General features: G+C 43.9%; 1 protein-coding gene across 2 annotated transcripts; it reads right to left on the reverse strand.

Moving 5' to 3' along the window:
* Positions 1-1,666: 1,666 nt before the first annotated feature.
* Positions 1,667-69,749, reverse strand: VOPP1 (VOPP1 WW domain binding protein). Of its 2 annotated transcripts, XM_035552482.2 has the most exons (6): positions 27,061-27,300; positions 26,918-26,976; positions 25,816-25,865; positions 7,983-8,060; positions 5,685-5,821; positions 1,667-2,007 (listed from the first exon to the last, which is right to left on the reverse strand). In XM_035552482.2, the coding sequence occupies exons 3-6, from the start codon at positions 25,854-25,856 to the stop codon at positions 1,826-1,828; spliced, it is 438 nt and encodes a 145-aa protein (XP_035408375.1). In that variant the 5' UTR covers positions 25,857-25,865; positions 26,918-26,976; positions 27,061-27,300; the 3' UTR covers positions 1,667-1,825. The 2 variants fall into 2 exon arrangements, with proteins under 2 accessions (XP_035408375.1, XP_035408374.1); XM_035552481.2 differs by lacking the exons at positions 25,816-25,865; positions 27,061-27,300 and adding an exon at positions 69,540-69,749.
* Between the last annotated feature and the right edge of the window lie 74,430 nt (positions 69,750-144,179).

Here is a 144,179-nt window from a genome sequence, read left to right on the forward strand (position 1 = left end):
CACCTGAGAATCACCCATCCTTATGCACCAGAACCGCAGCTCTCACCACGTCCTACAAGTGACGGTGTCGCACAAACGGTTTTCCCCAACTCTGAGCAGCCACTGGTCATTGCAGAAGGCAGGTTACAGGGGAGGGTGTTGGGGAAAATAACACCAACATCACAACATGAACCAGAGTTTTGATGCTGCTAAGCCAAGCGGGTCTCCCCAGCACACATCAGTACAGCAGGTTGCAAAATACTTAATTTGCCCTTCCCTGTCAAACAACGACTTCAGTTACAATTTCACCCAAGTTCTGCTGGAACAAGCTCCTCAGAAATTCGGTCTGCTCCAGAGTACCACTACCAGCACCACCAGCATTCTGAAGCACAGTATCCCATAGTGTTTTCTGTTAGATACTCACGTTTATGATGAAAGGGATGCTCTTTCCTGTCATTTCCACAAATCTAACTTGCTGCCTAGGAACAAATTCTCACAAGCCACTGGCAAGCCTTAGCAGCACAATAAAACTCTTGCTCCCCGAGCAACATAGGTCTTCGAATTACTCCAAATTACCTCGGTGACCTCTGTGCCCTGGCTGGAGATGGGTCTGAAAGCCCTCACAGGAAAAGGGACTCTGTTTCTTTGAAGGTGTCGACTTGTGGTCACTCAGATAGTCAGCCACAAGCATGAAATGACAAATTGGGAAACAAAGCAAAGCATGCAAAGAGCTAACGCAAAACCAAACCATTTGTGCATCAGGTTAAGGAACTGCTTTTAAGCACAAGTCCCAAAAAGTTATTTATTTATCCTAGAGAGGAGAGCATTTTACAAATCCGTCACCCGGATGTGACAGCTCTTCTTTGTACTCTTTGTGGCAGCAGCAAGACCATAATAAAAAGTATTACTTCTCAGTGACAAAATTCCCATCAATTTCAAAGGGAAATGTGCTCCCGTTCCCTCTTATTGTAATTGTTCTCCAAATTATGGAAGAAAATTTTCTTGTGTATTTCATTATTTCTAACCGTTTAGTCTAGAGGCACAAGCACATGTAGTTCAGAGGTCCTAACACTTCCTTCTCACTACCCACATTTAAGTCATCAGCTGTTTCACACAAGCTCACCTTTGGCAAAACAAGGGGAGCCAGGACGCAGCTCACACAGGCAGAGTCCAGGTGGTGGCCACGAAACACGCGGCTCCTGGTCCTTCGTTTTTAGATGCACCATTTCAAGTAGTGAAGGTCTCTTCTCTAGGGCACTTGGCAAAGCTGCTGCCGTGACTCAGTGGTGCCCCAGTCACTCAGCACCTTCTATCACAGCGCCTCTCTGTTGTGCATCAGAACCAAGTTTTACAAGAAAACCATAAACAAAAAAGATGGTGGTCACCATTTCTGGTAAAAGCATTGCCCTGATTTTTCTATGTCTACCCTCTTTCTCTGTAGTTTCCCTTAGGTGAGGGCATTTCTTCCATTTTAGGAGAGTGCACATCACTCTGAGGTTGCATAAAGAGCTGCTACCGTAGCCTGCCACAATGCGGTTATACACATGGTTGAAACAAACAATAAATAAAGAGAAAGACATACAGGTTTTAAATATAGGTTTCCATTAAAAGCATTACAAAGACAACTTCTTTCATTTTGAAGACAAAGAAAAAATTCACTTCTACTGAAAAAAAAGATTAAAAATCACCCCTTTGCAAGTAATTTTAATGAGGAAAGGTGCAGGGAAGGGAGGGAGAGAGGACGCGGAGAACTAGCAAGTGTTCAAAAGGGCAGATGCCCACCATCTTGGTCATTTTGCAATGGCACCTTCTTCTCACACAGTCAGGTCAGAGCGCCACAGAGTCCTCACGTGGAGGATTTCACCACCTGCTCGTATGGGGGAGGCGGCGTGTTGCAGTAGGAAGGTGGGGGTGGGTAAACCGGGTTTCCCTGTGGGGAGTTGGGCTGGACGTGGAAAGCCATAGCCATGGGATTCATCACAGGTCCACCTGGATCTGTGTAATACGGCACTCCAGGCTGTTGTGACCCTGGAAGAAAGAAAGGGAGAGAAAAGGTATCAACAGCAGCAGCAACGTCAGGCAGCAGTCATGCTCTTCCAGGGGTTAGGAGAGACCGTGTACCTGTGCTCTGTGCACTCACCAAGTGCTCACCAGACCAAGGACACAGAACCAAGTTTCTCCCATTCCAGGGAAGACCCAGACTGACAGGACTACATTCACTTTTCAAGATTTCAGCAAAAAGTTTCAATTTTGCATGCCATGGAAATAACTTAGTGGAATGAAGGACACCACTGCCCCAGCAAAATGCCATTTGAAAGGGAGCCCTCCTTGGTTCTCCAGACAGAAGAACTGTCATGCCTACAGAAAGGAATCTCAGATGGACCAAAAGGGGGTTCCTGTTGCACCTCCCAACTCAGGTGGGAAGTCTTCTGAGACAAAGAGGTCTTCACAGATTATTTTCTAACATCCTGGGTTCTCTTGTATGTCAGAGCACATCTCAGACAGACCCATTTCCCCTCTAAGACCGGATATGGCTAAGGAGTAAACAGGTACAAAGCAACAGTCTGAGTTGAAGCCAATTACGGCTGGCTAACAAAATGGGACAATATTGTTCAGCACAGATTAAATTTAGGAAACGACAGCAGAGCCTGCAGGGACAAGGAGAGGAAACTTACAATCAAACACTAAATTCCTTAATTGTGACACATGAGGAGTAACAGAGAGCGCTGCCGTGAGGAGTAATGGAAATAGCATGTAACCCTCCTCAGACATCACAATGTCCAGTGGAAGACTACTAAATGCAATTTTGGCAATTAAAGTCACAGAGCGCCTCTATCTCAATATGTTAATTAGTTTCCTTTTCTTCCTCTCTGTCTCTTTAAACAAGGCTGGACTGGAAGTTTATATATATATATTATGACTGAGCAACACACTTTCTTCTTTTGGTAGTAGTCTATCTTTCCTATAATGAAACAGCCTCTAAGGGATTTTCAACTCAATCTTTCATTTTCATGACTTGCTGACTCTAGGACTCAGTATTACCACAGAAGGAATACAGGCATCTTGAAGCCTTAGGCATCCTTTAGTACTTTAAGCATTCGGGAAGGACTTACATACCGCATCCAAAAATGCACCCTTACAATATTAAGATCAGATTGGTCAAGCCATAATGCCCACGGATGCAACTAATCCCAGAGCCTGGAGTGTCTGGCTCAGGAGGTTTTTTTTGGATGCTTATCAGCAAAGAGGACAGAAAGCAGATTGTGAATGCAGTTATTTCCTTCATAACAAGAAGGATTTTTTCTTTTTGCCTATGTGAGGGAAAAAGGCTGCTCCACAGCCTCTCTTCCTTTGCTGTGGAGATGAGGAACCCTTGTTCTGCTTCCACCCAGCATTAGCACGCAGCTGCAGGAGAGCCAGGCTGGGAAAAGGACCCAAGTACTCCTTCTCCAGAGTCTGTGCTAATATCCTCTTAGCACAGAGCACTTTTTCTTAAGCTTTTTTGTTTCAAACTTAAATCCTGCTCAGCTCTGCAGTTTCCAGGTGCACAGGGAGAAAAGAAGTAAGGTAGCTAGCTCGCTGCACTCTGTTATTTTTAGAAAAACCGGTGTTTTCAAACCCAGCATTTTCATTGCATTTCTGCACCACCAGCTGTCCCTCAGCGCACAGAAACTCAAAAAGGAAGCCATGAACTAGGGCACACGCAGCACCTCACAAACCCACGCAGCAGGGGATCACAACAGAGACACCAAGAAGGTGCAGGAATTCAGAAAAGGCAGGACAGCAAGCGAGGAACAGGGAAAGCACTTGGGATTGCTAAGAGACTGACTCCAAGTTCAGCAAAACAAGTACAAAAAAAGTTTTGGTGGGCTTAGCTCAGATCCCAAAGCTTTTACAAACAGCAACAGCAATCTGGAAGTAGGTGGCACAAGCAAGCTACCAAAGGTCTCGTGCTTATTTTATATTTGCTCACAATTTGTATTCCATGAGGTGTCATGAAAAACTAAAAACATGTTCTAAAATTAAATCTGGCATTCACCAATCCAGCCAAAGACGCTCCTTGTTTACATAATCTTGGAGTTATTTTTCAGGCTTAAAAATATCCTTTAGTTAGTTTCATTCCCCGCCTCCAAACCTCCACTGCTGAAAAATAAATACTCTCTGGGGAAATGCGTGGAAAGCAGAAAAACAGATGCTGAATGGATGCTTTCCAAAAATAAAATAAAAAAATAAAAAAATGAAAATAAAAAACCAACAATTTAGGATTTAAAAAAAAGGTGATTAGAGTGATGGTTTGTGTCTGTAACATCTCTTTATCCATTTAGACCTGTGACAGAGAGGGAGAAGTGCATGTCTATGAGCACACGCTAAAGAATGCAAGAAAGAGCACTTCAAAAATCTGTACAATGCATGAGGGTGTCCAACAGCATGCATGATGGAGGGGAGAGCCTGAATGCTCCATCTCTGTACAATGGTTGTAGTCAGAGCTCGCTGAAATGTTTTTTATGACACTTTTCTAAGGAGGTTGTCTAGTATGCCACAGAGATGTGATGGTTTAGAAAATGACTTTTAACAAAGAAGTTCGAGGCAAAAGTTCAATGCAAAATACTCACTTGTATTTCCACTTCCAAGGCAGTGTGAAACAAAAACAAATTGCCAGTTCCTAAAAACTTGCCAGAAAAGGTTGTTATCCTCTGGCTTAAGCTCACTCTAATATATCTTGTGACAAAATGACAGCCCAGGAAGAAAAGTGCCATTGTACCAAGCAAGCCTGCATATGTGTGCCTTCACAGGCAAGTGTGAGCACTCTCTTTTGCCATTGGTAGACTGGTCAAAAATGTCTTGGTTTGGCCTTGCTGAGACTGGGAAAAGGCAAGCACCTGAACATGCATTCAGGTGTCATCTCAGCACTGCGCATCTTCCAACTAGAGGCAGCTGGATTTAAAACGCTCCCACCAGGTACAGACATCTTCTGCTTACAGGTGAGTCTTAACTCTGCAGGATTCTCCCAACTGGGACTCTCTAACAGCCAGAGGGTAAGACATAAGAAGCTTAGAAACAGTACTGCCAGAGAAGCCATCACTAGGTAGATCCTCTTGATGCTCACAGCCACGACTGACCAGAGAGCAATCACATTGACAAAGGCAGAACTTTGCCACAAAAAAAAACCTAGCATGGAACATGGAAGGCAAATCAAAAGAGAAGACTTGCAATACTGCCAGACCACAGAATAATAATATTGGGCTTTCCTTCACCCCTGCCAAATGCTATTAACTATATTTAAAACTCTTTTTTCATATTCCTCACATGAAGAAAATGTCACTGCTGATTTTGGCTACCTATCACCTTGTCTACACTGCAAAGTGAGCACTTGCCATCCCATTCATGGGTACACAGCTGTAAAGATGCTAGGAACCATAATGGAAGGGAACTGAAAGTTGTGTTATCCTGGGTTTCAAAATACTGTTGCACACTGCTGCTCCATGATGCCATTTGGAAGGCAGAACTTCATTCATCAGAGGAGGTGGCTGAATGGTTTAGTGCAGGGAAATTCCTTGTCCAAATCCCCCAGTTTTCAAAAAGCAAACCCACCCACCCACTCCCAAAAGAAAACAAACAAACAAACAAAAAACAACCCACACAATTTCTAATGATTTGGCAAATATAAGATATTAATGGAATTTGTTAAGTGAGCAGTCTCTGACCTGATGCAGTGTTGACTGGTTGTCTGGTGTAAGACACATTAAAAGTAGGTTCTTCTACTAGTGGAGGAGGGTACATCCGCCTTCGGATAAAGAAACCAGCTCCACAACAGAACAAAACTCCCATCATCAAAAGAAACCTAGGCAAAGAGAGGAAGGAGGTCAAAATCCACCTGCATTCAGGCAGCTCTCAAACTGAGATTGTTCACTGAACGAAACAGAGTACCACCTACCAGCCGTCAACCTATGGCTTATATTGGGGTTTCTTGCATCACAGAATCATTTAGGTTGCACAGGTTGTCTCTAGAGAGCAGACCTATGGCATGTGAGATCACCATATCTTGGGCACTTGTGGACATACTGTGGACATTTCTTGCGCTTTATTACTGTTCAATGTTTACTGGCATATAAAACACAAATCTGAACCTGAAACACCCTTGAACTTTTGGAAAGTTCATATTCATATCTGACCTTCGTTACTGGATTGTTAAACTGAAATTCCACATCCGTACAGATACAAACTGCGCATCTTGCACCCAAGTCTAGCTCTCACAGCACCTAGGCTGGCCAGTAGGTTTGGGGTGGGAAGGTCTGGCTGTAGGAACAGGAATGTTATTCTGCAGCTGCTCTTAAAAGAAGATTCTTAGATGTTCTTAAATGAGTAACACTGCAATTTTGTCTCCCATGGGAAATACGGTAACTGCCATTTAAGTTCAAGCAAGAAGACTAAAGCATTGAGCAGTGAAAATGACAGGTTTTGTTTTGTGCTTCCTAGACAACATATACATTGTTAAAGAAAAGGACATTATTTTGAGTCAGTTCTCCTCAACTCCTTTTCCAACCTGACTAAGGCTTCCTCATCATTCTTCTGCCCTGATGCTGTGAAAACAGGCATATGCAGCAACAGCACATCAGGAGATTTTGTTCTTAAGAGTACTTTAATTCAAACAGTGACTTTCCCTGTGTTTCTTTAATTAGTTATCAGATGCAGTAGTGACTGATGCAAGTTCCAGTAAATCTAAGTGGTTCTTCAACTTTAATTGCCACCTCATTTCCTTTATTCTCAGGGCCCTTTTCGGGAAGACAATAAAGCTGTGCTCTTTTGGAAAGGTTGGAGGCAAGAAGAGCATTTTTATATTTATTTTTTCTGCCTAAGTTGGCCAGAGGCAAGCCTACACACCACACTTATCTTCTCTGGAGCACTCCCAGAGGCCTGAGAGGAACTGTGACACTGCATGACAGTGGGAGATATTTTATGCAAAGGGTCAAATTCTGTTCTTGTTTCTACAGTGGACACAAGAGAAGAATGAGGTCCTGTTTCCCTGAGCCAAAATTAATGTATTCCTTTTTGGCTGCGTTCCTGCAAAGGATTTGCTCTGAACAGAAAAACAGAGATTTACGACGTCACTCTAGGGATTCAGATGCAGAACTCTTCAGTTATATCACTAAGGATTGTACGCTGAAATCCCACAGTCTGCTTTGGGAAATCTCTGTATTATATCAGGCTTCTGTTTTTCAGTGGTTATTCATTTCAATTTTGAAGGATTTTTTTTGAGCAGTCTTCAAATCCTATATAAAAATTCCTAAAGCCAGGTTTTCTCAGAGAGCTTTTGCTTTCTCTCTACTGTAATGAGAAGGTTTTATTCAGGTGTTTTCTTAAATTCCTCTCTAAAAATAATTTACCTTATTTTTTCGTTATGCATATAAAAGTGATTAGTTTAAGCTTTATCCAGATTACTGAGCTGCTGATTTTGCAAGCTTAAATCTTTCTGCCTTCTTCTCCCTTGCTGTCATCTCCAGTAAAATCCTCAGAGTCATAAATGTACTACTCTTTCCTTTTAACTGAAGCCTCAATTCATCAGGCAAGACTTTCTTAAACCCTGCTAAAGCACGCAACTCTCCTTATGCAACTCCCTTTTAAAACTCAGTGTCCAACAAAACTGGACAAATGCTGCCATTTGGAAGTAGCTGGGATGGGTGTAAGGACAAATGTGAGATGCCTGCCTGTACAGCCCAACAGGATGCAGAAACAGGAAAGGCCAACCTGAAACAAGTAGCCTCCTTTTCTAGTATTTTCTCACTGCTTATCATAGAAACACTTCTCTGTTATTGTTGGGAGCATCAAGAGGAATGTATAAGCAAAAAAATAAAGTCCTTTCATTTATGCGCACACGTATACATTACCACGTACTTGTAACTATTTTAAAATACTAGGGCTGGCAATACCCTGATTCATGTTCTACAAACACGACAAGAAAAGACCACTGGAAACATTAAAATCAAAATTTAGCTGTGACCTACCAAAAATACCATAGTCGCTGGATAGAGAGAGCTCTTACACAGCATCTTGAACCACAGCAATCCTCATAGGAGCGACATCTGCACAGGAAAAAAGAGAAAAGGATGTTAGGGGAGTGGTTGTCACTCAGAGCAAAACAAACAGCATCAGATCAGACTGGGGAAGGGAATACAACCTCAACATAAAACTTCCAGCAAATTCAGTTGTTTTAAATTAATGCTACAGAGCTTAAACACAGAGAGGAGTCCCTGACTCAGATGCTGCTAGCCCCCCTGCCAGAAGCTTTATTTACAACATCACTGTGAGCCTGGGAGGCAAAACCTGCAACTGCTGCCCTGCTGGCACAAAGCGCAGCTGGCGCTCTTGATAAGGACAGACACCACTGCTTATTTAGGGCTGTGAAGGAGCTAACATCTCAGACAGTAACCCCGGCCTGATCTAGTCTTGCACCCTGTCCATTTTCCTGGAGTTGCTCCTGGTCCAGGAAGTTGTAGGAGTAAGAAAATACCACGGTCCTCACTCCTCAACTGCCATGTATACATGCTCTCTGGGACTACCACCCAGTGTAGGATCCCAGAGCTACCACCAGGAAAGAAGTCCAGCTGAACTGCTAACAGCAAACTACACGTGGCTAGATAAGGTTGTCACTCACGTGTACATATCCATGGCACGGCGCTACCACAACCCAGAAGCTTTGTACATGTTATTGAAACTGCCTTCCTATACACTTCTTTCAAAGCTGCCTCAAAAAGATTGATTTTAGCATTTAATTCTATATAACAGGACATGCTACAAAGAAAAGTGGTATTACTGTGTTTTACTTCACAGTAAATGAATGCTGCATGCATCAAAAATGAACCATTTGGGGTTTTATTCACTGCAACAGTCGAGAATTACAAAGTCAAAAAGTGCCAGATCATTCATTCTTCACACATTGGCAGCGTTCGAATACAGAAAACATCAAGTGCAGAAAAAACTTCAAGTGTACCATTATTAGCAATTTTAAAGGCATTTTTTGCTTTCCAGAAGTTGCAGCAGACTGCAGCTGCCAACAACTCCCATTATTTCAGTAGGCTTTCCTCCAACAATGCATTGCAAATTAATATTTCATATCGAATGGAACAGCTTTAAAAATATTACAGCACCAGCCACTGCAAGTACAAGGTACAGCTTCACTCAAACCAGAGCCAGCACATACGTTAACAGCAACAACCTCTGAACAATTTCTATGGTAACTGCCATTCCCAAACCAAGGAAACACGCTACATGTTTAGCAGGATAAAGGACAGAGGTAACACAGAAACCATGGGATGTGACAGACCTGGATGAAAATATTCAGATTATCCACATACCAAAGGAAAAGAGGTGGGTATCACAACTGGATAAATCTTTTTAAGGGTGGCTACATCTGTATGTTCAATGAACACATTTAATTAAGCATCCGGGTTTGGGAAAATTTGCCCAACTAAATAATTGTGCTCCCATATTTGCATGCCAAGCTAAAAAAAACGGTTGGGTAATTGTACAGACATTTACACAGTTACATGCTCAATTAACACACCTCCACTCAGAAAATTCATCAAGTCTCACAGGCTTCAGCCTGTAAATGGGGGCAGAGGAGGATGATCTATGGATACATAATCTGCCAGTGAAAACTGCATCCACCCTGCTGATGACAGGCAGGCAGGATTTCTTCTAGTAAGCCTGAGGATCTGATACTTTGGTCAGCACGGCAAGGTCCCCTCTTATGCTTAGACACCCAGCTTGGCATTTGAGCATAGTAAGCTGCTAACACCAGAGGAGAAAATACCCACTTTACTGTCCCTGAACCAGAAAGCATCCCCATCGCCAACATCTCTTTTTTAAAGCTCACCATGACCCTAACAACTGCTCATACTGAAAACTACCAGATATCAGAAAACTACCAACAGGACTTTGCAAGCCAACATTAACTTTGAGCCTGACTGGGGCCAAGAAATAAAGCATTCCTCCATGCTCCCCATGCAGATCGACCCAATGGGAGCTTTAAAGACAAGCCTTAAATGCACTGACAGGATCGGGCCACTTACAAAATGGCGGGGCAGCCTCTGCCTTCTGCTAAAACAACAGTGACAGTAACCCTGATGCTCTTAAACACATTAACAGCTGTTAATCCACACCAATGAGCGCTTGCCCTTTTGCTGATGCTGCACAGCAAGGACTTTTAAGGCTCTTTGGGCCAGAAAAGCAGAGGAAACGGCCTGTAAATCCATCCAGAAGGATGGAGCTGGAGGTCTACTGTGTGGGACAACTGTGCTAGCATACAAAAACACTTCTCACAGATTCTTGCCGCTCCGCATTTCGAAAGAGTGAGTTTTCTTTCAGACTTTGACTTGAATATGCTTACAACAGTGACTGAAACTGTGTTTTCCAGCTGACCTGAAATATAGACACAGACACAGACACAGATTTCTAGGTTGGAAGAGACCTCAAGATCATCGAGTCCAACCTCCGACCTAACACTAAGTACTCCACTAAACCATATCACTAAGCTCTACATCTAAACGTCTTTTAAAGACCTCCAGGGATGGCGACTCCACCACCTCCCTGGGCAGCCCGTTCCAATGCTTAATAACCCTTTCGGTAAAGAAGTACTTCCTAACATCCAACCTAAAACTCCCCTGTCGCAACTTTCGCCCATTCCCCCTCGTCCTGTCACCAGGCACGTGGGAGAACAGACCAACCCCCACCTCACTACAGCTTCCTTTAAGGTAACTGTAGAGAGCGATAAGGTCGCCCCTGAGCCTCCTCTTCTCCAGGCTGAACAAGCCCAGCTCCCTCAGCCGCTCCTCATAAGACTTGTTCTCCAGACCCCTCACCAGCTTCGTTGCCCTTCTCTGGACTCGCTCGAGCACCTCCATGTCCTTCCTGTAGCGAGGGGCCCAAAACTGAACACAGTACTCGAGGTGCGGCCTCACCAGAGCCGAGTACAGCGGGACAATCACCTCCCTAGACCTGCTGGCCACACTGCTTCTTATACAGGCCAGGATGCTGTTGGCCTTCTTGGCCACCTGAGCACACTGCTGGCTCATATTCAGCCGACTATCAACCAGTATTCCCAGGTCCTTCTCGGCCAGGCAGCTTTCCAGCCACTCATCTCCCATCCTGTAGCTCTGCTTGGGGTTGTTGCGCCCCAGGTGCAGGACCCGGCACTTGGCCGTGTTGAACTTCATACAGTTGACCTCAGCCCATCGCTCCAGCCTATCCAGATCCTCCTGCAGAGCCTTCCTGCCCTCGAGCAGATCGGCACACGCACTTAGCTTGGTGTCATCTGCAAACTTACTGAGGGTGCACTGGACGCCCTCATCCAGATCATCGATAAAGATATTAAAGAGGACCGGCCCCAGTACCGAGCCCTGAGGGACACCACTTGTGACCAGCCTCCAACCAGATTTGACTCCATTCACCACAACTCTCTGGGCCCGGCTATCCAGCCAGTTTCTAACCCAGCGAAGCGTACGCCAGTCCGAGCCCCGAGCAGCCAGTTTCTTGAGGAGAATGTTGTGGGGAACGGTGTCAAAAGCCTTACTGAGGTCAAGGTAAACCACATCCACAGCCCTTCCCTCATCCACCAAGCGCGTCACTTTGTCATAGAAGGAGATCAGGTTCGTCAAGCAGGACCTGCCTTTCATAAACCCATGCTGACTGGGCCTGATCGCCTGCTCGCCCTGCAAGTGCCGCGTGATGACCCTCAAGATAATCTGCTCCATGAGCTTTCCTGGCACTGAGGTCAAACTGACAGGCCTATAGTTACCCGGGTCTGCCCTCCGGCCCTTCTTATAGATGGGCGTCACATTGGCTAGCCGCCAGTCAACTGGGACCTCCCCCGATAGCCAGGACTGCCGATAAATGATGGAAAGCGGCTCGGCCAGCTCCTCCGCCAGTTCTTTCAGTACCCTCGGGTGCATCCCATCCGGCCCCATCGACTTGCGCACATCCAAGCTCCTTAGCAGGTCGCCAACCATTTCCTCATGAATAGCGAAGGCCACATCCTGCTCCCCATCCCCTTCCACCAGCTCAGGGCACTGGGTATCCAGAGAACAACCAGTATTGCCGCTAAAGACTGAGGCAAAGGCGGCATTAAGCACCTCAGCCTTTTCTTCATCCTTAGTAACTAGGTTTCCCCTCGCATCCAGTAAAGGATGGAGATTCTCCTTAGTCCTCCGTTTCGCATTGATATATTTGTAAAAGGATTTTTTGTTGTCTTTAACGGCAGTAGCCAGGTTGAGCTCCAGATGAGCTTTGGCCTTTCTAATTTTCTCCCTGCACAGCCTCGCTACATCCTTGTAGTCCTCCTCAGCGGCCCGCCCTTTTTTCCAAAGATTATAAACCCTCTTTTTTCTGCTAAGCACAAGCCGCAACTCTCTGTTGAGCCAGGCCGGTCTTCTTCCACGCCGGCTCGTCTTTGGGCACGTGGGGACGGACCGCTCCTGTGCCGTTAAGATTTCCTTCTTGAGGAGCGCCCAGCCTTCCTGGACTCCTCTGCCCTTCAGAACCGCTTCCCAAGGGACTCGGCCAACCAGCGTCCTGAGCAGCTCAAAGTCAGCCCTCCGGAAGTCCAATACAGCAGTTTTACTGGTATACAGCAGTTTTACTGGTAAGCTATCTGGTTTTACTGGTGAGCTATCATCCGATCTGTGAAAGACAGAGAACGAGCACCGAGAATCACCACGGGACTGCCCTCTTGTAGACCTTCCTCAAGCAACTGAGGCCCCAAAATTGAAGGGTTTGGGGGCTGTGGGCGCTCTGCACCTCGGCCTCCACACGCACACCTCACCACAGCACCTCACGGGACAGGGAGCGGATGCTCTTCTGTCTAACTTGAAAGCCCCTAAATAATTTTCCTGATCAAGCTAAGCCCCAGGAGCTTTGCTTTTATTAGACTCTAGCTAAAATCCAGAGTCTGGGAGATGAGACATACTCCTCCCCCCCCCCCCCCCTTGCTTATTTTGTATCTGTTTTCTCTAGAGCAAGAAGGGATGGGAAAAGGTTATTTTAAAAATCTGTAATTATGGTCGTTCCAACAATGAATATTAAAAATAGCATCTGTGTGATGAGTGCAGTACCTGAATTGACTTTTTACTTTTAAACTCTAAATTATCTAGGCTACAAGTCAGCACCATTTTTAAAGTGTCAGTAGCTTCAATTTTCTTCCTGCAAAAGAAGACAAAAGTACCAGCTGGAAGGCAGAAAGGCTCAACTGCTGAATGTTTATGAAGCTCTTGAGACCACTGAATGGCAAACAAACAGGCCATCAAAAAGGAGTTTTGTCTCCTACACAGATGACTGCATTTTCAAATGGTTGAAAATGAGATGCAAAAGACTGAGGAGTCTCTCCCTATGGCTGTGTTTAGAGTAAACCCATTTTATAATAGCCAATACGCTTTCCAAGGCAACTCATCCAAGGCTAAGCATTGTGTTTACTGGGTTGATCTGTGAAGCTAAACCAGTGTCATGACTCAAGGGAAATCTCTTTGAGATCTGACACAAGTAACACTCACTTTTTACCTATAACAGCTAGCAAGTGCTTGATTTTGTGTCTTTGAGTATGAACACAGGTATGTAGGAGTTCAGAATCACGGATGGTACCACAATCACAATGTGCTGGCTGTTCGTGTTTTCCACCAGTTGGTAGCAGCTGCTCAAACAGACTGGCAGAACAAGCAGCCATTTGCTACTACCACTGCTCGGGCACTGTTCGAAAGCTCTGCTCGTCTTTTGTTCTTCGTTCAATGTACTACGAAAAAACAACACAACTTCTGCCAACATTGATCCTAATTACAACAAAATTAACTTACTTATAAAAGCCATTATTATTTGCAGGCAAAAGATGACAATAAAATCAGCTTATTAATGGAGCAACAAACAAGCTTAAGCATAATCAATCTTTGATGTACTATCTCTTACTGCCTGATAGCAAATCCCAGCAGAACTAAGACTTCGGTTCAGAAAAAAAACAATGAAGCACACACATATATTTATTGAATTGATATGCATGTCCTTTAAATTACCCTTGTGCATTGGCTGTGCTTAACAGGGAAGGACTGGTTGTGCCTAGTGCTGGTATACCTTCCACACAGCAATCCCAACAGTTATAGCCCCCTGGAACGTATGTCCGCCTCTCATGCTGGATTAAAATTTTGCTTTGAGGCAATTTTACTTGAAAACAAACAAACAAACAGAGTTGCTTGGAATTAAAAAAAAAAAACATTTGTCACGTTTGGTTCTGTCTTCCTTAAATCGGACACATCAGTTATTACAGAATTGCATTCTTGAGGAATGAGCTATACAACCAGTCTAAACTGGACTGAGTTCATCCCCTACAGAAGACTATTCTAAAGCCAATTTCCCTCTTTCACACATAAACAATGATCCAAGATCTGCATTTCCCCAGGGCAATGCCTGCATCATAGATCAAAATTTAATCCATTATGTAGGATAAGACATGATCCACTAGTTGCTTTGCTAATCTGCAACTTCACCAAGCATATCTTCTCTCTTTTAGAAACTGCCCGCGACGTAATTTATGATTTAGAAGGTACATCTTTTCATTCATAATTCAGTGAAGTGAAATGAATGCATCTCCACGTCTAACTACGTGCATTACTAGCACACCAAGGAACTACTGTGTCAGGGATCAAAGTTACACTCTGTAAGATCACAGCAACAACCTTTTTACATGTGTTTTCACTTAAATCATGAAGCCGAATTTCATTCCTTAATGGACAAGCAAAGCAAGAAGTTTCACATGAAGGGTACAGAGTATGACCCAAGCCCCAAAAACAAACCCTGTACTTGCATGTGTTCTGCAGATAACAACTGCTAGATTTAACAGTCCAGAAGCTATTTTTCCATGTATACGTGCACGTACATAACCAAACAAGTCCCTTCTTAGCAGAGCTGCTGCAGGAAAGAACTGCATCTAAAAGTAATTCCCTGATCAGCACTTGATGAAAACTGGAGAAATTAAAGAGGTAAACAAGGATTACAGTCTTTAGAAGACCGTATGGTCATAGTGGTCTAACTTATTCCCCATCAACACCATCCCTTTGAAACGCAAGCTGTAATGTTCCTAGTTTTCCTCTCTAAACTGTTTGTATCATATGTGCCAAAATCTGATTTAACATTGAAGATGTTTGACTAGCAATGTCTTTTAGAAGCATAAAACAAAACACAAATTGTTAATCCACATGTGGTGGCAGAAAGCCTGCTCTAGACACAGGGACAGAGGAAGGAAGGGTGAAAGAAAACCACGAAAAATCCACAACCAAAAGTCCTTTACATACAGTAAATTGTGTGATTTCTAACTTGCGTCCTGTAGACAAGCCTGACTGTGATTCCAAAAAAGGCTGCATGCCAGTGATAAGTTAAATGATTGCTGCATCGTTTATGACCCCTTGGCAGAACCAAGAGTTAAATATAAGTAACAGAGGGCGTAGCAGGAGACTGAAATTAAGAACAGAAGAGAAAGATTTGTGGGAAATGTCTAGTAGCATTAGATGAAGCTAAGAAAGTCCCAGCTGTGGTCTTAATACTGGCACAGGCAAATCACCAGAAGGAGATCCACAAGTGTTGGTAAGAACTGAAAGGGATAAGCCACTGAGACTGGGGCACCTCCATGCAGAGCCGATGCTGGGCCTTCAAGTCAGGTCTGCTACTGTTAAACAGATGAAGGCAGACAGCTGAAGTATGCATACGTATTTATTTGTTCAAGGACAAAAAGAAAAAAAAAAGTTGCGTGCTTTTATAAATTTTTTTTTTTAGGATATTTAATCTGCTTGAAACTCAGATGCCAGGATGCTGTGATGCTGAACAGAGAAAAAACAAACAAACAAAAAACAAACACCAAGCCACGAAACAAAAAAGAAAAAACAAAGCAGGCAAACATCACACAATGATCAGCAAAGACAATCCTGATGAAACTTAGAGGGCTTGCTTGTGCCATGAATGAGGAGCAATGCCACTAAGCTCAAGAGCAATACCCTGCCACAAAAAAATCAGAATTAGACCTTAAGGAAGAGGAACGAGGAAGAGAATCAACAAGAAGCACATTGGAATCCAGTATACTTCACCAAGCATATGGCATACTGGAAGTTATACTGGTATACTGGAATACCAATATAACTGGAAGAAAGGGAATTATTTTTGTACCAAGTTCATTTCACCACTGATCAATTAATTTACAGCCATTTTGCATGTGCGTTTCCGTTTTTCAAGAAAAAGCAGTTTTCAAAACAAAGCCACTGCCTGTACAACTATGGAAATAAAGACCCAGGTTACTGACTAAAGACATGGGGGAGACCACCAGACAAGTGAAGGAGCTTAACATTACACGTATGGTGGAGAGGTTGTCTCAAGGAATTCATTTTTGCTATAGCAGCCCACTGAGCATGGAAATCGTTGAGTACGCTCCTGAAAACACAGAGTCCAATTCAGGTGTCTCACCTAAGTAATTTTTCAGCAGCAAGTCCCAAAGTGGTTTAATCTCTCTCCAGAAAAGTGCTACAACATGAATGCCATATCCCTCCACTGTCATCCACTTAAATGCTTGAGGAACAGCAACAAGTGCAAAGTCTTTGGCTGTTAAAGTGAAGTGACAGGCAACATCTGCTTTCCAGCCTCAGTCTTAGAGCTGGTTGTGTCTCCCTGGCACAATTTTAATTTGGCTAATTTTAAGGAAGGAGACAACCTCATCATGGTTACCTGTAGTCACAGGTTCTCAGCACCCAAAACCATCCATGTTGAGCATGCTTACATGCACACACACTACAAATAAGATACCTTTGACTAGGAGTGATCTATTAAAAAGGTCTTTATCTTACTACTTGTGGCTAATGTTGAGGAGAACCAAAACTCTCCAAGGGATCACAGTAAACCACAGAAGCAAGCCTACTGCAACCACACCTACATTTGCTATGCAAAGGCATGCACCTCTCCAGATAAAATTTAGGGCCCAAGAAATTGAAACAGATTGAAAATCACTGGTTCAGTAGTTATGTGCAACAATCTGGTTACCTGTCAGCCATTGGCTTTGGTTGGGTAAGTCACTCTTGTGTTTCTCTTCTTATACATAGCAAAGGTGATCTCTCAGTGCATGTAAGAACAGCATATTTTAATATGTAGGTCTAATTTTGGCTAATATAATTATAAGGAATATAACTGCTTCATAGATGAAATGCAGCTGGGACCTCAGTGGAATGTCTGTACTTGGATGTAAAAGACTGCTGCTGGTAACCAGGGGAGCACTCGAGATAGAGTTACCAGGTACCTGAAATCACCCAGCTCTTAACTAGTTAAAATGTAAGGCAAAAAGAAGGTCAAAAGCAGGAAAGGGGCTTTCAGGTATTTTTTTTTACTGAGTAGAAATAAGAGAGACAGAACTGATATTTGCTCAGATTAGATTTCTGTCTGCTTTAGGACAATTAAAATCTCCCACAATGAGACAAGATACTTGACCCCTGTCTTTCACACAAAGATGAAAAATAAGAGCAGGCAGCAGACGAAAAATGAATTATTTCTCACTTCTTTAGGTGAAGAGCTTATAAAACACTACCTCTGTTCAAGAACTCTGCAGAATACAGTAAAACCTTCCCTACTTCTTATGAGCTGAGAAGTATTTGCTCAGCTGCTCCTATCAAACCAGCCACACCACAAACCTTCTGCTACCCAATGGCTTGCCATATCCTCAGCTCTCTCCTCTTAGACCCCAAGAGGAAAGCCACTCTGCAGAGGGATTCTCTTTGTTGTCTGTAAAGGTTGCATATCTCCTGGCTTTCTGGCCCGCACACACACATTTGGACATTTTCTCTGCTCCTACTGTGGCTTTGGGCTTTATCCATCAGTGGCAGTATACAGCACCTCAAATACCCATGTTTTAACAAGGCTGCAGGCTTTTCTTCAGCTGAAAAAAAGCAGAGAAACAGCCTAATTTAAGGTTCTAGCAAAATGAAAACACAGATAAACTGTACCATGACAGTTCTTAATTTTCTGAAGTTGGACATGTAAATTTCTCATACCAGCAGGAACCAGAAGGTCTCATAGTTAATCATCAGGCCCCATATTAAACACACTATTAGTGCTTCATATCTCAAACTCCTCCCAGTGGGCAAGTAGTCCTACTACATCTAATTCCTTATCTGCTTCAGGAGATTATGAGCAATCTGCTGGCAGGGGGCAATGGGTGTCCAGGAATCCAGTAGGTACTAATGGCCAACAGTTAGGTGCTAGCAAGTCTTTCAAAATTTTCATTTGAGGTCTCCCTGTCCAGAAAGGGTTAGAAACTTCAAGATGGCTTTAGGGTCCAGTGCTCCCTGATGCAGTTCACTGGAGCTCAAACCACCTACCAGCCTTCCTGTCCCTCTGACAGGAAGCCAGAAGAAATTGCCTCTCCCCCTTGCATTAGGGTTCTTCCTGGGACATGGAAGAGTTAGTGCTCTGATGAACATTTCAAGCCAAACAGCTCCAACTGGAAACACTGAGGCTCACTCACAGCTGTGGAAGTAAAAGGTAGTAGGACTGCATTTCCTGCTCCACCTAAGGCAGAGTCTGATTTCAGACCCCACATCTCCCAGATGAGTACTTCACAAAGAGACAGACTGCCTCCTTTCCCTCCTTCCTCTTTTTTTCCCCCCTCAGACTAAGCTGCCTACACCTGGTAAACCTCCAACTCTGAGTGAGATGAAACCAGAGCTTCAAATCTCAAATTTGGTCAGTCACCTGCTTGACTGCCTGCGAAGGCAGTGATATTAAATTCTTCACCCCTCACCAGGAATCACTCTTACAAGCTATCCTTTTTGTAAATTTGATAGCCTGACTCACCCCAGGTTGGGCACAGGACAACTGATCCATCAACGAAAATTCAAGGCTTCTAGTAGGTGGGTGATTACGGTGCTCAGGACTGCAACATCCACAGATTTGTCAACATCAAGGGAATCCAGCACCTTATTTTAAGTAAGGACATGGACAACTGAAGCTAGTTGTGATGTTTTGTATCATTACTGTTTAAGACCACATAGGGCTGAACAATGGTGGTGGGGTTTTGTTGCCTTTATATACAGATGGTCTGATAGTTCCTGCTGCCCTCCTTCAACAGACAACCCATGCGCTTTCATTCCTGAGTTGAACTAAGTATACAAACAGGCCCCTTCCTGTAGCTGCTAAATTGGTAGCCCTGGCCCAAATCCAGGTCTGTTTCTTTACTGTGCCAGCCATTTGAGATGCCTGGAATCGTGCAAAAACTGCTACGCTGCGTCCCCTCTCCCTCCCATGCTGCTTTCAAATCAAATGGAAGAATAAATCAACAGCTAGATTACTGCCCTAAGCACACACCTGCTGACATTTCATGCAGCTGTAATTGCAACTGGAAAGCTAAGTGTATCATCAGGAAAGCCAACTTAATTAAAAGCAGTAAACATAACAGGATGCGGAGCACAGAAAGTAACGCCCATAATGCAACAGCCCCTGTCTAGATGGTGGGTTTTTCCTCAGCCTCCTGTACACACTTTGACAGAAGAGCTGCTTCCTGAGCTCTCAGAGTAAGGGTGAGAGAGATCTTGTCTATTGTTTGCACCTGGAACATTTTTCAGGTTCTTGGTAATGCAGAACTGTTGTTATAGACTGGCTACCAAGCGAATAAGGGCTTACATTCAAAACCCAAATGAATATGACTGTGTGATAATGTGATAAATACAACAAAATTTAATCAGCAAACAAAGAATTATGTGGAAATACACAAGAAATTTATTTCAAAAGCCACAGAGAAAAAAATACAATCAGCATTCTTCTCTAAAATATGAAAAAGAATGGACTGTTCCTGTACGCTGCAGAACATATGTTTGCTAGGATTATTTATGTTCAAAGCATTCATTTTTTAAGATTTATAAGGTTCTTAAACTAATTCCAACTGAAAAATTAAATAGTTAACATAATTGTGTACATGTGCAGCTGTAAGCTATATGCAGTAAACTACCTTCCATGGCAGCAACATATTAGCCTAAAAATACTGTATTTCCATCTGCACAGGCTTTTAACATGAATTCAGGTCCTGCATCATGTAACAAGAATTGGAAGCGGTTACAAGATGACATTCTCCTTCTGTTCTTCACTTTTTTTTGTCAGCAGCAATGGTAGCATTTTCTTCTGAAGAAAGTTTCCATGTTCTTTTCTGGAGGTCTTCCTTGTAATAGCACACCAGTGACCAGCCAAAACATACTTACACAGGAAACACATGACGAAGCTCATCCAATGCAAAAAGTCTGTATTCAAGAGGTGGAACCAGGTACAGGCTCCGAAGGAGGAGTTTAGAAAACATCACATGCGCAAGTAGAGATGATATTTGGAAAGCCAAGCCTTACCTAAAACTGATACTTGCAAAGGACACCAAGAGCAGCAAGAAGAGCTGCTATTCCTACACTAACAGTGTAAGAAAAAAAAAAAAAAGGAAATGCAGACCTTCCACTGAGTGGGCTGAGCAATTTCATGACAGCAGACACAGACAGGATGAGGTACTCAACACTTTCTTCGCCTCACTGCTCACTGGCAGTATCTCCCAGGCCTCTGTGCTTACAGGTAATCTTGGAGAAGGTGATGGAATTACCAGAGGTAGATGGGGATCAAGTCACAGATTGCTTACAAAGGTATACAAGTCCATAGCACCAGATGAGCTTCACCCAAAGGCAGAGGGAGAGTTGGCCAATGTCATATAGCGACAGCACTTTTCAGCATCTGTGAGAAGTCATGGATACTGGGGGAGATCCCCTGCCACTGGAAAAACATAAATTTGGACCCATCTTCAAAACAGGTCAGAAGTATGATCTGGAGGACTGTAAGCCAGTCAGACTCATTTCAGCTGCTGGCAAAAAAATAAATTAAAAAAAAAAAAAAAAGGACTGAGTCCTCCTGAAAAAAGTTTTTGGGCATAGGAAGGAGAATAAAGTGACTGAAAACAGTTGGCGTAGGTAAATTTACCAAGGGTAAATTACACCTGACTTGCCTGAAGGCCTTCTAGGGTAAAACAATGGTATCTGTAGACAAGCCAGAGAGCAGATGTCACTTACTTTGACCTTAGCAAGGCCTTCTACACTTCAGAGAACAGTGTTCTATGGGTCCCACTCCCCCTGGAGAAGATGAAGTAACCCCTGATGGTAGCACAGAGGCCTGGACTTGTTCTGTTGACAAGCGTGTAACTAATTGGTGATATGGTACTCTCACCAAGTCCACAAGATGACACCAAACTTGTGGAGGATCAGTCAATGAGCTCAAGGGCAGGGCTGCCACTCAAAGACCTGGACTGACTGGAGGAATGACTTGACAGGAACCTCATAAAAATGAACAAAAAAATACACAAAAGCCTTGCCTGTGGAAAGGATGAACATCCTGCAGGTCGTGGAGCAGATCTACTGGAAAGGCCCTAGGGGATCACGGCACATAGCAAGCTAAACACAAGACAGCAGTGTGCCACAGCAGCAATAAAGGCCAACAGAAGCCTAGTGAGATCAAGCAAAGTAACTATCACCCTTCACTGAGCACTCTTTAGACCACATCTAAAACACTAGTCTGTTTTGCAACGCCCCAGTAAGAAGAATAACACTGATAAACTGCAGCAAGCTCATCAGAGGGGTACATAAAGATATTCAGAGGCTGGAGCACTTGCCCCATGCAGAGAGGTTGAGGGACTTGAGCTTGTTGAGCCTAGGGAAGAAACAACTTCAGAGGAACCCAAGGGCAGCCTGCCAGTACTCAGGAGGGGGTTACTGAGAAGATGGTGTCAGGCTCTTCCTGGTGGTGAAGGGTGGGTCAGCAACAGACAATGAATGTATCCAAAGGAGGGTCTGACTTAATATGTGGGAAACACGCAAAAGAAACACACTTATTCACAATGAAGACAGACAGGCAACAGACTGTACTGCCCAGAGAGGCTGTGCTCTCTTTTTCCTTGGAGGTTTTCCCAAGACCCAACCGGATAAAGCCCAGGGCAACCTAGTCTGGCCTCATGGCTGACCCTATTTCTGAGGTTGGACTGGAGATCTCCTGAGAGCCCTTCCATCTGAATTACTCTCCAATTCTCTAGTAAGAGTTACTCTCCTCACTACTTCTCTTAGAATACCACATCATTAAAAACTTCAGCACATAATAATTCATCAGGATGATCTGAAATAATGCTAACTCAATATTGGATAACATCAAAATTCTTTTCTCCCTTTAAATCAGCCAATCCCCCTTACTGTGGGTGACTACTTCACTAACCTGCTGTATTTCCATTTCCCTGAACATGTGCTTACCACTCACACTCAAAAACATTTGTGCTGCTTTATAAATATGCCACAGCGTCTAGAAAGGAAAGGATTAGAAACATGCAGGTTCTAGCGTCTGGATTTTATCACTTCATTAGATGTGATGGTAGCTAACAACAGGAGGAAAAATAAACAGAAAAGCCCTGTGGGATTGGTCAGTCATACCTGGAGCATACTTCAACCTGCAATAAGATATACATTCATAATTATTCTAATCAAACTACTCCTCATCAGTAAATGTAAGGCAGCCTTCCCTCTGCTATTCATTCCCAATCAACAAGTGAAAAAAAAACCACAATTAGAGTATCTTCAGTGCTGCTGGCATCTGTATCCAGAGGAGGAGGTTCCGCAATCTAATGCATTCACTGTGCTGTGTTCTGTGTCATTATTCGCTGTGTCAAGTCGGAGAAGTATCTCGACTGTCTCCTCTGCCAACTGTCAGCACTTCAACTACATCTAGAACAAGACTGAGCTAGTTTAAGTGAGGGTAGGATGACGATCCTTGTGGAGAATCAGAGACAAGCCTGTTCCGGCAGCTTCGATTTTGAACTGCTTTTTGTGCATTCAAACAAGAAGTAGGATCTAATTCTTTCAGCACAGTCATGGATAATTTGACTGTCTTCTTTTCCAAAGGACAAAAATTAGAATTCAATGACTAATTCCCTTCCCAGTTTGTGTTTACTTATTTTTCCTGACCATAGAAATAAATATTTTGCTGAAGCAAGAGAGAAGTAACCAACTGACAATATCTCATGACTCAGACAACTAGTTGGTTAGGTTAAAGAAGTAAATTAAGAGTTCTCTTAGAAATTCTCTGTATCAACAGCCAAGCTGCAGTATGTCTCTAAAAATCCTGGCAAGCTTTCATGAAGACTTCCAGCCTGAAATAAGCTATACCTTACGTTAACACATTCACACAGCAGCGTTAGAAAACTTTGGAAAGTTATCCTCATAATTCCCCATAATTGCCTGAAGAAATAGAAATCTATCTGGAAAAAAAAAAAACCACCAACAATTAAACTAGAGCTTATCGCTCATTTATGAAGGCTACAACAATTATGGCCACTGGAAAAATATTAAAAAAATATCAATACCATTAGCTACTTAGAGAGATATGATCATTTCTATAATAGAGACTTCCACCTCTGCCTGAGCTTTAAGTACAGAAAATATAACCAACACGTTTTAAGGAGGTTTTGAGCAACACTTGTAACAGCGTTTTCTTTTCAAAATAATTACAGTAGAAGACAAGCTGAATCAAAAAAAAAAAAAAAAAAATATATAGAAACCAAACACTCCAGTTACAAAAAAGACAGTTGTATCACTGCAAATTTTGTCCCCAATCTAGCTGTCTGTCCAGGACACTTATTTTGGCACTCTGATTTCTTATCACGCTCCTTTTGCTTAGCAGACACAACCTTATCTCTGGCTTTGGATAGCTGAAGTAGAGGCTTTACAGGGAAGATTATCTCAGCTATTCTGCCACTTAACTTTTGATAAAAGTTCACAACCATTTCATATGATAGGTCACCTCGGATTTCTGTTACTTTGAGCAATTTTAAGAAAAGAGGCGCCTTCTAGGAAGAAATGCCTCCCCAGAAGAGATATGGCACACTGACATGCCAGTCCTGGGAGGCCTTACTCCAAGGGTACCACAGGATAACTCTGAACCAACACAGGACTTCCTATTTCTGAGCTGACAAGCTAATCTATTCGTTCGAATAGAAAGCGTCTCCAAGAGAGACATGACATACTGTCAGCACGGGACTGAAATCACAGGGAAATCATTAAGGACTGCACTGTTGGGTGTCATAAGTCTCCCAAGATAGTCTCGAGACCGAAGGACAGACTACATATGTTAACTGGGTGGAAAAAACTTCTGTTACAAAACCAGAGATAAAATGGAATGGAATCTATTACGAACCTGAGTGACTAAATATATCTGCTTCTTATCATTTTCTGGAGCAGCAGTCCATAAGATAAAATAAAACCCACCTCACTACAGCACATTCCAGATCTAGATTTGCACAGAGGAAACACTCAAGATGCAGTTACATATTAGATGTATGAGCTTTAGATGATTTAACATCTAACCACCATATGCTAATGGAGGAGATCCTTTTCATGTATCCTCCCCCACAATATGCATAATGCTCCCTCCTTCCCTCCCATTTCACCAGCATTCGCCAGAAACCGTACCAAGCTGATTCAACACTGACTTTAATCTGCTAAAACGATCTACTTTCTGTGGGACTAGCAAATTGAATTAACTCCATGAACGGTCAAAGAAATGCCAAAGCAACAGGATTTCACCCTAAAATACCAAGATTGCTGTTGTGCATCTCTTTTGCCATGCAGGTGTTGAAAGGCAGCACAACTAGGAAGCAGTGAGCGATCCTATCCAATAGGACATGAAATTGCAAAAGTAACAAAGCAGGATACTCCGGGCATTGCAGAGATTAATGACTTTCCTATACTTTTGGAGCATGCCTCTTCCCCCTTTAAAACTTCACCCAAATAGACTCTCCCCTCCCTTCCACATTTCTTCACTTGTCAACCTCATCTACCCTCTGAGCTTTATCATCCCCAAACCCTTATTGCTTTTCTTTAGTGTTTCTTCTTCCCCACTTAAATTCATAATCACAATAGTAACAACGGCATCAATACAACGCTCATCACCATCACAATAATCACTGAGCACACACATCCCACCCCCTTCCTCTTCCTTCTTCCATTTATTTGCATTGTCCAGCAGACTGGCAATTACCACGCATTTATGCAACGTCTCAGATAATAGGGTGCTGTAGCAACTACCACAACAAACACAATTATGAGTAGCAGTGTTCTGATTGACCTGACATAGCCAACAGATTTCCCTCCACATTATAAATCAAATCAAATAAAAATCTCTAAACAAAGCAATTCTTTTTAACAACCACCCTCCAACACCACAGCCCCTCTCCCAGTTCTCAGTTTTATTCACAACTTTCTTCCTTCCAATGTGCAAAGACGTGTGCGATTCCAATTAACCTCTTTGATGAACTGGAAAATAAACACAACGCTTTTCTGCAAGAGAATCCATTTCAGCACACAAAGAAAACAGTAAACGAGTTACCAAATGAAAACCAATTAAAAAGCAACCTTGTGTGCATTAGATCTATTGCAGATAGCAAGCCTCCCCTTTGTACTCCCCGCTTTCACAGGACTCGGTCTGTGTGCACCTGTGGCATGAAGAGCCTGAGCTAACACCCAGTATCCAAGCAGCTACCCCTTTGCATTAACAAGGAAGACAAACATTGTCTGCAAAAACATGCGGGCAGAAATGTAAGCAGAACGCCAAGGTGATGATGAATAACATACTCCTGAATGTCAAGGTACGGGGGGGGGGAGGGAGGGGTTCATAACACCCCAGCTTCTTTCCCACATTGCAACAAAATAAAATGTAGGTGGAACCAACGTCCTGCTGTTATTAGTATGCAAAGAAAATTAACTCATTGAAATTCACCTATCTGTTCTGGCCAACCATTTATGAGTAACTCTCAACATTTCAGTCACCTGAAAAAAAAAAGACAGTAAATTCTAGGCCCAAACACTTCCTAACCAGTTAATATTCAAGATCACAGATGACTAAACCACACAGAGTTTCATTCTTTCAGTGAGCTTTGTTTCTTGCCTGACTTCCTGGCTGCTTTTTGTCTCTAGCATTTCTCTCCTGCTTCTGGCAAACAAAGTGGAGAAGAAAAGTGAGGAAGGTTCCTGGGGAGCATCAGGATTGCAGTAATTTCCTACCCTGAAGCAAGGAAAAGTTTGCTCAGGGAGCAATGACCTGTTGCTGCTACCTAATCCTCCACCCCCTTTTTTTTTTCCAACTTAGGTTTAAAAGGTGTTTGCATTTGTAAAGTTATATAACCCAGAGGCAAAGCCTAGTGCATTTATCTCCTTCCTACCCCCAAATCCACAGGAACAATTCCTCCCACCCACACATTTCCTCCACGTTTTTATTGTCGCTGTGGGCAATTTAAAACAGAAAACTGCGATTCAGAAAGATCTTCAATCATGCACCTACAGTTCATTGACATTTGGTTCACATCCAAGCCTGATGTGAATGTAGATGCCACTCATCAAAAGGACAGTTATGCCATGGATAACAAATCTTCTCAAGTCCCTAAATTAAACAACAGTATTACCACAGGGACAAAGTTATTTTCAAAGCATTCTTGGTATTCTGCCTGCTTACCTGCCCTTGTTCAAAACAAAGGGAGAACTGTCCTCGCACAGCTCTACTTACATTTCCTTTCATCATCCTGAAATAAGACCTGTTTAAGATCCAACATTTTGTTTTCAACTGGAAAGGTCGTCTGGGGAAATGAGTCTCTACTTTTTTTTTTTTTTTAATAGGGGGGAAGGGAAAAATATATGACAATACATAGGGAAGGTGGGGAAAGAAAGTTTCTTACATCATCACTTTTTAAGTTAGACACAAAAAAGGTCTCAAAGAAATTATGGAAGAAATATCATTAATGAAAGAATAACATTTTAAGAGACAAAAGAATCTACTTATCTCTTGCTCGCTAGAAAACACAAACAGCAAAGTAATGACTACTTACATATAATATGTAGGATATAATCCTTCAAAGTACCAGCAATGCTTTTTGGCCTCCGTGCACTGCAAAGAAAGAAATATATATTATTAATATTTACATAGGACAACGTGAAATTCTAAACGCAACCACTGAGTGCTTATAAATACCGTAACTTTGAGCAATTAGAAAAGGTGTCTTTTCTCAAAGGCTTCACAATCCTAGCACACACAAAAACTGGGAACTCAGTTAATTGGAACTGCAACATGCCCTGTTAGGATTCAGATCCTTCACACCAGGCTTTGTCTACAGGGCCCCAAGGGTTACCACAGTTCATGACCATGGTTAATAGATTCTGTGCAGATACGGGATCCAATTGCATAGCAAAACTCCAGTCTTAAAATCTGGAGAACTTAAGAGCCCATCACGGCTGTAGTCACTTAAGAGACCTCCAAGGCATGCCGGGTTTGACGACACGAGGCATATGACTGTAGAGCGAATTCATTAATCGCAGGGAATTACTCATATTTGTGGAATTCTCTGCGTGTGGAGCCAGGCTTGGAAAGGAAGAAAACAGAGAACCCATGCTAGGATCCCAGCTCGTCTTCCTACACCTTGGAAATGTTTCAAGTGTTCATTACAGAATCCAGGAAAGGAAACTGCTTTCTGCAGTCCAGGGGCATTGTTCTCTTTTGCAGATTGTCAGTGTATCCTTGTTAAAGGATGGTGACAGGCATTCTCTCAGCATGTGTGTGCAGGCAGTGTGGGAAACGCACATCATTACGGGCACGGCTCGAGTACAGACAGCAGTGAAGAACAATAGCGATGCTTAAAAAACAAAACCAGATGTCAAGCCCAAACTACATATAAAATACAAAATATTTCTGCATATCCTGCTGACATCGCTAGCATAAAATGCTGTATCCCTTGCAGATGTGGTTCCAGAAGCTCCACCACGAGCTGTATTATCTGGTTGCACACAGACTGGGTGTTCTGGGACACCCTCCACAGAGCAGCAAGCTTTATCTTGTGGGATTTTAACAACAGCTCTCTGCTGCTCACACCTGACACCCAAGGTCAGGGAGCACTCGCACACCAGCAGTACTTGGATCATCCTTCATGCTCACTTGGCAGCTCACCTTTAAATAATAGCTCGTATAAGTTTATTAGCCTCCCTGAATCCCAGAATACTAAATTAATCCAGCTAAGACAAAGACAAAGTGTTTTTACATCTCTGACTCTCACTCCTCATGAATAAGAAAGGCTGCAAGCTCTTTAATGAGCATCTGATGAGCTAAATCACAGACAGATCAATTACAGCCCATGAAGACAAACTGCTATGGATTAAATTGGAAAGACCAGTATGGAGATGGGGGGAAGAAGGAGATTTTTGATGCATGTGATCAGGCCTGTCCACTAATCATAAGATGGGCTCACACCAGTCTTCAAGATACGCAAGCTTTAGGTTCTGTTGAACGAACTGGAGCTTCTTCCTTTGGGGAAAAACAAAATGAAACAAACAGATTCCTCATTCATTCCCTTCTCAAATCCATGCTGCTACTACAGCAATGTATGCAGGAGGGCTCCACAGCTGCTGCTGGAACAAGTGGTGTTCAGAGAGCAATCTCCACATTTGCCCTATTCCCCTTCCCCCCCCGAAGCTTCCAACTTCTGAAACCTTTCTTCTGAATCTTGTCATCAGCACGCTATTTCCTCTTACTCTAAAATTAGAAGCACGGCAAGTTTCTCTTGGTATCACTCTGCAAACATATATCCATTGTAAATTCAGCAGGTCCACTGCAGATACAGGGCAAAATACTTTGGCTCTTTTCCTTTGAAAGCTGCAAATCAGCAAGCCCTGGCTAAAACCCCAGTGCCTGCAGGTCATCCCCTTGGGAAGTCTCATTTCAGAGTCCAGCTTGGAGTGTACGCTCCTAAATGTTTTTCTTCCTGCTCCTGAACCAATATGATTCACTGTTTACCTCAACATCCTTAAAGCCTTCATCAGTCTCAAGCATTTTAATTGATGTTTTCCCAGCAATGTTTCTGAGCCTGTGGAGCCTGCATACCCTTTACAAGCGTAAAGGAGGCATTTATATTCAGTACTCGTTCTGCCACCCTCCTCCCCATACTTCAATCCACTTTGCAAGTTCTGAAATGAACTGGGAAGATTCCTCCCTTCCCACATCTTCCAAGCTGTAAAAATTCTGTTTCTGCCTCGATTTATTTTGACTTTTCTGCTTCAGACAGCCAATATGCTTACTGCTATCCAAAAAAAGGCTCTAGCCTAGGAAAGTTTTGCACATAACTATTCCCTTCAGCTTACAGGGCTTAGACACATACACTAAAAACTCTTCGGTGCACAGACTTTATTTTTGTTCTGGGTCCTAGAACAATCCTGATTCTGCCTTTAATATCCATGCGTTATTTATACTGCTGTGAAGTTGTTCAGCTCTCCTACATAGGAATCAGGCAAACAAACAAGTAGACCTCAAATGTAAGCAGCATGTCAGACCCTGGTAGAATCGTGGTTTGGGTTGGAAGGGACCTTAAAGATCATCCAGTTCCAACCCGCCTGCCTTGGGCAGGGACACCTCCCACCAGACCAGGTTGCCCAAAGCTCCATCCAGCCTGGCCTTGAACACCTCTAGGGATGGGGCATCCACAGCTTCTCTGCGCAGCCTGTTCCAGTGCCTCACCACCCTCTGAGTAAAGAATTTCAGAACAGAACACCCTGAGTTGGAAGGGACCCACAAGGATCATCGAGTCCAACTCCTGGCACCGCACAAGTCTTCCCAAAAATTCAGACCATATGACCAAGAGCACAGTCCAAATGCTTCTTAAGCTCTGACAGGCTTGGTGCCGTGACTACGTCCCTGGGGAGCCTGTTCCAGTGCACAACAACCCTCTCAGTGAAGAACCTCTTCCTGATACCCAGCCTGAACCTCCCCTGTTGCAGCTTGTCTCCATTCCCTCAGGTCCTATCGCTGGTCACCAGAGAGAATAGATGGGCACCTGCCCCTTCACTGCCCCTCATGAGGAAGCGCTGAGAACCGTGATGAGGACTCCCCTCAGCCTCCTCTTCTCCAGGCTGAAAAAAACAAGTGACCTCAGCCGCTCCTCATACATCGTCCCCTCTAGGCATTTCACCATCTTTGCAGCCCTCCTCTGGACACTCTTGAACAGTTTCATGTCCTTTTTGTACTGTGGTGCCCAGAACTGCACACAGTACTCGAGGTGAGGCCGCACCAGCGCAGAGTAGAGCAGGACAATCACCTCCCTCGACTGACTAGGGATGCTGTGCTTGATGCATCCCAGGATATGGTTGGCCCTCCTGGCTGCCAGGGCACACTGCTGGCTCATATTCAACTTGCTATCAACAAAGACACACAGATCCCTCTCTGCAGGGCTGCTGTCCAGCGTCTTGTCCCAAAATGTAAATAAGTATCTGAGGGGAAGGTGTCAAGAGGATGAAGCTGGTCTCTTTTCAGTTGAGCCCAGCTACAGGATGAGAGACAATGGGCATAAACTGAAGCACAGGAGGTTCTGGCTGAATATAAGAGGGCACTTCTTTACTGCGAGGGTGACGGAGCACTGGCACAGGTTGCCCAGAGAGGTTGTGGAGGCTCCTTCTCTGGAGATAGTCAAAACCCGCCCGGATGCCATCCTGTGCAATGTGCTCTAGGTGATCCAGCTCGGCAGGGGTGCTGGACTCGATGATCTTCAGAGGTGCCTTCCAACCCTGCCCATTCTGTGATTTTGTGGTTGTGTGATGATTCTATGACAACACCACCACTTCAGGTAAGCAAGAGATGCTGTTCGTTTCTACCATCCCCCTTGGACAACCAACAGCTGCTGATGCTCTGATATTCTTGGCCAATGCTGAGCTCCCAGCCTGGACCCCAGCCTGGCAGATGTTGCTCCTGTCAGCATGGAGCAGCCATTTCACATCAGCATTTTCTCACAACAGTCACATTAATTCCCTAAGTGCTGCCGTCAGGGGCACCCCAAGAGCCGTGTGACATCACCACAGGGTCACTGTCACCCTACGGCCTCACAAAAGGCAGCTGGCCATAAGTACCCTGAGCATCCAGCCTGCATCGAGTCCAGCTGGTGGCACTCGAGAGCTCAAGATCCTACTGCTGGAACGTCAGAGGTGGTGTTGCTAGTGGAAGGTGCGGTGTCAACGAACGCGAGACGTCAAGGTCCTTCCTGTGGCAAGAGAGACGGTGAGGTGCTTCGGGTTGCAGGTGAGGCGCTTCGGGTTGCAGGTGAGGCATTCAGGTCCTTCTGCTGGGACGCGAGACGACAATGTCCTTCTGGGGGCACGTGAGATGCTGAGGTCCCTCTCATTGCAGGCAAGGCATCCAGGTCCTTCTGGTGGGGTGCAAAGCATTGAGGTGCTCCTGGTGGGATGTGAGCCTTTGAGGTTCTTCTGGTGACCCGTGAGGGAGGTGCTGAAGACCAGAGGCGCTTGACACCCACTTGACATCAGAGCAGTGTCCTGTAGAAGACACTCACCTCCACACCAGAGCAGCTGGGGGCACAATGAGCCCGCCACACCAGGAGCAGCCAGCGGAGGCCCCCGTAGAAGAGAGCTGCACCATCTGCCTGGGCCCGCTGGCTGACGCAGCTCGGCTGGACCCCTGCGGGCACTCCTTCTGCAGGGAGTGCATCCAGCCCTGGGCCGCCCACAGAGCCACCTGCCCGCTCTGCTGCCAGCCCATCACAGCCATCGTGAGGCTGGTGCCACCCACCCGACGTGATGCCTCGGCCTGCCGGCCACGGGGAAGGGCCCAACGCAATGTGGGGCAGCGGTGGCAGCAGCGGAGCCCCTCCAGTTACCGGTCCCGCAGCATCTCGCCCAGGCGCAGGGACCGCAGCCCCTCCACGCCACGGCAGCTCATCCGAAGCTTCTCGTGGCACTGGGAGCAGGACGGGCGCAGACGGCCCTGGTCCCCACTGAATGCCAACGCCGGGAACACGTCGTGGCCGCAAAGGGCCCAACAGGAGGAGCCGGTGGCTGGCGACCACATGAGCCGCCAGGCTGGGCCCCGCATTTAAAGAAATAAATAAAATAAATCCTAAAAAGCAACCCAGTTGGAAGTCATTTGGGGGATGGGAAATTATCATGGGACTGGGTAACTGGGTGAAGGCAGCAGCCATAAAGGAGACCATGCCCTAACCGGAAAAAAGGCTGATAGAAAAAGTCTCCTGAAGCTGGGGTAGAAGAAAATGCCTGCCGGGCTAAGAACTGCCAATCTGGGAGCTGTACCACAGGGTGCAGTCCTTCAGGAGCAGACTGCTCCACAGAGCACTCTCCGCAGAGCAGCACAGGAAGTTTCTCAGACGAAAGAAGCTCCGTTTGGGGTAAAAAGCGGGCCCATTTTATACCATTTATAACTCTTATACCTAAGAAGGCATAGGACACCACCACATCAGGTAACCAAGAGATGCTGTTCACTTCTACCATCCTCCTTGGACAGCCAATAGCTGATGATGTTCCTGCTATTCTTTAAACAACTCTTGATTTCTCATGCATGTTCCCACTTTCTTGGGCCAATTTCCTCATGCCCAGGCTCTTTTTCACCTTCCCAGGTGATAAGTTGTTCCTCACATTCTTTTTGTTTCCTCCTCGATGGTCTCTTCAGGATGTCTCAGGTGCTCAGGTGTCCAGCTGCACGTCAAGGACGTCCCTGGCTCCCAGGCACAGTTCCCAGGCCGAAGGCTGAGCTCCTACCCTGGACCCCAGCCTGGCAGACATTGCTCCTGTCAGTGTGGAGCAGCCATTTCACGTCAGCATTTTCTCACAACAGTTCCTGATATTCTGATGTTATTTTAATAACAGTAACAACAGTTCCTGATCTTCCTGATATTCTTTACACAACTCTTGATTTCACATACTACATGTCCCACAGATTCACATACGGAGGACCAAGTGCTGCAGTTTCTGCTCAGTTAAAACTCCTGCTCTCCAGGGCAACTTTGTTGGAGTAAACCCTGACACAAAGCAGTAGGCTACTAACCGCTGTCTGCATTGCTAGTTAGCAGACCTCACGGGAATTCACTGATAAGAAGAGACTGTCATTGCCTCTACAGACCTCCATCTCCTTAGCACTCAGATACCAGAGAGACGAAGAGGTTAGTTAGGACATGGACTAGTTTTTCCCCATCCCACACACATTCTCTGAAACAGATGATGATCATTCATCTCATGCAAAAATCCAAATAATTCCCCTGAGCCGCTTAGTTAAGCCAGTGGAGAGCCATATGAGCTCACAAGGGGATGTCTGCCACCAGCACTGGGTCTGATACTCACCGTCTTTTGAGGATTACATCCTTGCAGTTGTTTGAGACAAACCCCCAAGGCAGCTAAGAACCCTCAGCTGGCAGCATTCCAGTCCACAAACAGAAACAAAGGGAAGATTACTCACATTAGTGAGATAGGACCTCAGACATCAAGGCTGGTGCCCACTCTGAGAGCTCCTGTATGAAGCCAGACTATCTCAGAGTTTCTAGAAGTGTTTGTTCATGTCTTAAAAAGCCACGAACCTATTCACTAATAACAAAAAAGTGTGCTTATGGTTTTTAAACTAAACTTACTTATGATCCTGTGGAGGATTTCAACTTTTCTAGGAGAACAGCTCTGCACATTTCGCTTATAAAATTCCTCCTATGTCCTTTAACAATTTGGCACAGCTATAAAATATAAATACAAGAGTATGTTCATTTTTTTAAATAAATGATGCAGGTCTAATTGGGTGTGCATATGTAGTCTTTAGAGAATTAATGGTATGCGAATTAGCCAGATGCTTGAATACATTCCTTGAGATTGAATATTTGGAGAGAAAAACCACAAAACTTTTTTCTTTGTAAATAAATCAGCATCTCTCTTGTAGCCTGTTTTCTCTGACAGACTACAGCAACGTGAACTGCAAGCCATGCTTTTCTGTGGCCTCTAAATTCATTCAGATTTCCTCTAAGAAAGGAAACGTGTTTCCTGTCACAGACTGAAACTGCAAATGCTACCACTGCAAGTATGAACAAAGAGAAAGAGAAGTTACTGAAACATTAACCAAAGACTGGTTTTGATCACACCATAAGATGGAGTACATACAGATGCACATGGTGTGGGGGAAGACAGAGTAGGCAAGCTGCTCCCTGAATGTCGGAAGGTATGATACAGATCATTAGTTATGCTTTGCAGGGTTTGCAAAAATATCTAGCAGCAATATTCTCCACATTGCACATCATTATCTTTCCATTCACAGGACAATAAAAAGAGAACAGATCTGATCAATTAATTACTCTTTGCAATCAAGGGAACAGTGGATTTACACCCAGTGCTTTTACTGGAGATTTAAAAAATAATTATAAAAAAGTAAAGAAAACACAAAACAAAACAATTTCAGCACCATCTGTAGATGGTAAATACTTTCCAATATAAGTAGAATCAATTTTTGTTATGGGTAGCAATGAAAAAAACAGCCTGCTACTGGTGGACATGGTTGTGGAGGGCAGGGTTAGGAAGATTGCTATCTGTATTCCGAAGGAGCAGTCAGGCTGAGTTTGTGACATCTGCTCAAAGCCAGATTCTGCAAGAGGCACAGGTCTGCTATCAATCACAAAGCCAATGAAACTGTACCAGCTATCAGTAACTGCGGGTACAGCTCGTTCTTTTTAACCAGACAAAAAGCTAGATGCTACACACAATTGTCCTTAAGGATTACAATTACAAGAGCCCAAATTGGTAAATTCAGAAGACAAAAAGCAGGAATTTAATGTAGCGACCTGCCATCCTGACAGGACAGAAACAGCTCCTGGTATTCTGGGATGTCTTAGTGGCTGCAACCTCCTGTCCTACTAGTGCTAGGCAGCAGAGTGCCAACTAGTGCTACTAGTAGAGCGCCAGTTGATCCGAATCTCATTCTTGTGGCTACAGCCTCTGAAGCTCTGTTATAATTAATTCATCCACAGAGGAACAGGGAAAAAGAATTAAAAGCCTGTAAGACATGGCATAAGACCTCATTATTTCTGATCATCACACAATGTGCGATGTTAGAAAAGGATTTCCCATGCCAGCATACAACCAGAACAGTCTTCCACACAGCCAGACCGAAACTAGTCCATGAGGAAGTGGGAAGGACAAGACCTTTGGCTCCAAACCATCGGAGAAGCAACTGGCTTTGCCTCTGTCACACAGGCTCTGTCACAACAGTCACCTGCATTAACGATCTGCAGTTTTCCTGGTCTCTGCACCTGGCAACTGCTTGATGGAGCCCAGACAAAAAGATGGGGGCAGTCTACAGCACAACCCTAGACTGAATAATCGGTTCCAGAAGGGACATTATTGGCTAGGAATCACAATGCTTTATGGGATTTGACCTTTAAAATTGTATCAGTTTTCAGAACGCTATCTATTTCAGTGCCTAGACAAGAGCTGAAAGCATTATGAGGTACAAGCTGCTCATTAGATATGGTGCACTGAAATCAGAGGGACTTCTGCATGCTGAGTTTGAAAGATTGGATTTGCAGAGACAAGATGAGCATACTGCTCTTCCATAGCCAAGAAAAGGGCAAAATATCATCCATTAGAGTAACAGACGGTATATACTGAAACGGAAAAGTGCAGCCTAAGGGTGAAAACAATTTACTACAGAAAATATATTTTGCTTTAGCCTTGCCTGAATCCTTCAAAATTCATCCCTACTTCTTTCTCTTGTGACGCTAACAGATGAGGGTAAAAGTAGCCCATCTCCAAACTATTCTAAGAGACCAAGCTCGCAAGGCAGTCCACCACTGACTGCAGCAAATACTTTTCTATTTTGTATTGCAAAAGCAACTCTTACTAAAAACCAGGATTGCATTAAGGTATTATTTACTAAGCTAATGAGGAAACAGCAGAAAAGTCTGCTATAATAGCATGCTGGCTCAATCCTACACCAAGCTTTCCATCCTGCGTAATGCTAAACAGAACAGATATTATTCCAGATATCCAGTTGTTGCAACAAAACCTCAAGTTTACAAAGTCATGTAACACATAGTACAAAGAATTAACTTTTATATTTTTCAGAGGGAATTGTTTCTGTTCCCATAGAAAGAAGGGAATAGTTCTCACATAAGGTTCTTAATAAAGCAACTTCTCTGCTTCTTGAATTAAACACTGTTCTTTGCAACAGTAAAATTTCAGCACAAGCATTTAACTCGTGTTAGTTCTTCTGCTGCTCTGAGCACATGCATTAATTTTGAGTTAAAAAAAAGATTAATGTGGGTTTAGCATTAGATAGCCTCTCATCAAAAAGCTTTACTTTACATTTAGATCTATTAACCTTTCTCACAAAAGAAAAACAAATATCCCTCCCATGTAATTTCATTTCAGGAGCCTGACTTTTTTTTTTCCTCTCCTCCCTCCCACCGTTATGCAGCAAATTGCAAATGCACTCCAGCCCTAGAATACTACAATTTCAATTGAATATAATCCTTTCATCAGTCTCCTGGGGGAAAATAAAAATATATAAATAAATAAATAAACAGAAAGCAAAAGGGAAAGTGAGCCTCGTGTCTTGGAGCCTGCAAGAGGCCTCAGGACCTCGGACAGCGCCCAGCACTCCTCTGTCCTCGCCGTCATCATTGGGATGCTCAACGGGAAATATCCCACTTGGTCTACATTGGGACACCAAGACAAAGTGCCAGGAGACCCTCAGCACTAGAGGAGGTTAGGACTTGTGTTCCTCTTTCTACATGCGTGGACTCAGCAAAGTTTGCACACGCATGAAAATGGGGTTGGGTCCTAAACCCCAACAGGGGAACTGAAGGCACAAAGGGAGGTCTAATGGCAGATGTGTAAAAAAGCATGAGGCGTGCCACATATTGAAAGCATTTTCACCTAAGAACAGTAAAAAGAGTCAACATTCCAACAGAGTCTTGCAACTTCAAGGGGGTAGTGGTAACCTTTTCTGTTCCAACTGGAAGGAAAAGGACGTAACATTTTCCCAACTCTGCTAGAAGCAGTTGATCTATTCCAAATGGTACTGGGCAGGTTCCACAGCTCCAAAATTGAATTTAGCCTCTGCAGTTATTATGTTTCCTTTTATATGTGCAGGAGAAGTAAAAGCAAGGTTATTATTTGCATTCTTTAGCTACAGAATAAGTCATAAGTCACCTTATAAAACAATCCATAAAGGAAGATGTGGGGGGGAGGGATCGTTTGTCAGGAATTGAAATAAAACCATGCCAAGAGTGAGGGTATTTACAATTTCCACCCTCAATCGCTTTAAAACCAAAACAAACCAGATACTAGTTTTTTTTTTTTGTTTGTTTGTTTGTTTTTTACAGTCAAGATTTAATCATACAATGATTTTACTTTAAAGCCTCTGAAGAATGTAGGTAACACTTTTAAGTGTCACCATCAAGACACCTGTATCTAACTTGATTTGCTTCGATGAAGAACTGGACACTTGATTCATCTCCAGCCCTAACCGTAGGCACTCACTCCTCTCAGGAACTGCTATGATTTAGAATATTTAGTTCATTCAGAATAAAGTTTAGATTTAGCTTCCACCCCCCACCCCTCCTCCTTTTTAAAAATAAAACAAATCTAAAACCACACCACCATTCAGCCCCTTCAGTTCATGCTGAACCGGCACATTCGCCTGTTTCCCATGTACATTTCATTCTTACAATTTACCATCCCAAGAATGAAAACAGCCTTTAAATTACCTCATACTTAAATCCTCAGGGGGCATCTTTCATCTCCCATAATAGTAAAACCAAAGGAAAGAAAGACTGAGTAAAGCAAGATGGATTTAGAACTCAATTTTCTCAGTCAGTTGCAGAGCGGACAAGATTGAGGCAGTAACAGCACTGAGCTACAGACGCTGGTTAGTTAAACTATGACAGCCCATCAAAGGCTACAGGAGAGTACATTTCTTTAGTCGTTGCAACACAACGACTCAGGGAAGTTGATTTGGGAGTTCCCAGGCTTTGTTCTGCTCCTGTTATGCATCCCCCATGCACTCATTCGTCCCGCAGAGAGAGCGCTAACAGGACGGAGCACAGCTGCATAATCACAGCCAGCCTTGCTCCCCTTCCTTGTACCCTTATTTTTCATTCCTGACATTTAATCCAGTGATGCACACCTTCCTCAGATCTTTTACGCACAGTCATTGGAAAACAAAGTATTTGTTTATTCAACTAAGACCTTCCTTTGCAGTTTTGAGATACTTATTTCAAAACTGCAAACACTGGATCAAAATCCTTTGTGCTTTGAAGTCCTGAAAACACATGTACCACTGAAGGCAACACCTCAGACTCAAGAAACAAGATACAGAGTCCATGACCAATTGCACACCCAGTGCGGGGAACAGAAGAAATTGGCCATAATGAAATATTGCGTGAGTGCTGTTCCCCTGTAAGGTACACAAGGCCAAGGCAAGCTCTCACTTTCAAGAGCTTATTCCAGAAACTCATCATGCTTAATGCCATATTATTGTTAAGAGCATCTGTTCATTTTAAATCAGATTACATATGCCGTGTATATATTAAACAAGTGAGCATCTGAATACAGTGGAGATGAAAGAGGTTACCTTGGAAACATTCTGATATCTGAAAACCAGTTTTTGAAGAACCTCGGCATGTGAGAACCCAGGTACTTCTTTGAGCAGAAATAACCTACTTCAACACTCTGCTGGGGGAGCTTCGTTCTTAGCCAAATCCCACCTGCTTAATGGTGAATTGTAAGCCCTGCAGTCAGATGCTATGGACGGCTCCATTAGCCATCATTATTGTGTTGTTCACATCCTCAAGGCGTTCCGATCTCTCAAGGTAAAAGCACAGATCTGTGATTTATGGTGCAGGTGCAATCTACACTAAAGCAGACTGAAGACCACAAAGACCAAAATGGAACTGGAGACATAATTCTAAAGGAAACTCTAGTTCATTTGGGCAAGCTCCATTAGAGTAGCTACCTTGAGGTAAACCAAAACAAACAAATCAAAAAAAAAAAAACCACCACACCTCACATCATAACACAAAGGTGCAGTTGGTGTGGTCTGCAAGGCTATCTCAGAGAGCAGGGCTACATCAGCCTGATTATTAAAATGCTGAAATAGTCATCTCCGTGTTGCAGTCCAGAAAGCCTTTTGCTTTGGCACTCAGCTTCTAGAGCACTGGAAGGAATTTATGGGTTTGGGTTCATCAAGACTAATAATAATCAAGTCTCTTTGCTCATACACAGTCCATTAAAGTTCCTACTGACTGGCAGCAAACATCCCTTTCTCTGGGCAAAACTTTCCTCAAACAAAACCAGCAGAAGAGTTTGACCTGGTATAATTTGTATTTGTTTAACAAGTCAATTCAAGCTTTCAGGGAGATGCTCTATTATGGCTTTTGGTTACACACTCACCAAGTAGACTGAAACATCAATGCCTTTTAAATTAAACTAAGAAGCTAGACTGACTGCTACTTAGACAGTCCAATACACTGCCATAGTGATGGTATATGATTATTGAATTCAGTGCAAACGCAATCCAGCAGCTCTACCTCACTCCTTATTTGAGCAGAAGAAACACTGTGTTTGTCCTTGGAGTGTTTCCCATGAAAAGACTACTCAACTCTTTCTGGCAAGTAACAATGCCTACTAATGGCAAGACATTTTTCAAAATGAAGTAACTTCCTACATAAGACCATAATATTTATTTTTCTTGTATTAGTAACCTGGATGTACATAAAAAATGATCTCCAATGTCCCAATTTGTCAAATTTCAACATAATCCACTAGAAGCGTTGACAGATTTCTTCATTTAAATCAAAAGCACACCAGCATTATTTCTTTTAAAGCATCATTTTGTCAGTGTGAGTGATCACCTGAAGCTTTCCACATTTAAAGTGACCCCCTGGAAGAAAGAGATGTGGGGGAAACAGGAGTGTGTGTGGGGGAGGATTTACTGCAGGTTCCAAAGATGACTGGCTTCATGTAGGTACTGGATACACACAACCAGAAAATTTCAAATAATCTTTGTATAGCAACCGTGTCTTGGCTCATACTGCTTTTTAACTCTCACTCCACCCACGTCACAACTTGACGAAGCACATGCTGGATGGTGATAACTTTTTACATGCCTCTTCTCTCATTCAATCAGTGCACGCTCCTTGCCCACCCATCTGTCCTCCATACACACTGGGACTTTCCTTGGGACCTCATCAAGCTTTCAGCTTTCTCTACTAACAGTTATGATGCAAGTTTCCTTGCCGTCATCACCAGACCTCTAGCTACCTCTAGCTGGTGGTCTGTGTTTCACTTGATGTTATGCTCTCCTGCTTGCATTTGATAGAACACATCCGTGTGTGGGGAAAGATACTTGACAAGACATACAAAAATATCAGGATGCTGCAATCAGCTCCCTTCTCTTTCACACAGACTACACAGATATCACAAATCTCTTCACTAAGATTATTTTCCTCACAAAGAGTCTTTGAAGTTTCCTTAGGGACATTCTGCAAATGATAACGGCAAGACTGAGACGATGTATAAATGAAACATCAGCTCTCCATTAACATGTAGTCTACACTCCAAAAAAGTTCAACACTCCTGCCTGGAGGTATTACTATGGATGGATAATAGCATGAGATATCGTCATAAATGTTTAATTTATAAACCTAGCAGCTAGAACATTATTCAGCTGGACTGAAAGTGTTGAGGACTTTAATAGTGCCTGCCCACATTAGCAGATGGAAATGGTCAGAACAAAGTACAGGTGCACTTGCATATTTAGTCAGCATTCACAGCATTGTTTAAAACGAACTTTCGGACGAAATTCAATCCCTAAGAAAGCATTGGGCAACTCCAGAGGTATCAAGGGCATTGCTTCTGTTTCCACAGGATGCATCTTGGCTTGCTGCTCCTCTCTTCAGGTCTGCCAGCTGACACAGAGCACTTTGCTCTTCCAAGCACTACAGCGTTATTTCAGATGAGAAACAGCATCACAAAATGAAGGCACTAAAGCAGCATCACTGTTCTTAAACATTTTTTAGGATAGTTTTGTTCAGGCAAATAACCCTTTACACCATAGCCATAAATGTAAACTCACAGATGGGAGAAAGATGTGGAATAGGAGCGGCAGGGCAGAGAAGTGAACAAGAGAAGTGTCAAAGACAGCAGGCAAGATGAGAAGTGGAAATAAGGCCTGTGAATAAGCAGAAGAAAAGGCAAATAGGGGAAGGAAAGGGAAAGGACAATCAAAGACTGGAATGGCATTTGAGAAAGGAGCAAGTTCTCGTTTCTAGCAGGTCTTATCAATTATGGCAGTCTCCCAGTGAAACAGATAGCCTTTCATTCCTTTCCTCCATTAGGGAAACAGGAAGAAATGGTAAGAAAAGAACTACCTATAAAATTTGGGGCTGATTCTTCTTTTACCAGGGTATATACCAGCTAGAGTTAACAGGTAACAAGCAAAGAAACAAACCAGCAGTTTCAGCTACAACAAACTGGGAGCCCTCCCTGACAGAGAAGCACGACACTATGAATTAAACGTGGCTCCTCATCCCAGCCCACCGCAGGAACCTGGAAAGCTTGGTATCATCTTCACACACTGCAAGGCAAAAAATTCTCCTTCATTTTTGAGTGTGCTTAACCTCTAATGTGTGAGAGAAAGACTGGCACAACAACATTAACAGGTTTCTCACCCTTGGGTCATGCTCATCATGACATTTATCTTTCCATTGGAAATGAACAAAGTTTCTAGAATCACAGAATGGTTTGGGTTGGAAGGGACCTTAAAGATCATCCAGTTCCAACCCCCCTGCCATGGGCAGGGACACCTCCCACCAGACCAGGCTGCCCAAACCCCATCCAGCCTGGCCTTGAACACCTCCAGGGATGGGGCATCCACAGCTTCTCTGGGCAACCTGTGCCAGTGCCTCACCACCCTCTAAGTGAAGAATTTATTCCTGGTGCCTAACCTAAATCTCCCCTCTTTTAGTTTAAAGACATTCCTCCTTGTCCTACCCCTACCCTCCCTGATAGTCCCTCCCAGCTTTCCTGTAGGCCCCCTTTAGGTACTGGAAGGCCACTATAAGGTCTCTCCAGAGCCTTCTCTTCTCCAGGCTGAACAACCCCAAGCCTCAGCCCATCTCCATAGAAAACGTGCTCCAGCCCTCTGATCAGCCTCGTGGCCCTCCTCTGGACTCGCTTCATCAGGCCCGTGTCCTTCTTGTGCTGGAGGTTCCAGAGCTGAACGCAGGGCTCCAGGTGGCGGTCTCACAAGAGCAGAGTAGAGGGGGAGAAACCCCTCCCTCACACTGCTGGTCATGCTGCTATATATATACAAACATATATACGCAAACAGGACCCTGTGTTACTATTCCTGGTAGTGAAGTTAAGCACATGCACAATGGTTAATGGGAACAGATTTGGCTTTGTCCTTAAAGTTTTAGGAAAGTGAGTAAGAACGAACTTCATTCATTTCCACTCTAACCTAGAAACGTAACAATGCATTTTCAATATGTCTAAGATAACAGCTACAAATTCTCAGTCGTATGCATTCTTTTGAAAACTATGTCCAGCTTAAGAAACGGATGTGTTAACATGTGCTAGATCACAGAGAAAGGCAGAAGAACTGGAACACCCGCTCTCCTCAGCTAAAGGAGATCACCTCTTGCTAATCCGCTTTACAAATAAACCAACAATGCACCTATGGCTTGTTCCTGTTGTTGATCAACAGCAAGGCTTCTAAGAAGCATCTTTTTGTATTTGCAGAAAAGGTAAATGTTTCAGCATAGGCTTCCTCCCATTCATCCAGCATTCGTTAAGTCTTTAGTCAGAATACTAAAAAGGCCACAGATTAAGCAAAAACCTCGCTTTTTTCCTCAGTGAACCTCACGGCTGTGTTTCTTGCTACATTCCAAACTTCAAGACAACATCCTAGCTCCTTGTAAAGAACATTCACTTCAGGTGCTCCAAAAAGCACCAACGGTGAACTCTGATACTTCATTCTCCCCACATCAATTCCCCGATACCAGTCTGAGAGCTGCCTGGTACTGGAGGGGAAGGAGCAGAGGAGGGGAAGGAGCAGAGAAGGAACCCGACTCCCCCAGGACCAGAACAAGCAACTATTTCATGGATTCATGCTGGCCTTTCCTTTGAGAGCACTGTCTCCACATCGTCATTCCTGATGCATGACCACACAACTTCTGGGAAAAGATCCGAGTAGCTGGACTACTAAGGGATATTTGAGAAATCCTGTTTTACCATCATCCTCTTAAGCTTTCTTAGCTTGATTTTAGGGCCTCACGCAAAGATCGTTGAGTGGCATGGCTGCCATGGATTTGGGCTTACGTCTGCGGCTGGGAGTATAAAACAAAACAGAAAATTGCTTGCTGCTGTTAATCATCATGAAGGGCTAGGGCAGATGCTCCCAGCAGCAGACCTTTTAAAGAAGCAGGCTGGCTGCAGAAGATGCTGGTTACCAAACCACGTACTGAGGTGCCAGGCTGCTCTACAACCTCTCCAAAGTGATTCATACCACCAACCAAACTAAGGGGACCATGCAACGCTGGATAAATTGCTATGCTGCCCTCTGTGCTATTTGTTTTATGGATGCTTTTGTTAGGCAGGCCCTTTTTTTAATTAAAAACAAAAGTCAGTCTCTTGGGGGATCTATTTTCCTTTCCTCTCTAACTTCAGCACAAACACACTAGAAAAATTATAGCCACAGTACAAATAAAAATAGCTGAAGAACTTGCAGCTGTTGTTAATTTCTAAAGTATTCAACATTGCCCATTTAATGATGAAACAATATGCTCCAGTTTCAGTCCTGGCACAATGCTGTATGAACAGGAGGCAGATATTTTAGTGTGAATGCCAAAGGCAAGTAAACTCTTACAGCACCCAGAGAAAGGGCAGGAGGACAACAGAACGTAGACCACTGGATGTCCACAGAAAATGCTTCTTCCTGCCTTTTCTCTCTCATTTAAAGCCATTCGTCAACTCACCAGTTGATAAGATCAGGCTCACAGGCTTACTAATATGTATAGCTGGAAAAAAAAAATGTGCTCAATAAAAATTCACAATGTGGAAAACATTTTTACAGCTGAAGAGCTAATTTTTTCTTTCTATTTTAAGTACCGAGTGTTTCTAATGTGAAATGCATAACACAGGGAGGCTTTGCTTGCTTTTCTCCCTCAAAGTCTTTAACCAACTTGCCTAGAGTTAGGAATAATGGATTCCCTAGTTTAGTACAGAACAAAGTAATAAAGTGCTGGGTATTTCTAGGGAGCCAAAATGAAAGAAAACACGCCTCTTATGCTTTGCAAAGGTCATCTAAAAACTAAAACCACATCTAAATACTAAAAACACTTTTGAAACACTGAGGTCAGAAGCAGCAGAAATGCTTATTTAGTTGCATCTCTTGCAGTTCTATCTGCGGTTGCTAAGTATTTTCTCACACTTACCCACTTACAAATGAAACCCCACAGAATTAACAGACAGACACTGCTTATAAATTCACACGCGACACCGAACAGTAGCAATGAAATACGAAAGAAAAATTAAACTTAGGTACAGGAGTAAAATTTAAAGGCTCAGAAACAGCAAGGAAATTGGGAAACTTGATTACAATTGGAAATATAGACCTACTTCTGTTGGGCTTCGTTTGCCTCGTTCACATGCATAAAGGCACAGTGAGAGAGCATAAAGTCACAGCATTCAGCAAGTAATATTTAATGGAAAAAATCTCTTCCCTTGTTAAGAACCCACTGCTACAGCAACACTTAGAGCATGACGACTAAGGAACAGTTTTAAAGCAGGGGAAAAAAATAAAAGTCAAAGTTGACAGCATTGTCAAGACTACGTTACGCTTAGACAGTTCTGATCTTCGACAGGAAAGAAAAACCCAACTCCACAAGCAACCCTTTGGTGAGACTCCCCCCGACTAGCCAAGGCAAGCGGTGCTATCGCTCTGTGAAAGCAAAGGCTCTGTCACTCACTGCACAGAGCAGAGAATCTGGTTTGGAGCTCTCTATAACATCAAATAAATTACTATGCAAGGCATAATTAAGGTGGCAAAGGAGATGCGGATCGGACTGAAAAACAGTCATAAAGACTAGTTTCAGACACGGCCGGTGCCTTCCTGCAGATAAAGCACGGGCTGATTTTCAGCCAAAAGCCACCAAGGACCCCGACTCAGCTGTCCAGAGCATCCTCTATGGCACACAGCGCATCCCCTGCCTTGCTTTTGGCACAGCCTGGGCTCCCCCGACCTCATCTTGCTTTAAGAGGGTGCCTTAGCTCCTTTCTGCTTCCTTTCTCCTGCTAGTTGCTGCTGTCTACACAGAGCCCTCTGTCCATATCCCTCTGATGGCTACGGAGAGGGCAGTAACACAGCTGAACTCATGATTAACGTCAGAGTAACTCTTCTGGCTGCTCGCAGCTTGCTCCCTGCGTGCATGTCTGCTGGCATGCCAGAAGATGCTTGTGCACATTTGGTCCCATCACGGGGCAATACGTATAACAAGCAACACATCCACTGAGGCTGCAGCCCTCCACGATAAGAGACTAGGCATTCATGGTTTGACCATCCAGGGCTGCTGCTCTGCACTCAGACAGGATCTGTTCGGTGCATCCTTGCCTGAGAAGATCCTAGATACCTCAACATTTCGCCAAAGGAGGAGACTAGACCACAAAAGTAATTTTTTTTTTCCAGCTTTTGTGTTTCATATTAGAGATGCGATTAATGTATGCACCCTCCTGTACCTCTAATCAATTGCAGAAATAGGTAAAACAAGACAAGGAAAATAGAAAACATCTCCACAGAGCATCTCACACCTGGCATCACAGCAATGCTCCTGCGTGTACTGCAGCATGAAGGTGAGGCGCGGAAGGGTTGAAACAGGACCCTGGCCATCACCAGGCTCCAGTGACCCACTTACTACAGCTTTCAGAATGAGAACTTACCCAATATGACACAGATGTGAACAGACCCTACACAAGCACGAGCAGGCAGCCTCTGCATCTGTCTAAATTAGCCCACATGCCATCAGTGGGACCCACAGCATACTTGGGCAGCCTTGATGCTGGAATACTTCCTTCACACCTAAATCCCAGCCCAGCCAATAGTTTTCAGTGAGACTTCAAGGCTTGCAACTATAGTATCATACCAGCTATTGCCATTAAGGGACTAACTATGTTTTCCCTTCCACAGGGCGGGGAGAAAAGAAAGAAAAAGATATAAACCACCACACCATACGGCTGTTTTACCATGGCTCCATGCTCACAGAGTACTTTGGAAAAAAAAAAAAAAAAAAGACTCAACACACTAACAAATATGATGCATATGTTCATTTAAATTAAAAGAAAGGAAACGCCATCAGGAGAAATTCTCCAGTTCTGAACTGAAATACTTACCAAAGTTAGTGGGGTTTTGCAGCAGGACACTGTTGGAATGCTTTACACAGTGTATTTTTGTGTTGACTTTTTAATAATTCTGTTCAAAGAATGTCTTGCTTGTAACCATCAGGCTACAAAGGTCCCTGCTCATTCATGGAAGTGATCAGAACCCCTTGACTCCAGCAGCTCATCTTGGCAGGGAGATCAGCCGGCATGAGACTGACAGCTAAATGGCAAGGATTACTGAAAATAACTCCACAATGCACCAAAAGTCTAACGATAATCATTTGGAAATTTGTCTTATTTCAGAACAGCGCTACAAAAAAAAACACACACAACCCTGCCACTTAAAAATGAAGCTAACACAGTAATGGCATTCTTAATATGTTAGAAACATCTCCTTTAAACCCAGCACACATCAGGAGATAGGAAACAAAAGAATGAGCATTCTTCAAAGGATCACAACTACAAAGGTAAGCCGAAAGATGTAAGGAAAGAAAGTACAAAGAACCAGGATGTCAGATCGTGAACTCTTAGACTGCTGCCAAACAAGAGGTACTGCTGAAAATAAGTAAAACAGAGAATAATGTAAATTTAAGAATATATGCAACCACAGCCAACTAGATGATTTGCAGATGTTCTATATGGACAGCAAAAACATCTTAACAGAGAAACAAGACCTGGACCAGAAGGAAAGGCGATGATATATGTGCTGCTCACACAGTTCTGTAAGTGAAGAGACAAAAGGGAAGACCCTACACTAATGCACTGAATGCTTTTCCAGGTTATATGGACAGGTAGAAATCTGAATTCCCTTATATGTGCCTAATGCACAACCAACTAAATTAAAATATACCACACAATAGAGGCAATTTTTTTTTTTTTTCCCAGTCTGTTTGGAGATAATTTCATCCTCTCTCCTACCCCACGCTCTCCCTGAGGTCATCTGCATCTCTCTTCCAGCATCTGTCCTGTCCTAGCTGATGCTGCATTTTTGAAGTGCTCCAGCTGACTATCCATTTTTGGGAATGCTCATACTCAGTGCATGTCTTAGGACAGTTTGAAATGCTGAAAGCTTTTCCTGGGAAGATCGATCACATCTTTTAATTTTACTTGCTGAATTTAAAAGGTGAGCTTCACAGGAAAGTACCTGGGGCGCACCCACTCCAGCAGGCAGCCCCCACATCTGAACCCAGACTATGCAGGTACCAAAGCCTGAGCCCTGCTTTTGTTTCTTAAACACTGCAAAACACTAGAGGGTAATATATAAGCAGATGGTATTAGTTTATACCTGATTAGGGTTAACTGGTAGCTTTACAGTTTCTGTACGCTTTGGAATACACAATATATCAATTGTATAGGCACACTTACCAAACCTTAGGTAAACAGAGTGCTCCCAGGATTATGTTTGTCGTTCCCCAGTACGGAAGGCTTCAAGTGCTGGGTGTCACGACATGGGCACGGGTAACCACAGGCTTTGTACAAGGGAAATCTTGGGTCTCCTTTGGGCCTTGTGGGGAGACTCACAACCTTCAAAGCCAACCCACTGTACCTGACGTGTGGGTGGAACATTGCAAACACGTTAGCTGCTAGCACTGCAGGACAGAGCAAAAGAAGAGGCCAGATCGGCCGGTCTCATGCATAAAATGCAAAACCTGTCAGGTCTCCGTGCACGCAAGTTAACTGGAAAAGCTCCTCGGACTCCTGGGAAGTTGCCAGCATTGCTGGAAACATTGCAAAGGATATTTACAGAAGACAAAGGAAAAAGGAAACGACAAAGGAAAAAGCCAGCAAATTATGAGAAAGCACTGACTTCTCAACCTCAAACAAAGACTTCACAGCAGCCAGCACACATAAGAGTGAGCCTCTGGATTCACTGGCACTAAGTTGACTTTTTTGGAGCCAATTCTTGTTTTTGTCACCGCTGTTTTTCTTTGTCCAGAGCCAGTAATGTTGTTTTGCTAATGGTTTATGCAGGAGTACTGGAGCCAGCAGCACACACACTGGTTGCTTTTATTGGTCTATTAAAATGAAATGAAGCTGGTGCTAAAGCTTTTATAATCATTTAGGATATTTCATTATTCATTCAGGGTAGAAAAGCAAGCAACAACTCGTTATACAACTCTACAGGTACAGTACATCTGTCCCTAGGTCTAAGGAGAAATCCATATGGACTAGAGGGAAAACGAACAGTGGGAAAGTCAGTTCTCCAGAGTTTCTGCTGGTAGAGGCAGCTGTTTACTGTGCTTAGCACCGCAGAAAGAAATAAAGTGGAAATAAATTCACCAGAAGTATGGTTTGACAGGAAGTATGTCAGGATAATTACTATCTCATATTTATCACCTGCTGCATCTAGAAGCCCTATTCAGGAACCAGGACATTGTTGCACAATCACTACACACAACTGGAGCAGGGACTATCAAAGTATAAAACAGACAAAAAAGGACCAGAAAGCAAGATGCAAGAAAGGGTAAAAGCAACCAATGAAGCAATACGCCTTTATCGTGATAGTAAATGGTCTCAAGACATCCACTCAACAGCTGTTGAGTTCTGCATTCATGTCACAGAGTCCACGGCAGGACCTGCACAAAAGCAAGGGAGGAGACTGCAAGCGTTTCCTGAAAGCCGTTCCCAATGGTAAGGGTAAAAGGCAACATAAAGGAGGCTTACTGAGGACTTCATACATTTATCTGAAGATTAGATTCAACTTAGAAAGATCGAGGACCAGAACAACAGCATGGGGCCTATCTACCCAAAAAGTCTATTTCCAATTACCCTGTTTATGTTTTCACCCAAGTAGCAGTAAAGTGGGAACGTCTTGTAACAACATCAAGGAACGAACATCAGGGAGCAATAAGGAATGAGCCACCACGTTCTTTTCTGGTACTAAATCCAAACTTAACGCTACCGTTCACACCCCTGTGCTTCTGCAAGTCTGCCTCGAAGCACAGTGTCAACAAATACCAAGTGCCCACAGCAAGTACATTAGCCTAACAAGCCCACAAATGTTTTTATTTGGGATTTAGATCTCAACATGTCCTCACCAACAGTGTTCTTCCAGAAAGAGCGACTTTGCAATCCCATCTGTGCTGACAAGTTTGCTACCTGATTTTCTGGCCCAATGTAATCAGACAACACTTTATTTTGGCATTAGGCTGTCAATTAATCTCCTCTCTCTTTCTTTTTTTTTTTTAAACCGTTATTAAGTGACACTCTTGAATTTACTGAACAAATTTTTAAAAGAACTTGAAACTAAGTAGAGGATTGCTGGTGTAGTACTATTTCCCAATTCAATGCAAAGAAAAGTAGTAAGTATATCTGTGATCCAAACCCTCAGAAGAATTTCACCTAAAATTCAAACCATGATTTCTATGCTTGAATTTCACGTCTTCCATTCAACCATCTCAGGTCTAAACTATGGTAATAAATCACCTTTTAATTTATATGACAGAAATCACAGGTCTCTGAATTTTGGTATCAGATATGCTTAAAACAGTACTCCTTAAAACAAACAAAAAAGCCATTCACCAGCAAAATGCAGGCAAATCAAAATCTCAAAAGGCTTTGCAAAACAGACTGCATATATCTGGTATTAACAAGAATGGGCAAACAGGAGAAGCAGCATCCCTCTGAGCAAGCAACACCCAGCTTCATGTGCTTTTTCACAAGGAACATTAAATTTTGGGTATTTTTATGAACTCTATATGGATGAACTAACTTACTACAGCCCTCCACCTAGAGCTCATCTAAAAAAAACACCTCATCACGTTGGCTCCTCAGCAGTGGAATTTTGATTTTATAATATTTAATGTAAGATACACTAACAGAAGCATTGGTTGTTAAGAACAGCAAAACCATGTAGTCTGACTATTTGATATAACACAGGTGAAAACATATTCCGGTTACTTAACTCAGTTCTCTCTCCAGCAGCTTGTATTCAGCTAACCAAATTAAGGCTCAAAAGCATCAATTTTCTTTATTTACTGCAATGCTGAAATGGTTAAAAGAGACCTGGATGTGATTGCTAACAATGGGCAGATGATTTCTCAGCTCCACCTGTATCTCACCACTGTGACCACAGCAGTAGCACTGCGGTGACAGGATTAGCTCAGGAAGATTAAATGGGCAGCAGAATGCATTTTGAGGATTTTATTTTCAGTCATCTCTGCACACACATCCCCCAGTGGTCAAATTTGCCTGTGATTTCAAGAGCATCTTCAGATGCCTTCACTCAAGCAGAGCACAGTTAAGAGGTGCTGGACTCTAACACAAGATGGACAGCGTCTTGGCATGGATGCCTTTGCCATAAAGCACGCATTTACATGGTACAGCTCTTCTGAGTCAGCCACGATGACGAACACCCTTCTCTCTGATGCTCACACCACAGAAGAGAACAGAGCATCTGCTGAAGAAGCGTGTGTGGATTCTGATTGCCTTCTGACAGCTGAGCTCATCCACAGTCCTTCAGGCTAAAATCTGTCCGTCTCTCCCTGCAGGCACACACAAGCAAGTCTCTGAGCATTGAGTTTTGAAAGTAACGCTAGACTGGCTCCTCTCTTTCCCAGTCTCCGCACAGGAGATGAACACACAGTTTTACCTCCTGTCCAGACCTATCAAAAGCAATGAAGCTTTATGAGGCATGAGTCAATAGACACTTTGCAAGGAAGGTTTCATGGTCTTTAGCTCTGTGTTAAAAAAGTTTTTTACTCCGCTAATAACCACATGCAGAGAAAGTTACAACCACCACTCTGTAACGCTACTGGAATCCGACTCAGACCAATTATTTTGTTACAGTTCCTTACAAGCTTAGAAGTTAAAATTAGCTTTATTTTAATGATCAGTTTGAGCTGCAGGGCAATCCCAACTTTTCAGCAGACACCTGTGAGAAATTTCCCCCCAGTAGCTCTTCCTGCACCTCTAACACTTCAGGAATTCAAAGCACCACCCAGCGCTGCTGGCACAGCCAGGCACACATCTCGCCCACCTTACTTCTTGGCATGCCACGAGCAGGAGCTGAACCCATCAGCAGTGGGAAGGGAATACCACTCTGGTCTGTATCTGAAGGTGACACGGCAAAAAGGCTTTATAAAGGTGCTGGAAGCATCCTCATAAAACAGGACAATTAAATCCCCCTCAAAAAACACTCAAAGAAATACCGGGATTAATCCAACTTAATCTGTCGGAAGAAACAGAAAAGATTTCGAATGTGCCAGTCTTGACAAAGTCTTTTAAAATAAAACCAGCATAGCAATAACATTTTATTTCCTATTTCAAACAAAATAACTGAAATATTCACTATTCGGTATAATCACTGCATAATCACCATTTTATTGAGCTTTAACCACATATCTCAGGGGCAAGCAAAAAGTATTAATTACCTAAAACCCACACAACACAAAATACTTCAGATACACGCTCTCTGGCCCTATAGAGAGTTTGAGGCACAAACCAACTAATCTATCAAAAACATCTTCGGCAAGTTCATACATGGCTCCATTAAATATTCATATTTTCCCTATGTAGTTGTGGTGGAAGAATCCATAACGCATGATCCTGCGGATTTAAAATCCATAAACAGCCCAAGATGACCACACAATTCAGCACAACAGCTCTTCAAAGAGGAGCAGCTCTTCCCTCCCATGCAAAAGCTCCACAGAACTTAATGGCCCAAGATCTGGCTAAATGAAGCTTTAGAGAGGTCCCTAATTTTAACCAACACCTCCTGAACAGCAACAAATCCCAAGGAACACACGGATGAGTCTGAGTGGTAGTTTCAGGGTGCTTATCATGAAAGCATCACGATAAAGTCACAAAAAGGATTTCAGGCTTTAAAATAGATCAAAAACTCTGGGAGGCCTTTTCCACTTAAAATATTTTCTGACAAACTTGGGAAGCATCTGGAAAACCACGGGGAACTCATGACTTTGAGATAACACTCAACTTTGCTTTGAATAAGAGTTCATTTGAAAAAAATTCATTGAAATTCCTTGAAAAAATCACAAATCAAAACTGCACGGATTTAAACGGGAGAAGTTCACTTCTTTTCTTGCAAAATGATGCGTCAAAGTTCTGTAATACAACAGAAATGGAAAATATCTCCATACTGGGCTCTTCTGTGTACAACAGAAGAAGTGACCGGCACCACCAGGATTCATTACTGACTTTGCCGACAGCCTCGACTGAAGAACAGGGCACTGGGGAGGCGAGAAGCGTAGGCTGCGTTTGCACTCAGGATTTATTCACTCCAGGTCAGGTTTGAGGCATACATCTAAGGCACCTGTGTAGGAAGCTTGCTTCGACACTGACTGCGCTGTGCCTGCTTGATGGTAGAGCAGAGGAGTCTTCAGGGACATTGTACAACCCAGCGTTATTTATGCGCATAAAACTGGGAGGCTACGGATAATAAAAATGTAGGGGTTCCTCTGTGCCTAAATGCAGCGTGCATCAAGAAGCCTGCAGAGCCAATTCTACACGTTGGTACATGGAATTTCTCAGCTTGGTTTGATGCTGCTAATGCACATGCTTTCATCTGAAAATTATCTTTTTTTTTTTTTTTTTGCTATTAGTTTCATCACAGAGAATCCTTTAATCCTCTCTGCTGTCAACAGGCTGTCAGTGCTAAATCAATCCTGATTTAACAGCCCGGTCACCAGCCACAGAAACATAAGATTGGAACATTGGACTAGTCCAGAAAAAGTTGTGCTATTAAGCTGTTGTCACTGGATTACTGCATTGGGGGGTGGGGGGAAATACAGCAGCAGACATACAAGATGTATACAGGAATGTATAAGCTCATCACTTACTGTATCCAGATCCAGGGACCGCATATCATCGGTTTGTATTTTAACTAGATGAGAAGGACAGCCCAAAAACCCATTCTCAGCATGAACTCCCTACCTCTGGAAGGAACTTAAAACAGAAAGGTCAGCAACACACCAGCCCAGCAACAATCTGGTGCGCTGAAAAGACACCAACCAACACACTACGCCCATGCGTTACACTGATCTATTTCATAATGGTCTTTAGGGTTGGGAAAGGCATACTGGGTGCTGCCTTCTCCGCTGTCCCCACTGAACCACCTTCCCCATGCCTCCAGTATTGCCTGAAAGCGCAACAACATCCATAACACTACCGTGAGACACTCTTGACTTAAAAGGAGGAGGGGAGAAAGATTTTTTTTTAATGAGTTATTTATTAAATATAAATATTTCATATCAGCATATGAATTAGTTATGTAGTGACAGGTAAACTCCAGATGGTGCCAGCTTGATCTGAAACCTTAACAGAATCTTCTGAGAAACCCACCCGTATTAGGGAGTTGGGCATATAATTGTATTTTTTGGTTCTGAAACTAATTATTTCTTGCATTCCTAATTTATTTACTTTTAAGAAAACTTTGGGGTTTTGGCATCTGTTAAATATCCCAAAGGATACATCTGCAGAACACAGAGGTAAGAGAAAGGAGGAGGTTGTGCCTGTCCCCTTTCAGTCAAGACCTATCCGAGCTGGTTAGCACACTCTGCCAGGATGGGGCAAATCTGCGTTCAGGTCCCACTTGCACCCAGAGAGACCTGACCTTCTCTCCCTCCTCGAACTGAATGAGCCATCAGGTTACAGGAGAATTGAGAAGAAATCTCAGATTTTTCTGCTGGCAGTATTTCTACGTGCATGAAATCCATAAATACAGCACCACACGCCCATCTACACCAGCATCCGATCTCCACCAGTAGAGAGCAGCAAAGAAATTGGGACATCCCATAGAAAAATGAGCAAGGACAGATTTAACTCCTTCCCTAACAGACCCAAGCAGTATCTGCAAATCCCTCACTGAGGTACTTCTGAAGTCAGAGCTGTTTAATAGCAACCAAAAGACCTAACAACCACCACGAACATCTGTCTTTGGGTAGCCTTCTTAAACTTGCATGTTCCTTCACTTCTGAAGCGGTGTAATTGGAGCAAGCACTGCAAACACAGGTCTCCCTCTTTGAGAGGGCATCTAAGCCACTGAGCAGGTTTCCACCTGGCTTAACGTGCATTTCCTTTGTATTTTATACCATGGAGAAGAAGGATAACAGCAACGGATTAATTCCAGTATACACCATCTCCTGCAGGCTAGGAGCTCTTCCAGGAGATGAGTGATAAACATTCAAATCATCCTGAGGACATAAAGGAAATACAATTGGCCTCCCACACTCTGGGTAAATGCCAAGTTTCTCAGAAAAAGGGTTCCACTCTCCTCTGGCCACATTCTGTAAACCTACACTTTCAATTCCTTAGCTTTCGGAAGTATATAAACAAATTCAGACCTTTTAAGTGCTGAAACTGTTTCAACGTGCTGTTATTTCCATTTTGACTAGGACTACTCAGCTGCATTGACCCATTTTGCAAAGCCTTGTCCTACGACTGTATTTTTCAGAGAGCAATAAAAAACAAAAAAAATCCACAAGAACAAAAATCTTCAAACCCAAGTGTTAGCTCTTGCAGTATTACAGCATGTATGAATGCAGCACTACAAAGACAAGTTCACTAGATTTAGTCAGAGATCCAAAGAAGTGGAATGCAGGTGAAGACTTCTGCCAGTTCTTATTCTGCCCTAGTAATTCTTATTTTACCCAAATAGTCTAGTCTAGACTAGATTAGATCAAAAGAAAATCATTAAGTCAAGTCCAAGTACAACCACAACACAAGTACAGTTCAGTGGTAAATATCCAGACACATAAATCATAGTTAAAGAATGGTTTGGGTTGGAAGGAACCTTAGAGATCATCTAATTCCTTCTAATGTCCAGGGATGGAGCATCCTGGAATCAAAAGACCAGGTTAAAAATGCATGGAATAAGAATCTGGATGCATTTACTGATCTTAGATTCAGTACTAGCAGAATGCACTGTACAAACATCAGGGTGACAATTCAGTATTCACACAAAGCGAAGAGCCCCATTCCAAGAAATTTTCCTCCAGACCATTCAAGTGCCTGGAAGGATTCATCCCATCTACAGGCTGTGTAGCAGGGGACTTCCAAAATTGTTCGTATTTAAGTGACCATGAAAAAGAAGTGCTAAATTGTCCTTCTGCACTGCAAAGCACGTGCTTACCTAGCCCAAATCAACCATTTACTGTGAAGTCAAAGAAGTTTCCGTACGCTGCACTGGACTCAGAAACTAGTAGTCAAAAATATTAGGTTACTAATTCTGCCACTAACACTGCACATGTCACTTTCACTACTTTCAGCCCACCTATCCATCTGTACAACAGTTACGCACCTGGCCTGGATGTGACTGGAACAAGACACGGCATATTTAACGTTTCAAAAGTGCCATGAAATCCTCCCGTGAGAGGTGCCTAAGAAGCACACTTATTGTCATTAGAAATAGTTGCAAGGTTTTTATGGGAAACCAGAATCTAAATGCTAACTGTCAAAGACCTCTGAAGCGTAACAGCTCAATTTATTCTTAATTTGATTATTTGTATTTGAATACAGCATGAATAAATACCCTAAATTACAGATAGGTTTAATCTAATTTGGAAGATGGGTATTTGGAGAAGCAGTTACCATGAATACAGCTGATATAAAAGCCTACGAAATCATGAAGAATAACTCCTACAGAACAATGTACAGTGCTGAGAGAGACAGGAACGTTGGTTTGGTGTTTGTGTGCGCGTGTGGTTTTTTTTTTTTTTTTTTGCAGTTAAAGAACCAGTTATTAAAATCAGATACATGGCTACAGGTTTAGTTTTGCTACCTTCGGTGCGTGTCCTAGGAACAGGCACCGGGGCTGGAGCACACACACCTCTGTCCCCACAAGCCCAGGTGTGCCCTGCAGACACAGCTGCACGTGGCACACCGGCAGGACACCAGCCTCACCAGCTGTGAGCATTACACCAGGTCCACAGGCACTTTACGCCAAGCTGATCCAAACGCAGTCCCAGACACGTCTGTTTATATGGATGGCTTCACAGTTAGGTCTCAATCCTTCCTCAAGACCCGCACGTTTGCAATCCTTATGAGGGATGCAGTCACCTTCGTGGAGATGTCCAGGGAATCATTACTGCTGCTAGAATAACACTTGCACATGCTGACAATGAAATTACAAGTGCCCTTCCTACTGCTGTGAGCAAGGCTGTGGAGCTCTCCCTAAGCAGCATCAGAAAACCCAGTATTAATTGTCCCTTTAAGAATGGAGAAGCAAGGTTACAAGTGTTCTTGCTTGAAGGAAAGCCCTTTTTACAAAGGATCCCTGTTTCCCTGCCTCTCTAGATTCTATTAAAAGCTTGCTGCAGGAGCATTTCAAAAGGAAGCTCTTTACAAGTTATTAATTTGGCTCCATCAGGCACTTCCAGACAGCGGGATATTTGCAGACACTACTAATTTTCGTCTTCGCGGGACCTGCTTTTGGAAATCTATTTAACTGACCTTTAACTCAATCTATTTAACCGAACCTCCTTAAGATGTTTAATGTCTTTACAGCTTATTTTCTTGGAAGTTTACACATCGCAGATTAGGACCAGAGCTGAAATTCCAAGAACAAGTAACTAATTATCCTCCTCCCACCACAGAGTGCTGCCACCAGATTCATTAAAGTTGGTACATTCCAGCTCATTTCCAGGTTTTCCGCTGAGGACTAGCGACCTGCGTTATCAAAGCTGCATCTGGAATCCCAGAATACAGAAGAACATATGCTCAGACTAAAATTAATCACATTATACACGCTATATCTGACATTGGCAGCACAGACAATTTGGCAAGAAAAGCTTGTACATGGCTTTCACTCCAGATCCAAAAACTGCACTTCATACCTGTATGCGCTATATTTATATATTTTTAGCCCTGATATTCAACTGTAACTAGGATATAACATTTTTCTTTACTCCTAGGCAGGAGTTTACAGACATACCTCATAAATATCATGTGATTTGCATCAACTTTAGAGCTTCACTGCTGTTGAAGAGTTAATCCAGTGGGCAAATTTGGTCTTCCTCCTCTTTTCACCACCCCTCATTTGCATATCAGTCCATTAGGATTGTTCTTACTGCGTTGGCACAGCTGCAGGTTAAACAGCTTTCATGTTAAGGAGCTCCTACAACAGCTCTCCCACACCTTCACATGCGCTTGCACAAAAACTCTCCAACTCCCATCTTTTCTTAGGTGTGTAGTTTGAGATAGAGAAGATAAATTCATTAAAATTCTGGGAATCGACACATGTAATTTTATATTACCCACAACTTTTGCCCATGGCAAAAAAAAAACACCTGCAGGTCTGTCATGTTCTTTGCAGGGGTTCACGGAAAGCTTACGAGCAGCATGTGCAGTCTCCTCTTCCTTGTTACCATCTACGTTATGAAACAACCAGGTGCTTATTAACAACGTTCCCCTAATACTCTTTTTGCCATGACAGCAATAGCTGTATATTCCAAAGCTGACACTCTACTGAAAAGAGGAGGCATAAATAGGAAGGAAAAAAGGGTCTGTACACCGGGCAACCCTTTGTAATGAGGTCACCTGTGCTGTGAAGAAAATTATAGGGATAGAAATCAAGCTGAACCCTGAAATCTCGACACCAACATATAAAAAAGCACAGAAACAGATATTCAGGCAAAACAGACTGGATGGAAATACATATTTCTTTCAATCAAAAAGGAGTATTTTTTCCTATCTGTATCCAATGCCTAATTGCAGCACACTGAAAATGGATTTACGGGGCACTTAAGCGCAGATGGTACACCCTCGGGAGCAGGCCTCTGCAGACACAGAAATGTGAAGAAATGGTGGGAGAAACAAAGTCCACGCGGGACATGGATGTGATAGGGCTGAATCATAGCTGGGACAGAAGAAATCCTAGAAAAGAAAGAGGGGGAAAGCAGAGAAAACACTAAGGGGATGAATTTTAAAAAGGGAACAGGGGTTCAGCAGCCAACAAAGTAGAAGTGATTGCTAACAGCATCAGAATCATGAAATCAATAATGCACAAAGAAAGAAGGAAGTCACCCAAAGCCAAGAGGAGTGGAACAAATATCCAGAGCAAGCCTGGAAGGAGGAAGAAATGGGGTCAGAATTGCAGGTGGAGATAGGTTTACGTGGCAGCGTGAAGACAAACAGCTCGAGCTTCAGGCAGCAAGAGATGCAGAGGCAATAAAGCAACTCAAGGTAGAGAGGATGATGTGGCTGGAGCAACAAGAAAAAGGTGACAACGATGCAGTCAGGACAGTGTACAGGAGGAACAGGGGGGGGAAAAAAAAATAATAAAAATCACACACAAGAGCAGGGGAAGCCAGAAATAAAACAGGCAGCCACCCAGACTCCAGCAGTCAAGCTAAGAACTGCGGCAACATCTTAAGGGTTGGGATTTGTGTTCTGAGATGAATCACTGGTGCTAAGAAAACTCCTTTTGCTTGTTTCCTCTCCCCACCAGAGTCTTTCGCCTCCCTCCCGCCTTCTCCTGAGCTATCCTTGGCTTACCCCCGCGCGGTTTTCTCAGGGCTGAGAGATTTTAAGGAGCGGCATCCTTTTCCTCCCCAAGAGCTGTGTCCCCCCCACCCCAAGATTTCAGTTAGCTGTATGTGAGCTCTCTCCAGCCTTGGCTGCATCTGATTCTTTCGTGAGTCACCTCCCCCTCTGCAAGGGAGGCAGGCAGGAGCTGGTCTGGAGCACACGCAGCTTTCTCAGTCGTCTCAAAGCAGCACAGGAGGCTTCTTACTCCTCACCAGGAGCCTGGGCACAGTCCAGCCCTCGGCATGCCAGATACCTCACGGGGGATACCAGCAACATCAGCACGAAAAAAATACACCCTGGGAAGCAAGAGAAAGTGAAAAGGGCCCCAAATTCACCGAGAAGCGTTCCCTTTTTGGTCACCCGATCTGCTGATACCTTACACGTCATCTTAAGAGTGCAGCCAACAGCTAGCAGCATCGTACGGGTTTATCTAAAGAGTCGAGAGCAACTCACTGTCCAAACAGCTTTAAAACTTTCCTGCACCTAAGAAGCAGGCGGCAGGGTCACGTCACACTCGGGGAAAAAAGAGAAAAGCTGCCAACACCTTGCTGCAGCAGCAGGGACACAGCTAAGCTGGGAAGCCTGCGAGCAAAGGCACCCTCACCGGGCACTGGGCCTGCTCCTACCGACACCCGCTTGGGGCTCCTCTCCCCAGCGGCCGGGTACCGAAGGAAGACACGCTCATTCGACAGCTATTCTTAGGCTCACCGGAGAAGCGATTACAGAATTACTGGGTTACATAATCTTTTTTATATAATCGGTACGAGGCACTTCACTTACGCAACGCGAGCTGGGCGTGGGGAGCAGGCAGCCGGCCGCGATAACCCCTTCCCCGACGGCGGGAGACGATTCGAGTCAACTGAGCGTTTCAGAAGCAACAGGGGACAAACACCTGCCCTCGGCCTGGGGAAGGCACAAGCATCGCCCACCACGCTCACACTGACCCAGAAAACACACGGAGCAGGGCCTGCCCGCATCCCAGGCGCTTCGGGATGCCAGAGCCAAGGGATGTGACACGGCGCTGAGTGCTCGCTGGGATCAGGCAGGGCGGCTCCGTTGACTTTTAATGGGCTTTGGATGGGGCCCAGGATTAGGCCTTTAATAAAAATAGGAGGTCAAGATTACCACAGAATTAAAATAAACTTAATCCAAATGCCCTTGGATTTATACCACGGCCGTGCCCGCAGCTTCTGCCTGCAGGAAAACCCGGGCAAAGCTGCAAGAGGAACAGGCTGGCTGTTGCCACACAGAGCTCACAACGTGAGTCACTGCAGGCACTGGGGACAACTTCACCTCTCCGAAGGTTTGGGGCATGCTCCAGTGCATCTCCTGGTGCATTTTCAGTACCCCACCCAATGCCTTCTAGCTAACACTGGACATCTACACAGACCATCATTGTGTATAGGGTACAACAAGACCCAATCTGCTAATGTTTGCCCAGTGCTTTAAGAAACAAGCACCAGAAGTGTTACCTTCAGTGAGACGCCCATTTAAGTCCTGCATACTGAAAACATGAGGTGTTTCATGAAATACAAGTTGTGAGATCTGGAGATTGCACCTGCAGGCCCTAGGATATTTTACCATTACCGCACACAGCGCTGGGCATTGGTCAAAGTTCAATTATAGCTGTGGACTGCTGCCACTGCGGGAAGACAGAACTGTGAACCCCCGCAACAACAGGGTATCTACACTGCTAAAAACAAAGTCCTCTTTCTCTACGGACCAAAGGAACAGAAAACAGAAGACAGAATCAAGGCTTTGATCTCAGCTCACCTCCTTCGAATGACGCTCAAATCCAAAGGTCTCTGCCTTGGCATTTTCTCAGGGTTATGAAACTAGCGATATTTGGCTATTATTTAGCACTTAACTGCCTCCTCTGCTCTCTGGTTTCCCTAGCAAAAACACAGACCATTCCAAACAAGAGGTAGGCAGCCCCCTTGCCCCAGCGTGGCACACACTGCTGGTTTAGGCAGGGACACGGGCACAAGCTTGGGAATTGAGAGTGCCATTGTTTCAGTTACATCAATGAATGAAGCAGCTTAACGTCATCTTACACCACCTCGAAATAAGGGGTGACCCAGTTCTGAGGAGGTTTAACTCAACCCCGTATGCTATTATTCCTTCTGTATTACAGACGGGAGATGTGAATCGTTGTAGTCAAAAAGCAGAGCAGAGGAAACTCCGGGTCCCTCACACAAGACCGTGCTGACACACATTTGCCTGCCGCTGCTACCCCCGGATGAGCCGCTGTCCTCGGCACTGCTACTTCTCAAACCCCTGAAAATCACGGCTCTTGTTAGGGATATGACATTTGGTTGGGATAGATAAGACAGCACTCAAGATGGGAAAAGCTCACATCAGCTTTAAAAAGAAAAGCAAGCCATACAGAAGCAGATTTAAGACTTCTCACACCTCTGTTCTCCCCTTTTTTCCTCCCGCTCTTCAGGCTAGACAGCTGTCTGACCACTTGAAAGCATGATTTTCAGAGTGGAATGTTTCTTCTTCTGTTTTGGACTGAAATCTTGCCAAACTTAATGGCATTGAACAGATTAAGGTAGAATTTTAAGCCTTCCCTGTACTGGTTTGAACCTACTGCTCCAAACATAGTGACGAAGTGCAGCCCTGAGCTGGGAACTCAAATTGTAAGAGAGCCAACAGTGAATTTCTGGATCTCACACCAGTACTGAGATAATTATCTTTAGCGATGAGCAATACATTTTCCCCCTCGAGGAGCACAAAGGAAAGAAAACACTTGCCTGACTCATCCTTACCCGGTTCTCGCATCAACAGATAAAAGCATGCTTAAAGTCACCCGTGAGAAGCGCCTGCGCTGACTTTCCTCATTTACTGAAATATCGCAGGGAAGGCTGAAAGGAATTTGCAAACCATGTTAATGTTTTGTTTTGTTTTTCTATCCACTATAAAATTTAATAAAAAATTAAATAAAAAAAACAATGAGTTACACCTGGACAACTCCTCTGGTGGAGACCATTATACCGTGCATTTTATTGCACTGTCATTCTCCACGAGGAGTCACCGTGCAGTACAAGCACTGTAACTCCAAGCTTCTGTGCTTACACTGAACGGATTGCACTCAAAGCAGTGTGGCATAAACAGCTACACTTCTCTGTTTAGGTGAGTAGTCTCTCTTATCAAGGAAGGGGGAAATACAGACTCAGGTCAAGATACACGAGAGAATTTTGTTGGTCTACCTATCTTGTGTAAAAAAGACAAATATGCCAGGAAAAAAAAATAAAAATACACAAGTTAGAAGCAACTTAAACACACCTTTGCTACTACAGCTCATTGTCTCCCCACCCAATATACACACCCAGACAAAGCCAGCAGCCCGAGACCCCTGCCATCCTCCCACATGCTATGTTCCTTTCACTTAATATTTTCTTTTCAGGGTTCACACAATGGCTTGGGTTGGAAGGGACCTTAAAGGCCATCTAGTTCTTCTTTCTCTGAAGGAGATGCAAACAGACAGGAATACACATAACTAGAGAGGCATGGAATGATGATAAATGTGCTTGCCTTAACCTAATGTACTTGAACATCAGACTCATGCAGGTATGGGCTGCACATATGGATGTGTGTGATCCTAACCTCTAATGCCACCAGCACAAGACCTGAGAAGGACAGATTCACCCTCTAAACTCTTGCCAGCTATTAAGTTGCATGACACCATCAACATCAGAGGCAGGAGACCTCTGGGGGCTGTTTTTGTCTTGTTCTTACCCACAGCACAGGAGTAGAAAAAGATTCAATCAGAAAAGGTAACAAATGGGATTGTTCCCAAGGACACACAAGCTGTCAAATCAGACAAGCGGTGTTGTGCAAAAATTCATAAACAGAGCTGTTTTCCTACATGAGCAGGAAAAAAAACAAACTGCTTACAGAGGGCAAGAGAGCAGCCAGGGCTGGAGTCAGACTGGCACTGGGCAGGGTGCGCTCCTGGTGCCATGCTTCACCACGCTCCAAGAACAGCTGTTCTCCACAGTCATTAAACTTTGAACCTAAGGCCACATCACTCCATCATTACGTCTCTCCTGGATGACGACCAGGAGCCCCCCACCTGACAAGAGGCAGCAGCAGTGCTGGGCCTCAGCCCTGATCCAGCTCCAGTACAAGTGCTTGGGTTGATGTCTCACGCTGTCTTTCGTGGTCGCTTTCAATAAAAGGGATGAAACCGAGGTTCTCTCTTTCAGACCTGCTTTTAATTGATCCTCCAAACGAGAGAGCCCCATAGGATGGAGGAGGAGTGCCAGAGGAACGCCGGGTTGGCCATCACTCACCAGCTGGACTCCAAAACTACAGCTTCTCCTGCAGCACACCTACCAAGGGACCTTCTGTGGACATGCTCTAGTGCCACAACCCCCTCAGCTGCCCCACTGAAAAGAAAGGGCAGGGAGGTCATTAGCTCCAGATCGAGCACTTCAGCTCCAATGAACACTTGGCAAGTAATGTGGGAAAACAACAGAAACATTTTCTGGAAACGTCAGTCTCAAGAGCATCTTCCAATGGAAACAAAAAACAGACTCAGCTAGTTTTGCCTTTTAGCAGTGCGTGGAGAAGACCTGTTTTCTGCCCCTTGCTTATCGTTACAAATGCAGGTATTGTCTGTCCTGTAACTCCAACCGGAGGTGATGGCTAACATACTGAAACAAGTGTGCTACCAAAATGGGCAGTCCTGCTCCAAATCATGAATTCCTTCTCCTCCCTTCCAGCAAGTTTTGTGATGCTACTGCTGCACAAATCTCTGCTGAACCAAAGGAAAACTACTCTTTCGCTTTTTCTCATCCTCTTTTTGGTGACTTTAGTTCTCCATCGCATCAGCGGGTTGATCTGATTCCTCTGCAGCCACGCGATAACCAGACCTGTAGGAGCATGCAGCTGGCAGTGGGGTTAGGAAGCACCCTCGTCAGAGACAGCCCGCCCCACGTTAGATCAGGTACAGATTAGAAACCACTTCTTGCTAATTCCTCTCCTACAAATCTGCCAGACTGAAAGCTGAGTCAGAGAGAAAGAGGAAGAGATTTTTCGTCAAGTTATTTAAAACACGGGTTTAGTTAGCACCTATTTAGCACAAAGCTGAAGACACACTTGAGAATAAAGACATTTTTAACTTCCCAGTACAAACTTTTCCACTTAATATGCAAGAAGCCTCTCAAGAGGCATCATTCTCATTAAAATACACACTTCTGTGTCTTTTGTAGTACTTCACAAATGTCAGGAAAGTGACAATATCCACTATTTGAGACCTTATCTTTCTCTTGCCTTGCAAGTGCTCTTTCAGACCTACAACTCTGGGTTGTGACCCCAGCCTCCAGACAGAGCTAAGATTTGTTGCCCAAAAGACACTACTCAAGGAAAGAAAAAAAAGATGCTTTTAGAAAGTTGTTTTTTTTTTTTTTTTTTTAAACCACTTGCTAGTCAGAACAGAGTTTTTATTTGCCGTAATAAATATTAATGGGATTTCAACAAAGCCTTCAGCAAAACACACACACTGTGGGAACAGGTACACTGCTGAGGACACAAACTGATGTGGCACCTTCAAAAACGAGGCTGGCCACTGCTTTCTGAAGTGTGTCTTATTTAAATGGATTTTACTTTATATCACAACAGATTAGGAGTACGCAGGCAACTACCTTGGCTGAGCCAGAAATCAGATTTTTTTTTTTTTTTTTAATTCAGTAACATAAGCTCAAACATCAATCTGCTCCTGTCCATAAATTCAGCCTACACAGATGAGAAGGGCAAACCTGTATTTGGGCACACTTACTCCAGTTTTTCCTAACCCAGTCCTATTGTAGTAAAACAAAATAAGTTTGCATTAAACCAAGAGTTTCCTTGAAGCCTTATTTTCCCTCCGCTGATTTTAGCCAAGACCATTTTAAAAGAGCAGCTTAAGCCTAAAGGCATACTTCGGTCAAGTTTAACACATCCGTCCAGACACCTGCATTAGCTGAGCGGGAAGTACCAAGATCAAGAGCGTCAGAGGACTTTCTTTTTATAGAGAAAGCATGACGGAAGGTGCTAAGCATTTCTGACTGCTTTAAAAAAAAAAAAAAAAGTAAATAGGTTTTATAGATGCTTTTTTCTGATGGGGAGAGGAAAACACCAAAAAACCCACTGCACAGCTATTCATGCCTTCCCTTAAAGAATGCAAATAGCACTCGGGCACCTTGCTTTTCCCTTCCCTTCCCGCGGCTAACACGAATCCTTCTCCTCAGCAGCAGGAACGAAGTGAGAAAGGGGTGTAAGCTCAGTCCTCCTGCCTGGAAATCACAGCCCATCTCGCTGCTGTCAAGAAGCGGGGGAGACTTGCCAGCACCAGTTGGATCACGAAACGATTAATCTTAAGTAAGTTCTCTCCTGCCTTCACTCAGCAAAGCAATAGCTACTTCCCATCCAGCAGCAAGACAGAAAAATAAAATACTGCCTAAGCTGCTAAGCCCCTATGTAATAAAACTAACAAGCAGCAGAGAGTAAGCGGGCACGTCCACGCTAACAACTCTCTCGCAGAAACTCTAGTACAGCCTCTTCCCATCGCAGGTTGAGGAAAGGATCACGCTTCTCACCACTTTTGCATATGCAAAGCCCATAGAAGTTAAAACTTCTGCACTCCATCAACAGGACAGCATCAGTGGGCTTTCATGGAGAGGGACACCGGAAAGGTAACCTCGGTGTGCACACACATTGAGACGTGCAAGGGTACACACATTCCTGGAACACATACATAAAGGAAACCCTGACAGTGAATGGAAAAAAAATAACTATATGTATATATCAGAACCTGTGAGGATTATTGGGAAGATGCCCACAACAATCAGAGCTCTAGTTGTGCCTATCATCATCAAAAGTTGGTGGTTTTTTTCCCCTCTTTAAGACTGGTGTTCTTGCCCATCTTAATGTGCTTGTTCCCACAAAGGCAAAAATCTGCAGAATAGCCAAAGATTTTAGGCTTATCTTATATGCTAGAACCTCTCCTGTTGAAATCCATTTACAAAAATAATAAAAAGCTTCACACAGCAGTTACCCAACTGGGAAGAAGCTGGCCAACTTTGCTTTTTATTTAGATGAATCTTACACGACAGACTGTCACAAGTGCTTGAATTTTATTTAAAGTTAAAACATTTTGCTGGTCACATTACATGTCTGTTCTTCTGTTCTTTAAGAAAAAAAAGGCACTTGACTCATTTGTAGTATCTCCCATCTGACAAGGTAACAATAATTACACTCACCATTTTTTTCCAACCATCCAATTATCAATATTTCTATCAGCATACACATTATAATTTCTAGTAAAGAGAAACCGAGCATGCAGAAACTAGTTCCAGGGTTGCTTTGGACACACTGGAGGCCAACCAGAAGCTTAGGTAGCTAAAATTATTTGACAGTTTTCAAGAGCAAGGCTACCCAGCAAGCTACAAACCGAGCTGCCCTCAGCAGAAGTAACTCTACAACTCCTCCTGGACTACCACCAGCAGCATCATCTGCTGGGCTTCAACAGCTCAGACCAGCTTCCCATCCACGAGCTCAGCATCAGCCACTCAGCTTAGCCTGGCACACCTGCAGCTGCAGGAGAGGAACAAAAAGCACTCGTTCTGAGAAGCAACCCACCAGGAAATAGCATGGTGCCCACACTCAGGCTGAAAACAAGCTCACTTAATCATACGGGGGCAGGGGGAAGAGGCTGGTTTAGTTTTATTTTATCCCATCCCAAAGACAATGATACTCATTAAAGCCAAATGTGAGCAAGCCTTGGGATGTCTGAAGAAATAAAATCAGAAAATCTTGATATATACCCCGGACTACCAAACAGACATCACGAAGGCACTCAAGTCAGTCCATTAAACTGAGAGCCATCTACCTGTACAAAGCTGAGACAAAATACAGTCCTAACAGAGGAATTACATGCTGCACTAGTTAGCAGGACTGCTGACTGAGCAAGCATCCCAGCAAATGCTGAATGCACTACGAGCTTGCCAAAAATCCAGCCTCTTGGAGAAACATGGAGTTTCAGGCAACTGTGGTTAATAACACACTGCTACCTCCAGGTAGCTGAATTAATTTGAAGGAGAAAGATGGATGAATATTTAACAGTATTCATTTCTTCCTGCAAGAACCAAAATTACCTATCTAGTCATCCATCTCAAGAGTTCCTCATTTTAGCTTACACATTCAACCAGACAACAATGACAAAGTTGTGAGCAAAACTTATGGCATCTTTGGCTCCTCTCCTCACAGCATCATCTTCTCAGAGCATAGTTATCTGGGTCTTTGAGTTGGGGATGTTTCTCCTATTGTGGGGGGGGGGGGGGGGGGGGGGGGGGGGGGGGTGGAATAGGAATAGCATTGTAAAAGTCTTTGTAGTTATAGTGGGAAAACAGTTGTCAAACAAGAAAACTCAGAATTAGTCCCTTTTTCCTGCCAACACGGCACTCTGGGTGTTTCTGTAATTACTGTATTTCAAGCTCTTCTAGAGAAAGGACGAGTGTCCTAGCATCAAGTGCCAGCAGTTTCTTACATGTAAATCCTGTTCTGATAACAGTGCCTTCAGTTGCCTTGGTGCGATCAGCCACCAGTGTGTACCAGCACCTTCCCCTCAATCCCCCTTTCTCGTCTTCTCCCTTAAATTAGAAGCAGCAAACAAAACGCGACCTCCCCAGGGGAGCGCAGTGCCGTGGCTGGAGTCCAACCTGCGAGTCACAAAGAAGCGCTCAACACGCCCTGAATTTGATGTACACCTCCTGCTGAAGGAGTTTATTCCTCTCACCGGCATAAACAGAAGCTTTTAGCATCCGTTTGGACAGAAAATACATGCACATCTTATGAGTATTTTGCGTAATTTAAGTAAGGAGAACTTTAAACATCAGCAAACTACTGCAAACTGCTGTGAAGGGCTAAGTGGCTTTTTCCCCCCATTATTCGGATAATAGTCAAAGCCATTTGCAAAATGCTGAATGAAAAATATGTTCCTCAGCTAACACTTAAATATTAATTAAGATCATGTAGAGAGTGCAAATAGATTTAAAAAAAGTAACAGTGCAATCTCAGATAATAGCCAGTACAGAAGTCAGCACAGAACACAGCAAAAGTTTCAAATACCAGTAACCTTCTAAACAGCCAGATGTCTCTGATTAGTTATTTAAACTCTCAGTGTTCTGTTTCTGGGCTTTTTTCCCCCCCCCCATAGAGCACAACTTAAAACAATTTGTATTACTTCTTATTTACGTCTCATTTAAAAAGGTATCTTAAGTACTTCCAAAAAAAAAATAATAATCCACAGACCCAGATGGCAAAACAAACATTCTAGATCAAAAGGAAAAAATAAAACACACCAACAATCCACCATTAAAATCAGTATAAAAGCTTAAATAACAGCACCATGGGCTACATCCAAAGAAGATTTATGCAAATTACTTTTTCAGGCAGGCAGGATCTTTTTCAACAGAACACACATTACAGAGCGGAGACACCTGATCACGCTGATCCTGGCCACGCACAGATGAATAATCCCCTCTGGGGAACTCCATCGCCCATTTCATTAATCGACATTTTGCCATTTGTACTTTCTGAAGAGCTCTGGCAGAGTCAAGGAGCGATCACGGGCCAGGCCCTGGGCCAGGTTTACAGCCCGGGTAATGAGATGCAGCCCAATTAACTTCAAAAGAGTTGCATTTGTTTACATTAAATGGCAATTCTGATCAGAGCATTTTAATGCGATGATAATGGATGACATAGTGGGCAACATACCAGAAATCGTTCATCTGTGTAGGTGGCATAAACATATAGTAAACACCGTATTCATGAATTATATTCATTACCAAAAACAGTAATTATACAAGCCAGCACTCCAGTTTCTATGTGTGGGTTTGTTCGGATTTTTTTTTAACTATTAATTCATTTTCTGCCTAAACCCCACGGAGGGTTCTACGTTGCCCCCCACGGAGGCAACACAGCTCGCCGCATCTCCTAGACCCGCAGCTGGCCAGCCTGCGAGGAATCAGGGCTTTATAGAGCTGCGAGCATGTCTCAGACAAACCCACAGGCATCGCCAGAGCCATCTCAACAAGTGGAGAAGGCAGAGACCAGCAGCAGGAGCATGATGGCAAAACCACCGTGGGGACCGAGGGTGGGCATCGGTGCCCTCGGTAACGTGCCTGAGATTCGAAGGCAAGAGAAGAGCCAGCTCCCTGCCTCACCAGCACGCAGACGTGGATCTTCCTGCTGAAAAAGGGAAGAGTTTTCCAGCCCTGTGACATAATTAGGTGGCACAAGTCCCCTCTCTGATTAACGTGAGCTGCTATTTTGTTTGCTGTAAGTACCGAAGCCACGCTGCCAAGGCTCTCCAAGAAGTTTAGCACACTGCTCCTCACGCCAAGGCAACACCAGTGCATGCCTGCCTTCCCACCTACGTTCTGCCCACAAAATGATACTCAAAAAATAAAAAAGGAAAGAAAGAAAAAGCTACCTTCCACTCTCATCCCTCCTGAAACACACCAGCTGCTTGGTTTCGCTCGCAGAGCCAGCCACCATTCACCAATACCAGCATCCAAGAGCTCCGGACCCCTGCCTGCAGCTCCCTTCTTGAGCCCAGCTCTTGGCGAACCACCCCGTGGTGACCCAAAAAATAAAAACGATAAAGCAACTAAGGCAGGTCGCTGCCGGCAGCGACACCCGGGGCACCCCGCGCCCCAGCAAAGGTCTTCGCGTCCCACCTAACCGCGGGGGTCCCGGAGCCCAGCCCGGCCGCCCCCTGTCCGGCCTCACCTCCCACAGCAGCGACAGCAGCAGCGCGACCCCCGGCTGCAGGCACCTCATGTCGCCCCGTCCCCGCGGCGCCCCCGCCGCCTCACACACGCCCTGGCGCCGCCGGCAGCGCCATGCCCGGCGCCCGGGGAAGAGGCGGGCGGGCAGCACAAGGAGGGCAGGGCGGGCGGCACAAAGAAGCCCAGCACCGCCACCACCACAGCGGCTGAGGGCGGGGAGAGGCGGTGCCCGCCCCGGTACCGCCCCGCTCCGCTGCCCGGCCGGGAGGAGGCGGTGGCCGCCTTCGCCCCTGCCTCGCCGGCGAAGGGTGGCGGCGCCCGCAGCGCGAAATGGCGGCGTCTCTCTACCCGCAGGGCAGCCCCCGGCGAGCAGCCCGAGCCCCCGCGGCAAATAGCGGGGGGCAGCGCAGGGAGGCCCTGAGGAAGAGGAGGAGGAAGGGGCAGCGCTGTCGTACGGGTGGGGAGCCAGAGCTGCAAGGGTGGGCTTCGCCCCTGCATGTGTACCTTTGGTGCTTCAGGGGGGCTGTGCGTTCGTCGTGGTCATTCACATGCTTTATTAATTATCAACAGCCCTTGGCCACCTTGTCTGAAAGGTCTCAGGACTTGCCTTGAGCTGAGGTGCACCCTAATGTCCTCAGTGGGCCCCATGACAGATGGCCGGTGTAATTACATCCTGGATGTTTCTTTCACTGCCACCTTGTCATGGTGCTTGGAGCCTCCTTTTCCAAGCCCTTTTCCACCCTTACCACAGCTAGACCTGACGGTCCTTCAGGGAGGGACAGCTGCCCTTCAAATTTAGGTGGGACTGGAGTTTACCAAGGTGTTCTGTGTTAACAGGAGAGCTAGCTTAGGCCTTGGGAAAATATCAAACTGGATATGAGGGGGGAACTCTTCACCTTCTCCTGCTGCCATCTGAATAACAGACCTTTCTCAGCAGCATTTCTGAAGGAGGTGTACACTCCCACGATCCTGTTGTGGGCTAACGATTTTAAAATGATTAGCACATCCTTGTAACGCACATCTCGTTCTGTGCTTCCCCATTGTCACAGTTTTCAAGGAAGAAACTTGCTGCCTCCTGATGCCAGGTTGCTCAGTGAAATGTCATCAGGTGGTTATTATTTCCGTATGGTGAACTTTGGAGGAAGGCTTCTTCACAGAGGCTTCCAGCTGGCACTGTTAATCATACATCCTCTCAGGCCCAGGTCATACGGTCTGTATAACAGGTATCTGTACACTAAGAGATTCCCACACACCGTATGACGTTATGTACTTGGAGGTAACCGGTACAAGTTTTACCTGAATGACCACTGATTTTGACATCTCCATTGAGATGTTTATTTGTCTCTATTTGATGCCAACCAGTCCAAAACTGCGAGGTATTTTTCAGATGAACACACACATCTCAAACTGAATTTGCTAGAAGATGCCTAAGGAGATGTGACAGCCATCACTTTGTCCAACAGTAAAGGCTGGATGAGGTAACTTCTGAGCTATACACACAAATCTCTATAGAAGTCTGAGTTTAGAAGTCCCACTTTATTTAACTTGGGGTATAGAGAAAGAAACAATGTGTTTTAGGTATCCTCTAGAGTAAATCAGCTCATGTTGCCTCAACATACAAATACAAAGTCTGGAGTCACTTCAGAAAGGTTTCAATGTATAGAAGTTTGAAAAGGACATACACAGCTGTCTGAGATCTGACAGTTCATTGCTTATTTTCAGAGCCCCATCCTAGCATAGACTTTAATGCTGAATTCCCTTCCCACCCCTAAATTCTGTGTTGCGTGACCCGTGAGGCGATCTTTTAGAGACCCACCAAGTCAGGATTACTCTTCATGCGGAAACCAGTCTGCCCCATTTAGGGGCACCAAATGAATCTGAACATGGGGCTGGGCACAGAGTCTATGCTCCTGCTGCTGGCAGAAATTCTAGCAGGACCCTGGAAACATGAAGGCATGAAGAAAAGGTAGGAGAGGAATCTGGAATTTTGTCCCCTAAGACACCATGGCCTTAAGAGGCCAGCTCTGCCTGCACTTTCAGCTGATGGCCCTGTACCAAGTATGCCTGGGCAAGAGCCAGCTATCAGGTACACGTCAGTTAATTATGAACACATATAACCCCACCAAGTTTAGGCTGAGAACCAAGAAACCTTGAGAATCTTTTTTTCTAGAAAAAGCAAGGTTTCAGCTGGGGCAAGAAAGAAAATAAAAAGATTAACACTGTGGTGGTTTTTTTGTGTGTGCATGTATGTGTTTTTTTTTTTGTTGTTGTTGTTTTTTTTTTTTCCAATGGGAAGATTAGCAAGGGTAAGATAGAGGCAGCAGGCTGGAGGAAGAAGAAGCCTCACAGTCTGCAAGCATATGCTTCCCTGTGCATATATTATCCAGCCTAGATAAGGGTATGAATATCATAAGCTATAAAATTCTTTCCAGGCCAAGAGATAAACTGAAAAAAAGAAGAGCAGCTCCTGACCCAGGCATAAATGGTTTCAGATTTCATTTCGGTCATATCTTGGCTCCCTTAAGTGATGTCTTCTTTCATTTCCGCCTAGATTCAAGGAACCATCTTCATCCCTGGGGAAAGCCCATTAGCTTTAATGGAGTTAGAGTACAAATGAACTTAGCCCAGCATGTGGCATTTTCTCAGCAAAAGTGCAAGTTGCAGCAGAGCCCCTTAGAGCTTGTCTGGGCTCTAATGAACACTTTCTATCCACCACGCTACAGCTCGTCAGCAAGGAAGGCAGGGTGTGTGTGCTGTGCCAGCTTGACAGAACAGGAAAATGAGATAAGTCTTTTGTTGGAGGCAAGGTCCCTGGGTGAAAAACAGCCCCTTATTTCCCATTCTGATTCCAGTCTTTTTTCAGGTACAGTGTTCAAACAGCTTAATATTCCTGAGCGCCCAGGAACTATGCATAGAAACAAATATTTAAAAAAAATAAAATCTAGTTCCATGAGCAGATGCTTTAATGAGACTTTATTTTACCTGATCAAGGCTTGCACTGCAGCTGGAATATTCACAACATCCCTTTCCTCCATGGATTCCTAGGTGTTCCTTAATAATATTGCCATTCTTCTTTCAGTGGAGGTACCGATATTAACATATTTCTTTTACTCAGCCATCTGTATTTCCTGAAATTTGAAAGAATATGATATATTTGAGATAGCCACTCCTCTCCCAATTTTTTTTTTTCAAATAAAGTAACAGGTACAAAAATTACTAGGGTGGACTTGCAATACATATGCATGGAGTGTATTTTCTAGACCTTATTTCTTCTGAAACAACACTAGTGAATATTATTAAAGCATATAGTGCTTATAAACTGCTCTTTATTGAGCATTTTCTCATTCATGTTGGGACAGTTGTTTCTAATACTATTGAGAAATACTTGATTCCACGAGGGCTGTGTGTGAAGCAGGTAATGATTTTATTATAAAGATATTCAGTATTCTCATTCTTTCCATGAACTGTAAATAATCATTTGTATCTATGATTTTGAATTTATTACCGTTACCATTATTGATATTATCTGCTTCACATGTGCTATTAAAATTAGGCAAATTCTTGTCTGTTTTCCAAACTCTGTGATTTAAGTGTAGAACAACCTCATATATATTTTGAGATTCTCTTTTATAATTATTTAAATGGAAATAGCCTTTATCTTTTCAGTAAAAGAAAGCCCTTTTAAATTACATAAAATATTCACTAAATGTCTCAGCCTTCCTAAATTGTCACTTACTCCTTTTGAGAAACTGCATTAGCGTTATTCATTTGAAAACAGATAGAAAAAAATATTGTATTCATGAATACAGCAATAACTCGCCAAGACAAACATGTCATGTTTCTGCAGCTTCTATATCTTGTTCAAAGCACTTTGTTTACCTATGTATTTTTTTTAATATCCTATGCATCTTATAAGATGTGAGACATTTTCTGAAAAAAAAAAAAGTGCCTTTCTAACTGTCTAGCAGAAGGAGAAGCTCACACAAAGGTGTAGTCTCTTGGCAGAATATTAGTTAAATTATAATCCAACTTCCTAGAATAAAGACTTTTTTTTTTAATTACTTTCACCAATAAGTGCCCATCATGACTGACTTTAAATGAAACTCAAAAGAAAATCTGACTCAGGGACTTGTTTAAGTTTTAACAACCTGCTCCAAATTCGGTAAAGTTATCCTCAGTGCCTGCATCTTCAATACTTACATCTTTAGGAAGAGTCCATGGAGGTTTAGAGACATTCTTGCCTTTCTTGAAATGGAAATGCGAATATTTATATGTCCTACAACTTAGTTTTAATATGGAGAGATATTACTGAGCTGATCAGCACCAGACAAAAAGATACCTGATTTGTATCTTATTGTTCCAATACACCCAGATAATATATTTTTTTTAAATTCAATGCCAGCAACGTCATTCACATCTGCAAAGCACATGGAAAGCTCAGAATTCCTACAGTTTTCCATAACTACTGAAATTAAATAAAAATGATAAACTGAAAGAAAATGACTTCCTACTGGACTGTGTTCGTCAAGCAGGTCCTGCTTGATAAACCTGATCTCCTTCTATGACAAAGTGACGCGCTTAGTGGATGAGGGGAAGGCTGTGGATGTGATCTACCTTGACCTCAGTAAGGCTTTTGACACCATTTCCCACAGCATTCTCCTTGAGAAACTGGCTGCTCTTGGCTTGGACTGGCGTACGCCTCGTTGGGTTAGAAACTGGCTGGGTAGCCAGGCCCAAAGAGTCGTGGTGAATGGAGTTAAATCCAGTTGGAGGCCGGTTACTAGTGGAGTCCCCCAGGGCTCAGTACTGGGGCCGGTCCTCTTTAATACCTTTATCGATGATCTGGATGAGGGGATCGAGTGCACCCTCAGTAAGTTTGCAGATGACACCAAGTTAGGTACGTGTGTCGATCTGCTCGAGGGCAGGAAGGCTCTGCAGGAGGATCTGGATAGGCTGGACCGATGGGCTGAGGCCAACTGTATGAAGTTCAACAAGGCCAAGTGCCGGGTCCTGCACCTGGGGCGCAACAACCCCAAGCAGCGCTACAGGCTGGGAGATGAGTGGTTGGAAAGCTGCCTGGCAGAGAAAGACCTGGGAGTATTGGCTGACAGTTGGCTGAATATGAGCCAGCAGTGTGCTCAGGTGGCCAAGAAGGCCAACAGCATCCTGGCCTGTATAAGAAGCAGTGTGGCCAGCAGGACTAGGGAAGTGATTGTCCCCCTGTACTTGGCTCTGGTGAGGCCGCACCTCGAGTACTGTGTTCAGTTTTGGGCCCCTCGCTACAGGAAGGACATGGAGGTGCTCGAGAGAGTCCAGAGAAGGGCAACGAAGCTGGTGAGGGGTCTGGAGAACAAGTCTTACGAGGAGCAGCTGAGGGAGCTGGGGTTGTTCAGCCTGGAGAAGAGGAGGCTCAGGGGAGACCTTATCGCACTCTACAGGTACCTTAAAGGAGGCTGTAGCGAGGTGGGGGTTGGTCTATTCTCCCATGTGCCTGGTGACAGGACGAGGGGGAACGGGCTAAAGTTGCGCCAGGGGAGGTTTAGGTTGGATATCAGGAAGAATTTCTTTACTGAAAGGGTTGTTAGGCATTGGAATGGACTGCCCAGGAAAGTGGTTGAGTCACCATCCCTGGAGGTCTTTAAGAGACGTTTAGATGTAGAGCTCAGTGATATGGTTTAGTGGGGGACTTGTTAGTGTTAGGTCAGAGGTTGGACTCGGTGATCTTGGAGGTCTCTTCCAACCTAGACGATTCTGTGATTCTGTCATTCTGTGAATGTGAGAAAATTCAATAGAAAAAACACCACAGTAGTTTGTATATTCTTTCATTCATTTCTTTTCCCTTCTAAGAGCTTGATAAAATTAATCTTACAAGAGTAATTAACAGTCCTGTTAATGCAGAACTTTTCAGAGTCCTACATTTTCCTCTGAGCTGAGTCCTATTACGAGCTTTAACAGCAGGGTCTGTATACTTCTCTCATGATGCTGTGTATTGATTTGCCTTATAATCGTCATTCTGCCTTTGGAGGGCAGATAGTTTATTAGCACTATCTTCCTCCTTTGGGATTCATGTGAAAGCCTTGTCATTATCCATGGAAGTTACACGAGCATGTTGGCATAGTGGTGCCTTTGCTGCTGTCCTGAGTTGCGTTGCTTTGGGAAGTTCTTTAATTTGGGTTAATCGCTTTCTGCTCTTCTGTAGCTTGCTCTTCTCTCTGAAGGGTTATGCAGGCATAAAGGTCTCTTTCTTTCTCTGTGGCAGAGATTTCTTTGTCTGCTCTCCCTTTGAAAAAGCTCTTTGCTGATGGAGTGCTCTCCATGCTTTCTCATCTGCTTCGAATGTCCTTAATTTGGTGAGACAGACTGTAACAACTGCAGGAGGGTTATATTTAGGTTTTGTGCCTGGTACATGTGAGCACTGTGCTTGATTTGTTACATTTTTTCCCCTTTGCTGTCAGGTACTACTTTAAAATCAGCTTTCTCTAGTTAGCCTGCCAGTGCTGGTCTGCTTAGACCTGCTGCAGAGCACCAGGGATACAGTTTCAAGCCTTGTGTTTGAGTTGCTAACAGAAGATCCAAATAAAATGCATAGGACTTTGATTATATTGTGCCCCAAAGATGCAGAAAATCGGACACATGAGCACAGTACTTGATGCTCCAAGTTTCTCAGCATAACTCTTAAAAGGCTTTCAGTGCACCATAGAGAGGTCCGATAGCTTCATGAAGCTGGGGGAAGGGGGAACAATTCAGTGGCCGGACATAAGCAGTTCTCTTGGGGTAAGGTAGACCAGGGTTTGTGGTTCCAACAGAATGTGTTGAAGATGAACCAGAAGGGGTAATCCAGCCACGGTGTGTTATTTTTGTTATTTCTATGATTCTGTAAAACTGTGGAACAACTTATCACCTGGGAAGGTGGAAATTTTTGCTCTCAGCTGTTTTCCCAGTTGGGCCAGCTAACCTTTGTGGCTGCTCCCATCCTCAACAGTTTCCCATTGCCCTTGGTGGTGGTATCTTCAGGCAGCCTCTGGTTCTTAGGTACTCTTAGGCTGCGCTTGCAGGAGGCCAGCAGCGCCTTCCAAGGATGCTGCAGGTTGCCAGGCCCGGTTCCCCAGCTGGCAGGCATTCTCTTCTGGCAGGCTTTTAGGAGACTTTTCCCAGTCGGGCCAGGAGATGTTTGTGGCTTCTCCCGCCCCCAACACTTTCCCATTCCCATGATGACTTCTCATCCCCCAAATGACTTCTCATCCCCAGGTCTCACTCAGGGACCCGCCACCCGCAGCTGCTCCCCATCAGGAGCAGACACCCCCAAACCAATTGGCGGCGCAGGCAGCGGGAGAGGGCTGCGTTCAGCCCCGGCCCCCCCCCCCCCCGACCGATGCAGGAATAAGTGCAGGCAGAGGCTTTGCAGGGTGGAACAGTTTGTAATTTATTCCTGGGGTAATTGTGGCTGCCACCCCCAGCCCGTCCCCAGGTGAGGCCCGGCCGCCTGCTCAGGCGTGGGGCCCGGCCTGCCGGCCCGCGTGGTCTCCGGCCCCCGGCTCCTCCTGCCTGACCCTATGCAGCCAGGACGTGTCCCCAATGTCGTCGTCCTGCTGGGACCGTGGCAGTCTGCGCCCGGCCTGCCCCGCGTGCCAGGAGAAGCTCCTGACAAGCTCTCCTCCCATGGAGGGGCTGCGCTCCCTGCGCCGGGGCGAGACGCTGCGGGAGCGGTAGCTGGAGGGGCTCCTCTGGCGCTGCTGCTGCTGCTGCTGCCGCCGGCCCAGGCGTGCGTTGCGCTGGAACCTCCTGCGTGGTCGTCGGACCAGGCGCACGATGCCATCGATGTGCCCGCGGCACAGCGGGCAGGTGTCTCTTCCGGCAGCCCAGACGTGGACACACTCCAGGCAGAAGGTGTGCCTGCAGGGGTCGATGCGAGCCGCGTTGGACAGCTGGTCCAAGCAGATGGGGCACGTGTCCTCCCCGGGGGCCTCCTCTGGCTGCTGCTGTGGCCGCCGGCTCATGGTGCCTGTGGCCACCGCAACGTGGAGCAGGCACTTAGCAGCGGCCTGGGGTCTTCAGCAGCTCCCTCGCTTCGCGGGTCGCTGGCAGGACCTCGATGCCTTGCGTGTCGCTGTCTGGATCTCGATGCCTCGCGTGACACCAGCAGGACTACTGCAGATAGGAGGAGGAAGAAAACATTGTAGCAGCAAAGAGACATCAGCTTTCTAGGTTCAACCAATTGTCTAGAGTACTGTAGCAGTAACTGGTCACTAAAATGCAAACATTAAGGTTAGAATTTGCCAAAAATCTATGCTTGTTCAAGGTTTAATTTGGACAAGCTCCATGAGAAGGAGGAGATGGAAATGCACATCTGAAAAGTTACAGAATTGTTTAAAACAGATTAACTGAAGGAAATCATGAAAAACTTGCTGCAACAAGTTGGAGTAAATTTTTCAAGTGTGCTCTGATGCCACACACTTAGAAAAGCTGTACAGTTGCTTTTTCCACCTTAGATTCCTCTAAGACTTTCAGTACTCCAGCTGGACTGAAGCAGGCCAAGTGATCTAAGGGCATTTAATAGCTCTGCCACTCCTTTTTTGATTAAATGCACATGTTTCAAATAGGGAGTATAGAAGTGAATCAACCAGGGTCTCAGGGCTTCCTGAGTGGCAGGTTGAATGAGCTCCCCGAGTTCCTGGAGTTAGCATTGAAAATGCTGAGCTGATGTAGATGGCTTGGAGCATTATTATGAAGCAAGTAATGGGAAAAATCAGGCTATATTCCAGTCTGGAATAGACTGAACCCATAGTGCAGGAGTGGGCCACTGATCCAGTTTTCAAAAAAGCTTAAATACTGAGAAAATCAAAAATGACTCATTTAGGCTTCAGAACAGGGGCAATGCTCCAGAGACAGCTGGTTTGTCACCCTATGACCCTGTTACCTTTTCTTGTGGCTAATAAATTCCCCAAATATTCTTCTGCAAAAATTTTTGAATTGCAGCCAAATAACCAGTGCCTGTACTCGAAACTCGGAGATGAGTAAATTTAAGGAAATTCAACAGTTCAAAAAGTGTAAAAATGTGTGTTTTCATTAAAGGCAAATTGACGTAAATACAAAATTGTGTAGCCTAAAGGTCTTTTCGCATGAATGACATGGTAGATTCAAAGAAAAGAAGCATCTAAAAGGAATGCATGAATTGCAACATCTGTCTAAGCACGGTCTTTTGGATTTAACATTAAATTATCTTCAAAGCATGGAAAGTTTGCAAACATTTTAAGAACAATTATTGCAAAAAAAATAAAAAAATGCAGTTTTCTTTTACTCATAGAAATGTTGTTTGAATAAAAAAGAATGATGTCAAAATTGCATTCCCATAGGGATGTTTTCTTTAACACTTCTCCTTTAAATGCAAGTTTTCCATACAGAACAATACTCTGTATTCAGGCAAACAAAAACAGTCCAACAGCTAAACCGCTGAGAAGCAAGTGAGCACTCATGTTTTTACTGAGGTGAAAAATTGCAAGCAAAAGCATAATCTGAAGTAGTCCAATCCTGCTTCTAAGTGCCCAACAAGATGTATCTAAAAAATTTTTCACTCATGAATGGCTCTACCAGAAAGACATTCATTGAAAATTGGGAGGGGACAATTGGCTTTCAATGTGCTGCAATTTAGGAAAATCAAATTGCTGTGTGCCAACAAATGCCCTCCATAGTTTCCTCTGCAGTACCCACCTTTCTGATGTTTTCTTTATTGTGTCTACAGTCTGGGCAGGTGCCTAATCAGAAAGTAAAAGAGAATGATTATCACTCTGGCCGCTGTGGAGCAATCACATGTTGCATTTGCCCTGGTATTCATGACAGAATAGGTTCCAGCCTGACTGCTGGAAACCTGAAAGAGCAGTAGCCAAGCAAGGCCAGACAAGGTCAGCCATCAACTCTGTTGGGTGTACTAGCATTTCTAATAAAAAACCTCAATTAGCGCATTTGTCTGAGGAGGTTTGTGCTTGAAGTGTTAACATATGGAGGAAAAGGCAAAAAAGTGCATTTAGAGATTTTGCCAGAGAAAATACAACTTTTTCATTTCACCAGAGACCAAACCTGGTGCATAGGGTAGCAGGAAGAAGCACTTCATTTTCAGAAAAACATTGTTTGAGGCAGGAAACTTGCAGTCCATTGACAAAGAAGCTGTACTCAGCTGTTTCTGATCACCTGGGGGACTAAGAAAGTTTCAACTGTAAAACCTTGTGATTCTTTAGTCCAGGAAAAGCCAGCTGAAAATTAAGTTGGCCCAGGTAAAGTGGGTCTGCCTGAAAAAAATCACAATTGCAAAAATTTACATTTTACTGGGCCAATTATGTCTATTGTATGACCGGGTGCTGAAAGGAGCCATCTCCGTGTGCAAATGCCAATTTTTTGGGGGGTCTGAGCAAAGTGAGAAAAATTCAAAACAGGGATGGGCAGGTCCCGAGCTTAAAGCCATGAGTTCTGTGAAAAAATTCAAAGAAAAGTCATCCATGGCCTCAAATGGGTTTAAATTGTTATTTGGGGACAGCCTGGATCTCACAAAAGCTCCAGGCAGCAACTTCTGAAAAGTTCAAACTTTAGCATTTGCTTCATGGAAAAATGTGAACCTGTCAGAAGTTAACCGGGGCAGGGCATTTTGCAAATTTTTTGAGAAAGTTGTCATTTTGCTAATGAAAAGTACATGCCTTTTGATTATCTAAGAAGCATTGTGTCATTTTTGAAGGATATATTTCCAAAACTCATGGGCAACTGTAAGAGAAACTGTTTAGGAACTGCAGATCTCACAAAGGTTTTTCTTAAATGGAGCTATCTGACTCTACAAATTCTTTTTAACCATTGAACCCAGGTGCTTTTCCAGAAGAAAAAAAACCTTGCTTGTCTGATTGCAACAGACAAACACTATTGTAGGAAGGCAGTATTTTTTTTCAAGCATGAGTTACAGTGATAAACAAAAAAATATCCACCCTGGCTTTTCAGAAAGTACTTCTGATCTTCTACTTCTGTTGGAACCAAAGCTAAATGGTTCATTACCCTGAGAGAACTGCTATGTAAAATCCAGGTGAATTATTATGTTCATTTTACAGCATTTTCAGTATCAAATCTTATGAGTTAGCACTGTCCTAGGCTGTGTTGCATGTTGAATTTCTGTAAAGTACTGTGAAGGATGTGTCCGATATGCATCAAAAAGACTTGCATAATTAGAAGGTTTGAAATTTTAAAAGATCTTACCTTAGGTACTCAAACCTAACAATGGCCAGAAAACATTGGGCACTATTCAGCAGGTCTAGCTGAAAGAACAATGTCTTACTGGCTCAACTGCTGAGGAAGCTGTGATTTTAAAGTAGGGACCTGCATTCTGCTTTAAAAGTTTGGGTTGTTGTTGAATCCAACCTGGCCATTTTGTTTGAGCTGACTTTGAAAGTCATTTGTAACAAATGTCTGGGTAGCAGAAAGTGCTTTTTCACAGGACCATGTTTTCCTTCTGTGTCCAGCCTAACTAAAAGTAACCTCTGATAAGTGTCACAGTTCTGTTAGAAACACAAATGCTGGTTGAAGCAGGATGAGAAAGCATGGAGAGCATCCATTTCTCTGGCCTGTTTTAAAGGGATCAGACTGTGGAAAAAATCTTGGACATCCACAGATAAGAAAGAGAATTCTTTTGATCCTGGATTCCCTTTGGGTCATTGAGAAGCCTATTTAGAGATGCATAAAGCATGCTTTCCAAAAAAGAACTAGAAAGCAAAAATACTTTGTAGCATAAAGTGACCACTAGAGCCACCATGCTTTTGAAATAGGATCCACTGGAAAGACAAGCTTTCAATGATCTGGGAAGGAAGATCTGCAAAAACTGATTAAGCATGATCTGCCAAAAGGCAGAATGACTATGAAAAAGAAGTAAATCATGGGGCAAGAATCAAATGAGAAAAGTAAGATCAGACAATCTGATTAAAGCTCATTAATAGAATTCAGATTATTTTTTTTCTGGAAAAATATTAGCTGAAAAGTGTTGACTTATTAAAAGGTGCAAAAATAATACAGGAAATGCCAGATTAGCTGATTTCTTCACAGAATCGTCTAGGTTGGAAGAGACCTCCAAGATCACCTAGTCCAACCTCTGACCTAACACTAACAAGTCCTCCACTAAACCATATCACTAAGGACTCTACATCTAAACGTCTTTTAAAGACCTCCAGGGATGGTGACTCAACCACTTCCCTGGGCAGCCCATTCCAATGCCTAACAACCCTTTCAGTAAAGAAGTTCTTCCTAATATCCAACCTAAACCTCCCCTGGCGCAACTTTAGCCCATCCCCCTCGTCCTGTCACCAGGCACGTGGGAGAATAGACCAACCCCCACCTCGCTACAGCCTCCTTTAAGGTACCTGTAGAGAGCGATAAGGTCGCCCCTGAGCCTCCTCTTCTCCAGGCTGAACAACCCAGCTCCCTCAGCCGCTCCTCGTAAGACTTGTTCTCCAGACCCCTCACCAGCTTCGTTGCCCTTCTCTGGACTCTCTCGAGCACCTCCATGTCCTTCTTGTAGCGAGGGGCCCAAAACTGAACACAGTACTCGAGGTGCGGCCTCACCAGAGCCGAGTACAGGGGGACAATCACTTCCCTAGACCTGCTGGCCACACTGCTTCTTATACAAGCCAGGATGCTGTTGGCCTTCTTGGCCACCTGAGCACACTGCTGGCTCATATTCAGCCGACTATCAACCAGTACTCCCAGGTCCTTCTCTGCCAGGCAGCTTTCCAACACTCATCTCCCAGCCTGTAGCGCTGCTTGGGGTTGTTGCGCCCCAGGTGCAGGACCCGGCACTTGGCCTTGTTGAACTTCATACAGTTGACCTCAGCCCATCGGTCCAGCCTATCCAGATCCTCCTGCAGCCTTCCTACCCTCGAGCAGATCGACACACGCACCTAACTTGGTGTCATCTGCAAACTTACTGAGGGTGCACTCGATCCCCTCATCCAGATCATCGATAAAGATATTAAAGAGGACTGGCCCCAGTACTGAGCCCTGGGGGACTCCACTAGTGACCGGCCTCCAACTGGATTTGACTCCATTCACCACAACTCTTTGGGCCCGGCTATCCAGCCAGTTTTCCATGAGCTGGCACTGAGGTCAAACTACCAGGCCTATAGTTTCCCGGGTCTACCCTCCGGCCCTTCTTGTAGATGGGCGTCACATTTGCTAGCCGCCAGTCGACTGGGACCTCCCCCGATAGCCAGGACTGCCGATAAATGATGGAAAGCGGCTTGGCCAGCTCCTCCGCCAGTTCTCTCAGTACCCTCGGGTGGATCCCATCCGGCCCCATCGACTTGCGCACATCCAAGTGCTGTAGCAGGTCGCCAACCATTTCCTCGTGGATAGCACGAGGCCACATCTGATGCCCCCCATGTCTTCCACCAGCTCAGGTACCTGGGTATCCAGAGAACAACAGGTACCTAGCTGGAAAGCCCTGCCTTTTGAGTCTTTGAAAGACCTCCAGAGGCAAAGGGGCAGAAATGGTGATTAAGCACCTTAGCCCTCATCTTAGAGGAATTTACTAAAGGTTCCCTCCATCCAGTAGGTGGAGATTTCCCCTTAGTTTCCAAGTAGTAAAAATGGACCAGGATTGAGATTCAAAGAAAATGTTTCCATTTATATAAATCATGAGATTCTTTAACGGCAGTAGCCAGGTGAGCTCCAGAGAGCTTTGGCCTTTCTAATTTGACCTTGCCAGGCCTCGCACATCCTTGTATAATCCTCTTTTCAGCCCGCCCTTTTCAAAGATTATAAACCCTTTTTTCTATCTAAGCACAAGCCGCAACTCTCTGTTGAGCCAGCCGGTCTCTTCCACGGAAAGCTCGTCTTTGGGCACGTGGGGACGGACCGCTCCTGTGCCAGCTAAGATTTCCTTCTTGAGGAGCGCCCAGCCTTCTTGGACTGGCCTCTGGCCCTTCAGAACCTCCTCAAGGGACTCCTAGGCCAACCAGTGTCCTGAGCAGCTCTCAGCCCTCCGGAAGTCCAAGACAGCAGTTTTTGGTCTCTTCCTGGCCTGGAAAGAAGAAGAGAAGAAATTTGCCTAATTTAATGAATGTGATTATTTGCTGTATCAAACTGCAGTGGTCAATCAGCAGGGGTCTTGCATAATCAAAAAGCCAAGTTCATGAAAACCCCTAGCAGGATCTTGAATGCTTGTTCCATGAAACCATCCTTCTCAGTTTGTGAAGAGGGGCAGTCAGCAGGAATATACTGGAACGCATCAGACTGGTTCAGAAAACCAGCTGTAGGAAGCTATCTTCCACGCTCTCAGAAACCTCCTAGACTGCTTTCTCTGTGCCTGTTGTGCTTTCAATATTCACTTGGGAAGTTGAAGTCCCCCACGAGGACAAGGCTCATGACGATTTTGCAAATTTTGCCACTGTTGGCCTATAAATTCTCTCTTCAAAGTCAGAAAATCCTGGTTGGTGGCAGGAAACTGAATAACAGATTTCCCGACCAGGATGCTAAGCTGAACCTGTTTTCCTGCCTTTGACCTGATCCTAACCCAGGGAATAGGCCAACAAGGCACTATCATTCCCAGCCTGGAGTTCTTTAGAAGATTCTCTAATGCAACAGCAGAAAGTAGACTGTGCTTCCATTTTATGGCAGATAGCCAGGCATTGCATCACTCCAGCTTGTCCTGACTCAGATTTTCAGGCTCTGATATAGGCAAACACATAAACAGGCATGCAGCACTCAGTCCTGCTGGAGAGCTTAAACTAGCTCATGATTGAGCATTTTTCATCAGGAAGACCTTGGAACCATTGAACTGGTGAAAATATAGCTAGCCTTGTTTCCCCCAGGGCTTGTCAGTGAACAGGAGCTGGATTTTATTTTGTGGATGAGCAGTGTGCCTGGTCTGCCTAGTAAAGCTTCTCTGAATCCCCGGAAGCTAGATTTTGGTCTGGAGGATGTTTACCACTTCACATGTTCTAGGGACCTCTGGGAAATCAGGTGGTTCTCTACTCTGTGGCGAGGCCAGAAAAGGGGACCAGTTCTCTAATTTGTGAGGACCAGCCGGAACAGACTTTGAGCTGCTCAGGAAGCTGGTTGGCCGAGTCCCTTGGGAGGCCTGAAGGGCAGAGTGGAGTCCAGGAAGGCTCGCTTCCCCCGTCAAGAACCAAAAATCTTAACAGTACTGCTCCCTCCGTCCCCACGTCCCAAAGACGACTTATAGCGTTGGAAGAAGACCTGGCTTCTTCAGTTGTTGGCTTCTTTTCAAAAGAGGGTTTATTTGTTCAGGAGGACTCAAGGAAACAGATGTGCAGGGAAAAACTAGCCAAGGGGGGAAAATGTCATGTTCTCTGTCCAGCAGGAGGCTGTTCTTCTGTGCAAAGCACGAGGCCGGCGTAAAAGATGGATGGCTCTTATCCTGGACAACAAAAAAAAATGTTTTAAAATATATCAAAACAAAAAGGAGGACTAAGGAGAATGTCCAGCCTTTACTGGATGCAGGGGGAAAATTAGGACTAAAAGGATCTGGCAGGAAAAGGCTGAGGTTAAAGACTTAAAAATCCTTCTTTGCCTCAGTCTTTAGCGGCAAGACCAGTGCTCTGGATACTCATCCTGACTGGTGGAAGGGGATGGGGAGCAGGATGTGGCCCTGCGAGGTCACTATCCACTCAGGAAAAAGGTTGAGACCTGCTACAGGAGCACTTGCCTCAGCAAGTCGATGGGGCCGGAGTGGGATCACCCGAGGGTACTGAGGAAGGGGCCAGGAGGAGCTGGCCAAGCCGCTTTCCATCATTGGTTTGCACCTGTCCAACTATCCTGGAGCCCCAGTCGATGGGAGGTAGCCTGAGTGTACTGAGCCCTGGCGGAGCAAATAGGCCTGTTAGTTTGACCTCAGTGCCAGGGAAGCTCATGGAGCAGATTATCTTGAGGGTCATCACGCGGCACTTGCAGGGCAACCAGGCGATCAGGCCCAGTCAGCATGGGTTTATGAAAGGCAGGTCCTGCTTGACGAACCTGATCTCCTTCTATGACAAAGTGACGCGCTTGGTGGATGAGGGAAGGCTGTGGATGTGGTCTACCTTGACTTCAGTAAGGCTTTTGACACCGTTTCCCACAACATTCTCCTCAAGAAACTGGCTGCTCGGGCTTGGACTGGCGTACGCTTCGTTGGGTTAGAAACTGGCTGGATAGCCGGGCCCAAAGAGTTGTGGTGAATGGAGTCAAATCCAGTTGGAGGCCGGTCACTAGTGGAGTCCCCCAGGGCTCAGTACTGGGGCCAGTTCCTCTTTAATATCTTTATCGATGATCTGGATGAGGGGATCGAGTGCACCCTCAGTAAGTTTGCAGATGACACCAAGTTAGGTGCGTGTGTCGATCTGCTCGAGGGTAGGAAGGCTCTGCAGGAGGATCTGGATAGGCTGGACCGATGGGCTGAGGCAACTGTATGAAGTTCAACAAGGCCAAGTGCCGGGTCCTGCACCTGGGGCGCAACAACCCCAAGCAGCGCTACAGGCTGGGAGATGAGTGGTTGGAAAGCTGCCTGGCAGAGAAGGACCTGGGAGTATTGGTTGATAGTCGGCTGAATATGAGCCAGCAGTGTGCTCAGGTGGCCAAGAAGGCCAACAGCATCCTGGCTTGTATAAGAAGCAGTGTGGCCAGCAGGTCTAGGGAAGTGATTGTCCCCCTGTACTCGGCTCTGGTGAGGCCGCACCTCGAGTACTGTGTTCAGTTTTGGGCCCCTCGCTACAGAAGGACATGGAGGTGCTCGAGAGAGTCCAGAGAAGGGCAACGAAGCTGGTGAGGGGTCTGGAGAACAAGTCTTACGAGGAGCGGCTGAGGGAGCTGGGGTTGTTCAGCCTGGAGAAGAGGAGGCTCAGGGGAGACCTTATCGCTCTCTACAGGTACCTTAAAGGAGGCTGTAGCGAGGTGGGGGTTGGTCTGTTCTCCCACGTGCCTGGTGACAGGACGAGGGGGAATGGGCTAAAGTTGCGCCAGGGGAGGTTTAGGTTGGATATTAGGAAGAACTTCTTTACTGAAAGGGTTGTTAGGCATTGGAATGGGCTGCCCAGGGAAGTGGTTGAGTCACCATCCCTGGAGGTCTTTAAAAGACGTTTAGATGTAGAGCTTAGTGATATGGTTTAGTGGAGGGACTTGTTAGTGTTAGGTCAGAGGTTGGACTCTAAAAGCTAGATAAAAATTAATTTAAAGAGTTATTAACAGTCCTGTTTAATGCAAAATTTTCAGAGTCCTACATTTCCTCTTAGCTGAGTCCTGCATTACATGAAGCATTAAAGCAAAATTCTGTATACTTTTTCTCTCATGATGATGTGTGTAAATACCATGCATTAAGCATTCTGCCTTTTGGAAAGAAAGATATTTCGTGAAGTCTTCTGGCTTTCTTGAATTCATGGAAAGCTTGTCCATTAGTCCATGGAAGTTGACGAGCATGTTGGCCTAAATGTGGATGCCTTTGCATGCTTCCTGATTGCGTTGCTTTGGGAAGTTCTTTTATTTAACGCTTTCTGACTCTTCTCTGCTTGCTCTTCTCTCTGAAGAGGGTTAGTAGAAATCAGGCTTTAGGTCTGTGCTCTTTCTTTCTCTGTGTGAGGAAGTTGAACTGATTTCAAAGTTAACTGCTCTCCCTTTGAAAAAAGCTTTTGCTGAAGGGAGTGCTCTCCATGCTTTCTAACTTGTATGGTTGCTTCGAATGTCCTTAAATTTATTGTAGAGAAAATGCAGGTTTTAGACCTGTTCAAAACTGCAGGAGGGTTATATTTCAAAAGTTTTATGCCTGGTAAACCATGGAGTTCACTGTGGCTGAATTTGTTAATGCTTTTCCCCTTTTGTAAGGTACTACATTGGTAAAATGAAATTGACACTTAGTTAGCCTTTGCCAGCTGCTACATTTTGTCTGCTGTTCAGCTTTACCTGGTGCAGAGGACAGGGAGACAGTTTTTCAAGCCTTGTGTTTGATAATTGCTAACAGAAGATCCAAATAAAAAGGTGCATATAAGAAGTTTGATATATTGTGCCCCAAAGATGCAGCAAAAATCAGGACACATGGTTCTTACTTTATGTCCATTTATTCTGCAGCATAACTCTTAAACCTAGGCTTTTCAGTGCACATAGAGAAATCGATAGCTTCATGAGCTGGGGGAAGGAAGCTGCAACAATAGAGTGGCTACATTTTTCTGATCTCTTGAGGAAGGTTTTTTCAGGGTTTGTGGTTCCAACAGAATGTGTTGAAGATGAACCAGAAGGGAGGGAATCCAGCCACGGTGTGTTTTTTTTTTTATGATTATGATTCCAAAACTGTTGGAAAATCAACTTATCACTGAAGGTGGAAATGACAAGCTCTCAGCTGTTTTTCCCCAGTTGGGCCAGCTTCTGTAGACCTTTGTGGCTGCTTGGATCCTTTACAGTTTCCATGCATTGTTCATTGCAAGGTAATAGATGGTTCTCTTCAGGCAGCTCTTTTTTTACTTTTTTATGCCGCTTGCAGGAGGCCAGCAGCGCCTTCCAAAAGGATTCTGCAGTTGCCAGAAACGGTTCAGAGCTGCAGGCATTCTATTCTGGCAGGCTTTCATAAAAGACTTTCCCCTAAATGCATTCACAAAACAAAATAAATCCAGCAGGAGATGTTTGTATTTTTCTTTCCGCCCCAAAGGCACTTTAACTTTCATTTCCATGATAAACTTCTCATCCCCCAATGACTTCTCAAAAGTCCCCAGGTAGTCTTGCACTGAATTGAGGTGAACCGCCAATAGCTGGTATTCCAGGAAGACATATTTTAAAACCAATTGGGCTCGCAGGCAGCGGGAGAAGGGCTGCGTTCAGCTCCCGGCCTCAAAATCTTCCAAAAAAAAGAATAAGTGCAGGCAGAGGCTTTGCAGGTTGAACAGTTTTTTTCTTCAGGGGCCTAAAAGATGGCTGCAGCATTAGGAATGTCAGTAGGTGAGGCCCTTTTTAAATTTTGCTCAAGTTTAGGAACCAGAAAGCAGTTTCAATGCCGGCAAAAGCTGGTCTCCAGATTAAGCTAGGCCTTTGCATCCTTCCAAGTGACCCTTTTCCTGCAGCCAGGAAAGTCCAATAAAATTCTGGCTCCAAGCGTTTACAAGCTTAATGGCTTTCTGTCGGAAAGCATCACTTTCCCGAACTCTATGTATCATGAGAAATGCTCTGATTTCTGGAAAGTAGTTCCCTAAATGGAGGGGGTTGCACTCCCTGCCCGGGGAACCTTCGTGGAGCCATTATGCTGAAGAAAGTAATTGATAACTCTCCCATACATTCGCTGCTGCTGCTGTCCCTTGCCCAAAAGGCTGCTGGCCCTGGGGCCTCCCTGCTGTCGTCGGACCAGGGCACATGCCATCTGATGTGCCCGCGGCAAACCAGATTTGCATAGGTGTCCTCTTTCCGGCAGCCCAGACGTGGACAACTCCAGGCAGATGCAAAAGTATGCAGGGCTCCATAAAGCTGTATTGGACAGGACAAGCAGAACTGGGGCACGTGTCCTTAGGCATTCCTCCTCTGGTCTGCTTTGGAAAAGGCTCATGGCAAGCCTTTTTGTGGCAATGTGCAGAATCCTCAATGGAGCAGGCATTTTATCAGTTGGCCTGGGGTCTTTAGCAGATTGACTCAAAGCTGTGAAGAGTCCTATTGGGCCCCAATTAAGGCTTCACCTCGATGCCTTGCGTGTCGCTTCTGGATCTTTGCTGGCTCGCAGAAGTGACACCAGCAGGTTTACTGCAGATAAGGATGAAGAAAAATTGTAGCAGAAAGGAATCAAGCTTTCTAGGTTCAAACCAATTTCTAGAGTAAAAGTAGTCAGAGAATGTTCTGTGTATGGATTGCAAACAGTTGCCGAGAATGGCAAATTGCTTTATGTAGGTTTACTATGTCAAAATCAATTATACAGATGCCTGGATGAAATTCAATTCTACAGATGTGGAGAACATTACCGAAACTAATTCTGGATCCTCGATGGCTCGGCAAAAACGTGCAATATAGAACGGCTTTGCGTTGCACTCCTAAAGTCACACCTCCGCCTCTCTCTGTCCTTCCAACTAATTAGGACCTCGAGCTTTTAATAACAAAAAGTCCAGCTTGACAAAAGCAGTTGCAAGAAACCTGTGCAGGGCATTTAAAGACTCCAGCTTCAGGGGTCATAGGGTGAATCAAAAGGGTACTCAAGGTGAAACCTGATGGCAGCACTTTTGATGTTGTTCTCACACAGTATTTGAGTTTTTTACAAAATCTAATACCTTTAGGGCTGAAACTGAATGAAAAAAGGTGGCCACACTCTTGGGTTCGGTTTGAACTTCAATGTTTTTTTTTTCTTAATTAGCCTGATTTAAAGTCCTCCTTTAATGCTTTATCTGTTTCAGCATGGAGCAGTAGATCTCACATCAGATTTTTTGCAACAGTCAGGTGAAAATTGTCCAAGATGCTGGTAAATCAGGGGCACAATTAGACCCTGGTTGATGACTTTTTCAAGTATGAACTCAAAAAAGGTAAAAGTATAAATGCAATTAAGCCTGCAACTGCAGCGGCAACTGCTGGCCAGTCCAGCTGGTTGTACTGAAAGTGTAAGGTCCTAAGTTGAAAAGTATTTAAAATAAATGAGAGATAGCACAGATTGTGGCAAAGGCAACGCAAAAGCCTTCTTGTTGACCCATTCAGTAGCCATCGATGTTTGGTAATGTTTTCAGATCTCTAGACATCTTCTTGCATTCATCAGGTCCTAAGCAATGTCTTTAATCAGCTACATGAAGTAAACCTATCACAAGCAGATTTGCCATTCTAAAAGGCAATGTTTTGCAATTCATACACAGATGTTTAGAAACTGCTACAGTACTCTAGACAATTGAATTGAACCTAGAAAGTGATGCTCTTTTGCTGCTACAATGCTTCCTAATGATATCTGCAGATAAGTTTTGATGCTGGTGTCACGCATCTGCATTCAAGAAAAAACAGCAATTAGACACCACACCTGTCTGCCAGCATCTGAAAATGTTTTGCCGGACCCGCAGCATAGTGCTGAAGAACCCCAGTGCCTTCAAATAAGTTTGCTCCACGTTTTGCCGGTGGCCAACAGGCATCCATGAGCCTCCGGCCAAGCAGCAAAAGACATCTAGATTTCAGGCTGACATGGAAGCACAGTGCCCCATCTTTGGACAGCTGTCCAAATTTCATGCCTTGATCACCCCTGCAGGCACTGTACCATCTCTGCCTGGAGTGTGCCAGGTCATGGGCTTCGGAAGAGACACTCGTAAATGAAAGCTTTTTTTTGGCACATCGATGGCATCCTAGCTCTGGTCCGACTTTAACGCTATTTCAGAAGATTCTCTTCTGCAAATCGCAACGCCTGAAGATTTGGGCGGCTTCAGTCAGCAGCATTTCAGCAAGTTCAGAGGAAACCCTCCAGCTACCGCTCCCGCAGCGTCTGAAACCAGGATATTGCAAATCCTCCATGGGAGGAAGGGGACTTCTTAGGAAACTTCTCCTGGCACGCTGGGTGACATGAGCTTCTGCGGAAGCAAGTCCCAAAACTGCCCAGCAGGAACGACATTGAGGGACACGTTAATCCTGCAATTCAGGGTTCAGGCAGGAGGAGCCTGTGGCCATGATTTCGCGGGCCGGCAGGCCTAAAGTTCACGCCTGAGCAACATTCATCAACCTGCAGCATCCCTGCTAACCTGGGGACAGCTGTGGGGTGGCAGCCACAATTACCCTCAGAGAATAAATTACAAATTTCTGGGCCCCTGCAAAGCCTTTGCCTGCACTTATTCTGCTGCATGGTCTGAAGGGTAAGAATACAGCTGAATGCAGCCCTCTCCCGCTTCCATTAATTTTTTTTACAGGCATACAAAATGTAAACAATTTTTGGGATCCAGTGTCATTTCTCCATATTTCAGCTTACTGTTTCTGCAATTAAAAGGCTTGTTCTGTTTTCCTCAAAAAAAAGTGGTTTTTGAGATATTACATATTTATATTTAAATGTTTTCAGTATTGTTTGAATGGGTTACTAAATGCTCAAAGTGATGGCAGGCAGCAGCAGCTGGTATGACATCACCAAATTGGCCAAGGGGAAAAGGGCTCCACCTGCTCCTTCTCCTAGACCTATTCAGGCAAGCTCTCAAACTCTGTCCAACAACTCAAAGGGGAAAAGCACAGAGAAAATGCTTTATCTGAGACCGTCACTAGGAACTCCACAGCTTGCAGGCCACCAGCTTGAAAATGTTATAACATAGGACTATGCTTCAGGATTCATTTTTTCTTGGTCAAAATGCACACCATCATTGCACTGTTTTTGTTACTGTGAAGTTTTGTTGTTGCATTATGCCTTTCTCCTACAGGTTCTAGAGTTGCTGAATTTGTCATACTAAAATTCATGGCCTCCAGATTCTGTTAAGTAAAAACATAAATCTTAAATTAGTGTTCGAGCCTGAAACCATGTGGTTATTAAAGTTAGCTGTTTTTTGAGCTGGTCTAGTTGAAAAATTGAACTGGTGAATTCAGCAAAAATCTTTTTAAAATTGGAAGATGTTTGACCACCAGCCCAAAAGGCCTTTCATTCTGTTTACAAATTTAATTTGAAGCAGCTTCATAATGGTCAAAACTTGAAACCAACTTATTGCATGTGTTTTACCTCTGAACCATCCAACTGAAAATTGGAGTAGTACAGGAACGGAGGAGCCCTAAATGTTTCAAGGGGCCCTGAGTTTTGTCCTGTGACCAAAGAACAAAGTGAACTTATCCTTCCTTAATTCACCAGCAAAATGAATCATTTGAGAATCCTAATTTACAATGGACTTTAAATTTAAAGAGTTTGCTATAAGATAAATGATTCATCTTTCATTTTAAAATGAATACTATTTAGACCCTTGAGATCCTGAGTTTCCCTAACAACAGAATCAATCCAATATTTTTGCTGAGGAATAAAACTTCATAAATTGATTGAGGAAACTGAAGAAAAAAGCAGCATGAATTTGATTGATACGGCTCTTCAGTTGCACAAGAAGTCAGTTTTAATGATAAAACTTAATTCCTCCTGAATATTGATGCTTTTGATGGTGTGCTAAAATGGTTCAGTCCTCAGTATACTGTTAGGGATGATCCAGCTTGTTTAAAACTATTTGTATTTAATACATATGCACAAAATCCGATCTAAACAAGAAGCCTTTGAAAGTCACAAAATGTAGCAGCAGAAATGCTTTTCTGGAGCATAGAAATGAAAATTTGTACACAAATCAAAATCCCAGTGCTTCATTTTTAGCAAGTCAGTTTGCAAAATTGGAAGAGACCTCCAAGATCACCGAGTCCAACCTCTGACCTAACACTAACAAGTCCTCCACTAAACCATATCACTAAGCTCTACATCTAAACGTCTCTTTAAAGACCTCCAGGGATGGTGACTCAACCACTTCCCTGGGCAGCCCATTCCAATGCCTAACAACCCTTTCAGTAAAGAAGTTCTTCCTAATATCCAACCTAAACCTCCCCTGGCGCAACTTTAGCCCATTCCCCCTCGTCCTGTCACCAGGCACGTGGGAGAATAGACCAACCCCCACCTCGCTACAGCCTCCTTTAAGGTACCTGTAGAGAGCGATAAGGTCGCCCCTGAGCCTCCTCTTCTCCAGGCTGAACAATCCCAGCTCCCTCAGCCGCTCCTCGTAAGACTTGTTCTCCAGACCCCTCACCAGCTTCGTTGCCCTTCTCTGGACTCTCTCGAGCACCTCCATGTCCTTCTTGTAGCGAGGGGCCCAAAAACTGAACACAGTACTCGAGGTGCGGCCTCACCAGAGCCAAGAGTACAAATGAGTACAGGGGGACAATCACTTCCCTAGTCCTGCTGGCCACACTGCTTCTTATACAAGCCAGGATGCTGTTGGCCTTCTTGGCCACCTGAGCACACTGCTGGCTCATATTCAGCCGACTATCAACCAGTACTCCCAGGTCCTTCTCTGCCAGGCAGCTTTCAGGTACACCACACAGCCGTTCGCTCACCCTCCCCCCCCCCCTCTCCGGGATGGGGGAGAGAAACGGGAAAGTGAAGCCTGTGAGTTGAGATAAAGACAGTTTATTAAGACAGGAAAATAATAATAATAATAATAATAATAATAATAATAATAATAATAATAATAATAGTAATAATAATAATGTGTACGAAACAAGTGATGCACAATGCAATTGCTCACCACCCGTTGACCGATGCCCAGCCTATCCCCGAGCAGCCGGCCCCCCCCCCGGCCCCGGCTAGCCACCCCTATATATTGTTCAGCATGACGTCAGATGGTATGGAATACCCCTTTGGCCAGTTTGGGTCAGCTGTCCTGGGTCTGTCCCCTCCCAGCTCCTGCTGCACCCCCAGCCTGCTCGCTAGCAGGACAGAGCGAGAAGCTGAAAAGTCCTTGGCTTGGTGTAAGCACTGCTCTACAACAATTAAAACATCAGCATGTTATCAGCGCTCTTCTCATCCTAATCCAAAACAGCAGCACCCTGCCAGCTACTAGGAGGAAAATTAACTCTGTCCTACTGAAACCAGGACAGATATCCACCCCTTATTCCATACCATTTATGTCATGCTCAGGTTACACTCTTTCCAATACCTTCTAATTAATCACCATTTTCATCTATGATATATAGCAACCATGGTAGTGATGACATACAGTGTTATATGATAATTAACATACTACAATTCAAACTCATGGGCTATTCTCACCCAGTATTTTAGGTCCCCTTGAGGTACACACCGACCTCCCCATTCTTTTGCATTACCCACCAAGTGCATCCAGTGTCCCTGGGCAAAAGCAATCCCACGAATGGGCTTTGCCTTTTCCTGAGGCAGGAGTAGCCCAGACTGTCTTACCCAGCATGTTTCTTACGTGCACTACAGGAACTTTATCCCCTTACAGTGCGTAACAGGTTTGATTGGGCAGGTCCAGCTCGGTTGGCAGATCCCTAGTATTGACTAACCAGGTGGCCTTTGCCAAATGTGTTCCCAATTTTTTTGAATGTCCCAGCACCCATTGCTTTCAGTGTAGTCTTTAACAGTCCATTGTATCGTTCAAAGCCCCGGAGGCTGGTGCATGATAGGGATGTGATACACCCACTCAATACCATGTTCTTTGGCCCAAGTGTCTATAAGGTTGTTTCGGAAATGAGTCCCATTGTCTGACTCAATTCTTTCTGGGGTGCCATGTCGCCATAGGACTTGCTTTTCAAGGCCCAGGATAGTGTTCCGGGCGGTGGGCATGGGGCACAGGATATGTTTCCAGCCATCCGGTGGTTGCTTCCACCATTGTAAGTACGTGGCGCTTGCCGTTTGCGGGTTTGGGGAGTGTGATGTAATCAATCTGCCAGGCCTCTCCATATTTGTATTTCAGCCATCGTCCTCCATACCAAAGAGGGCTTTGACCGTTTGGCTTTTTTAATTTAGCACATGTTTTCACAATCATGAATAAACCTGTGCTATAGTGTCCATGGTCAGGTCCACCCCTCGGTCACGAGCCCATCTGTATGTTGCATCTCTACCTTGATGGCCTGATATCATGGGCCCATCGGGCTATAAATAATTCACCTTTATGTTGCCAGTCCAGGTCCACCTGAGCCACTTCAATCTTAGCAGCCTGATCCACCTGCTGGTTGTTTTGATGTTCTTCAGTAGCCCCCGATTCTTGGGCACATGAGCATCTACATGGCGTACCTTTACAACCAGGTTCTCTACCCGGGCAGCAATATCTTGCCACAATGCAAAATGCAGCAGCCCAGATGGGTTTGCCCCTGCGTTCCCAGTTGTTCTGCTTCCATTGCTGTAACCACCCCCACAGGGCATTTGCTACCATCCATGAATCAGTATAGAGATAGAGAACTGGCCACTTTTTTAAATCGTTCAGCAATATCTAAGGCCAGCTGAATGGCTTTCACTTCTGCAAAACTGACTCGATTCACCTTCTCTCAGCAGCTTCTGCAACTCGTCGTGTAGGACTCCATACAGCAGCTTTTCCATCTCCGATGCTTTCCCACAATACGACAGGACCCATCAGTGAACAGGCATATTTCTTCTCATTTTCTGGTAGCTTGTTGTACAGTGGGGCTTCTTCAGCACGGACCACCTCCTCCTCTGATGATATCCCAAAGTACTTGCCTTCTGGCCAGTCCATAATCACTTCCAGGATTCCTGGGCGACTGGGGTTTCCTATTCGAGCCCGCTGAGTATCAGCAACCCACTTGCTCCATGTAACATCAGTTGCATGATGTAATGTAGAGGGGACCCTTCCTTTGAACATCCAACCCAGTACCGGCAGTCGGGGTGCCAGGAGGAGCTGCGCTTCAGTAAACCACTTCCGAAGCAGATCGAACTCCTTCATATGCTGCCAATATCTCCTTTTCGGTTGGAGTATAGCGGGCCTCAGATCCTCTGTATCCCCTCCAAAACCCCAGGGGTCGACCTCGAGTTTTGGGATTTTTTCAGGTTCTTTCTGCCAGAGGCTCCAGGTGGGACCATTCTCCCCGGCTGCGGTGTAGAGCACATTCTTTACATCTGGTCCTGTTCGGACTGGCCCAAGGGCTACTGCATGAACTATTTCCTGCTTAATTTGTTCAAAAAGCTTGTCGTTGCTCAGGGCCCCATTCAAAAGCATTCTTCTTACGAGGTTACTTGGTAGAGCGGGTTTACAATCAGACTGTAATTTGGAATATGCATTCTCCAAAACCCCACGACACCTAGGAAAGTTTGTGTTTCCTTTTTGCTAGTTGGTGGAGAATAGCTGTTATTTTGTTGATCACATCCATTGGGATTTGACGACGTCCATCTTGCCATTTTATTCCTAAAAAACTGGATCTCTTGTGCAGGTCCTTTAAAAGGTTATTTTGTTTTTATGGCAAAAACCGGCCTTCAGAAGGATTTGGACTATTTTCTTCCCTTTCTCAAAAACTTCCTCTGCAAAGTCACTCCACACCCACACATGATGATGTCATCGATGTACTGCAGGTGTTCAGGAGCTTCCCCCCCTGCTCCAGCGCAGACTGGATCAGTCCATGGCAAATGGTAGGGGCTGTGTTTCCACCCCTGGGGCAGCCGATTCCAAGTATATTGGACTCCCCTCCAAGTGAAAGCAAAACTGTGGCCTGCACTCTGCTGCTAGAGGGATGGAGAAAAATGCATTAGCAATATCAATTGTGGCATACCACTTGGCTGCCTTTGATTCCAGTTCGTACTGGAGTTCTAGCATGTCCGGCTTACTGCAGCACTAGAGTGGTGGCGTGACTTCGTTCAGGCCACGATAGTCCACTGTTAGTCTCCATTCACCATTAGACTTTCGCAAAAAAACATATGGGACTATTAAAAGGTGAATGGGTCTTTTTGATCACTCAAAATTGCTCTCCAGTTGACGAATTTTATTTGGATGGGAATCAGGGAGTCTCGGTTGGTGCGATATTGCCGCAAAATTGCACAATCAGTTGTTGTAACTGGTAGCTTTTTGGCACTTGCTGTTCTTCAACCCTCAGCAACCCTGCAACAGAAATGGTCCTCTGAGAGACCGGGCAAGGTAGACAACTGTTTAATTTTAAATGTTTTGTGTTTCTAAGGCAGCATGCCAATTAAGCCCAATAACCCTTTTGGCACTCCTTGAAATATCCTCTTCTAAGATAGTCTATGCCAAGGATGCACGGAGCATCCGCTGCCAGTCACAAACGGTGCTTTTTTCCATCATTTCCGGTTAGAAATCACTTCAGCTTTCCAATACAGTTAACTGCTGGGATCCCCCTGTCACGCCATAAATACAGAATGGGCTCTGGCCCAGTTTACAGCTTGGATGGCATTAGAGTACATTGTGCACCAGTGTCTACTAAAGCCTTATACTTCTGTGCGTCAGACGTGCCAGGCCATCGAATCCACACAGTCCAATAAACTCTGTTGTCCCTTTCCTCCCCATGGCTGGAGGCAGGGCCCCTCTAAAGTCTTCTGAACATTTGTAGAACTTCAGTTTCTCTCAGAGAGCCAATTTACACTATAGTTGGACTGCTAGGGTTTTTGGCAGACAAATTTCTTGGAGCTGGAAATACTTTCTGCAGCTGGAAAAGGCTGTCAGCTTAGCATTGGATCACAGTTTTTCATGGAGCTCTGAAAGTTCCACAGGAGTCAGCGGCTGCAGGAGCTGGAGCAGCTGCAAGCTGGAAAAGCTGCAAGCTGGAGCTGGAATCTGCGGGAGCTGGACTGGAAATCTTTAAGGGTGCAGCTGTCACTAGGTTGAATAGCCGAGCATCAAAATTGGGTAAGCTAAGATAGGCACAATCTGCCAGACCCCAGCACGCCACAGTGATTTGTGTGTCACTTTGGAACTGCCAAGTCATGACACCTTTTTTTTGCAATCTAAGTTTTTTAAGATTTTGCAGTTGTTCAGGGGTGAATTCCAAAACACTGGAGGTGCCCACTGCTTTAGAAAAAGCCCATAGTCCTCCCACACTTTTTAAGTTCTCCAAATTTTTAATATCCCGCCTCAAGACAGATCTCCAACTGAGAAAATTCCTTTGAGTAGTTCAGGACTTTAACCTAGTAAAAAAACCTGAAGCGCCGCTTCAGACAGATTCCGATGAGAAACCTAAGTTGTTTAACCTTAAACAAAACCTGAAGCGCATTCAGGAGACATAACAACAAGAACATGCTGGTCTGAGTATCCCAAGGATATTCAACATCTTGGAGAGCTACCGTAACTAGCTCGGGGGATAAGAGGGTGGTGAAGGAGGAAGGGAGAGTGAACAGGTAGGAAAAAATATCTTCCCCTGTCCCCTCCACAGATTGACTCCCTGATGATGAAAAAAGGCAATAGGTGTAATTGCTAATAGTTTCTGAGATATGGTTTCCGAAGTATAGAGTCGACGACAGTGCTGAGTACAAATACCAGGTTAGAGTCATGACCAGAATCTATTTCATCATTTCATAAGCCATCGTTACACCACACAGTACCATAACAATCTTGTAACCAGGGCCCCGGAAAGGATAAACAGCACGACAGGGAGCACATTTTCACAGAAAGTAAGGAGTGCTATAAAACTCAATTTGGGAAACAGGCACAGCAGACTTGAGATTAAGGCAATCAACATTGTGACTAGCAAATATTAAGCAGGTCGAATACTTATACCAATTTTAATTTTTTACACACTCTGGTCCAAAATGTTGTGGTTTAGCCCGGCTGGCAGCCAAACACCACACAGCCGTTCGCTCACCCTCCCCCCTCCCTCTCCGGGATGGGGGAGAGAAACGGGAAAGTGAAGCCTGTGAGTTGAGATAAAGACAGTTTATTAAGACAGGAAAAATAATAATAAATAATAATAATAATAATAATAATAATATATAATAGTAATAATGTGTACGAAATAAGTGATGCACAATGCAATTGCTCACCACCCGTTGACCGATGCCCAGCCTATCCCCGAGCAGCCGGCCCCCCCCCCCACCCCGGCTAGCCACCCCTATATATTGTTCAGCATGACGTCAGATGGTATGGAATACCCCTTTGGCAGTTTTTGGGTCAGCTGTCCTGGGTCTGTCCCCTCCCAGCTCCTGCTGCACCCCTAGCCTGCTCGCTAGCAGGACAGAGCGAGAAGCTGAAAAGTCCTTGGCTTGGTGTAAGCACTGCCTACAACAAATTAAAACATCAGCATGTTATCAGCGCTCTTCTCATCCCTAATCCAAAACATAGCACCCTGCCAGCTACTAGGAGGAAAATTAACTCTGTCCTACCTGAAACCAGGACAGGACACTTCTACTGGACCTATTTGGAGATTTGCCTTAGGCAAACTATTTTGATCAAATTAGAAAAAAAATTATTACCAATTAGAATTTTTTGATTTAAAATTTACCTAAGGCAAGGCAAGATGAATAAACTTGCTTATTGGTTGACAGTGATATGCCATACTTATGCAGTTGAAGCATTTCCAGAAAGGAAACTCATAAAATTTTTTTTTTATTTTAGGTTTCTCAGAGGTACTAAAATCCTCATATTGTAGAAATGGCTCCTACTATCAGCAGGCCCAGTAACCTTGGATTCCAATTTGTTGGTTTTTTAAATCTTGATTTTCATCCCACTTAAATGAGAAGCTTCATTTTTCATTGAGTTCTTTAATGTAGTGCACATGCTCTGCATTTTTTAATGTTTTTTAATGTGCACTTTTTAATTTTTACAAAAAGCTAAATTAAAACAAAAATTCAACTAGCTTAAGTTCCTTATTGGATGCATGGAGGATTTTTTATTTGACTTTTTACTGAAAAATGTCACTGCTTTTTTAAGTGAGGGCCATCTTTAAAATCTGAGTGACCTTTTTTTTTAACATTTTTTGCTTGCAATTTTACACTTTTTCATTTCCATGCTGAATTTCATGATTATGACTTCTCATTTCTGGTCTAACTCAGGGATTTTTGTTTAAAGAGAATCCCAAAGGTAATATTAAGTTCCACTTCCTAAAGATCAAAGTTTTGGAAACAGTATGCAGCATTGATTTTTTTATTTTTTTTTAAACTGCATAATTTTAATTAATTTTTTTAAAACAAGATTTCGGAAATTTTTGCAGGCAGAGCACTTTTAAAATAAATTTCAAAAGTTATAATTTTAGTGGTTTCAATGTTAGCTGCCATTACCTTGCCTCCATTCCTCCATCAAAGGCATTAACCGCCAATAGTTTGTTGAATTAAATGGCCCATTGCAAAATGTATTTTTTTATCTAAAAACCCTTACATTTTTTCCTTTGCAATTTTATGCAGCATACTGTTTTTTTGTCGTCGTTCATGCTTGTATTTCTGGCAGTTGCAAAATGCCCCGCATTTTTAAAAGTTTTTTATTAGCTCTTGGTCAAAATTCAGCTCCATGGAGGGGCTAGCAGGGACCCTGCGTCCAGACTCTTTTATTATAGCTGGAAGGGGCTCCTCAATTTGATTTGGCTGGCTGGGAAATTTTTACCAGGCGTTTTTAATTTACTGAAAAATCTGCTTGGTCTTTTTCACAGGACACATTTTTAAACAAAATTGCCCGCGGCACAGTTGCAGGTGGTTTTGATCTTTTTGTTTTCTTTTCCTGCAGAATTATCATTAATGATTTAATTTGTACCTGTGAAAAGCAATTAAAAAATTCTTTGTCATAAGGGGTTTGCAACTATTCATGCAATCTTGACAGTGCAGAGTTAAATGGAAATGCAATCCATGTCAGGTGAGCATATGTGGCAGTGTCTAATTTCCATCATCCTCAATTTTTGCTTCTCAAATCTGGAGCAGTTGTGGCCGCCGGGCTCAAATGGTATTTTTGGCCACCGCAACTGAAGCAGGCAATTTTTATACAGCATTGATTTTTCATTTCATTCAGTCAGCATCCTTATGCCCTCTTTTTTATTGGCCCCTTTTTACCAGAAATGCTTTTTTTTCAGCTGTGGTGATTTTATACAATTTTTGCCAATATTGACACAATTCAACTACTTTTCATTTTAATTTTAGGAATTATGAACATGTAAGCAAAGAGGTTTTTTACATCAGCTTTTATAGGTTTTGTTTTTTTTTGTTTAGGAAATGTAAGTAAGTTTTTAGCCCTTTTGTTTTTTTTTTGCAAACATTGAAGTTAGAATTAAAAAATTTGCTTGTGATATGGTTATACATGGCAAGACCTGCTGGCATATACAGATTTAAAATGCATAATGTCTAAGATCTGAAACATTATTAAGGACCTTTGGCTTAAGTGCAAAAGAACGGCTTTAATTGCCTGTTCCTTTGTCATTTAATTTTTAAAATTTAGTCTCTTCTTTTCCAGCAATAGGAATTCATGAGCTTTCTACTCTAACCAGCTTAAATGGCTGCAAACAGCACATGCGGGGGCATTATATCCAGCAACTTTTTTTAATCCATATTAGGATTTCACAAATTTTTTGTGACATCATCAACTTTTTCCCCTCTCATGGATGCCATTATGGCAGCACTGACTTTTTGAAATTTTTAGATATTTGATTACGCAATTTTTTTATATTAATTAAAATGTTGTTTCTTTTTAAACTGTTTGGGTAAAAAAGTCATCTTCCAAACATGGGGGACTTCATGCTTTAGCTTTTTTTTTGAAGACCACCTTTTATGTATGCTGCAGATTTTTAAAGAAGAAAGGTTACATAGCTGCTTTTTAAACAAATACATGAATTTGAGTCAGTTGCTTTAATTTAGGGGTAAACCCTACAAGACCCTAGGTTTTTTGTTTTTATGATTTTTTAAAAGGTGGCTGGCTAAAATGCCCTTTAGAAGCGGACATAAGAAAGTCAGCTGGTGGTAGCTTTCAAGCTTCAGGCCCTTAAAGGAGGAAAGTTTATTTTAAGGATATGCAGACCTGAGTGTTTAAAGTTGCAGATTAGTTTGCACATGCAAAGCCTTCTTGTTTTTTCTCCATTTATTCTGGTCCTTCCATAATGTTTTTAGATCTGTAGAACATCTTTGCCTTCATTTGTGTTTTTTAATATGGTCTTGCATCATGTAATAACCTTATCACAAGCAGATTTGCCATTCTTTTTTAGGCATGCTTAAATTTGCAATCCATTACATTTTAAAAATAGTGGTACTGCTTTAAAGTAAACTCTTATTTGGAATTTAATAACATGTGAATATAAATTTGTTGATTTTCTTTTGCTATTTTTTTTCTTCCAATTGTAGTTTTTTTTCTTAGTAATTTTGTTTTGTCAGGAATGGACCCACTTCGAGTCCAATATGATAGAGCACAGTCAGCATCAAGGTATGATGGCATTAGAATTTCATTGGCATTACCATTTTAGAAATAAAAAAATTATTTTTTTGCTGAAAGACCCCATTTACTTTGCTAAGCAAACATGTCCACAATTGCTTGGCTATTGACAGCAAAGGATTAGCCATTTGTGATTTTAATCAGAGCTTGTTTCCTGATAGGATTTTGTGCAAGCCATCTGCTTGGACAGCTGTTTTTGCATTTTTGCCAATTATTAAATGGATGAGGATATTTTTTTTTTTTATTTTTTTTAATCTCAGATGTGTGTCAGATTTATTTTGCTTTTCTGATTTTAAGACAATAAAGCTTTTGCTAGTGCCAGGGCACAGCAGAATTCATAAATGCATCGTGCTTTTGGTCCGATTTTCCACGCAGAATTTCCAGCGCAATTCCAAGCTGGGAGAAATAAGCTAGCAGGCAAATGAAACAAGTTTTTTGGAGCCTATTAATCCAGCTAAATTTTCCAAAATTTACTTTAGCCTTTTTTCGGTTATCTGAGCTGCAGCCCCCCATGTAGGATAATTTTTTTGTTCAAAAACTGGCTTACACAAATTAAATGGCATCTTTTTAGCAACTGCCAGGTGTCAGAAAGGACTTGACGACATTTGGGACACTTGAACTTTATTTGCTTAGTTCAGAGGAGGAGTTTTCCAGGAAGATCCACATGGCCAGCAGGCCGGGCCCCACACATTTATTATCCTGCTAGGGCTAGAGGGACGGGCTTTTTTTGTTTGCAGCCAAAATTACCCAAGGAATTAAATTACAAAAATGTTTAATTAAATTTTAAAATTGCCTGCAATATTTTAATTAATATTTAATTGCTTTTTTTTTTTTTTTTTAATTTGTACAGGTTAAAAGTTGTCAAAGTTTCATCTTTTAAAGCATTTTTTTTTTTTTATTTAATGTTTGCTTTTTGTTTGAATTATTAATTTAGCTTTATAGATGGTCCTGAAAAGACCAATGAGAGTTTTTTTTAATTTGAGAATTCTTAAAATGAAATGGAATGGAATTAATGGCCCATGCAGCACAAATTTTTTAAAATTACTTTACATGATTTTATTGGCCTTTGTCTTAAGAAGGACTCATTTTTTATTGTCACTGGGAAAATCTGGCTGAAGAATGGAACATGGTGTTTGCAAAGTAGAACTTTTAAATAATTTAAGCATGAATTTTGTAAAATCATAAATTTTGCTTTTTGAAGGAAAGTAGTTAAACATGTTCTGATGAAAATGTGAAATGCAAAACCAGAAAAAAGAAAAAATGAAAAACATATGAGTTCTTCATCAAAAGGTTTTTGACCTGTTAAAATTACTGGTGTCCTTAGTTCCATAGGCTTTAGGGATCAAATGAAATTAGGTCTGAGAAACCATTTTAGCCATAATTTTTTTCCAATATTTTTTATCCAGAAAATCAGGTTTTAATAAAATTCCAATTGGCCTTGTCAAAATATTGCATACTGCAATATTTTGCAGTGGTCATTAGGTTTACAATGTTGGGTGGAAAAAATTTTTTATGCATCTTTCCCATACCCAGATTTCATATGTTCATAAAGAATTTACCTGTAACTTTTTAATTCTCCAAAACTCTTGGAAAGTGTCCTGGTTTCAGGTAGGACAGAGTTAATTTTCCTCCTAGTAGCTGGCAGGGTGCTATGTTTTGGATTAGGATGAGAAGAGCGCTGATAACATGCTGATGCTGTTTTTAATTGTTGTAGAGCAGTGCTTACACCAAGCCAAGGACTTTTCAGCTTCTCGCTCTGTCCTGCTAGCGAGCAGGCTGGGGGTGCAGCAGGAGCTGGGAGGGGACAGACCCAGGACAGCTGACCCAAACTGGCCAAAGGGGTATTCCATACCATCTGACGTCATGCTGAAACAATATATAGGGGTGGCTAGCCGGGGTGGGGGGGGGGGCCGGCTGCTCTCGGGGATAGGCTGGGCATCGGTCAGCTGACGGGTGGTGAGCAATTGCATTGTGCATCACTTATTTTTTACACATTATTATTATTAATATTTATTATTATTATTATTATTATTATTATTTTTTATTATTTTTTCCTGTCTTAATAAACTGTCTTTATCTCAACTCACAGGCTTCACTTTCCCTTTCCCTTTCTCTCCCCCATCCCGGAGGGGGGGGGGAGGGTGAGCGAACGGCTGTGTGGTGTTTGGCTGCCAGCCGGGCTAAACCACAACAGTCCATTTGGCGCCCAACGTGGGGCTAAATATTTTAAGGGTTGAGATATCGACAGATTTGACCAGAGTGTGTTAAACTAAAATTGGTATAAGTATTCGAAAAGTGCTTAATAGTTGCTAGTTTAAATGTTGATTGCCTTAATCTCAAGTCTGCTGTGCCTGTTTTTTTTTGAATTGAGTTTTTTAGCAATTACTTTGCTGTATGTGCTCCCTACTGTCTGCTGTTTTATTTTTTTTCATTGAAATGCCTGGTTTAAGATTGTTATGGTACTGTGTGGTGTAACGATGGCTTATGAAATGATGAGATTTGGGATTTCATGACTCTAACCTGGTAAAAATGTACTCAGCACTGTCGTCGACTCTATACTTCGGAAACCATATATCAGAAACTATTAGCAATTACACCTATTGCCTTTTTTTTTTTCAGGGAGTCAATCTGTGGAGGGGACAGGGGAAGATATTTTTTCCTACCTGTTCACTCTCCCTTCCTCCTTCACCACCCTGAACCCTTTTCCCCCGAATCATATTAGCTTTTACGGTTAGAAAAATTTTAATTAAGATGTTGAATATCATTGGGATACTCAGACCAGCATGTTCTTTTTGTTGTTATGTCTCCTGAATGCGCTTCAGGTTTTGTTTAAGGTTTTTTTTTTTTTTTTACAACTTTACTACTTTAAATCTCATCCTGGAGATCTGTTTTGAGGCGGGATAGTTTGCGAGTGGCAGGGAGTTTTTTTGAAAAGGATTTATGGGCAGGTTTCTAGAGCAGTGGGCAACACCAGTGTTTTTTTTTTTTTTATGAACAACTGCAAATCCTAAAAAAAAACTTTTAGAATGCTTTAAAAAAAAAGGTTTTTTTTTCTTCAGTTCAGAAACTACAGTGTAAATTAGGTATTGGCCATGCTTTTTTTTCTTTTTTGTGCCCTATCCAGCTGCAAACTTTAATGCTATATTTTTTTTTTAGTGAAACTTTTTTTTTATTTTTTTTTTTTTTTTTTATTTATTTTTAGCTTTGAGCAAAGCTCCCGCAGCCGTTTCCAAAAGGTCTAGCCCCCTGAGACACTTAGCTTTTTTTAATTTTGCAGCCTTGCTAAAGCACTAAACTCATGTTGGCTGTTTTGAGAAATGAACTTAGCTTTGAAAGTTGTGCCCCTGCTTTAACTTCAGCAGGCCTGTTTTTAATGGCAATCCCAGATAACGAAGATTCTGACCAGGACTAGAGGGGCCCTGCCTCCAGCCAGGGGGAGGAAAGGGACAATCAAAAGTTTATTGGACTGTTTATTGGATTCGATGGCTGGCACGTCTGAAGTTTTACAGAAGTATAAGGCTTTAGTAGACACCGGTGCACAATGTACTTAATGCCATCAAGCTGTCTTAAAAAGGCCAGAGCCCATCTGTATTTATGGCGTGACAGGGGGATCCCAGCAGTTAACTGTATTGGAAGGCTGAAGTGAGTCTAACCGGAAATGAGTTTTTTTTTTGCAAAAGCACCGTATTGTGACTGGCCCGGATGCTCCGTGCATCCTTTTTTAGACTATCTTATAAGAGGATATTTCAAGGACCCAAAAGGGTTCCGCTGGGCTTTTGGCATAGCTGCCTTAGAGACAGAGGACATTAAACAGTTGTCTACCTTGCCCGGTCTCTCAGAGGACCCTTCTGTTGTGGGGTTGCTGAGGGTTGAAGAACAGCAAGTGCCAATCGCTACCACAACTGTGCACCGCGGCAATATCGCACCAACCGAGACTCCCTGATTCCCATCCATTTTTTTAATTCGTCAACTGGAGAGCCAAGGAGTGATCAGCAAGACCCATTCACCTTTTAATAGTCCATATGGCCATGCGAAAGTCTAATGGTGAAGTATGGAGACTAACAGTGGACTATCGTGGCCTGAACGAAGTCACGCCACCACTGAGTGCTGCAGTGCCGGACATGCTAGAACTCCAGTACGAACTGGAATCAAAGGCAGCCAAGTGGTATGCCACAATTGATATTGCTAATGCATTTTTCTCCATCCCTCTAGCAGCAGAGTGCAGGCCACAGTTTGCTTTCACTTGGAGGGGAGTCCAATATACTTGGAATCGGCTGCCCCAGGGGTGGAAAATAGCCCTACCATTTGCCATGGACTGATCCAGTCTGCGCTGGAGCAGGGGGAGGCTCCTGAACACCTGCAGTACATCGATGACATCATTGTGTGGGGTGACACTGCAGAGGAAGTTTTTGAGAAAGGGAAGAAAAAAGTCCAAATCCTTCTGAAGGCCGGTTTTTTGCCATAAAACAAAATAAAGTTAAAGGACCTGCACGAGAGATCCAGTTTTTAGGAATAAAATGGCAAGATGGACGTCGTCAAATCCCAATGGATGTGATCAACAAAATAACAGCTATGTCTCCACCAACTAGCAAAAAGGAAAACACAAAACTTTTAATTTTAGGTTCGTGTGGGGTTTTGGAGAATGCATATTCCAAATTACAGTCTGATTGTAAACCCGCTCTACCAAGTAAACTCGTAAGAAGAATGCTTTTTTTTTTTGGGGCCCTGAGCAACGACAAGCCTTTGAACAAATTTTCAAGCACAGGAAATAGTTCATGCAGTAGCCCTTGGGCCAGTCCGAACAGGACCAGATGTTAAAGAATGTGCTCTACACCGCAGCCGGGGAGAATGGTCCCACCTGGAGCCTCTGGCAGAAAGAACCTGGGGAAACTCGAGGTCGACCCCTGGGGTTTTGGAGTCGGGGATACAGAGGATCTGAGGGCCCGCCCTATACTCCAACCGAAAAGGAGATATTGGCAGCATATGAAGGAGTTCGATTTTTTTGCTTCGGAAGTGGTCGGTACTGAAGCGCAGCTCCTCCTGGCACCCCGACTGCCGAGTACTGGGTTGGATGTTCAAAAAAAAGGGTCCCCTCTACACATCATGCAACTGATGCTACATGGAGCAAGTGGGTTGCACTGATTACTCAGCGGGCTCGAATAGGAAAACCCCCAGTCGCCCAGGAATCCTGGAAGTGATTATGGACTGGCCAGAAGGCAAGTACTTTGGGATATCATCAGAGGAGGAGGTGGTCCGTGCTGAAGAAGCCCCACTGTACAACAAGCTACCAGAAAATGAGAAGAAATATGCCCTGTTCACTGATGGGTCCTGTCGTATTGTGGGAAAGCATCGGAGATGGAAAGCTGCTGTATGGAGTCCTACACGACGAGTTGCAGAAGCTGCTGAGGGAGAAGGTGAATCGAGTCAGTTTGCAGAAGTGAAAGCCGTTCAGCTGGCCTTAGATATTGCTGAACGAGAAAAAGTGGCCAGTTTTTCTATTCTCTATACTGATTCATGGATGGATAGCAAATGCCCTGTGGGGGTGGTTACAGCAATGGAAGCAGAAAAACTGGGAACGCCGGGGCAAACCCATCTGGGCTGCTGCATTGTGGCAAGATATTGCTGCCCGGGTAGAGAACCTGGTTGTAAAGGTACGCCATGTAGATGCTCATGTGCCCAAGAATCGGGCTACTGAAGAACATCAAAACAACCAGCAGGTGGATCAGGCTGCTAAGATTGAAGTGGCTCAGGTGGACCTGGACTGGCAACATAAAGGTGAATTATTTATAGCCCGATGGGCCCATGACACCTCAGGCCATCAAGGTAGAGATGCAACATACAGATGGGCTCGTGACCGAGGGGTGGACCTGACCATGGACACTATAGCACAGGTTATTCATGATGTGAAAACATGTGCTGCAATTAAACAAGCCAAACGGTCAAAGCCTCTCTGGTATGGAGGACGATGGCTGAAATACAAATATGGAGAGGCCTGGCAGATTGATTACATCACACTCCCCCAAACCCGCAACGGCAAGCGCCACGTACTTACAATACAATGGTGGAAAGCAACCACCGGATGGCTGGCTGGAAACATATCCTGTGCCCCATGCCACCGCCCGGAACACTATCCTGGGCCTTGAAAAGCAAGTCCTATGGCGACATGGCACCCCAGAAAGAATTGAGTCAGACAATGGGACTCATTTCCGAAAACCTAACCTTATAGACACTTGGGCCAAAGAACATGGTTGAGTGGGTGTATCACATCCCCTATCATGCACCAGCCTCCGGGAAAGTTGAACGATACAATGGACTGTTAAAGACTACACTGAAAGCAATGGGTGCTGGGACATTCAAAAATTGGGAAACACATTTGGCAAAGGCCACCTGGTTAGTCAATACTAGGGGATCTGCCCAACCGAGCTGGACCTGCCCAATCAAACCTGTTACGCACTGTAGAAGGGGATAAAGTTCCTGTAGTGCACGTAAAAAATGCTGGGTAAGACAGTCTGGGCTACTCCTGCCTCAGGAAAAGGCAAGCCCATTTCGTGGGATTGCTTTGCCCAGGGACCTGGATGCACTTGGTGGGTAATGCAAAAGAATGGGGAGGTTCGGTGTGTACCTCAAGGGGACCTAATACTGGGTGAGAATAGCCCATGAGTTGAATTGTAGTATGTTTATCATTAATTATCATATAACACTGTTATGTCATCACTACCATGGTTGCTATATATCATAGATGAAAATGGTGATTAATTAGAAGGTATTGGAAAGAGTGTAACCTGAGCATGACATAAATGGTATGGAATAAGGGGTGGATATCTGTCCTGGTTTCAGGTAGGACAGAGTTAATTTTCCTCCTAGTAGCTGGCAGGGTGCTATGTTTTGGATTAGGATGAGAAGAGCGCTGATAACATGCTGATGTTTTAATTGTTGTAGAGCAGTGCTTACACCAAGCCAAGGACTTTTCAGCTTCTCGCTCTGTCCTGCTAGCGAGCAGGCTAGGGGGTGCAGCAGGAGCTGGGAGGGGACAGACCCAGGACAGCTGACCCAAACTGGCCAAAGGGGATTCCATACCATCTGACGTCATGCTGAACAATATATAGGGGTGGCTAGCCGGGGTGGGGGGGGGCCGGCTGCTCGGGGATAGGCTGGGCATCGGTCAACGGGTGGTGAGCAATTGCATTGTGCATCACTTATTTTGTACACATTATTACTATTATTATTATTATTATTATTATTATTATTATTATTATTATTTATTTTTTTTCTGTCTTAATAAACTGTCTTTATCTCAACTCACAGGCTTCACTTTCCCGTCTCTCCCCCCCATCCCGGAGAGGAGGGGGGGGAGGGTGAGCGAACGGCTGTGTGTGTGTTTGGCTGCCAGCCGGGCTAAACCACAACATTTTTTGCGTTTTTTTATTTGCGCAAAAGGGCTTTATAGCTTTTGTAATGTGCTGCCCTGTATTTGTGCTGTTTATCCTTTCCATGGTTGGTTTAAGATTTGCCTGGCAGAGAAAGACCTGTAACAACTGGAGTATATAAAAATGATAGTTGCTGAATATGAGCCAGCAGTGTGCTCAACCTTTGTATAAGGCCAACAGCATCCTGACTTGCTTAAGAAGCATATGTGGCCAGCAGGTCAATAGGGAAGTGATTTTTATTTTTTTGTACTCAGCTCTGGTGAGGCCGCACCTCGAGTACTGTGTTCAGTTTTTTTTCCTAGTTTTGTCGCTACAAGAAGGACATGGAGGTGCTCGAGAGAGTCCAGAGAAGGGCAACGAAGCTGGTGAGGGGTCTGGAGAACAAGTTTTACGAGGAGCGGAGCTGAGGGAGCTGGGATTGTTCAGCCTGGAGAAGAGAAGAGGAGGCTCAGGGGCGACCTTATCGCACTCTACAGGTATTAAAGGAGGCTGTAGCGAGGTGGGGGTTGGTCTCTATTCCCCAGTGCCTGGTGACAGGACGAGGGGGAATGGGCTAAAGTTGCCAGGGGAGGTTTAGGTTGGATATTAGGAAGAACTTCTTTACTGAAAGGGTTGTTAGGCATTGGAATGGGCTGCCCTGCCCAGGGAAGTGGTTGAGTCACCATCCCTGGAGGTCTTTAAGAGACGTTTAGATGTAGAGCTTAGTGATATGGTTTAGTGGAGGACTTGTTAGTGTTAGGTCAGAGGTTGGACTCGGTGATCTTGGAGGTCGCTTTTTCAGCAGAAAATTTTTTCCTGCTTTTCAGCATTCTTTGAGTTACAAGATCTTGTTTTTGTTTTCCGTTTTTTTTTTATTAAGCATTAGTTTTTTTAAACAGTAACTTGAGGAGTACCCAAGCTTATAAGATCAGCATTAGGTTTGTAGCTGGGTCAGGATTTAATTTATCAATTAAAGTTTATATTTTTAATGCAATTTTGGCAGCCGTAGCTCCAAATCAAGCAAATGGATTTATTTTTTTTTTTTAATTTTTTGAGTTTTATTTAGTTTTTGCCCCTTTTTTCTAAAATAGGCAGCCTGATGCCCTCATTGTGAAACATTTAATGGCATGCAAATTTTACCAGTTTATAAGGTATTTTTAAATTTTTCTCAGAATTTTTATTGAAACTTTGTTTATTTTTTTTGGATATAAAAATTCTTTTATTTTAATTTCAGTTTAAATTTTTTTTTTTTTTTTTTAAATGAAGAGTTTTAAAAAGTTTTTAGGGTTTAAATAAAAAAGGGCTTAACAAGGATTAAGTTTTTTCATTTAAATTGAACAACTTAAAGGCTAAAAATCAAGCCCAATGAAATTTTTATTGGCTGAAATTCTGTTTTTTAATTTCAGATGGTTTTTTATTTTTGTCTAAAAAAGGAAAGCACTGGGTCAAATTGAAGGTTTTAATTTTTTGTGCCAAGGACATTTTTGTTTTTTAAAGTCAAGAATTATTTTTTTTTTTTGGGCTGGTGGAATTTTTTTTTTTTTGAGGAGGATAATTGAACATGTTTGCATGAAGAAAGATTTTTTTTTAGGAAAATCAGCTTGGCAAACAAATTTTTTAATTTTTTTTAGAAATTGAATTTTAATTTAAAAATGAGTAAGATTTTTTAAAATTTTTACTGGAGGCATAGTTTGAGAGTATGAGGGAGATTTAGCAGGGTTGACCTGTTTTAGAGAAAGGCATAGTGAAAAGGTTTAAACAAATTTTCAGTTTTGAGTAAGAAAGATGGAGGCAGGGGTGATGGAAATGAACTTTTAAGCAGATCTACTGATGGTCAGGATTTACATTTAAGCTGGTTTAAAAAAATGCCTTTTTGTTTTTGTTATAGTGGTTATTTTACTGGGGGACACCAAATTTTTTTTTTAAAGAATTTTTTTTTCCATGGCCTTATTAGTGATGATGAAGTTTAGGATAGGAAGGGTAGGTTTAGAATTTTAGACCTTTTAATTTTTTTTTAAATAGGAACTTTTTTAAGGTTTTTTTTAAAGAATTTAATTTTTTTTTTTGACAAAGGAAAGAAGGCCACAACTGGAAAAGAGAAACATTTTGGATCAAACTGCCTATTTATTCATCCCTTTTTTTTTTTTTTATAGTTTTTTTTTATATTTACCTGTAGTTTTATTTTTTTAATTAAATTTTTTAAGATTTTTCCTTTATGAAACATTTTTAACAATTATTTTTTTTTTTTTTAAAGTTAAAAAGAAAGGAGATTCCCATTTTTTTTGGCTTTTTAGGGAGGTTTTTTTTTATTTATTTTAAGAAATTTTTTTAATTAATCATTAAATTTAATTTTTTTTTTGGAAAGAAGATTAATATTATTTTTTTTTTTTTGATTAACTGTTACCTAAGGGTAACCCTGAGTTGAAAATTTGTTTTAATGTTAGAGAAATTTTATTTTTAATTATTAGTATTTTTTGGCTTCTGGCATAGTGCAGGAGATTATTCAAATTTTTTTTTTTTTTACCCCTTACCATTTATGCTGAATTTTTTTAGCAGAAGTGCAACATTTAATTTTAAGCAGTGCATTTGTTTTTTATTAATGTTTGTTTTTTTTTTTTTTTGGAATGGTTCCATGCAAGCCCTCATTTTTAGAAATTTTCAGGCGTGGGGATTATTTAGGCAATGGGGAGAAGGCCCGGTGGTCTCCGGCCCCCGGTCCCCCTGAATTTTTTTATTGACCAACTATTTTTAATTTTAGTGTTTATTTTACTTTGCAAAATCGATTTAAACTATTTTTATGTGAATCCAGCAGTCTGATTTTTTTTTTATCCCCCGTTTTATTGGCCCTGGAGATATCTTTTTATTTTTTGCTCTCAAGTTTAAGTATTTTGTTTTGACCTTTTTTAATGCCCCTGAGGCCTTTTAATTTATATTTAAAGCATAGGCTTTATGCCATTAAGCGGTTATGCTATTTAGGCTTTGAAATTTTTTTTTTGCTTTTTTTGCTTTTTTTTGGCCAAGAGCGTATTTTTACCAATATGGAACCTTAATGCCATGGTCGTTTTACCAAATTATATCGCACGATGGCTTCTTTTTGGCCCGGCATCAGCTATTAGATTTTTTTTTTTTTTTTTCTTCATGGACACAGGCTCCAGGCTTTTTTTAATTTTTAGGTTCGATTTTAGCCTTTTTTTATGGACAGCATGGTTTTTCAGTTTATTAATTTTTTCCTCAATTCCTACTCTGGGATTTTAATTATTTTCGGCTTTTTTGCCTGTGGCCACCGCAAATTTTGGAGCATTTTTTAAATTAGCAAGCGTTTGCATACTGGGGTTTTAGCAGCATTTTTTTTTCAGGTTTTTCTGATTTGAAACAGGACCTCATTTATTTTTTTTTTTTCGCTTTTGGATTTGCAATGCCCATTACGCGTGACACCAGGCAGGACTAGGCAGATAGGAGGAGGAAGAAAAAAAATTTTTTTTTTTGACAAAAATTTTTTAGCTTTTTTAGGTTCAACCAAATTTCTGAGTACTGTAGCAGTTTTACTTTGCATCTGTGAATGGATTGCAAAATTGCCGAGGTTAGAAATTCTGGCAAATTTAGCTTGGGATAATTTCATATTACATTTTGGATTTAAACTTTTTTTTATTTTAGATGGGCTTTTTTTTTTCTATAGATTTGAGGATTTTCAAGGACTTTTTATTCATTTTGCAACAAGAACGGTTTTGCGTACATTTTAATTTTTTTGCCAATTTTTTTTTTTTTTTTCTTTTTTTTTGGAATTTTTTTTTTCATAATGATCATTTCGAGTACCATTTGAATTGCAGCAAGGCCTTTAAAGGAATTAATTTTTTTAAACCATTTGGAATTTTTTTTTTTAGAAAGGGAATTTGTTATTTTCAATGCTTTTATTTTTTTTAATTTTTTTCCCAGGGTTTTTTTATGGGCAAATTTTTTTATGAAGAGCTTTAGACAATTTTTTTGTGATCTTTTTTTTTTTTTTGGAGTTTTTCATTAACTAGGGCCAAAAGTTTTATACGTGGTGTTTTGGGGGTTTTTTTTAGAATGCAATTTAAATTACAGTTTTTGAAACTGAATATTTTCTTTCAAGTTTCCCAATACTTTGCCAAGGATATTTTTTTTTTTTTTTTTGAGCAAGATTGAAGGATTTTTTTTTACTAGCTTTTTTTTTTTTTTGTCAGTTGCTGCCCTTGGGGCACAGTCTGATAGACCCTGGTTTATGTCAAGAGAATGTTTTACATAACCAAGCTGTGGTGGCTAAAAATTTTTACTATGAAGGGCTGGGGAAAACCTGGGAATCTGTTTTTTTTTTTTTTTACATGGAAAGCTCAAGGGATTTTTAAGGCTGAGGGGCTTTATACTCCAAGGAAGAGGCATAGGGTGGCATTTATTTTTTTTAAGTGTTTATGTTGCAAAGGAAAGCCATTACTTTTAATTTTTCAGGGAGATTGGACATCTATGTGTTTTTTTTTCCTTGATGTACCTAACAAGCAGATTTGCCATTTTACAGGCAATGTTTGAAATCCATAGTTTTTTTTACTGCTACAGTATATCTGTCAATTGGTTTGAAACCTAGAATAGCATGGATGTTTTCTTTGATGCTACTGTTTTTTCTTTTTTTTTCTTAAGTTCCATGCTTTAATTTGGTTCATCGCGAGGCAATTTAGAGATTAGACATTTTTTTTTTATTTTGCGCATGATAAAATTTGATTTCCTGCCGGATATTTGCTTTAAGCAGGGAGCTGTATTTTTTTTTTAAAATGCTTAGGCTGCTTTATTTCTGCTCCATTTTTGGTGGCCAGAATTTTTTTATGGCATTACCAGAATTTTTGGTAAAATAAGCAGCAGTTAATTTTTTTTTTTTTTTTGAAGTCAGTGCAATTATATTTTTTTAATTTAAATTTATGGATTGATTTTGAACAATTTTCTATTTTTTGGCACCCTTAATTTATTTTAGTTTTTTTTTTTTCTGAATTGCTGAGTTAAGAGACACCTATTAAGGCCCGCTGTGCATGCAAGGAATTTTTTCGGGCATGAGCTTAGTTTATACCTTGGTTTGGTTTTTTAATATTTCAGGATTTTTATATTCCAAGGTTTTTAATTTATTAAATGATTTAGCAGCAGCAGCAGCAGGGGTTAGAGGAGCCCCTCCATTTAAGCTCCCGCAAAATTTTCTGGACAATTTTTATTTTTTTGATTTTATAATTTTTTTGGTAAACAACTAGGCCCCTCCATAAGGAGAGTTGCAAAAGGAGTGGACTCTTGGCACATTTAAAATTTTTTTTTCCAGGATTTTTTTTTCCCATTTTTAGGACAACATACGACAGGCCATCTGGGTAAGATAAATATTTATTTTTTATAGGGTCCTGACCATTTAGGCAAAATAGTTTTTTAGATTTTTTTTGGCCGGATTTTTTTAAACTCCAATTTTAACGCTTTTAGCAAATTTAAATGGTGTAGCCTTCATGGGGAAACATTCTTTGAAATTTTTTAATTATGGAGAGGCCTGGCATTTAATTAAAAAGTCCCCCACCCTGGCAATCACATTTTTTGCACTTATTGCACAATTTTTTTAGCAATTTTTTTTTGGAGGATGAACAGCCCTCTTGCCCTTTTGGAAATTAATAGGTTTTTTTTTAATTAAAGTGTCACATGCCCTCATTTTAAAGAGCATTTTTTTGAACGGGTATGATGGGAGTGATTTCCTGGGGATGAGAAGTCATTTTTTTTGCTATGACATGGTATTGACAAGTGGGTGTTTTAATTATAAATGTTTTAATGCCTGGAAAGCCCATACAAGGTTTAAATTACTCATGAAAGCATTGCCTTAATAAACATGATTAAAAGACTCAACTATGTTACCTTTAGGATAAAATCCTTTATGAAGGAACACGGTTTTTAAAAGTAGAATTTTATATTTTTTAGACCGAGTTTGGACTATTTTAATCCTCACTTCAGAAAGATAAATTCCTTAAACATTTTTTCTTAGCTTTAGAAAACAGAAAATAATCCTTTTTCAGAAAAGAAGAAGATTTTTGCTTTTTTTTAAATCAGAAACTTTTTTTTTTTGCACTTGTTGTTAATGCAAAAGAATTGGGAGGTTCTATGCGATCAAGGAGGACAATAATACTTAGGTCTGAGAATAGCCCATGATGTTTAATGTAGTATTTTTTGTGAAACAGTATTATTTGAACACTGTTTTTCACTGGTACCATAAGCAAGTATATATATCATTAGGTTTAAGTGTTTTAAAATTATTTTTTACATGGAAGCAGTAATGGATTTTTTTTTTTTTAAAAATGCTTGGAATAAGGGGTTTTTTTATGTCCTGGTTTCAGGTAGGACAGAGTTAATTTTCCTCCTAGTAGCTGGCAGGGTGCTATGTTTTGGATTAGGATGAGAAGAGCGCTGATAACATGCTGATGTTTTAATTGTTGTAGAGCAGTGCTTACACCAAGCCAAGGACTTTTCAGCTTCTCGCTCTGTCCTGCTAGCGAGCAGGCTAGGGGTGCAGCAGGAGCTGGGAGGGGACAGACCCAGGACAGCTGACCCAAACTGGCCAAAGGGGTATTCCATACCATCTGACGTCATGCTGAACAATATATAGGGGTGGCTAGCCGGGGTGGGGGGGGGGCTGCTCGGGGATAGGCTGGGCATCGGTCAACGGGTGGTGAGCAATTGCATTGTGCATCACTTATTTCGTACACATTATTACTATTATACTATTTATTATTATTATTATTATTTTTATTTTTTTTTGTCTTAATAAACTGTCTTTATCTCAACTCACAGGCTTCACTTTCCCGTTTCTCTCCCCCATCCCGGAGAGGGAGGGGGGGGGAGGGTGAGCGAACGGCTGTGTGGTGTTTGGCTGCCAGCCGGGCTAAACCACAACAGTCCATTTGGCGCCCAACGTGGGGCTCGAATGTGTTGAGATATCGACAGATTTGACCAGAGTGTGTTAAACTAAAATTGGTATAAGTATTCGACCTGCTTAATAGTTGCTAGTCACAATGTTGATTGCCTTAATCTCAAGTCTGCTGTGTACCTGTTTCCCAAATTGAGTTTTATAGCAAGTTACTTTCTGTATGTGCTCCCTGTCGTGCTGTTTATCCTTTCCGGGCCCTGGTTTAAGATTGTTATGGTACTGTGTGGTATTGTGGTGTAACGATGGCATATCTCAGAAAGTATTAGCAATTACACCTATTGCCTTTTTCATCAGGGAGTCAATCTGTGGAGGGGACAGGGGAAGATATTTTTTCCTACCTGTTCACTCACAAAACTTCCTCCTTCACCACCCTCTTATCCCCCGAGCTAGTTACGGTAGCTCTCCAAGATGTTGAATATCCTTGGGATACTCAGACCAGCATGTTCTTGTTGTTATTCTCCTGAATGCGCTTAGGTTTTGTTTAAGGTTAAACTCCTACTTAGGAATCTCATCCTGGAGATCTGTCTTGAGGCGGGATATTGAAGAGGCCACCAACTTGGGAGAGATTTATATTTTCCCCCCCACCTGAACAAACCCAGTGTTTTGGACCACCAACTAAAAGAGAATACTTTGGAGAAACTTTTAAAAAAGGTCCACCAACTTAAAGAGAGGTGTATGACTCTTCTTCCCCACCTGTACAAATCAGTGTGGCGTGCTGGGGTAAACTGGCTTGTGCCTATCGAGCTTTAATTGATGCTACTATCAACCTAGTGAAGACAATATGGTGGGTACACACCCCGCGCCACCCTGTGGTTTTACCTACGTGACCATGGAGCAGGACATGAGAAAATGGGATGGAAAATCTACTGAGACCCTAGAGGCACGGGTACGTGAGTTTTAAAAGAAAACAATCGGGAGAAAGGGGTTCTCTGAAAAGTTTGCTGCTCCAACTTCTAGCAGGCAGTCTTTTAAACACAGAAACGAAGATTCTGACCAGGACTAGAGGGGCCCTGCCTCCAGCCAGGGGGAGGAGGAAAGGGACAACCGAGTTTATTGGACTGTGTGGATTCGATGGCCTGGCACGTCTGACGCACAGAAGTATAAGGCTTTAGTAGACACCGGTGCACAATGTACTCTAATGCCATCAAGCTGTAAAGGGCCAGAGCCCATCTGTATTTATGGCGTGACAGGGGGATCCCAGCAGTTAACTGTATTGGAGCTGAAGTGAGTCTAAACGGAAATGAGTGGCAAAAGCACCGTATTGTGACTGGCCCGGATGCTCCGTGCATCCTTGGCATAGACTATCTTAGAAGAGGATATTTCAAGGACCCAAAAGGGTTCCGCTGGGCTTTTGGCATAGCTGCCTTAGAGACAGAGGACATTAAACAGTTGTCTACCTTGCCCGGTCTCTCAGAGGACCCTTCTGTTGTGGGGTTGCTGAGGGTTGAAGAACAGCAAGTGCCAATCGCTACCACAACTGTGCACCGGCGGCAATATCGCACCAACCGAGACTCCCTGATTCCCATCCACGAGCTAATTCGTCAACTGGAGAGCCAAGGAGTGATCAGCAAGACCCATTCACCTTTTAATAGTCCCATATGGCCAGTGCGAAAGTCTAATGGTGAGTGGAGACTAACAGTGGACTATCGTGGCCTGAACGAAGTCACGCCACCACTGAGTGCTGCAGTGCCGGACATGCTAGAACTCCAGTACGAACTGGAATCAAAGGCAGCCAAGTGGTATGCCACAATTGATATTGCTAATGCATTTTTCTCCATCCCTCTAGCAGCAGAGTGCAGGCCACAGTTTGCTTTCACTTGGAGGGGAGTCCAATATACTTGGAATCGGCTGCCCCAGGGGTGGAAACATAGCCCTACCATTTGCCATGGACTGATCCAGTCTGCGCTGGAGCAGGGGGAGGCTCCTGAACACCTGCAGTACATCGATGACATCATTGTGTGGGGTGACACTGCAGAGGAAGTTTTTGAGAAAGGGAAGAAAATAGTCCAAATCCTTCTGAAGGCCGGTTTTGCCATAAAACAAAATAAAGTTAAAGGACCTGCACGAGAGATCCAGTTTTTAGGAATAAAATGGCAAGATGGACGTCGTCAAATCCCAATGGATGTGATCAACAAAATAACAGCTATGTCTCCACCAACTAGCAAAAAGGAAACACAAACTTTCCTAGGTGTCGTGGGGTTTTGGAGAATGCATATTCCAAATTACAGTCTGATTGTAAACCCGCTCTACCAAGTAACTCGTAAGAAGAATGCTTTTGAATGGGGCCCTGAGCAACGACAAGCCTTTGAACAAATTAAGCAGGAAATAGTTCATGCAGTAGCCCTTGGGCCAGTCCGAACAGGACCAGACGTAAAGAATGTGCTCTACACCGCAGCCGGGGAGAATGGTCCCACCTGGAGCCTCTGGCAGAAAGAACCTGGGGAAACTCGAGGTCGACCCCTGGGGTTTTGGAGTCGGGGATACAGAGGATCTGAGGCCCGCTATACTCCAACCGAAAAGGGAGATATTGGCAGCATATGAGGGAGTTCGATCTGCTTCGGAAGTGGTCGGTACTGAAGCGCAGCTCCTCCTGGCACCCCGACTGCCGGTACTGGGTTGGATGTTCAAAGGAAGGGTCCCCTCTACACATCATGCAACTGATGCTACATGGAGCAAGTGGGTTGCACTGATTACTCAGCGGGCTCGAATAGGAAACCCCAGTCGCCCAGGAATCCTGGAAGTGATTATGGACTGGCCAGAAGGCAAGTACTTTGGGATATCATCAGAGGAGGAGGTGGTCCGTGCTGAAGAAGCCCCACTGTACAACAAGCTACCAGAAAATGAGAAGAAATATGCCCTGTTCACTGATGGGTCCTGTCGTATTGTGGGAAAGCATCGGAGATGGAAAGCTGCTGTATGGAGTCCTACACGACGAGTTGCAGAAGCTGCTGAGGGAGAAGGTGAATCGAGTCAGTTTGCAGAAGTGAAAGCCGTTCAGCTGGCCTTAGATATTGCTGAACGAGAAAAGTGGCCAGTTCTCTATCTCTATACTGATTCATGGATGGTAGCAAATGCCCTGTGGGGGTGGCTACAGCAATGGAAGCAGAACAACTGGGACGCCGGGGCAAACCCATCTGGGCTGCTGCATTGTGGCAAGATATTGCTGCCCGGGTAGAGAACCTGGTTGTAAAGGTACGCCATGTAGATGCTCATGTGCCCCCAAGAATCGGGCTACTGAAGAATATCAAAACAACCAGCAGGTGGATCAGGCTGCTAAGACTGAAGTGGCTCACGTGGACCTGGACTGGCAACATAAAGGTGAATTATTTATAGCCCGATGGGCCCATGACACCTCAGGCCATCAAGGCAGAGATGCAACATACAGATGGGCTCGTGACCGAGGGGTGGACCTGACCATGGACACTATAGCACAGGTTATTCATGACTGTGAAACATGTGCTGCAATTAAACAAGCCAAATGGTCAAAGCCCCTTTGGTATGGAGGACGATGGCTGAAATACAAATATGGAGAGGCCTGGCAGATTGATTACATCACACTCCCCCAAACCCGCAACAGCAAGCGCCACGTACTTACAATGGTGGAAGCAACCACCGGATGGCTGGAAACATATCCTGTGCCCCATGCCACCGCCCGGAACACTATCCTGGGCCTTGAAAAGCAAGTCCTATGGCGACATGGCACCCCAGAAAGAATTGAGTCAGACAATGGGACTCATTTCCGAAACAACCTTATAGACACTTGAGCCAAAGAACATGGTATTGAGTGGGTGTATCACATCCCCTATCATGCACCAGCCTCCGGGAAAGTTGAACCATACAATGGACTGTTAAAGACTACACTGAAAGCAATGGGTGCTGGGACATTCAAAAATTGGGATACACATTTGGCAAAGGCCACCTGGTTAGTCAATACTAGGGGATCTGCCAACCGAGCTGGACCTGCCCAATCAAACCTGTTACGCACTGTAGAAGGGGATAAAGTTCCTGTAGTGCACGTAAGAAACATGTTGGGTAAGACAGTCTGGGCTACTCCTGCCTCAGGAAAAGGCAAACCCATTCGTGGGATTGCTTTTGCTCGGAGACCTGGATGCACTTGGTGGATAATGCAAAAGAATGGGGAGGTCCGGTGTGTACCTCAAGGGGACCTAATACTGGGTGAGAATAGCCCATGAGTTGAATTGTAGTATGTTAATTATCATATAACACTGTATGTCATCACTACCATGGTTGCTATATATCATAGATGAAAATGGTGATTAATTAGAAGGTATTGGAAAGAGTTTAACCTGAGCATGACATAAATGGTATGGAATAAGGGGTGGATATCTGTCCTGGTTTCAGGTAGGACAGAGTTAGTTTTCCTCCTAGTAGCTGGCAGGGTGCTATGTTTTGGATTAGGATGAGAAGAGTGCTGATAACGTGCTGATGTTTTAATTGTTGCAGAGCAGTGCTTACACCAAGCCAAGGACTTTTCAGCTTCTCGCTCTGTCCTGCTAGCGAGCAGGCTAGGGATGCAGCAGGAGCTGGGAGGGGACAGACCCAGGACAGCTGACCCAAACTGGCCAAAGGGGTATTCCATACCATCTGGCGTCATGCTGAACAATATATAGGGGTGGCTAGCCGGGGTGGGGGGCCGGCTGCTCGGGGATAGGCTGGGCATCGGTCAACGGGTGGTGAGCAATTGCATTGTGCATCACTTATTTCGTACACATTATTACTATTAATACTATTATTATTACTATTAATACTATTATTATTATTATTATTATTATTGTTATTATTTTTCCTGTCTTAATAAACTGTCGTTATCTCAACTCACAGGCTTCACTTTCCCGTTTCTCTCCCCCATCCCGGAGAGGGAGGGGGGAGGGTGAGCGACCGGCTGTGTGGTGTTTGGCTGCCAGCCGGGCTAAACCACAACAGAAAGTTACATTGCTTTTTGCATTCCACCATTGATAAGGACACAACAAGAAACCAAGGAACAACTTATCACCTGGGAAGGTGGAAATTGGCCAGAGACAGTGAGAACGTGCATGAGAAACCTAGGGTTGTTTAGAGAAAATCAGGAAGTCATGCTGTGGAGGGGCTGCACTCCCTGTGCCTGGGCGAGGCGCTGTGGGGCTGGTAGCTGGCAGGCTCCTCTGCTGCTGCACAACAGCCCCAACAGTGCTACAGGATGGGAGATAAATGGCTGGAAAGCTGCCTGGCAGAGAAAGACCTGGGAGTATTGGCTGACAGTTGGCTGAATATGAGCCAGCAGTGTGCTCAGGTGGCCAAGAAGGCCAACAGCATCCTGGCTTGTATAAGAAGCAGCGTGGCCAGCAGGACTAGGGAAGTGATTGTCCCCCTGTACTTGGCTCTGGTGAGGCCGCACCTCGAGTACTGTGTTCAGTTTTGGGCCCCTCGCTACAAGAAGGACATGGAGGTGCTCGAGAGAGTCCAGAGAAGGGCAACGAAGCTGGTGAGGGGTCTGGAGAACAAGTCTTACGAGGGGCAGCTGAGGGAGCTGGGCTTGTTCAGCCTGGAGAAGAGGAGGCTCAGGGGCGACCTTATCGCACTCTACAGGTACCTTAAAGGAGGCTGTAGCGAGGTGGGGGTTGGTCTGTTCTCCCATGTGCCTGGTGACAGGACGAGGGGGAACGGGCTAAAGTTGCGCCAGGGGAGGTTTAGGTTGGATATCAGGAAGAACTTCTTTACTGAAAGGGTTGTTAGGCATTGGAAAGGGCTGCCCAGGGAAGTGGTTGAGTCACCATCCCTGGAGGTCTTTAAGAGACGTTTAGATGTAGAGCTCAGTGATACGGTCTAGTGGGGGACTTGTTAGTGTTAGGTCAGAGGTTGGACTCGGTGATCTTGGAGGTCTCTTCCAAGCTAGATGATTCTGTGATTCTGTATTCTGAGACTGTGAAATGAGAGTCCATAGTAGTCCTGTTTACTGAATACTACTGCACCAGAAGTCTGTGGCCACTTCAGACACCATTTTCAATAGAACATAACATATTTAACTGACTTGCTAAGAAATGAAGGGTGGACTGATTGTGTACAAACTGTCATGCCTAGGCTCCAGAAAAGCAGTCCTGCTGCTCACATTCTGTGACTTTCAGACTCTTGGTGGAGTCGGATATTTGTCCATTGTATTAAACAAATAGTTCTATAACAAACAGTATCTTGAGGAGCACCAAGTATAAGATAAGCATTAATATTCAGGAGGATGAAATTTATCAATTAAACATACTATAAAATGCAACCAGAAGAGCCGTATCAATCAAATCAAATGCTTTTTTCTTCAGTTTTCTCAATCAAGAATGAAGTTTATCTTCTCAGCAAAAATACTAATGGTCTGTGTTAGGGAACTCAGGATCTCAAGGGGAATATATTTTTCCTGAAAGATGGATCATTTATAAATGCAAACTCTTTGTTTATGGTCCATGGTAAAAGGTCAAATGTTTGCTTGGTGGAAGGAGTAAGGAAGGATAAGTTCACTCGGAGTATTGTTACAGGAACAAAACTCAGCCAATGAAACATTTAGGCTCCACGTTCCTGTTACTAATTTCAGTGGATGGTTAGAGGTCTAAACACATGCAAAGCACTGTCAAATTGAAGTGGGAACTTTCTGTGCTGCCTTCAAATTGTTTGTAGACAGAATGAGAAGGCCTTCTGGGCTGGTGGTCATGTGGCTGTCTGTTGGGGAGGAGGACAGTGCTGAACTTCACCAGTGGGGAACAGGAAGATCAGCTGAAACAACCTAACTTTGGCCAGATGGAATCAGGCTCGAAACTGAGTAAGATTTTGTTGGGAGGATCTGGAGGCCATGAGAGTATGAGGGAGATGGAGCAGGGTGGGACCTGTAGAGAAAGGCATAATGCAACAAAGCACAGTGAACGTAAGCAAGATGGTGTGCAGGGGTGGAAATGACCTGAAGCAGAGTCCTAGTGGTGATAACACATACAGCTGGTGGCCTGCAAGCTGTGGAGTGGTAGTGACGTGGGGCAGATAAACGCATTTTGTGTTGTCCCATGGGAGAGTGAGAGCCTGTGATAGGCAAGGTAGGAGAAGGAGAGGTGGAGCCCTTTTCCCCTTACAGCCAAGTATTGAACCAACTGCTGCTGCCTGCCATCACTTTTTCATTTAGTAACCCAGCTGTAATTTAAATATAAATATGTAATATTACAAACCACATTTTGTTCCAGAGTCTTTATTAAGCAGTACACTAAGCTGCAAATGGAGAAAGGACACTGTCAGTGCCTACTTGCTCTCTGCTTTGCCCACCACTAATTTCTTCTGCAGAGCAACTTCATAATTTAAAAACATAATTATTCGCCCTATGCGTTAAAGGAACCGGGACAAGGAAAGGGATGATGACAAAGACTGAAAACTAGAACTGATCATTGTCTGGAGCATGTTGTATATCCAGACATGCTCAGGGAGCTCTCTACACACTAGAGAAGATGCCTAGGGGAAATAATTCCAAGCACCCAATGGCAGGATGGAAATGCAAAGCTATCCTCTGTGGCTGGGGAGGACAAGCCCCTTGGAGTGAAGAAGTCTGGAGCATGTAATTTTTGCTTTATCTTGTCTTTTTGTCCATGCCACAGCCTTTCAACCCTTACAGCATCCTCATAGACAAAGAATAAAAAGCTCTATCAAGTAATTGGTTACAGTTGGGAATAACGAGGCTCTGCTTGTTTGATTCCTCTCATACCAATGTAAATTAGGATTAATTCCACTGAAGTCTATGGGATAAATATAAAACCCATGCAAGTGGAGAATCAGGTTTTAGATTTCAGCTTAAAGCTGAAAAAGTCAAAGAAAAAGATCAAGTTGCCTAATAGGGGGTTTCCTTCTCCATTTAAAATAGTAATAATTTCCTGTTTGTTTGTTTGTTTGTTTTTATCCCCAGTGTGAATCTATCTGTAACACACTGAGAACTCCTTTACCCTGATAGCCTGGTTATTTCAATGTGAGAAATAACATCCCATTAAATACAGATGGAAAACTGTATAAATTGTCTGGGAACTACAGACAATGTGTTTATTAACTAATATCCCCCCAGCAATCTCAATTTTCTCATATTGCTATCAGAGAGAAAGAGAATTATGCTGTTGCTGGATTGAAAAGAAATCAACACTAGATGTGTTCTAGAAATCACAAGGGATAAAATGCAACTGCTGTCAGAATGACAAGAAATCATAACAATACTAATGGGGCATCTGATCTGTAAAACAAAACAGCTTTAATAATGGAAAATATGTAGGGCTGCAAAAAGAACGGCAATGATGCTCTTCACTTGGTCTGTTGTAGCAGCCTTTGAGAGTCTCATGGGGTCCATTATGAAAAGGAAAATTATTTAACCTTTAATCAACCTTCTTTGAGATGTGCTGTCTCTGCATATGTTCACACACACAACACTGTTAGTCAGGGAATATGTGCCTCAGTGGTTCCCCCAGTAGCATCTCTATCCACCTGTCCTCCCATGTTTTCCCACTACTACTCCCATGTTGCATGCAAAGCCAAAAGAGGGGATCAAGCATCTCTCCTGGCTTCCTGAAAATCCAGCGGGGGCTACAACAGGGAGCAGAAGGTCAGTGGTGATAGACGATTAACCATTCCTTATCACATATGTGATGGTCTGCAACTAGTAAAATGTCTACCTACCAGCCAAGGTCTGGGTACACAGCTTTGATAAAAATGCAGGGCAGGCATATCTGCAAAGCTAGCTGGCATGGACAGCACAAGGTGTAACAGAGTCACGATTTGTTGTTTAAACTCTGGACAGGGTGGTCCACCATATGCTTGTGTGAGGTATAGTCAGGTAAGGAAGTTTTCAAGAAAGATGATGAGTCAAGGAAGGTCAATGGAGAATACAGCATGTAGGATGTGGGTTTCATCCATTGGGCAGGGTTTCCAAACACTTGTCTCAGAGTTGTTTTATAGCATGAAAACAACACTCGAGGACAAAACACAGCACTTTTGCTACCTAAGTGGATCCTGAGAAGCTGGGGACAAGAAAGTTTTAGGTTTGCTCAAATAGATAGATAGTGGTTTGTTTGATTGTTTTTGTTTGTTTTGTTTTGCTTTGCTTTGTTTTCCCTTAAAAGGAGTATCCCTAACCATCAGGCCTACCTTCTTCAGGAAATCTGAGGACCAGAGCTAAGAATTTCTCCCCGGCACTAGCATGCAGGCAAGTATACATGCAGGCACTGAAGCATGTAGGGCCCTGCATGAGCAAACTACCTTGATTTTCTTTAACCGTGCATACTGCTTGTCATGAAAATCAAGATAACTCCTTCAGCGGAGGAGTTTGCTCTACTAACTCAAGATGCATTCTGTCAGTACAGTTCATTATGTAAATATAAATGTGAGGACTTGGTAAACAGTAAAGTCTGTTGAAGTCAGTGATTTATTATTCACTTGGCCTTAAGAAGCTGCTAATGCTGTTCAGCATGGCCAACATCTCACGCATACTTAAACTGCACTACAGGTATTATTATCCAAGATGCTCCTTGCCAGCGCTCCTAAAACTATTGCAGTGTGCTGTGCGTTGTTAAATAACTTTCAGGCAACTCTGTTTTCAGCTACAATAGATTTTATCAGTGCAACTTGTCATACGTTAGCATGTATTTGCCTTGCCCTCAGTCAGTTTCAAGTCCTATCATTAAAATCTGTGTTTGTATTCCCATGCCCATTTCTTGTAATGCTCTCTGTTCCAGCTGGCCCAGCCTTGAGAAACCAGCTATGAACACGCTCCAGGGCATCCTTGAATTATAGGAAAGAAGACATGGATTTTCTAGAGTTGCTGATGCAGAACAGGCAGTGTGTGCCCAACTGCAGACATAAAAGCTGTTTTTTGGGCACAGGGGCCAGGATGTGGCAGAGGAAGATAACACTGCTAGGACACCAGGATGGAACTAAATCAGTCCCACCAAAGACAAGAAAAGCTGGTAACCTAACATGGCCCTCTGTAGCAACCACTGTTAACCAACAGCATATGCTATGATGGGCAGGTATCTCATTAGTGCTTCTGTCTGACAGCAGGGGCTGCATGGCATTCAGACCTCCCAGAAGCATAAAGTGGTGAAGCATTTGAGGTAGAAACCTAAGAAGGTGCAGATTCCATAGAGGAGGAGAAATTTTCTGAAAGCCACTCAGGAATGGTATAAACATCAGATCCTTCAAGAGGAAAGAAACTGAGAGAAAAATGTTTCCCTGTTCATCGCCCCAAGTCTCTCCAACCTCAATCATCCCATCTCTTTCTACCTCCTCTCATTCCAAAACAGCAACTGATTATGCACAAGGAAGGAAGAAAACAGCAGATTTGAAGTGTCCCAATATCTTTAAGAACATATAGTTGCAGCCATAGCCCCCCCAGAATAATAAAACTATTGTACAGTTGATCCAAGAAGCATTCCAAGGTGTATTTTTTTAGCAGACAGACTGAATTCTTAGCAGCAAACAGCAAGGCATACAAAAGAACCGAAAACAGATTTAAAACAAGAACGTTTTCAGGGGATAGCAAACACTGAACAATAGATCCAAACGAGAGCCACTTTGGAATGCAGCTGTGTTAAAAATTTGCTTGAGAAGAGTTATGCTCTGATACAGACAGAGATGCAGAGAATTGCTTCTACATATAGAAGTGTTGGTATCCTACAGTTCCATCAGACAGCCATGCATTAGACAGTGGAGTGACAGCCAGCCAGGTATCAAGAAGCCAAAAAGCACTGCAGCTTTTCCCAGTGAAGCTAACCATTCAGTTTGCTCTGCACACACCAGAGCTATACACAGCAGTAAGTGGCAATGTCAGCATCAATTATTTACTAATTATTATCTATTTATTATTATTAATAGAGTTCCCTTCGATGTTTGCAGGGATTCTGCTTGCAAAGAGTGATGCATTTCCCAAGGTGAAGTGCTTCTGGACTCCATTCAGGATGAATATCCATTATCCTCTTGTCTCTTTTTAGTGGTGGTGAGTGGTATTTACATGAACAATAGGACTGACAGGAGAAAATATCCTTCATAAAGGAGATGGTAGTCTAACTTTTTACTGTACAAAAAAAAAAACAACACAAAAACAAACAGGTTTGAGGGCAAGGATAAAAACACTAAGCCAGACATCATTGCAGCTCATCCTTAAAGTATTTACACTGTGGCTACAAAGAGTAAAACTTGAGATATTTGTTTGGTAGGTGAGGCTGATAACATGCATAGTCCGTACTAGTCTGCAGTACTCACACTTCATAAATGAGAGAACCCGTGCTGAGATATGGAGAGAAAGAGATCCACCTTCTGAAAGAAAAGAAAGAAAAAAAAAAAACAATTTGCAATAAGATACTCTTTATCTCAGACTTGATGGTTTACAATGTAGATGGTCTTAAGAATGTAGAGATATTCTTGCTGTCAGTAAACGGTACTCCTTTATTACTAACTCGATTCATATGCATTTCAAATGGAATGTGAAATATTATAGCTGAAAATAAAGCAGTGAAATTATTGTGTTTCTAATCGAAATAACCGATCGCTTTGTCTTGTTGCATCCTAATAGGATACTATCACACCTGTAATTTTAATGGTGTAAACCAAGTAGCTCTAATAGCTGTCTTTTCATCCACCCATCCTTCCTCATAGAAATAAAGACAAACGCAGCATGTTAAAGTGCTTTTTCAGATCACTAGACCAACCTAATCTAATTTATGCTGGCAACCTTTAATTTTAACTAGGTCAATTCACCCTATGAAACCACAGAGAAAACTAACCTGACAATGCAAAATTATAAAGTATTGGGAACAATACGAGTCTGAAATTGCATGTACAAGAACAGCAGTGTACGAAAGAAGGCAGCCACAATAAAAAATATTGTGTGAAGCTGCCACAGGAAAAAGAAACTCACTTTTGAAAAATGTCATTTACTCGCATTGGGTGAGATCCAACAAGCTATTGAAGCCAGCAGGGGATCTTTTTCTTGGTTTCAGTGGGCTTTGGCTCACAGCCATTGTTTCTCACAGTTCATAGAATCAATTTGGTTCTTAGACTCTCGAGACTGAATTGAACAAATAATACTTATTCTGATAATGTGGAGCCCTGCTTGACTAATTCAAGTATGTTTTGAATGACTGCGTGCATGCCACCTTTATTGCTGGTGTCGCTGAGCTTTACTCGGGACCCCAAGAACGCCTCGTGCCCGTGTGCTACCTGCAGCTGTCCGAGAAGCAGGGTGCATGGTAAGGTACTGGGTGATGCTGCTTTCAAAGACCTTCAAGAGCTCATACACATTTTAATATTCCTAACTTACAGATTTTAATTAAATCAAATGTCAGTGGAATCATATTATTTTCTACTGGTTAGATTTTAATGAAGTTTTAAACTGATCCTTCACTTTAATGAAATAATTATGTAACACAGGGATGTGTTCTGCTATTCATCTGAATTAATAACATGATTGCTTTGTGTGCTGTCATTTTCTGCCAGGGAGGAAGAATAACAAAGTTTTCTCAATTTGCAGATAAACGAAGCAGAATTCTTCCCATTTGTGTTTACTGCTGCAAGATAGGAGCTCTCCCCTGCAGACCATGTCTTACTTACATTTCCTCCTTCACCTTTTCTTACTCCTAAAACTCGTGGAATCTATTTTGCTTCTAGTTGAAGAAGCCAGGCTAGCATTTTGGGGCCTGATGACCATTGCCTACCTGCTTGCAGCAATGCAAGCAGATTCAATGAAGCGTCTCTCGGTTACACGGAATGAAGCATTAAAGCCTTCTGTTACAGGCAGTCAACAAAAAATAAACAAGTCCAAGCAGCTTTGAGAATTAGGAGAGTGGGTTAGGATAAAATGCTATTTAAAGGAAGTGGGCACTTAATGCTGAGATGAAAGGAGAGTCAATAAGAAAAACAGAGGAGATGGCAGTGGTGTTTGGCCTGGTGGCATTTCTCAAGGGCCTCTCTTCTTCGCTAGGGCTTTCATCCTTATTTTTCTGTAATTATTCTGTATGCAGTGAAGTAATTAGAAAGATGCTAGGTGCTCTGGTGAACCTTCAAAATTCATTCATTTCCTGCAGTAGTCCTGTCTTTGCAAGGGACACAAATTAATCAGGGAAAAGATGCAGAAACCCCATGAGTGCACCTCAGGGAAAATTCCTGTTTGTCCCAGCGTCCACACACAGTATTCGCTGCACTTGTTAAATTTTCATCTCTAACAAGTAAACAAAGTCATTGAAAAGAGATGTTTTTACTATCTAGGTATACATGAAAAAACATTGATATCTCTTTTCACCTGAATGTAGTTAGCCATTCAGGGCCTTACAGGGATGTTCCCTGGAGGATGAAGTTTCTCAATGAAACCAAGCAGATGAATTCTCAATATAGTCTCATCTTACTACAGTGCTGTACACAAAGATTGTTTCCTGAGCATAAGTAGAAGAGATTGCTGCCTGTAGAGTGATCCGAGTAGTAACTGATTATCACTGCAGCAACACTGAGTCTGTTCTCCCTTAAGGTCATGCCTTCCTCATGCTTCCTGCTCCAACACATTCACCTGCAGCCACCCATCCTCAGCCTCGAGCAGCTTCAGGTTAGTCTACTTTTAGCCTAATGCCTATATTGTCCCAAGCCCTTCAAGTTTCTACTGCATAAAGAGGCTTGATTTATACTTTTGTTTTGGCCTGGAAAAGAAGTTTAACAAGCTCTGTGCATGTCTCTGGATGTAAATTTCACCATAAATTTACCAAAAGCTACATTTCCAGTAATCAAATTCTGTTGAAAACCAAAGAAAAATTAATAATTAAAACGCCCTGTGCAAAGTCATTACTCAATGTTTGCTTGTTAGGAAAGTCACTATAGAGTAGAATCATAGAATATCTTGAGTTGGAAGGAACACACAAGGCTCCTGTCCAGCTCCTGCCTCCATATAGGACCACCCAAAAATCAGGCCATACATCTGAGAGTGTTGTCCAAACAGTTCTTGAACTCGGGCAGGCCTGGTGCTGTGACCATTTCCCTGGAGAGCCTGTTCCAGTTATTCCTGCCTCAGGCAAAGGCAAACCCATCTGTGGGATTGCTTTTGTTCAAGGACCTGGGTGCACTTGGTGGGTAATGCAGAAGGATGGGGAATTCTGATGCATACCTCAAGGGGATTTGATTTGGGGTGAGAATAGCCAATGATTTGAATTGTATGATGTAAGTAATGTGCTTTACACAGCAGCCAGGGAGAATGGCCCTACCTGGAGCTTTTGGCAGAAAGCACCAGGGGAGACTCAAGGTTGACCCCTAGGGTTATGCAGTAAGGGATACAGAGGATCCAAGGCCTGCTATACTCCAACTGAAAAAGAGATATTGGCAGCATATGAAGGGGTTTGAGCTGCCTCGTAAGTGGTTGGTATTGCAGCACAGCTCCTCTCGGCACCCTGACTGCTGGTTCTGGGCTGGATGTTCAAAGAAGGGGTCCCCCTCTGCACATCATGCAACTGATGTTACTTGAAACACGTGGGTTGCACCAATCACATCAACTATATTACAGTGAGAGTCACCAGGTTAATGAAGAATGAATTTTGATGGCACCAAGCAAAATGCAGCAGTGATAGAACCAGACAAGTGCTGTGGTGGTGGAACCAGAGGCCTCAGCGTGAAACAGTCCAACACCAGACACACCATCTGTCCTGCCCTGAAGGACTGTTATGACAGATGGAGCCTAAAGTCATGGACTGAATGGACTCAACGAACATTTTAGAGGGATGGTCCATAGGCAATCTTACTCTTGATAAACACTAAGGGTCTATATCAAAAGACAGGAATTGGCTGGGGAGGATGGCAGCTGCTGCTCGGGGACTGACTGGCCATCAGTTGGCAGGTGCTTAGCAATTGCATTGTGCATCCCTTGTTTTGTGTGTGTATATATATATATATAATTATTATTATTTTCCCTTCATTTTCGGTCCTATTAAACTGTATTTGTCTTGACAGTCTGTCAGCTTTAGGTAGAGGAGAAAGAGATTGATTTTAAGGGTTCAGCAAATCCTCCATATCAACCGTAATGGCACCTCGTTGTATGCTCCCTGTTTAGGACTTATAAGAAGAGCTACCATGGTCATTTCTAAACTGTTTTCAGTTCACAACTCTGCTTATTTCTGCGGATGCTTAAATGACAGAGCTGGTATGACACATTTCTGTCCTTAGCAGAACATTATGAAGTTTCATTCGCTTCAATTTGTATTCAGGAATTAGCCTAAAACTGCTTCTTGGCAGAGTTTTCCCCCTTCCAAAGGCTGCTGTGTTCTTCTTCTTCCTACCGCCCTGCATCTTGGTGCACCACCACTTGCCGAGGCGACCGGCTCCGGGGCAGACGCGTGCTGCAGCGGAGCGCGGGATCGGGACAGGCAGGGCTATTTTTCGGGCATCGAGCCTACGTGAGGGAGCCGCCAGGCACCGGCAGCCCTCGTGAGGGAGGCTGACGAGGCGTAGGCGGAGCCAGCAGCGTCCGCGACAGCTCCTCCCCCCGGCCGTTCAAAGGCAGCCCTTAGGCAGCGCGAGCGACCAGGGCCGGCAAACAGGGAGTGACGCGGCAGTTAGCGAGGCACTTAGCGCGGGCAGGAAGGGCGGAGCGCTCACACCCGCCCATAGGGACACCTCCTCTAACGGCACTCTCCCGTCAGCTGGGCTGCAATGGTCTCCACCAGGCACGGTGCTTTCTCTAGGAAGTCAGTACACACCCAGACCGACTGCCCGTCCAAACATGCGGCAGTTCAGGTCTCCGGATGCGGGGAGTGTCTGAGCCTCTTGCTGCCATCGGCAGGAGGCAGAGGGACTGCTTGCGTGAGGTGCGAGCAGGTGGACGACCTGGTCCGCATGGTGGCGGAACTCAAGGAGGAGGTGCAGAGGTTGAGGGATATCAGGGAGTGCGAGCGGGAGATAGACTGGTGGAGCGACTCCCTGCAGGACCGGAGGGAGACGGACCGGGGTGAGACGCCCCAAAGGGGGGTGGACCCCCTGCCCTGTTGCCATCGGGCAGAGGGAGGGGACCTGCGAGTTGAGGAGGAATGGAGACGGGTCCCTTCTCGACCTCGCAGGAGATGCCCTCCCCTTCCGGCACTGCCTTCCCAGGTGCCCTTGAACAATAGGTTTGAGGCCCTGGAGCTTGAGAGACCGGTGGGTGAGGACGAGGTAGGAAGCCTACCCAGGAGGATGCCTGAGGTGAGGAAGTTGACTCCACGCCTCAGGACTGCCTCCACCAAGAAAGAAAGAAGGGTGATTGTTGTGGGCGACTCCCTCCTCAGGGGAACAGAGGGCCCTATTTGTCGGCCTGACCCCACGCATAGGGAAGTCTGCTGCCTCCCTGGGGCCAGGGTCAGAGACGTTACCAGGAAGCTTCCAAACCTGGTTCGCCCCTCTGACTATTACCCGCTTTTGATAGTCCAGGCTGGCAGTGATGATCTTGAAAAGAGAAGCCTGAAGGCTATCAAACAGGACTATAGGGGGCTGGGACGATTGGTGGAGGGAGCGGGAGTGCAGGTGGTGTTTTCGTCTATCCCTACGGGGGAAGGGAGAGGCACGGAGAGGACATGGAAAGCTCACGTGGTTAATAGGTGGCTCAGAGGCTGGTGCCAGCACAGAAATTTTGTTTTTTTTCACCATGGGGAGCTTTACTTGGCACCCGGCCTGATGGCCCCAGACGGGTCCCTATCTCCAAGGGGAAAACGGATCCTAGGCCAGGAGCTGGCAGGGCTCATAGAGAGAGCTTTAAACTAGGCAAGAAGGGGGACGGGGCTCAAACAAGGCTTGTTGGAGCCGTGCCGGGGGAAACAATGGCTAGGCTGGGGAAGAAGGCGATGGCCCAGCTGAAGTGCATCTACACTAATGCACGCAGCATGGGTAACAAACAGGAGGAGCTGGAAGCCATCGTCCAGCAGGAAGGCTACGACTTGGTTGCCATCACGGAGACGTGGTGGGACCACTCCCACGACTGGAGTGCTGCAATGCCTGGCTATCGGCTCTTCAGGAGGGACAGGCAGCACAGAGGGGGTGGTGGCGTGGCTCTCTACATTAGAGAATCTTTTGATGTTGTGGAACTCCAGGCTGGGAATGATAAGGTTGAATCCCTGTGGGTTAGGATCCACGGGAAGGCCGGCAAGGCTAGCGTCCTGGTCGGGGTCTGTTATAGACCGCCGAACCAGGATGAGGAGACGGATGAGGAGTTTTATAGGCAACTGACAGAAGTTGCGAAATCGTCGGCGCTTGTCCTCGTGGGGGACTTCAACTTCCCGGATATATCCTGGAAACACAACACGGCACAGAGAAAGCAGTCTAGGAGGTTTCTGGAGAGCGTGGGAGATAGCTTCCTGACGCAGCTGGTCAGTGAACCTACCAGGGGTGGTGCCCCGCTAGACCTTCTCTTCACAAACAGAGAAGGACTGGTGGGAGATGTGGTGGTCGGAAACTGTCTTGGACAGAGTGACCACGAAATGGTAGAGTTCTCTATTCTTGGCGAGGCCAGGAAGGGGACCAGTAAAACTGCTGTCTTGGACTTCCGGAGGGCTGACTTTGAGCTGCTCAGGACGCTGGTTGGCCGAGTCCCTTGGAAGGCGGTTCTGAAGGGCAGAGGAGTCCAGGAAGGCTGGGCGTTCCTCAAGAAGGAAATCTTAACGGCACAGGAGCGGTCCGTCCCCACGTGCCCAAAGACGAGCCGGCGTGGAAGAAGACCGGCCTGGCTCAACAGAGAGTTGTGGCTTGTGCTTAGCAGAAAAAAGAGGGTTTATAATCTTTGGAAAAAAGGGCGGGCCACTGAGGAGGACTACAAGGATGTAGCGAGGCTGTGCAGGGAGAAAATTAGAAAGGCCAAAGCTCATCTGGAGCTCAACCTGGCTACTGCCGTTAAAGACAACAAAAAATCCTTTTACAAATATATCAACGCGAAACGGAGGACTAAGGAGAATCTCCATCCTTTACTGGATGCGAGGGGAAACCTAGTTACTAAGGATGAGGAAAAGGCTGAGGTGCTTAATGCCGCCTTTGCCTCTGTCTTTAGCGGCAATACCGGTTGTTCTCTGGATACCCAGTGCCCTGAGCTGGCGGAAGGGGATGGGGAGCAGGATGTGGCCTTCGCTATTCATGAGGAAATGGTTGGCGACCTGCTAAGGAGCTTGGATGTGCGCAAGTCAATGGGGCCGGATGGGATGCACCTGAGGGTACTGAAAGAACTGGTGGAGGAGCTGGCCGAGCCGCTTTCCATCATTTATCGGCAGTCCTGGCTATCGGGGGAGGTCCCAGTTGACTGGCGGCTGGCCAATGTGACGCCCATCTATAAGAAGGGCCGGAGGGCAGACCCGGGTAACTATAGGCCTGTCAGTTTGACCTCAGTGCCAGGAAAGCTCATGGAGCAGATTATCTTGAGGGTCATCACGCGGCACTTGCAGGGCGAGCAGGCGATCAGGCCCAGTCAGCATGGGTTTATGAAAGGCAGGTCCTGCTTGACGAACCTGATCTCCTTCTATGACAAAGTGACGCGCTTGGTGGATGAGGGAAGGGCTGTGGATGTGGTTTACCTTGACCTCAGTAAGGCTTTTGACACCGTTCCCCACAACATTCTCCTCAAGAAACTGGCTGCTCGGGGCTTGGACTGGCGTACGCTTCGCTGGGTTAGAAACTGGCTGGATAGCCGGGCCCAGAGAGTTGTGGTGAATGGAGTCAAATCTGGTTGGAGGCTGGTCACAAGTGGTGTCCCCCAGGGCTCGGTACTGGGGCTGGTCCTCTTTAATATCTTTATCGATGATCTGGATGAGGGCGTCCAGTGCACCCTCAGTAAGTTTGCAGATGACACCAAGCTAAGTGCGTGTGCCGATCTGCTCGAGGGCAGGAAGGCTCTGCAGGAGGATCTGGATAGGCTGGAGCGATGGGCTGAGGTCAACTGTATGAAGTTCAACAAGGCCAAGTGCCGGGTCCTGCACCTGGGGCGCAACAACCCCAAGCAGAGCTACAGGCTGGGAGATGAGTGGTTGGAAAGCTGCCTGGCCGAGAAGGACCTGGGAGTATTGGTTGATAGTCGGCTGAATATGAGCCAGCAGTGTGCTCAGGTGGCCAAGAAGGCCAATAGCATCCTGGCCTGTATAAGAAGCAGTGTGGCCAGCAGGACTAGGGAAGTGATTGTCCCCCTGTACTCGGCTCTGGTGAGGCCGCACCTTGAGTACTGTGTTCAGTTTTGGGCCCCTCGCTACAGGAAGGACATGGACGTGCTCGAGAGAGTCCAGAGAAGGGCGACCAAGCTGGTGAGGGGTCTGGAGAACAAGTCTTACGAGGAGCGGCTGAGGGAGCTGGGCTTGTTCAGCCTGGAGAAGAGGAGGCTCAGGGGCGACCTTATCGCTCTCTACAGTTACCTTAAAGGAGGCTGTAGTGAGGTGGGGGTTGGTCTGTTCTCCCACGTGCCTGGTGACAGGACGAGGGGGAATGGGCGAAAGTTGCGACAGGGGAGTTTTAGGTTGGATGTTAGGAAGTACTTCTTTACCGAAAGGGTTATTAAGCATTGGAACGAGCTGCCCAGGGAGGTGGTGGAGTCACCATCCCTGGAGGTCTTTAAAAGACGTTTAGATGTAGAGCTTAGCGATATGGTTTAGTGGAGTACTTAGTGTTAGGTCGGAGGTTGGACTCGATGATCTTGAGGTCTCTTCCAACCTAGAAATCTGTGTCTGTGTCTGCATGAAGAGAGGAATTCAGTATGTGGACAACTGGATGCTGTTTCCCACTTGGCAGAAATATAGCGGTTTAAAAGTGTTGGAAGGTTCAATCCCTGCCCGATTAGCATTTTGAGTCACTCCACAAGTTAGTCCTTAGGCAGTTAATATTGTCTTTGAACATGTAGTGACACTCCGTAGCTATGAGTGACACTCCATAGCCAAACAGGGCAGAGAAGCAAAGGAGAAAGGAGGAGGGTCATCTATCCACAGATATCATGACACATTCCTATCTGTTTAACATTTCTTAACAACAGTCTTAGGCACTTCTGTTTAAATTCATGGCAAATTTCAATTATAATTCATCTGAGACAGCTTCAAGATGTTTATGTCTCTTACTATTGTCAGAGCGGGTGATTAATGAACCTCTGCTTGTTATGTAAAAGTGAATAAGGCATTTATTTCCTGATTTCTGTAAGTAGGGAGGGAGCTACCATAACTTACCCCAAACTGCATGGCTCCCAAACACGTTCTTATCCCGTATGTTTTTCAGTTACAATGAAGTCCAGATCAACTACTTGGCTATCATATCTTCTCGTCCCATTTTCTGCATTGCAGGACCTTTCCCTAAGTGCTTGTGATGCCTATCCCAGGACTGTTTTGTACTTAAAACAATCCTCCTGGTTGTGACTAATTTTGTCACAGTATCAGTGTTGCTCCTCTCCCCTTTTTCTGATGGACAGCTTCCTGGTTTAAACAAAATATAACATCTTTTTTTTTCCAACCACTTCAAGCACTGTGCAACAGATGAAAATCCCTCATTTCCACCCAACTTGGCACAGTCCCATGCTTACAGCACTCACTGCGGTGGGGTCCCACACTCCTTGCTTTCACAGGAGTTTCCTCTGCTCTTGCCAGTGCAAGCACTGTGATGAATCTCACAGGTTCCTAAAAACAGACCTGTCAGAACTCCCACACTTTGCCTTACAGTCTGCTTCAAGCCGTGTTGGCCTGTTAAACTACACCGCAATGCCTCTCTCACTCCTTCGTCCAATGCACCAAGGATGAGGCTGGCCTGATCCTGACCCCCTCATCTCACTGCAGAGGAGAGCCAGCTGTGTTGCACCATAAGGCGTGATGCTAAAGTCATGGTCAAACTCCCAAACAAATCCCATCAGAAGGCAAGTTCTCCATCTGGTTCTCACTGACCATGAGCTTGGCAATACCAGGCATAAGCACTGCTGCTCAAACAAGCCTCACAAGAAGTGTCCCCTAAACCTGAGCATGCGTCAGGAAAGAATATGTCGCTGATACTTAAATCCAGCTAAGCATTTATTAATTGGTCCAATAAGAGATTCCCCTTATTGTCTTAAATGGAAATGTGAAGAGCTCAGGGCTACCCACATCCTCTGTCATTTTTGGGGGTCCCTTATCTTCTTTCTAGCAATACAGTGAAGTCGGTCAGGATAATAAGGACGTAACCAATCTGTCCCATCTATCTTTGATGTTCAGCCTGAACAGATGCAAATAACCAAACATTTTCAAAGAATGGAAAGGAAGCGGCATTGATCTTCTAATCAAGCATCGATTGCCCAATGTCACTAACATTGAATATAGGGTGTTTTATAACTTTAAAGTGTTCTTTCTTTTTCAAGCAGGCAGTTGTAGTCAATAGATGATAAACAAGGAGTGACAAGTTTATATCAGGAAAAAGATGTAGTAGGAAAAAAAAAAGAAAAGAAAAGGAAGGTATACCACATATTCTAATAAGCTTCCTATTTTTTTTCCATTAAGTGGGAATTTAACTTGATAAAGGATTTTGAATTTTGTCCCTGTATAAATTAGGATTGATTTTCTTACCCACAGAGCCCTTTCCACACAGGGTTAAATAACAACATAATTTGTCTTTTCTTTGATCAAAGTTTAATCAAACAGTAACCATGGGGATGTGAAGATGTAAAGGCAGAAAAATCAAACACCATGCATAATACCTTTTAATAGAGGTTCAGCAACCATTAAAATAAATAGACTGTCACTGTTTCTAGGTTCCTTGATCCAAACAGATGAAAACATGAGATTTTATCTGTATTGCTAAAGTCACAAGACTGCGACTGGAAGAATACCTGGGCACGTGATGTTCTATGGAAACAATTACCTTTGACTAATTGCAGTCTTTTCCTGAAGGAGAGAAAGGCACTTCCCATTTTTAGCTTCATGTCCCAAGGCCATCAAAAATAAATGCAACTGTGAAATAAGGACAGATGTTTGTTTTACACTAAGGGCCAAATCCTGCAGTCCTCATTTGAAAAATTACCTCCTTCTACTTTAAGAGTTGAGACAAATAAGCTGGCCCCACTTTCACCACAAAAACACGTGGAAACACAGAAATCTGCAAGCTTCGTTCTGAAAACAGAACCACAGACTCAGCAAACAAACAGCGCATAATTATTTGCTCAGTTTTTGGAGCATGGCATTCAGTTGTGCTAGAGTTGGGAGGAGGAGGATGGTGCTCAGTGAAGATTTTTTTGATATTTTTCTGTAGGTTTATAGTACTGTCAAATCTTGGCAGATCACCATGGGGATAGCAAATACCACCTTCTTCTAACACTTCAAAGTGTTAGAAACATGCTAGAACTTCACCGTGGACAAAATAATGCCTATTCTTTAGGTAACACCTCGATAAAAGCCTTCAAACCAGAATGCTTGGAATTTTTCCACAACTCCTTAGGCTGAGCCAGGTACCTGGTGTGGAAAATTACAGTCCAAATGGACAAGAATTGCTACAAGCAATTGAAAACAGCTTCCCACAAGGCAAAGTGTTGGGCAACCTTGCTGATAGGCAGTGCAACGAGTTGAGAGCTGGGACAGTTCAGCCTGGAGAAGAGGAGGCTGAGGGGGGATCTCACCAATGTCTATAAATACCTGAAGGGAGGGTGCAAAGAGGACAGAGCCAGGCGCTTCTCAGTGGTGCTCAGTGATGCAGGACAAGAGGCAGAGGACACAGACTGCAACCCAAGAGGTTCTGCCTAAACATCAGGAAGCATTTCTGTGCTGTGCATGACAGAGCACTGGCACAGGTTGCCCAGTGAAGTTGTGGAGTCTCCTTCCATGGGGACCTTGAAAAGCCTCCTGGACATGGTCCTGGGCAATCTGCTCTAGGTGGCCCTGCCTGAGCAGGGTGTTGGACCAGATGACCTCCAGAGCTCCCTTCCAACTTTAAACCATTCTGTGATTCTATGATAAAGTGAATACAAAGTAAATACCACTTTTGTTTCCATTGTTCCCACATCCTGCTGAGATGGTCAGTGCTAACTGTGTAACTGCTCACTACAGCCACTAATGTGAAGTCAATGACTTTCTCTTAGAGCAGGTTGTGAGATTTTGTTTTCCCCACTGATGTGGCCCACCATCACTAATTCCACTCTCCTGCACCACAGCAGAGGGTAAACTAAACATGCCGCCGCATAGCTCGGTCTCATTAGCAGCCGTAGCCTGACAGCAATCTGGATTCTTGCTTTCTGAGAGGGGAAAAGGTAACAGAATCTGGCAATTTAGTTTAATTGCACAAGGCGCACGGCCAAGCTGCCCGAACCGGGGCGAGGTGCACCTTCCTGCCCTGGCTCTCTTCTCCCGCTGCCAACAACCTGCACAGGAGCAGGCTGCTGCTCTCTGCAGATCCGATGGCAAGAGCCACTGCACATCACTCCCAGACAGCTCTTCACCTTTTATCCTGCTATTTATTAACTGATGCTCGGAGATAATTCCAGTGTACTCTGGCCTCGTTATGAAAAGGCAGGCTTTCGGTTCAGTAATCTCCCGGGATAAAAGACAACAAGAAAAGAAGAGAAAGCAATTTATGTACTTCAGGCACTGTGCTGAGGCTTGAGAAATCTGGGCTTGTTCCCCAGCTACTGCGCTAGACATCCATGAGCGGATGGATGGCCAGCCTTTGTCCCACTGCACCTCACTTGCCTTAGTTACTGCATCCATGTTAGCATACGCGTGGTTTTCTCTTCCCTTCTGAGACGGGTACTGTCTCTGATGTGTGCTCGCTTGCCCCACTCTACAAAGAAATATTGGGCTAATTGAGCACAACTGTGACACCAATAATTACAAAGAGATGGGGTTATTAATTATTTAAATGCCAGGGTTTTCCTCTTACCTTTGTGCTTTTTTTTTTTTTTTTCTCTTGCCCACCCTATAAGCCTCAAGCCCAGGGTCAGGGTGCAGAAGGCCAAAAATGCCCCTCATTTTCTCATCCTAACCTGGCCTCCCCCACTACCCCCTCCATAGGGCAGTCCCCAAAGCAGCAGCCTTTAACAGTTAAACTTCCAACACTTGCAAAAATAAGAACACTGGGCAGAGTGAGACCTGCAATGTTTTCAGCAGCTGAGCTCACAGCAGAGGCTAAAAACCCCACCCCACAGCCCCAATCTGAGGTGGCTGAGACCGTGCCCTACCCTGCAATGTGCTCGCCTCCCACTTGTGCCTTTCTGACTCTGTAAAGCTGCCCTGTTAAGCATGAATAATGAACTGATCTGGGTTAAAAATAACTTTCTTTTTCCTCTCAGCTATGTTTTTCACCCAGATCATCCTCACAAATCCAATCCACAAAGTAGCTCTGCAAATAATTTGTCTAGCAGAAAGGCTGCTGCCCAAGTGCAAAGGCAGAACAAGCAATCCTGGGCTTAACACAGCATTTGTTGATGGTCCTCAGAAAATAAAATAAAATAAAAAAATCATTCCTGTGTGCAAAACCCCACAGACTTGCCTTACAGAAGAACCGTGGGGTACCTGGTCAGAGGAGAAGAACCTGCTCTCTGTCACTTGTTGCTGCTTCTTTATTGAGGCTGTTATTCCCAGTAATCATTATCTTCATCTAATTCTGCACTAAAGTGAAAAGTAGGCTCCATACATTCCTACAGACTCTCCTTCCACCCACATTTTATGAACACAGCTGCAGCTTTTGGAGAATGCCAGCAACCCTCAGTCAGGACCCAAACGCACACCTTCCTGCACTGCATTGCCCTGTCGATGGGCTGGCTGTATGTCCCTGTCCAAACTCCTCGCCTGTAACCTGCCTGCACTTCCACAGAGGTTACAAGGCCTTCCTTAGAAAGGCAGAGGGAATTTATTGGCAGCTGGAGCTCTGCTTGCCCAGCATGCCTGCTCCGAGCGTAGAAATCTGTGGAGCTGCACTGGGGAACACAATAAACATGAGCCTGCTTCCTGCCTCCTGTGATCATCACAGACGTGGTTCCTCATCTCTTCATGGTTATTACTTTTCAGTACCACCTCCCGGTTCCCCTTGCAGCTTATGAAACCTCGTAACCATTTTTCATTAATGTCAGGGTGCATATTCTATAACTAATTTTTGGTTTTATCTGCAGGCAATTTTTAAACCACTTTTCTTATCTCTGCTTTCCTCCACTGCTAAATATGTCACCCGTTCCAGTATCTATGCTACCATTCATACTAACTACCTCTCTCCTCCCTTTCTGTCATGTATCTTCACTATCTGCTCTATGCAGAAAAACTAAGGGAGTTCCACACTGTGGGGCTCTTTTTTTTTTTTTTTTTTTCTTTTTTTTTGCTATTTGCCATTTTCACCTTGAGCTCTTTGCTAAGTCTACTTGCAGTAAATCAAACCCTTTAGCACTGTATAAGCATCTCCTCGCTGGAGCAGTCTGGGACTGATGGATTCACTACCGCTTCTGCATAATACCCTTCTCGGAGCCTGTACACAAGGACTTTGTCATCCTTCTTGAGGCCAATTTAAATATTTCCTGCCATACCAGTGTCCCTAATACCTCAGAAGTATACTGCAGACCTTCTTCCAAAAGCAGCTGTTCTGGCAACTCATAACTGATACTACTTCAGCTACTTTTACAGGAGAGATTGTTTTATAATGTGTACCCACTCAGGCCAGAGAGAATATCCAATAACCACCACTCAGTACAATTTCTTATTCTTCCCTGTGATAGCAGCATGCTTCTTCAAAAATCCTATTTTCTTTTTTATCTACACCCTCTTTACATTTTTCTGAGGTGGGGCAGATGCAGAGCCTCCTTCTTAGTTTTATAAATGTCCCACTATCTTTTTTTTCTCTTTACTCCTATGCCATAAAATACCAGGCAGCAAATTCCAGTCTGGAAGTTATTTAATTCATTATTCTTAGATACACAGCAAATGCAATGACTATGCTGTACGATAATTGCTCACCCTGAAACTACCCTTCTTATACACTAATTCTTAGAAATATATTCAGCTCCAGCTCCAATACTCACTACTAAGACACACAAAGTGAGAATAGTTTCATAAGCTCTCCACAGCCTTAAAGTTTTGCAAGTGAATAAATTTAGGAACAAGGTATTGATTCATTCCAGCTGAGATTTACGGTGACTTTATTCCACCCACAGCTCCTTATGCTGCCATCAGTCTTTGGAGTGCCTGCATTCAGTGTGGTCCTTTTTGTAAATTCCACAGGTGAAATTATGCCCTGCTTTACAATTTACCCTGCTATGTGCTTCTTGCCAGGCTTTTACAGCACACACACCACAGACCTAGGTTTGAGGAATTCACAAATGAGTTCATTAGTATGTGATCGCACCAAATACAGCTCAGCATTTTTCTTTAAATGTTCCCCTTTCCAACATGTTTGGATCCAAATTCTACGTAATTACCGCTAGCTCTAAATACCTTTGAACAAGACACCATAGCAGGAAGACTGCTTCAGCTTTGCTTTTTGCTGTGATGTTGTAAAAGTGTTCTCTTTTACCTTAAGCTTGGCTTAGGGAATCTTCATTGTCTTCTGCCCTACCTCTGCCATTTTCAGTCCGATACACTGAATCCTCACACTAACAACATATAGGCCCACCATCTCTATAAATGCACAGTCCCGGGGAGCAATGCCATGCCTTTTTAGCCAAGAACCACTTTTCTGCCAAGCTTGCCTTTCCCACAAGCATCTCTATTTCTCTTCCTCAGCTTGGGGTCAAACAGGGCCCCCCTACACTGGGCCAGCATCTCTACGCTGCAGCTTGTCCCACAAGCTCAACTAAAACTTTGAGGTGCTAAGCACTCTCTCTGAGGTAACATGGCTTCACCTATTTTTCTGGATCCCACAGAATATCCTGATCTATATTGGCCCCCTCCACCACTTCTTTTTTTCTTTCTTTTTTTTCCTAAAGTTTCTTGCAGATGTCTTCATAAAGCCAGAGATGTTCCAGTGTTGGAGCTTTCTGTGGGTGGGTGGGGTTCAGCCAGGGCTGTCTCCCCACCTCCTACTGGTGAGCTCCTTTTTCCAACTCCAATCATTTTTGCCCCAAACCTGAATGTTATCGTCCTTCAAAAACATCACCAGGCTAGCAGCAGGCAGTTTTGTAAGCTTGTCAGGACTAATTCTTGTTTAATGTTACTTGTGACACTAATCTTCAGTTGCTGCATTAAAATCTGTAGCAGACATGTAAAAAAGAGTACATCATTCCCCTAAAAACTCACTGTTTCTTGAGGAAGAGATGCCTTTAGCTTGTGAAGATGGTTTTTTTCCAGTCCAAGCATGACTAGCAGCTCCTCCTGCATCATCCATAGCAGGGGTTTCTTATATCTGCATACCAGACCTATTCACACAGCACTTCATCCATCACCCACAGTCTCACCACAACCAGTAGATACCTGCTCCTCAGCAACTCCAGGTATCTAACATTACCACCTTACCTCGCATCCTTCCTGCTTCTCCACTTGCAATACAAGCCCTACCGACACTACACATGAATTTTCCTATCCTCTTCACACTGTCTTTTTATTGACATTTTCATAAGTGTTTGTGTAAGACACCACAAAGGATTTGACAGGCGCTTTGCTTGCATT

Source organism: Cygnus atratus, chromosome 2 (assembly GCF_013377495.2).
Source record: "Cygnus atratus isolate AKBS03 ecotype Queensland, Australia chromosome 2, CAtr_DNAZoo_HiC_assembly, whole genome shotgun sequence".
NCBI lineage: Eukaryota > Metazoa > Chordata > Aves > Anseriformes > Anatidae > Cygnus > Cygnus atratus.

Bases quoted from the DNA above. Each gene is read 5' to 3' on its own strand.
- VOPP1 (XM_035552481.2), bottom strand. From the start codon at position 69,590: ATGAGGTGCCTGCAGCCGGGGGTCGCGCTGCTGCTGTCGCTGCTGTGG. The intron at 26,977-69,539 runs GTGAGGCCGGAC...CTTTCTTTGCAG, and splicing joins TGCTGTCGCTGCTGTGGGAG to TGCACGGAGGCCAAAAAGCA. The intron at 2,008-5,684 runs GTCAGAGACTGC...TCTTTCTTCCAG, and splicing joins ACCAGTCAACACTGCATCAG to GGTCACAACAGCCTGGAGTG.